Here is a 121,130-nt window from a genome sequence, read left to right as displayed (position 1 = left end):
ATTTCTGATATGAAACTTAATTCTCCAGCAAGAACATTTTTGCATATATACTCTTAGTGCTTCTTGAATACTGAACAAGCGCTGCGTAGCAGTACTGACGGTTGTTTCTTTGCCTAACCATTCATTAGAATTTGTTTAATTAACCAGTGACATAGAATCAAGGGTTTGTATGAATTCGAAGATGGATGATAATCACACCCAATAAATAAAATAATTGTGTCCGCATATTAGATTATTTGTTTGGTTTTGTGATTGCATGTACAAATTTTTATATAGTCTATAATTCTCATTTAATTCTTTAAAAATGTTCCAATTTAAATTGCTCAATTTGATTTGTAGAACTCAAATTTCTATTTTCAAGGCTTAATAGATGATTAGGTAGGAAAATTTAAATGGAAAATTAAAAACCAGTCGATCTAGCCATATTAGACTCGTATCTGGAGCACCCAATAGTTTTTGAAGCTCGATTTCACTGTGGCGAAACTCGATTCAAATTTGATTTTTTCCACTGCACAGAATAACAGATTCACGCCCAAATTAAGCAATTAAACTTGGAGGCCATGTTAGTGTTAATAGATTTGTAGTTAATTATGAGAAGAACTTGAAGGAAAATGGGATGATTTTCGATTTTGATTTTCTGAGAAGAAGATGAGAGATGCAGAAAATTGCAGAGATGATTTTCAGTAGGAATATTTCATCATCAAATTCATTCAAACGAAGTGTGTGAATTTGTTACCATTACAAAGATGAGGGATAACAATCTCTCTTACATCAGCACAAACCAAATCTAATCATCCTATGAAATACTGACACATAACATGAGCTAACTTACTAAAACAAAAAATAAGTGATCCACATAGACTATGGTCCATGGCTCGCATTGCATCGATAAGACTGAATTAAAATAGACAATCAAGCAATCTGCAAAAAGTGTTTACACATCAACTCTAGCAGCTTCCCAGAATCCAAAATACTTGAATTTGATTGCGTATCGAGCTCTCGATTATTTATCAAGGAGATATTAATGACTTTAATGTGATAAGTGCTTCTTTCAGTTGCAATTAAAGGAAGTCATTTGACTAATCTATGAGCAAACGTGCAGGATAATTACCAATTTACTAATTAAAAAGCTCATAACTGCAGACTCGTATTGCCCCAATTCAATATGTAGTGTTGTTGTTTTTCAATAGTTAGGTGGGGCTTCTAGGGGAAAAAGGGACGGCAAGCCTCAAACCTATAGGTGACCAAGGTCACTACAAGAGTGCTTGATTTCCAATACGACACTAGCCCTCCTCAAGCTTGGACGGAGGGAGGTAAGGCCCAATGTGGTCACATGCCCCCTCTCATCCTATTTTGTTTGCATTACATATTATTCAATTAATCATTCTTTTTTTTTTTAACAAATTATTCAATTAATCATATTAAAATAATGAAAATCTTCTTTTGGTTTTTAAATGCCCATCCTTCATTTTTGTATATTTTTCTCATGCACTAATGTCTAAACGTTATTGAGTTGCATGTATTTGGTTAGTTAGTACAATGAGCATTGGATTGTCAATACAACAATTAAAGACAAAATTAAACAATAGAGTAATAAAATTAGGCATTTTGTAACTAATTTTTTCAGCATTTGTAAAAGAACTAGCTTTATTTGTCCAAAAAAAAAAGCTCAAATTTTTTTAGGTGTCCCCTCTTAGGGCTGGTTTGGTATTGCTGTGCTTTGAAAAAAAGCTGCTGTGAGAATAAGCGGCTGTGCTGTGAGAATAAGCGGCTGTGAAATAAAGCAGCAGAGTGTTTGGTAAACTTTTTTGTAAAAGTGCTTTTGGAAAAAAAAGCAGTCTGATAGTGGGTCTTTTCATTAAAGGAGCATTGTAGCTCCGTGTGCTTTGAAAAAAAGCCAGTTTTCCAAAACTGCAAATAACAGCTTCAGCTTTTTCCTTTGATTTCAGCTTATTCTCACAGCAGCTTCCAAAATAAGCCCTTTTTTTCAGTTTACCAAACACCTAAAACCCTTACAGCTTTTTTTCATGAGTGCTTTTTTTTTAAGCACCTCACTCCCAAACTAGGTCTTAGTTAAATTTCTGGCTTCATCCCTGTCCTCAAGTGTTGTTAGACAGTCTGACCTTGTTTCATTTGTTTTTCTTGCTTTTTTTTTTTTATATTCACATATGCTCGGTTGACATGAAATCTCGTTGAATAAATGGCATATTGAATATGACAGCTACAATTGTTCCTACAATGCTTAACCGTAAAAACCTATGATGATTGGAGTTCTCGGGTAAAGACCTACTTGTTAGCCGAAGATCTTTGGGACATTGTCAAAGGCACCCATGAACCTCAAGAAGAAGAAGAACGTAAGGCTTGGAAGAAGAAGGATGTCAAGGCCTTATATCCCATCTAGAGTTCTTGCGGGGATGAAAGGTATAAATTTATAAAGGACAAAACCACAGCCAAAGAAGCATGGGATACTTTGTTTAATTTCGAAGCCAAGGCAGAATTAACAATTACCCGAAGTAGGTACGTACAGACAACAAAAGTTGGAAAAAAGAAAACCTGATAAATATACGGTAATGGTTGTACCTTGCAGCTTGGTGATCTATTTTAAAATTTGATGAGAAATATTTAGTAATTATTGTGGATTACAGTATTTTCATTAATGAGAAATGTGATGTATCAGATGCACAACAAATACTTTTTGACTAGTATTTTACACACTTATGCATTTGTACGAAGAAAAAGGAAAAAAAACAAATTAAGAATTGAATGGTTAACATCTTTCATCTAATCATAAAGATTTTCGTTGTCACATAAAGTCGGCCACTGGAGTAAGGAACTAAGTTAAAATACAATAAAAGGATGAATAGTAACCTGCACATATATCTATCCAACCAAAAGAGAGTTGGCCAAGTAATATAGGTGGTACACTTTTGGATGGACATGGACACATGGCTAAATGAAATAGAGTTCGAAAGTTGAGTGTACAACAGTACAAGTGCCATCTTGCTCAGTTTGGAGATGAGGTTTTACGGATGGATAACCAATCCAATTTGATGACAAGAAGTAAAATGTAATGCACGTATATAGGAGGATGTGTGGAAGTTTCAAACATTTATGAACTATTAATACATAAAAATTTGATAAAAATACGTAAACTATCAATGTGTAAATATATATAGTAAATACCAATCTTCACACTTCAATCTAACGGTCACAATTTTTTTTTGAAATAAACTAAAATTAAAAAAAAAAGTATATGAATATTTTTTTTTCTATAAATATTAAATCATATTCTTCACTCCTCACACCAAAATTCTATTAAAATATCATTTTTTTACGTTCCAATCTTATTCAAAATCTCGGCAAGATTTCTAATAGATATGGATACATAGACAAATCATAGTCACTAAAAATGTTATTAGAAATCAATGATGTGATTTATAAAAGTACATGAAATATGTATAAAATAAAATAAAAAGTTGTTTTTAACTCTGTAAACGAAGTTAAAATGCCAAATCCATTTTCCAGTCGTGATAATGTGATGAGTTGATTCGTCTTATCGTTCATTTTTAAAAAGATATCATGATCTTGAAATAGAAATCGAAACCACTATTCTTCATAAATAATATTATTTAGCAAAATAAAAATATGGGCTTATTCTATATTAATCTTTTTCGTTGAATAATTATTAAATTATTAAATCAAACATGAAAAGTAATAATAATTGTAAATAACAACTGCTTACTGTTCAAAATGGGTGCATGGAGAGTGGTTTTTGAGGGAATTGGATCCTCTCTGACGCAAACCCTCGGGATCTTCCTGATCCAATAACACGGGCCGTTGGATTTTGATCCAAAATCTAACGGCTATAATTATTATAACTTCTATAAAAATCCTATGTTTGTAGCTGTTGGATCAAAATCCAACGGCTCACATTAGTGAGTCAAGAGGATCCCGATGGTTTTGCCTCATAGAGGATCCAATTCCTTTTTTTAGAGGCTAAAGCAAGTATTCAAATGAATAGTTACCGCCCCAACCCCATTCCTAGACTCAAATATTTCAAAATTGGTAAAAATGCTCTAAGGGCTTCCTTTTTGCTTCCATTTATCTGAGCTGTGTATGCTTTGGTTTCGGGATCCTAGCTAGGGTGCGGGATTGAAGCTGAACACCCAACAAATTACTGCTGCTTCGCCACTAGCTCGTTGAAAATACTTTACAAGCTGATAATATGCACAAATTAACTACATTATGGATGAGAACAAGCACAAATTTTGCAAAAGACGCCCTAATATTCATTTTAAAAGAAAATTATCAATCATTGGGAAACTATGTGCACAGTAAACACTGGCTTTCTGAAAAGGTCTATGAATTGAGAATCACGCTTGCTGCAGACTCCAGAAACCACTCGTTCCTCAGACAGAATAGATATGAAAATTGTGATTCGTGGATTTTGAGCGGCCATCGTTTGTGGTGGGAAAAGAAGAAAGAAAAAGATGGTAAACAAAAAATAAGACATTCTTGACCACTAAGAAAAGGACCAGCCTGCCTTTTGTGTGAATGCAAAATAATCATTGCAATGGTGGTCCCATATGTTTCGATTTTTTAACCGACACCGAATCAATCGGACATGAATCCTCTCCGGATCCAATGATTTTAATCCACCAAGTTCAATCATCCAGGTCATTGAAATTTAATCTAACAGCTAAAGTTATTATAACTTTTAAAGTAGGCCCCTATTTATAGCCGTTTGATCAAATTTCAACGATCCAGATGATTAAACTTGGTAGATTAAAACCATTGGATCAGGAGAGGATCCATGTCCGAATCAATCAACCACATTGTCTGTGCCGTTGTTGGGTATGACGGTACCATTATTGAGTATGGCCAAGAAAAACTATGTCTGATTACTGTTGTGGGGATTCTAGTAGTGGTTGTTAGAGAGTGTGCCCAAAAGAACGGCGTCTGTTGTGGGCAATTCTATTAGCAGAGACTAGAGAGAGTGCCCACAAAAACCGCGTCTGATGTGGACTGTTCAGGTATTGCGTAGTACATTTCAAAACTTTTGCCTAAAAAATATCATCAAGTTCACGTGGGATATAATTTAGATTTGGAGTCGGGAATCTTTCTTTAATCACTCGATGTCATGCACCTTATTATGCACTTAAGATGGCAAAATCGCATTCAGTTTTTGACGTTTGAGGAGTGACAGGAGCTTCTCACTTTCATTATTAAATTTTTTTTAATTTCAAGTGATATTATACACCAATCGACAAATAAAAATTATATTTCTATTAGTTCGAAGTCACTTAATTTCTTAAATTAAAGAGCATGGTTAAAATAAAAAATTTCTAGGAACTTAGAATGAAAAATTTCTAGGAACTCTTAAGATAATTTTTTTTAATATTTGTGTGTGTGTGTTTGTGTTTTCTAATAATGTATGCACTTCAATCTTAAAAAAAATATCCAACTTCACTTTACACTTATGATTCTTCTTGTTTGCCATGTTTGGTGTGGTGGTTGCAGACTTGCAATCATAGGTGGTTGTGGCGATGGTTGTGATGTTGGTTATAGCGATTATGGTGGTGGTGTTAATATGATGTATAGTAATTGGGGATGCAAAGGCAGCAATGGTCGTAAGGTTGGCAACATCAATTGTTGTGGTTGTGGTTATGATGGCGGTGGTAATGTAGTGTATAAAGCGGTAGGTAATATGGTGCTCACTTTGTTTTGTAAGTGAGAAAATACGTGTGTAAAAAGATAAACGTCCTTTAATTAACTAATAAAAGTACTACAAAAATTGAAAATATTTATTAAATGAGCTAAGCTCTACTTTTTATGAAAGCAGCAAAGCTGCTTACTTTTTACCAAATGTTTTAGTGCTTAACGTTAAAGCAGTGATTGTGGAGGCCCTCTTCCATGAAGTTTGATTTATCATTCTCTGAATAAAATGCTATCGTTTATTTTCATAAATAAAAAAAAAAAAAAAAACTTTAAAGCAGCTTTTTGGTGAAAAAAATATGATACCAAATAAGATCACCGTGAAAGGAAATGTCAAATTATAATTAATGGCTAATGTGATAATTTGAAATCTTATGTCAAATTTTCTACTTATTCAACCGAATTGTCAAATATTATTTTCTTATTAAAATATATCTTTAAATGGTTGTAATTATTAAAAAAACATGTTGAAATAAAATTTTTATTTGGTGAAATGTTAGTGGAATGACCCACCATTAAAATTAATTAAAAATAAATTTAACATTGATGTCAAATTTGACTTCTAATTTTAAACATAAATTTTGAATTTGATAGCTTATGTGCCATTTTGACATTTTTCAAAGTTTTGTCCTTCATCTGATATGTCAAATTAAATTATTATTTTATTACACTATTTTCTGTTCATAATATATTTCAAAATTTTACATACATAGATAATTGATAATAAAAAATCATATTACTTAGACCATCTCCAACCTTGGGCTAAAAGCCAAATTACCCCCCAAATTACCCCCCCAAACACTCTCCAACCCATGCTAAAATTTTAGGCTAAATGCCAAATGCTATTTATGGGCCAAATACCCCCCAGCTTCCCCCCCGGGCTAAATGCGAAATGTTTATCAGAATTTAAATTTTTTTAGATTAAAATGTTCATAAAATTAATTTACAATAATCTACATATTTATTTTTTTTTAAATTGATTTAAGAAAAAAATTTAGGCTAATTTCATTCTTTAATAATTTCGGGCTAAAATTTTAGGGTAAAAGGGTTGGAGCAGAAAAGATGTTTCTGGACTAAAAGCTAAATTTTCTGGGCTAAAAAATTTGGCTTTTAGCCCAAGGGTAGACCATATCCAACCCTGGGTTACCCTGGGCTAAAAGCCAAATTACCCCCCCCCCAAACACTCTCCAACCCATGCTAAAATTTTAGGCTAAATGCCAAATGCTATTTCTGGGCCAAATACCCCCCAGCTTTCCCCCCGGGCTAAATGCGAAATGTTTATAGGAATTTAAATTTTTTTAGATTAAAATGTTCATAAAATTAATTTACAATAATCTACATATTTATTTTTTTTTTAAAAATTGATTTAAGAAAAAAATTTAGGCTAATTTCATTCTTTAATAATTCCGGGCTAAAATTTTAGGATAGAAGGGTTGGAGCAGAAAAGATGTTTCTGGGCTAAAAGCTAAATTTTCCGGGCTAAAAAATTTGGTTTTTAGCCCAAGGGTTGGAGATGGTCTTAACAAGGGAATACAAATACAAATAATTTAACAAAAGTATAAGAAGCCTCAAATCAGCACCAACCCTAAAAGACCTGCACCAAAAGATCTTCATGAACTAGCAGCCGCTGCTGGCATTGAGATTAGCACCACTACCTAAGCCACCTGAACACGTGTGGAAAGAGACTCGGAGAGACCAACAGGCGAGGATGGGGGCGGAACGCAACATCTTCATTTGGTAGGGAAATAAGTGGCGGGAACTTAGCAAGCTGAGGGGAGATTATAGTAAAGATATTGCAGGTGAACCGATTGGTTTTAATAGGGGTTGGACATGCTAGGTTAAGAGGTGGGCAACGAAAAGACGGATTGAGATGAGGAGAATTGAGATAGAGGTGGATGTGGGAGGGGACTAGACCGGCACAGAAAGAAAACACAGAGGAAAGAGAAAATGGAAAAGAGAATAAAACAATAAAAAAATTAAAAAAATAAGAGTTAATAATTAGCTTAAAAATATTTGTAGCTGCTGTCAAATTTGACAGTAAGGGCAATATATGTCTTCCAATGTCATGCCATATCAAATTTGGCTTCTCGGTTTGAAAGCATTGTTGCTGTCTTTTATTACTATTATTGCTAACTTGAACTTTTTGACATCTCCTTTGGAGATGCTTTAATCACATAACCTTCAAATCCAATTAGTAGATAACACTTCAGTTGGAAAGTCTTTGGAAAATTTTATTTAAACCCATGTAATCTCTTTATACATCCAACTTAAATTTTAAATGTTAATTGTCTATTTTACCATATTTCATAATTACTATTAAGTAACAAATAAAATTAATAATAAAACTCAAATTTATCAATAAACCCATACACTATAATTAAACTCTAGCATCACTCTTTGTTTATCCTACATAACCTTAACAGTTGTTATAGAGAAAAACAAGCTTTTTTTTAAAAATTTATTTTATTGATATATGGTGATTTTGAAGTTTTAAATCCTCTAATTAAGGTAGGACTCGATTTATGGATATTTTATTCGTTTAATTTAACTTTTTTTAGAGTTTAGAAGATGAGCATTTGGGTTTCAATTTTTTTTTTCATCAATCTCGCTTAGTACCCTTTGTTAAACTTTCTGCAACAACAAATTGTTGCAAACACTCTCCCGGTGTCTGTCTGCACCCCAAAACACACTCCAATACGATTTCTGCTGCTGTTGCTGGTACATGTATGGTTGCCGATGTCCTATGTCCACATGCCTTCCAATACGATTTACATTTTTCTTGTAACTAATCAATGTTTGAAGACACTGATTTAGGAAATGAATCGTCCACAATCACTTCGGATAAAGAATTAAATAGCTAACAAATCCATCTTGCCTGATAGCTTTTCAAAAGCTAAAATCATTGGATGGTTGCACAAGTCATTAATAAAGTTAAGAGTCAAATGGGTGTAAAGATAAATTTGCATATTGAATTAGGTTTGTAAGGGTATTTTAGATAGTAAATTTGAGTTTAAAGAGATATTAATAGTTTAGTTAAAAATCAAATGGGTGCAAAAAGTAAGTTGGGTGTAGAAAGATGTTACATGGGTTTAAATAAAATTTCCCAAAGTCTTTTGATGTCAAATATGCACAGCAGCATTCCATCTAGGATTTTGATCTAAGAGCATCTCCAAAGGAGACGTCAAATTCAAAACATCAAATTTAAATTTGATGGCTGACTTAGCAATTTGACATATTATTAATATTTTCCTTCCACTCGGTATGCCAAAATTTATTGCTTCATTTATTTATTTTTAAAACAAGAATGATAAAATTTGAGTTGTTGTTGGTTTAAAAATAATAAAATAATACTTAAATATGCTAGCATTTAAGGTAAGGCAAGTGGAATGCTTTTGGAAATATCAAAAATCAAATTTGAAGGTAGCTTTAAATTTGGCATCTCTTTGTCTATGTCAGCTGAGCATTCTTTTTCATATCATCTCTGAAATCTCGGTTGAAGTAAACAGTATGTCATTTGTTACCGTTATATGTTCATGTGACATTTTTAACATCTCCTTTAAAGATGGTTTAGGAGTGTTGATTGTATTGCAGCTTAAGAAAAGCACACAGATCCATGTTAAATGGGTGGACACATAATAGAGGTATAGGAAACTAAATTGTAATCCTAAATAAGATCTATTTTTCATTAACGCTGGGTGTGAGATTAAATATTGATTTTTTTTTGTACCACCTACAATCTAGCTAATAATTATTAACTTTTTTTTTAAAATTATAATAGAAGATTTTTACTTACTTTCGTTTTCCTTTTTTTTTTCTTATTATTCTAGAGAAATTTTATTTGAACGTTTATAACCTCTTTTTATACTCAATTTACTTTACACCTATATTATTTTTAATTAAAAATTAATATCTCTTCAAACCCAAATTTACTACCTAAAATACCCTCACAAACCCAATTTATAATGTAAAGTTACTTTACACCCATTTAGAAAATAAAATCCCAAATTGAATAATTTAGTGAAGTTTCTACTTCTTTATGGGAATGAAAGCTTAATGGCGTTCGACTTCTAAGGACAAGTTGAATAATTTGATGAATTTTCTACTTGTTTATGAATCTTCCATATTATTGGGGTTCACATAACTTGAACAATGTAACCTATACTGTGAATCGGACGTGGAATCCTTTGACTAGCATGTTTTACTACACTAGGAGAAACGCTAGGGACATCGGAAGTGAAGAGTATCAGATAACACTTTGGATTAGTATTTTGTTGACTTATCGTAGCTCTTCTCGCTATTCACTCCAAATTGAGAGCAACTAGGTTGTTTTACAAAATAAAATATAACATTTTTTTAAGTGGAAGACTACATATGCATATTCCTAAGCAGATATTAAACAATATCAATACAAGGCCGACGAAACTCTCAAGTTCAGTAGTCTCATCTCATCGCCCTGACTTATCATGCTAATGACATAAATACTAATTAGTTCCATCGCAAAGGGTTTTATGGTCCATGTATTCTGCCCATAAAATAACATATATTGCAAAGTACAACACTTTAAAAGAATTAAATAAGTAAAAATGCAGTATTATTATACACCACAATTTTGTTCTCCTGCTCAATAGTTATATGCATCTCATTGTGTCAATTTTAGAACTTTTTATATTTTATTATAATATTTATTTTAGTGAATTAAATAGAATGTTCAAAACTCATTATCACATACATAAACACAATGAAGGTAAATTTGATTGTATGATCGTTTGATTATATATGTACGTTTGATCACTTATAATATGGATACATTTAATTTTATGGTACATTATGTTTCTTGGTACATTTAGAATCTAAATGTATTAAAAGTCAGTACATTTATTTCAAATGTACTAGAAGTTTTAAACACATTTTTTATATAACTATATGTAAAATTGTAAAAAATTAATGAAGTTTTCTTATGAAAGTATTAATGAATTTTTTTAATGTAGGAAGAGACTAATTAATATATAACAATATAAATAAAAAATTACCACTTTTTTAGTGATAATGTGGAATTAGTTAAATTAATATTTTTAATAGAAAAGGCACGAATTTAAAATTTCTGGATTGTTGAAATTAGTTGTTAGCTGGCTTAACTGGATATATATTAAATAAATAGAAACATAGTGAGTGACAATTAATCAAAACGTCTTAATCAAATTTTATAAAAGAACAAATATTTAGTCTAAACAAATTTTAAAAAAAATGTAGGGGATTTTAAATGCTTCAAAAAAATACAATGTGTTTCTAAATATCGTATTGCTTAAGTGATAACAATTCATATGTGTGCGCGCACGCACAAACACACGCGCGCACGCACACACACACATATATAGCATAATGTCCCACACTTTGTGTGTGATAATATCTGTTTTTTTAAATGGGAAGGAGAGAGGGAGAAGAAAGAGGAATGTGGAATGGGAGTAAAATTTAGTTTCTGTGAATTTACTTAACTACCCATGATTTTATTTTGTGGTAGAAGACCAAATTGTATTTTCACCGTCTTTTGGTTGACAAAGAAGGTTTCATTAATATATAGTTTATATATATATGTGTGTGTGTGTAAAATAATTTGTGTACATTTACATATGTACCAATATATATATGTATGTATGTATGTATATGCACTTACATATACATTTGTATACCTCTACATAGGAACCTATGTATATATGTGCACCTATATATGTGTATATGTACATGAATATATGTTTACGCACATATATATATACACCTTCCGGGCTCGGAGAGGTTGGGGATTTCACCTTGATCTTGGCCACAGTCACGCAGACTCACTAACTCAGAGCATCGAACCCAGGACCTGTCATGTTTTTATTATTATTGGGAAGCCGTAGTTCGCGCCCTTACCACTGGGCTACTTGCTGTGGTTATGTCGACATATTAATAGTTTTGTGCATTATCTGTTGAAATTTTTATATACAGTTTATTTCTCATTAACAAATTGTTATTTAAAAATCTTCCATTTTAAATTTCTTAATTGATTTGTAGAAATCAAAATTCTTATTTTTAAGCCTTAATTGATATTAAATTAGGAATTTTAGAAAAAAAAATAAAAATAACAGTGGGCAAGGGCATTTAACATGACGTGATAATAAATTTTAAATTTTAGAGTAAAATTAGATACCATCTATCATTTGTTAAAAAAAAAAAACTAAAATTAAATTTAAAAACACATTCAGGTCATAATACAAAATAATCTTATTTACGCCCTTTTAAATCTAAATGCCCCAAGCAGTTTCGTATGGCAGCAAGTAGATAGAAGTCTCTCCCGTTAATTATTGAAGACAGGAAGTGTATGGCTGAAACTAGGGATAGAACTCTCCCATTATTGAATACGCGCAGTTAACACCGACAATGAAATTAATGGAGTATTAGGTGGCATAGTCTTCCGAGTCTCTTGTCCTTTTTCATTGCTTATTTGTTATACATCTATATATACATCAGAAGTGTGGTCACTCTAAGTGCACAGAGTGGGAATTTACTTAAGCTCATTGGATAATAGCTGCAGCTTACTTATTTTTTAAGATTGCCACTACTGGATCGAGCAGAGTGAGTGAGTTATATTGTTTTGTTTCATTATTTTCTTAATTAATCGACCTAATATCAATTTGGATAATTGATTACATTTGCAGATTAAACATGGCAGCTACAGTTGTTTCTAGTAGAATCACTAATCTTAAAGTTCTTAGTCATGATAATTATGAAGATTGGAGTTTCCATTTTAAAACCTACTTGTTGGCTCAAGATCTTTGGGAGGTTGTGGAAGAGACCTCTGAACCTCCTAGACGAGAAGATCATGAAGTGGAATTTATGGTTTGGAGGAAGAATAATGCCAAGGTTTTACATGCAATCCAGACTTCTTGTGGGGATGATAATTATTTTATTATCCAGGGCATTAGCTCAGCCAAAGTCGCCTGGGATACTTTGGCTGAAAAGTTGAAGCCGGCCGATCCAGCCTTGGAAAACACAGGTACGTGTACGCACGTACTACATGTCTCCTTTCCTAGTTAATTCCAATATTATAACTATTAAGATTTAGTTTTCTTCCTCTAATAAAGTTACCGTGCGTGATCGATGCAGAGGATGTGCCTTTGATGGCACATGAAGAGTTGAATACCGGTCTGACGCGGAATGAGGGTACATACGTAGTAATATTATGTGATATCTACTGCAGCATGCATGAATCTTTATTGTTTTGTTTAATTTTATTTGATTCAGTTCTCTTTTATTTCAACATTATGTATAAATCGTCCCCAAATTCTTTACGTTTAGTTAACAAACAATAAATAATATTACTTGACAGAGCATTATAAAACTAACGGCGACTTCAATGAGTTCCCCTACCATCAACCCTTGATTGATGCTGTTGCAAAAGGTGACTGGAGTTCTGCAAAGAAGTATCTTACTATGCATCCCGACGCAATCAGAGAAAGAGGTTCATTATCAGGCTCGACAGCTCTTCACATGGCAGTTTCAATGGAAAACGAATATATGGCGAAAGAACTAGTGGAGTGGATGACAGAGGAAGACTTGGAAATAGAAGACGCTAATGGTGTCACAGCTATAGCTTTAGCTACGCTAATAGGACCCGAAGTGGCTAGATGCATAATCGAAAAGAACAAGAGATTGCTTTGCATACCATGCAATCTCCTGAATATGATCCCACTGATCATGGCTTGTCATGGCGGCCATTGGAGATTGGCTCGCTATCTCTATTCAGTTACTCCATTGGAAGCTTTGACGTCGACCCAAGATAACTGTCGAACTGGTGCTGATCTTATTTCCCACTGCTTTAGCTCCAAAGAACTGGGTACATAAATGTTTTCGATACAATATTCGCACACATTTTCTGACACGCTCTAACTAAGGTGGACCTTTTGATTATAGACCTCACCTATATTTGAGAATGTGTTTAAATAGCATGTTCCCTAACAAATATTGATTACTTACTTTCGTCATGTATATAATTCTTTTTTTTTTTTCCCTATTGTAGATATTGCATTGGATTTAATTCAGCGTTGTCCAAACTTGGCATTTGCCATAAACTCTACTGGGAAAACACCTTTACAGGAATTGGCTTGTATGCCCTCTCTTTTTTTAAGTGGAACGCGTCTCAGATTCTGGCAACAATGGATCTATAACAGTTAGTAACTACATTTTTTATTCTATGATGAATTTTATACTTTATTAATTTCTCAGTCCCTCTAGTGGGTGGTCGTCGGCCGGTTTTTCAATAAGATATTTCCTAAATGTTATACATGCAAAGAGACCTGCACACGATTCCCGCAATTTGATTTATCTCAAAACTTGATATTATATATATATATATATATATATATATATATATATATATATTTTATACTTAATATGAAAAAAAAATTAAAACAATAAAATGCATTCTATGTCTAGATGGAGATTTCTGTCTCCGATGTCAAAGTCAAAAAGTGTCTGAGAAAAACTAAAATTCAGTAGAGAATTCTAAATAGAGTTTGTGATAAACTCGTTTTCTTGTATGACTTGGTTATTTATAGTGGAAGAGGTCCGTAAATCGTCTACTAGTAGGCTGTAGCAGGCTTAGGCAAGTCAACGGGTCTCCCTTCCCCTGCCTGCTTAGACACCTATAGGTTATGAAGCTCAATGGTCACATGTACTTAATATCACCAAATTTTTGTTGTCCACATGTTTGGTTCAAAAGTTAATCAGACGTAAGGGGCTGTGTGATGATGTGAAGGTAAAGAATTCCACATTGGTGAAAAGAAAAACCTTGCAAAGACTTATAAGGGGTTGGATTACTCCTTATATTGCTAATTGATTTTATGATTGAACATCAACTTCATATAAGGATGAGGTGCAAGAGGTTGACAACCATGTCCTTCGAAGAAAAACAAAATGTTTGCTAGCTAGCTTGGCGAGAATCGAGGGTTAGGGCATGATAGTTGTGGGCACTTGCCTGTCCTTAGAGGGTTGATCTGCCGGTCCTTAGAGGGTTGGTCTGCTTAACCCATTAGAGTGGAGATGGTGGTTTCTCACGATATCAGAGGTAGTTCTATCAAATTGAGCTGATAACACTTCACACATTATGATTGGACGTGATTAATTTATGTCTCCACACTATGCTTTTCTTTACTAATTTAAGTCAAGAAATAGTAAAACAATGCGCCGAAACCTAAATGGCTCTTATGTTTGTCTTCACCGGTAAGTCCCGTGCATACAAATAGACAAATAAGACAAACTTATACTTGATGTGCTCATATACAAACGTGTTTCAAGTTCGAGTTCACAGATCCCGCAATTGTTTCACAAGTTTTTTTAAGGTGGGATGCGATGAGTTCTATAGCGGCACAACTTCAATATTTGATGGCAGTTAAGGTTTAAGGTTATGAGTTAAATTAGAATTTTTGTTTTGGGTCTTGCTCAAATATTATAGTGTAAGTTATTTTCCCTCTTGAGTTTATTTTTTAGTGTGTAAAAATAAGTGTTAAAAAATTTAGTGTGTACTTCTTATCAGTGTCCATTAATCATTTATTTTGGGTATGCACCTTAACTTCTTTTTTCACAGACATAAATATTTGAGTAAATTGTAGCTTTGGTCCCTTAACTTTAACTCAATTGGAGCAATGATCCTTCAACTAAAAATCCATTACTATTGGTCCTTCAACTCATCAAAACGTGCAGCTATGGTCCCTCAACTAAAAATTCATTACCTTTGGTCCCTCAACTTTAATTCAACTGGAGAAATGGTCCCTTAACTTTAACCCAATTGTAGCAATGGTCCTTCCAACATAACTCGTTTTGACAAAATTTTTGACGTAGTTGACGAAAATGACCATAATTACACACTTTGATGAGTTGAGGGACCATAATTATATAAATGGTTATTCCAACATAACTTATTTTGACAAAATTTTGAACAAATTGATGAAAATGACTATAACTATACATTTTGATACGTTGAGGGACCAATGGTAATGGATTTTTAATTGAGAGACCATTCCAATTTGATTAAAATTTAGGGACCATTGCTACAATTTACTCTAAATATTTATACAGTAAAAGAAAAGGATCAATATTTCTAGACCCTTGACTTAAAAAAAGTTCTATATATTGACTAGAGGCATGTGTTTATTTTCTTGATAGGTATACACATACGACATGCTTCTGGGATCCGTGATGTTCGTATAGATGTTCAAAAACAAGCCAATGACCCGGTTAATGATCAAGGGGATTTCATAATTCGCTCAGGTATGCAATATCCATATAAAATGGCACTATGCTTTTTTTTCCCAGTGCATATATAGTAAAACGAGAGTTATGACCTCAGGCGCATCTTTTACTTTCTTATAGATCATACCTAATTAACAAATTCTTTGAATAGCTAATGCAAAACATTTTTGTATTTGCAATATTGTAGTTATGGCTTTACTGCGAGGGCTCGTCTCAAATCTCTGTAAACTTTTCGGTAATGCTTCATTTCAATACTTTGTTAATCTTTTCATTCAAGTTTTACTCTAACATTTATCCAGTCATCGTTTAGAACTTCTTTTGGTTGTACTTTTCGAAACTTAATGATTAATAATTCTTCTATGTCAACCTAGGAATCGATCACATGTACAAAATGAAACAGATCCATGTCCAATCCCTTGAAGTTTTACAAGGCATGTGCAAAATGACAGAAGGTTTAAGCCTTAAACAAATGCAAGGAAGTTCCGTACAAACAGCACTCTTCAAGGCTGTTGAACATGGGAATGATGAGTTTCTTCGTCAGCTGTTTACTGCAAATATCCTAGCTTTAGGGATATATGACGAAAATGCAAGGGGCATGTTTCAGTTTTCCATTGAATGCCGTCAAGAAAAAGTCTATAACTTTTTCCATGACTTTATCCGAGTCATGAATGTTCGCACTGAATCCAGAGTAGATAAGTTCAACAATACGTTACTACATTCAGCAGCGAGGTTATCCCCACCTGCACAGCTTAAACATATCCAATGTGCAGCATTGCAAATGCAGAGAGAATTGCAATGGTTTAAGGTTAGAATTTCTTCCTATATATGTGTATATATATATATATATATATATATATATATATTTTTTTTTTTTTCTAATCAAGAAATCAAATTTCACTATAATGTTGATCAAATTTCAAATTTGACTCTCATCGATAACAAATTTGATATCGAATTATGACAGACACAATATAAATGTGAACTGACCACCACCATCACCAATATATATATATATATACAGATTGCTTAAGGGAAGAGATCCCCATTTTTGAAAAAAATGGGGATTAGGTGTGGGGCCCACTCCACATCGAATTTCAACGATCCAAACTGTCTATTTTGTTAGTCTCGATTCATAGATCATCCTTGCAAAATATTAGCTAAATCGGAAATGTTTAAGACATCTAATTGGGTTCAAGAAAATGAACGAATACTTTGTTATATAAGAAAAATGAAATTTGATCTTGATAATTAAATAGGCAAACGGTTTTGGATTGAATTGAATTTTTGCAAGGATGATCTATGAATCGAGACTAACAAAATAGACGGTTCGGATCGTTGAAATTCGATGTGGAGTGGGCCCCACACCTAATCCCCATTTTTTTCAAAAAATAGGGATCCCTTCCCTTAAGCAATCTGTATATATATAAATTATTACAAACTTAAGTGACTTTAGTATGTGGCCTCATTCAAACCCATATGAGAGTATTCTATTTAAACACCACCTCTCTTCTTAGGGCGTGATCTAAAAGAAATATAGCTTATTACAAAATGGAGATAATTTAGATTTATGATCGGCTGAAATTGGGACCAAAATTTTACAAACAATATTACTATTTTAAGCTGGACTAAATGGATGAGAGTTTAATAAGACCAAGTGAGTTAAGGAAAAATGAGTTCACCACCAAAGCAATCCACAAGGTCCACTATAAATTAATAGGTTTTACTGTATAAAGTTCTATTCACGTGGTCAATCGGTATATTACTTGATTAGACTTGATTATTTGTGACAGCAATTTGCACTCTCATATATATATATTTTTTTGGTCAATTGCACTCTCATATATAGGAAACAACCAAATTAAAAATGAAATCACATTCTGTCTAAAAAAAAAATCGCAAAAATGAAATTTTGATTACTGTTACGAACTCAGAATGTTAGGTTATCTGGGATTAGATTTGAGCATATAGCATATATATTCAAGGTCAAAGGGCATACATCAAGGATTTGTAAGAGTACAAAAATATTAATTACTTGGGATTAGATTTGAGTGCCTTTGAAGAAAATAAATTAAAGAAAGATATTTAAGTTTCTTCAATTCACTGAAATGCAGGAGGTGGAGAAAATTGTACCTTCCAAGTTTCTTGAAGTTGTTAACTATACAGATGGCATGACCGCCCGTGACCTATTTACAAAGAACCACAAGGAATTGGCAAACGAATGTGAAAGATCAATGAAAGCAACTGCAACTTCTTGTACGGTTGTAGCTGCTCTTATTGTTACAATTATGTTTATTGCAGTGTTCTCAGTTCCTGGTGGAATCAAGGCAGGCTTTCCCGTGTTTTTAAATAAAAGGATATTTATGGTTTTCATAGCCGCGGATGTCTTTTCACTTTTTTCTTCTACAACTTCAGTTGTGACATTCTTAGGAATTCTCAACTCGCGTTATGCTGAAGATGATTTCCTGAAATCACTGCCAACAAAGATGATGATAGGCCTTTTCACCCTTTTCTCCTCTATCGTTACCATGATGATCGCGTTTTCTTCAACCCTTTTTCTTATGCTGGAAGCAAAAGAGTGGATAGTGGCTCCGATCATTTTACTTGCTAGTGTTCCGGTTGTCTCCTTCGTATGGATGCAATTTTCCCTTCTTGTTGAGATCTTCATTTCTACTTACGGAGCTGGAATATTTTTTATCAACAAAAAAGGAAAACCTTGGTCCTTCAATTCATCTTAAACAGTTTACTCATTTTGCATTGATATTTGTTTCTGTCACTTTTGAGGAAGTTTTTAGAATTTGCTCAAGGAATAATGATAAGGGATTTCTGCAGACTCTTTCTGTTTTTGGGCCTAAAGAATGTATAATGCATGTGTTCCCGATTCGGTAATAAACTCCAACTTCAAGAATGTTTAGACCTTTAACCTTGTATTTATGTTAGCATTCATATCCCACATGTCTAGTCATTTCTGTTTTTGGTAGAAAGGTGTTGAGCCATTGTATGACGGCGAGGGTTCAAATCTCATCGATGACTAATCTAACAAAATCTATCGTTTGACAAAAAAAAGTATTATACTTTTAAAATCTCATTTATAGCTTGATTTCTTATTATTTTAAATAGATTGAACTTTAAATATTTGAGCATCAACCAAACTACTTTCATCCTCCTTCCAAATTTAAACCATTTTATATTCATAATACTATGCCAATCCATCTAAAAATATATTATATTTCAATCATTAGGAAATTTCTACATAAGTATGATTGTACCTACACTATTATACCTAGACTAATTCATTGCCTCTAAACATGTAATATAACTAAACTAATGCACTTAAGAAGAAAATATTGTACCTACACCATTGCACCTCCACTATGGCACCGAGACTAATTAATGTACCTACACTATGGTACCTATGTTGTGCTAGGATAGCACCAAACCTTATGGAACCAACTCTTGATAACCCACAGGAAATATATCAAATGAAATGCAAGAACAAAATATTAAAGACACCAAGATTTTAACTAGGTTCCTCAACAGTCAGTGTAACTGGAGTACGTCATCGGAGCAGTAGGAGCTCACCCAATAATCCACTATCAACCAAATGGGAGTTTACAAAGTGTTGGTAATCTCACAACCCAAATAACCCAATACACCCAATAGCTCTCACACACCACAGAAACAAATAGAGAAAGAAATATAATGAATAATTTCTTCTCTATACATGTAGCTCAAAGCTATTACAACAATAACTATGATGGATGATTGCTAACCAAAAAGAAGAGCACCTTCTTCTTCTTTTCTGCTCTCAGTTTTCTGCTCTCTACAGCTCTCTTTACTCTCTCAAAGATGGACTACTAAAACAGAAAATGGTGCACACTCCTTCCTCTCTCTTTCTCACTTTTGTATCCTCATTTCATCAATACAAAAGCACCAAATAAAAAACTCAAAAACATCATCATGACCATCAATTTTCCTTTTCAACAAACATAATCATGATGCCTCCTCATCATGATGTCTTTCACCTTTTTTTATTTTGGTTTGTTTATTAGCCGAAAGTTGTTTTGTTTTGTTGTCCACTTGGCCACTTGGCCACAATTCAACAATCTCCACCTTGGCCAAGTTCCGAAAAACGCCATGATAAGCCAACCAACACAATTAACACACAACATCACTCCCAAACACTAGCAAGAGAACAACTCATGCCGAGCCAAATGCTCCAAAACTCCTACTGCTCAACGCCTTCTTTATATAGGCAAAATGTGAGCCAAGTTCAAGCAATGAACAAACTTGGCTACACCAACAACCTTAGTCAACATATCAGCGGGGTTGTCTTTAGTTGGAATCTTCTGGAGAATGATTTCCCCTTCACCAACAATTTCACGAACAAAGTGATAACGCACATCTATGTGCTTGGTCCTCGCATGATGAACCTGATACTTAGCCAAATAAATGGCACTCTGACTATCACAATGTACCTCCACTTGCTTCTGATCAACCCCCAAATCTCTAATCAGCCCATGTGTCCAAATGGCCTCCTTTATAGCTTCAGCAACTGCCATATATTCAGCCTCTGTAGTAGACAAGGCAACAGACGACTGCAAAATGGACCTCCAACAAACTGGTCATTTAGCCATAGTAAACACATAGCCTGTAGTAGATTTCCTTCCATCCAGATCACCTGCATAATCTGAATCAACATAACCAACTGCAAAATGACCAATACCAGAGTCATCCCTCTCAAAGCATAAACCAACATCTCGAGTACCATGGAGATATCTCAATATCCACTTAGCTGCTTGCCAGTGCTCTTTACCTGGATTATGCATATATTGACTCACCATGCCAACTGCATGAGCAATATCCGGTCTAGAGCATACCATTGCATACATCAAACTATCAACCAAATTTGCATATGGTATATTTTTCATTTGCAGTTTCTCTTTATCATTTTTAGGACATTGTAGAGAACTCAATTTAAAATGAGGAGCCAAAGGGGTACTAACCGGTTTGGTTGAATCATGAACTCCAAACTTCCGAATCAACTTCTCAAGGTATTGTCTTTGATTCAAACTGACCAAACCCTTCTCTCTATCTCTAGTGATCTCCATGCCAAGGATCTTCTTCGCTTCACCAAGATCCTTCATCTCAAACTCATTCTTCATTTGCTTCTTCAATTTTTCAATCTCTTCAACATTCTTTGAGGCAATCAACATATCATCAACATATATCAACAAATAAATGAAAGACTCATCTTGCAACTTCTTGAAGTACACACAATGATCATATTGACTTCTAGAATAATTTTGGCCTCTCATAAATTTATCAAACCTCAAATACCATTGCCTTGGAGATTGCTTCAAGCCATAAAGTGATTTCTTCAATTTGCAAAACAAATTCTCCTTCCCTTTCACTATATACCCATCCGGTTGACACATATAAATCTCTTCATTCAAATCACCATGTAGGAAAGCCATCTTCACATCAAGTTGCACAAGCTCAAGATCATATTGTGCAACAAGAGCTAACATAATACGAATTGAGGAGTGTTTCACAACCGGAGAAAATATTTCATTGTAGTCAATGCCCTTCTTTTGTGCATACCCTTTAACAACTAATCTTGCTTTAAATCTCACATTGCTTTTCTCATCAGCATCTTCCTTCTTGGCATACACCCATTTGCAACCGATAACTTTCTTGCCCTTAGGCAATTTAGCTAACTCCCAAGTCTTGTTCTTTAAGAGAGAATTCATTTCATCACCCATGGCATTGCACCACCTCTTCTTCTCTTCACTCTCAATGGCTTCCTCGAAATTGGATGGAATCTCATCAGTGATAATAGGAAGAGCAAAAGAAACATAGTCACTATACCGAGCTGGCTTGGTAATTTGTCTCTTTCTTCTGTTCTTGGCAATAGACTCTTGAGGTGAAACTTGCTCTTCAACTTGAATAGAATCTTCAAGTTCAACTTCTTCAACATCCTTATGGTCTCCAACTTCTTCACTTGTAGTGGCTTCGACATCAGCGGAAATAGGATTTGAAGTACCAGAGGCAACTTTCTCAAGCTCCACCTGTTGGACATCTTTCACATTCTTCTCAGAGTCTTTGAACATACTTTCTTCATCAAATGTCACATCTCTGCTGATTACAAGTTTTTTCATCTCTGGACACCACAACCTGTAACCTCTGATACCAATTGTTGTGCTAGGACATCACCAAACCTTATGGAACCAACTCTTGATAACCCACAGGAAATATATCAAATGAAATGCAAGAACAAAATATTAAAGACACCAAGATTTTAACTAGGTTCCTCAACAGTCAGTGTAACTGGAGTACGTTCTCGGAGCAGTAGGAGCTCACCCAATAATCCACTATCAACCAAATGGGAGTTTACAAAGTGTTGGTAATCTCACAACCCAAATAACCCAATACACCCAATAGCTCTCACACACCACAGAAACAAATAGAGAAAGAAATATAATGAATAATTTCTTCTTTATACATGTAGCTCAAAGCTATTACAACAATAACTATGATGGATGATTGCTAACCAAAAAGAAGAGCACCTTCTTCTTCTTTTCTGCTCTCAGTTTTCTTATCTCTGCAGCTCTCTTTGCTCTCTCAAAGATGGACTACTAAAACAGAAAATGGTGCACACTCCTTCCTCTCTCTTTCTCACTTCTGTATCCTCACTTCATCAATACAAAAGCACCCAATAAAAAACTCAAAAACATCATCATGACCATCAATTTTCCTTTTCAACAAACATAATCATGATGCCTCCTCATCATGATGTCTTTCACCTTTTTTTATTTTGGTTTTGTTTTGTTGTCCACTTGGCCACTTGGCCACAATTCAACAACCCTAGACTAATGTACAATGCAAGACTTTGCCATACGTACGAAAAAAAAAATCTCATAACACTTGGAAGCCAAATTGATGTTTGACATATTTATGACGTCAATTGCTTTTTCTTTGTTTGGAAGGCTTAATCGGATAAATGGTTTTCGTAGTGATATAGTATTCGGAAAATAGTCCATGTAGTAAACAAATTAGGAAATAAACTCTTGTAATGAGGATTGTTAGGAATTGAACCCCAACTTAAAATTTATGTTAAGTCTCGTTAATATGTTGCCGTGATCCTCACGTGCAAAGTTAAATTAGTTACTATACATCTGTTAACACATTACACCTCTTTTGTTTCACACTGGCAAAAGGGAAAAATATCATTTTGCCTCCACTAATAACCCACATCTCAACTCTCACAGATTTGCAGGGGTGTAAAACGATTTTGACTGCAAATTTTGTCTCTCTGCTGCTTTCTTCTGTTTATATTTATTTGATTGATTTTTTTTTTTTTTTGTCAAACAATACATTTGTTAGATTAAATGTTAGATTAGAGAGCCAACAGGGTTCGAACCCATATCATGGTGTAAGAGTAACACTCCACTTCACTACTGTGGTAGAGGGCTACTTGCTTATTTGACTTATTTTTGGGTAAGAGAAGTTTGAGTTCAAAACCAAAACATAATTCGGTGGCGATTCTTCCAACTGAACTCATTGAAACCCAAAACAAAGAAACAATAAAACCCAGTTAATCAAATGACTCAAACAATGCAAGTTGTAAGAAAAACAAAGAAAGCCAAATTACATGAAATTGGTTCTGTATGAATCGGCGAGCTAAAATGGGAAGGAAGGCCTATTGTTTTCTGTAATTGGTGTTGGAACTTCAGAGCTTTTAGATTCGAGTCGACGATTTCAAATCGAGAGCCTCTCAGTCTCCCACCCCAATTTTCAGCAAAAACTCCAGCACCCACACGTAGATAGCGATTTCATCGTTTTAGTCTTTCAGACTAGGGGAGGGACGCTGTATAGGCTGATTTGAACGCTTACTGGGTTAATAGAGCTGAAATGATGAATTTAACCTTGCACTTGGAGCTCACGTGCAGTCTATTAACTGTAACTTGACGGAGTTTTTAATCTGGGGCTCGATTCCTAACAGTCTCCATCATGAGGATTCAATTCCTAATTTTTTTTTTATTAGATGGACTATCTTCCGAATACTCTATCACCATAGCAACCATTTATCCGATTAGGCATTGTTTTATGAAAAAGAAAAAACGAAAAGAATATTGTTGACAAAATCTTTTGCAGAATTTTAGGGATGAATTGGATGATTGAATGGTGCAATGGGCATCCCTATTCATAAAACGGTTTCCATCAAACCATCTGTTTGCAAAGGTCGTGACTGAAAAACAGTCTGTCGTTGCATTGTTTCATGTAGGAACGATGAAAAATACCAAACTAGTTCAGTGCTAAATGCTCTTGGTGCTTTCTTGGGCGAGAAGAAATCTAGTTTTGGTGTTGTCTTTGTAAGAATAATAACCTAACTTGTAGAAGCCGATGAAGAAATAATTGGTGGAGTACACCTCAGTTTCCTCTTATTTTTATTTGAATGGATCTGTCACTGAATTTTATCCTTTATTTTGAAGTTTCAACGTTGAAGTATTTAGATATCCCACGAGGATCAACTCCATTAGAATTTGGAATTAACATCAGTAAAGGAAGAAATTTTTTTATGTACCCAGAACACAAGTCGGTACATTATGTATCATAATACAAGTGGATATTGGATAAATATACATTTTTTGTGTCTTTCTCCTTATATTATGATACGTGATGAACCAATTTGTGTTCTGTATATACTGCAAAATCTAAACCCACAAAAAATCTTTGAATATTTCTGGATTTTTTTCAAATTGGACATGCACAAGACCTCTTGTGACATGTCGAATTTGAAATGGGTCGAAGTTAAGTTTGGCCTTTCCTAAGAATTGGAAATGGGTCGAAGCCCATCTCCTTTTCCACCTTAAAAAAATACAGACAAAACTCTGCAAGTCCAAGACTTCAAGCTCCATTACCTCGATTCATCTCTCTCCTCTCCGAAGATGGGGACCGCCAGTCGCCCCGGCAAGCGGTAGCCACACTCCCTTTACCTCTCATCCTCTCTCTCTCTCTCTCTCTCTCTCGCGCGCGCGCGCTCCGGTACGTAAAAAGGTAAAAACTTTTCATTAACTTCCCCACAAACCATAATCTTACAGTTTTACTGACTGGCCTGTGCTATGTTCTTCTCATTTCTCCGATCACCCTCCATCTAAATCATTGTTTCCTGTCGTTAATATTAACTAAAGATTCCAACTTTTGTCTTGCATTATTTGTTTTGGTTAGTTCCCAGAAAAGGAAATGCTTGAATTTGATATTGTATGAGCTTGGTTATCCTAGGGCGATGGATCGAAGCCTAACGCTCACGAATTAAGGCTGCTAGCTCGTTGGAAATACTTTACTAGATCAAGGTACCTTTTTTAACTACAATGTATAATTGAACTTTTGTATTGGCAATCCTTGAATTCAATGAGTTTTGTTTAATTTACTGTTCCGTTCGAAATTGGAAATGATGAACCCAGTTTCATTCCTTGAGAATATTAGGATGGCATTTGGCTCTTTCGCAGTAATGGCGACTTTTTTTATTGTTTTGTTTAATCCAGGTATTAAGGTTTGCTTAAAATTCAGTCCGCTTCAGTTATTAGTTTTTAGTATTGAGGGGTATGATTGATGGGAACAATCGAAACCTTTTCAAGAAACGCCCTAATATCCAGTTTAAAAGAAGAGGGGGTAACAACAACTACAAGAAAGGAAAGTGGAATGATTCAAGCAGTAAGCAACCTTCAGAGGATTATCAATTGCTCAACACTGTGTATCGTATTCTCTGCCCTTCTAAAAAGATCGGTGGTGTTATAGCTCTCCAACAAAAATTTCAAGCAAACCAAATAACCATGAAAATTTAGGTGAGGGAAATCAAATGGAGCCGCATTGTGCTACCCTGGATGCTCTGTTGAAAGTTCATGACAGGATAGTAGAGGAAGATCGTTTTGGTGGAGTTACATTTGATGATGACAACAAGAACAGTGTTGTTACCACAAGACTTCTAGTTCCAAACAATATGGTAGGTTGTCCTTCCTGCAGATCAGCTTCCAATTTGTGCTATGGAAACTGATGAATTGGTGCTGGTACTCTTTCAATTTTTGTGCTCCTTGCATGTTCATAGGAAATAATGTTCCAAAAGAAGATTTTATATGATGTAGATGGCATTAGACTTTTGATTGAGCTAATAGAGCAAATCTTATGACGTCGTATGAGCTCATCTGTTGATTAAAGTTAATTTTTTTCAAACTTATTTTTGTGTTAGAAATGATTTTTGTTGTTTTTAATTTAATATGTGTTCCCAGCTGTGTATGTTGGTACTGGGAAATTTATTGGTGCTCAAAATATATACCCTAAATATGTCTATGTATGCAAATGAAGGTCCAGTGGTCCATGTATGCAGTCACTTTGTGCCAGTGAAGTCTGCCGCTGGAAACTTGTGGGTGTATTGAGATTTTTCATGTCTTCTTTTTACATTTGTAAAAGCATATGATTTTGTAGCTTGGTTACCTTCAATCTTCAAACATGCTTATATGAAACTCCCATGAAAAGTTCTTTGTTATTTGTTTTTTGGTGCCTATAACTTCCAACAAAAGTGAGAGATATCTGCAAAACCAAATATGACAAAGAGGGCACTTTATGAAGTGTCTAATCTACTGCATCAGAATCCTAGGAAGGACAAGCCTCCTTCAATCTTTCCTATGCCTTTCTTTCACCTAGAAATCCAATGTTGTCTAATCGGGCTCCTTCCCACGCTATGTCGCCAATGCCACAGGAGGATATGAAAACCGTTCTGGATTTGCCCAAAGGTGGTTTTAATGGTTTTCCTCCTGGACATGGGGGTGAAGCTCTAGCTCTAGCTGAGTTTTCTTGAAAATTTTGTGTTCAGCTGGGACATTTGGTGGGATTATTGACAAGGGTGGTTTTAATGTAAAACAATTACAACTGGAAACAGGAGCCAAAATTCATGTTCAGGATGCATCAAAGGATTGAGAAGAAAGTGTAATTCCCGTCTCTGCTTTTGAGGTATGCCATCTTGTGATACACGGCCATTTCCTGTCTTTTAACTTCTTTTCATATTGGCTTAGAAGTGTTATTTGCACGGACAACGTACTGTGCACCAACTGTTTGCTGGTGCCTGTGGATCAAGAATATGCCAGCAGTGGATCACCTTGCTCATACTTTTTCAGGCTTTGTGGAATCCCAGATCACAAATAATTGTGACAATTCTTGAGCTTCAGAACAGAACAAGTGAATTCCGATAAAGGCATAATCACTACTAGGATTCTTGAACCATCAAATAAAGTTTGATGCCTCCTTGGACAAGGAGGTAAGTTATAAATGAGACGAGAAGGAGAACCCAGGCTGATAATCGTGTTTACTCGAAGGATGATAGGCCAACTTTTTGGTTTATCTTGGTTCGGAGGAGTATTAATTTGATTGCCTTCGTTTTGCAGTTAGTTTTATTTGATTTTTTTTCATGAGATTGACAACTTTTCTTCTTTTGTACTTATATTTTTTATGTAGAGTTTATTGTTTAACTGAAAGGTCACAAATTACTTGAGAGGTTAAATAAAATTGAACTTTCTAGATATGTGACACCATGAGCATCACTGTCGATATCTTGATTATTATCCCAATTCCCATCATATGATTATCAAGTTAAAAGTTATGCATGCTCAAAGCACTGTTTATGGCAGAACTGGTGAAAGGAGGCATTCTGTTGATGGCAAGAAATGGTTCTCATAAGGTGAAGCTTGCAGCAATGAGTAATTGGGTATCTCCAAATGAGATTCAACTGATATTTGCCATTTTGACCTCATATTTATTACAGAACACGGATGTCTTCCTTTATGTATGAGTATTAGATACATTATAAAATGTATTATGTGCACCTGGTTGCTTTTTAGATGGAATTCTAGGCAATTAAGATGATATATGACCTGCTTAGAAATAACAGTGCATGCAATGCACAGCTTATGTATGAAAATGCTCATACATTGAACCAGAATTCTTGTCAAGACGATAATAAAATAACAAAGTAAATCTAGATAAGTGGAAATGACATGTCTATGAATGATTGCTAAAAGTTCCTTGTCAACCAGAGATTTATCAGATTCCTCCAACTGCTTCTGGGTATGGAAGTATTTATACTTGCGTACAAAGTAATACTCATATTTTATCACTCTGATTTTTGTGCTTGTTTTATGTTGTTCCAGCTATCCAAGGGTCAACTATGCTATGGAGGGTAGGATCCCAACGAATGCAGTCGATTTTCCTGGAACAGTAGGGCGCAGCATTTCCACTATTAGAGAGGTATATTTTCAGAACCTTGTGAGAGTAGTAGGATAAGAGAAATTATAGTATACCAACGGATTTGACAAAGAAAATTATACATCTAGCCTTTTGAAATTGCTATTTAGGTTGACGTATCAAGAGCGCAGCTCCAAGACTCCCACGGTGGTGGCTCTGAGCATTCTGTTGAGATCGGTGGTTCTGATCATTTGAATGCAGCACAGAATACCCTTCGGGCATTCTTGGCTTCTGCAGATCAAAATGTGAGTTCTCTATCTGGTTCCTACCGCTATGTAAATGCTCCGCAAGTCTCCTACCACGAGATGAATCCTCAGCCCAGCGCCTACCAAATCAATCCTCAGCATGGCCCCTACAAACTCAATCCTCAGCACAGCCCATACCGAATCAATCCTTAGGACAGCCCATACCGAATCAATCCTCAGCATAGCCCTTATCAAGTCAAAGCTTCGTACAGTCCCTACCAAATAAATGCTCAGGAAAGCCCCTAACAATTGAGCTTTCAACAAGGATCATACCCAAACACGAATGCTCCTTAGGGCGCCGACCGCAGCAACCATAGTTTGCAACAAAGCGCCTACCATTACCGGGCTCTAATTTGGGAATCTACTATAATTTACTTTAGTCCTTGAGATTGAATCAATGGAAATTGTTCTTGATATTGTCCACCATTCATTATTTTGGTTATTCTGTTAAAAAACTCCGTTAAATGTCTCGGAGCTCTTGGTCGGAAGATTGGGCAATTTTCAAAGCTTCGTAACTCAATCTTTTCTTAACCAAATTCGACTCATAATATATCAAAATGAAGATAGAAAAGTGTAGAACAAGATTATACCTATTTGGAAGCCCAATGGTTGCCAGAGATGTTCGAAAAATAGTCTGAAAGGTGACTGGTCCTTGGGAAAACTGGGTAAATTCGTTGAAAACTAGGTAAACTTTAAACATTTATAACTTCATCAATACTCAATGAATTCGAGTGATTCAAAAATAAAAATCATATTTCTAAACGAGACGAAGAGAATGGTATCTTTCTTGACGGCTAATTTGCCATGGTTTGACTAGAAAACGGCTCGAAAGTGGCTAACTGGAGACTGGAGACTGAGACAGTCATTTTCGAGCCATTTTTCGTCCTAACCATGGCAATTTAGCCGTCAAGAAAGGTACCATTCTCTGTCTCGTCAAGAAGTATGATTTTCATTTTTGAATCACTTGATTTCATTAAGTATTGAAGAAGTTATGAACGTTTAAAGTTTACCCAGTTTTCGGCGAGTTTTCCGGTTGTCTTACGGACCAGTCACCTTTCAGGCTATTTTCCGATCATCTCCGGCAACCATTGGGCTTCCAAATAGGTATAATCTTGTTCTACACTTTCCTATCTTCATTTTGATATATTATGGGTCGAATTTAGTTAAGAAACGATTGAGTTACGAAGCTTTAAAAATTGCCTAAACTTTTAGCCAAGAGCTCCGGGACACTTAACGGAGTTTTTAACGGAAGGACAAAAATAATAGATGGTGGACAATCTCAGAGACTATTTCTATTGATTTTCAATATCGAGGACCAAAGTGATGTGTTATGCAAATCTCAGGGATCATTTTGGCTAAAAAGCCTAATTTATATTATGCTTCTAGATAACTGTTGGTGTTATTAGCAAACCAACAGGGTAATTAGCAAACAAATTGTTAAATTTCATTGAGTTTCTTGGTGACTCAAGAAACACTTTCTGTTATGTGCACCAGGGAATTGTAAACATCTTTACTAACAGGAATGTATTAGAGCTTCCAATGTACGGATTTTCTGTTCGGACGGTGATCGATTGTTCATGAATTTTCCTTTCTTCCATTCTTTACTCTCTTTTACCATTTCTTCTCCGTCCTGAAAAGATATCTTCTAAACCAACAAGAAAAAATTACTGGTAATTGCAAAGCAACTACATTCGTTTGGGGGATCCAGTCTCTGAAAAAATCCGCTAACAATAACAAAATGCAATGAAATCACACTTTTTCTTGGCCCGCAAGCCACACTGATGGGCTTAAACATCCATTTGAAGCTAAAATCGAGTCAATGAAAAAACCACTTCCCAAACTATTGTTCATAATCTCATAATTTCACTGTTGCTTTTTTACAGTAAAAAATCATATACAAGCCTATTTCTAGATTTCAGACTCAAACCCAACCTGAATTAGCAGACATGTACCATTTTTCGTTGCAACGAAATGTACTTCTCCAAACATTTTGGACCATGCCAACTGAATGAGGAAGAAGCATGGCTCATGTTTCTCTCTTATGAAATGGATGAGAGATATATGATGGTGATAGTGAAGGAAATAAAATGTTGAAAGATTTATGGTTTCTTCTATACTATAATTCGCAAGAAAAACTTGAATAGAGGTATCTAGTCACGTCATCTGTCTCTCATAAAAACATAAAATTTTATGTATTTTGATTTCGTCCAAATACACGCTTATTTCTCTTAATATAAAAATTATCCTAATCAGACAGCCATCTAGAAATTCAGGAGCTTGCATATCCAAATGCTACCACCAGTGCATAATTACATGCCAAATTGTCAAAGCATGTCGGCAAGTCCCATCAAGTGAGGCAACTTTCAACATCCATTACTACTGCATTACAAACATGGGTGTGTAGCACTTGTTCCAATCTAGGGTTTGACCTTTTGATAATGAGTGGTCTTCTATCTGGTACCAGAAAAAAGTACAAACTTCCATTGCTAGCTGGAATTATAAGAGAGATTTTTAATTCCACACGTGCATAGGTAATCAAGTACCCAATTAGATAACCCTAGTACCTCAAAAGCCCCACGATAAGAAGTAGAAAAGAGAGTTTGCACAAGATGGTACAATTTTTCAGCCTCGGTAAGGTCAAGTGCTTCTTCAACTTGGCCACTTAGTATAGGAATTTGTGCCTTGTGGTGAGCCCTGTTGAGAAGTTTTTGGTGTTTGCCTTGTCACCTTCATCCATTCCCATGAAATCCCATCATAGAACACTTTTTTTTCATGTTATCCATATATGTTTAATTGGCCTCGTAGAATCATCGATATCTACGAACACTAACATGACCACCGTCATCACCATCATATATTGATTGAACGAACAAATGAGAGATTTAGTGTTCATCCATCATGAGATCTAAATTGTCTTTTCTCAAACCCATGGGCAAAGTTTCTCCTTATCCGGTAGAATTTATGGTCTCATTTAGTAGGTGGGACTAGAAAGAACATGAACATTTGAAATGAACTAATTATCAGGTTTCATGTTTGATGAACTTAACAACGGTGATTAGTTAAACTTGACAACTATCCAACATATTCCATCTCCAAAAGTGGTAATTCTATAGGACGGAACTAAGATGATCAATTCTAATAGGGTGCGTTTGGTACGCGGACGGGACGGAACGGAACGGGACGGGACGGGACGGAACGGGACGGGACGGGACGGAACGAAGGTGTAATTTTTGAAAAAGACATGGGGTATATTTGTCTTAAAATGGTAAAACATTGTGTTCCACAGACGTGGAACAAACCCGTTCCAGGGGGAGAGGTGGAACGCAAAAACACCCAAAATCTGTCCCGTGGAACAACCCGTTCCACCCATTTTTAGCGCACCAAACGCGGGACGGAACGTCTCGTTCTGTTCCGTCCCGTCCCGTCCCACGTACCAAACGCACCCATACTGTCTAGTCTCAGCTATGGCTGATTTTTGGATAGATCAAATTAAAAACAAAGTTTTCATTTTCCATTCCAAATAGTTTCGAATAATTTATTACCAATTTGGAATGAGAAACTTTTAAAACATATTTTGGAATTCTTACATTTTACAAGTTTTTGGATATTCTTGAACTTTTTGTATATACAATTTAATGTTCTTTCTTAGTAATTGGTATATATTAGTGCATCTAATTAAAAAAAATTTAGTACCCTAGTATGTCTATGATTGTAGCATAGATACATATAAGACAAAATAAAATAGTACAAGTGTATCATTAAATATAAAAAAATAGATTTTTATAACAAATGGTTTCTAAAATTGACCCAACTCCTCATTTGAAGTGGTAAAGTTAGGTTCGAGCAAGAAAAATCAAAGACATGTGAAAATTCTTCAACGGATGTATATATAATTTTGTGTCACATGGGCACACTAATATATATATTTTTTTTACAGAAACCTAACATAAGGACCACATTGATTTGTGATAGTTAATTTCAAAGACATTGATCGATTTTGAAATTGTGGGAAATGAGGAGTTGAGGTAATTTCATAGACTATTTGTGATCAAATATGAGAACATGTCCAAAACTGACAATGAACGTGATAAAATATAAAAGAAAAATTCCTTAAAAGATACATAATTTTAGCAAATCACTATCAAATATTGGAACATTTCGAAAAAAAATTGTCATAACAAGTTTGGCAAAATAAAAAAAAATTGGTTCAGCCAGAATTTTAAAATGATGGAAATTGAAATAACGAGATTTTATTTCCTAGAATTTATGAATTTTCTCTTTTGGTTAACCTAAGAGAATAATATAATTGAATACGAAATTTGTTATTTTTAAACTCTTAATCATAAAAATTAGGAAATGACACATATTTACATGGAATTTAAACTTGGGAATTGGAGGTCCTAAATTTCAATTTTTTTTGGTACATGTTAGTAGAAATTTCGACTTTAATTCAAATTTCAAATTTATTTTTCTCATATAAACATAGTGTACATGTATGCAATTTTTTTTCGAAAATTTAGAATTCAGAATAGAACTTTTAATGGTAGAATAATAGTTTCCAATTCAACTTCCACCCCATTACAAGTTGATGTTTTCTTTGTTTCACCATCATTTATAATTTATCTGAACAATATGGTCTCATCATTTCATGGCATAAGACCATTGACGAACATGCGAATCCTACTATATATGCCGTCAGTCAATCAAACTTTTGTTTTAGCATGAATCATGACTATGAAGCCTGCAAGCCTAGGAATAAAAAGGGAACATCATGCACAGTATTCCATTCACGCAAGTGGTCCGACAACTTTTGTGCATATTGCATACTCGCTTAGTATGTGTACGTTGCGAGACAAATCTCCATCTCGAACATTCATTTTATAAGATAGGGTTCTCATGTTAATCAATTTCAGCACTGTATATATCTCTGTCTCTTAAGAGCAGGGATGGCTAAATATCTATTGGTTATGGATAACCACAGTTATTCCCCTATTTAAATTTGAAAGTTACGGTTATGGGTAACCGTTTAGATAAATAAACAGTTATGGGTATAATCATTTACCCGTGAAATTTAAATGGACGGTTATGGGTATTACCCTCGGTTATAAACGGGTATCCATTTAACCGTTTATTTTAATATAAGTAAAACTTAAAAAAAAAAAAGTTTCTAGCTAAGTTTAGTATCCCGAGACATATTTGGTTATAAAGGGCCATATAATATATATATATATATATATATATATATATATGCCTCACTTGAGAGAAAAATATAGTTGATAGAACGGATCAATGTTTAACATATGTGATTGAATATGCTAAAGCATTAGAATGTTCGACATTTTTGTTTTGGAGTCTTTTGAAGCTTTGGCCAATTCAAGATAATGATTACCATGAGATTTTAGAAATATGTTATTGTCGGCTAATGCGTACATATATATATATATATATATATATATATATATATAAAATTGGCCTCGAGTTTTCAATAAATATTTGACCCAAAAATTAGAAATCAATTAAATGGCTTGGATCGATGAACATATGTTTCTAAATAACAATCCAAACATTTATCAAATAAGCTTATTAGCAGACTGATTCATACTTACATATACATATATATATGTATATGTATATGTATACAAGAATATTAATTAACCTATAACCATGCATGATTCTTGTAATAGATTGATTGTCAAATAATTGGGAGACATCACATATATTCATAAATGATATTGCCGTTAATACAAAAATACATGTTAAATGTACTTATAACGGTATTTAATTGTTTGAAAAAAATTATGACAAATTTCTTTTTAATTTTCAAGTTGTTAAAAAAATAGGTAGACAGGTAATAAAAAAAGGGGGGGGGGTTAAAAACGGGTAAACGGGTACGCGGTTATGGTTAAATGGGTATGCGATTATGGGTAAATGAGTATGCGGTATGTGTATGGTTAACCGTTTATAAACGGTTATGGGTATGAGTATACCCGTTTATGTAAATACCCAACGGGTAAACGATTATGCGGGTAAAAGCTTAAACGGTTATAGGTAAATAACAGTGGTTACCCGCCCGCCATAACCGTTGCCCATCCCTACTTAAGAGTGCTTGGGCTCACTATTGCTGGCAAGTATATAGTTAGGGTTTTGACTTTTTATTGACGTATGTACCATGAAAATTGTTGCATACGATAAATGTATAGCGTTTCACTTCACTCGCAACAATTTGGCTCTATCATGTGATTAACTATATGTTGTGAGAGTTTTTTTTCTTCTCTTTTATAAATTATTGTTACGTGCATAAGATCAACATTGTATGCAAGAATTTCTCTTGTCGGGTTATAGATAATTATTTGTCCTAGTGCTATGCTTGGGGATCACAATTGACGTGTTTCTAAATTCATATGGGTGCCCTTAGAATACTGCTAGCCCATCCAAAAATTAAGGAAAAAACAACTGTTTGCAGCGGTTCACTTGGACATGGGTGTTGCTGGGTGGCGCAATTTTTCAGGTAGTTTCCACACAAATTCAAACGGTGATCTGAAATTTTTAGGTAGTTTTCAAAATATCCCCTATATATGAGTGCATTTTTTATCACCCTTAAATGGTGGTATTGATTAGTGTTAGGATTTTGATTTAGGTTTACACAAAATTTAAAATTTAAACTCATTCACTAGTGAGCATTACCACTTTTAACTACCACTTAAAAGTGGTGAGAAAAAAATATTCTCATATATAATACTCTGAAAGTCGATGAGTCATATACCTCACACTTAGATAACCAGATATGGCTTGCTTGTGTATTAAAAAAGAGTGGTGCTATTCACACATCTATTTATACCTTTCACACATCTATTTATACCTTTCACACACACCCTTATTAATTTCTTTCTTTGATCTTCTTCAGTTCATTTGATCTCACGGTCAGAAATTGAAAAAGGTGCATGAGAGATAAATAGAATGTGTGGATAACACTACCCTATAAAATATGTCAACCATTGCAAAAGTCTACCCAAAACATTCCCAAGTCCTAAGATGATCTTGACCTTTTCAAAAACAAAATCTTGCTAATGCAGCAGATTCGTCGGTGAGATTTGGGTTGGATCTTCTCTTGCATTCCAGTCAAACAAGATAATTAATTAGTAAGCATTTAGGTTTTACATTGTTCAAAATTATGGAACATGATTGGCATCATTATCTTTTGATTTAGGTTTAAATCGCTCGATATTTCAACGTTGGTCAATGATATAGAATTGAAAAATTGAAAGGTGAACAGTTAAGGTTGATCTCTAGAAGCTGACTAATGTCATGACTTATGAGGTGGCTCGCCTTTCATATAATCGTCATATGTATCTAATTCGATGGATTACCTTACCTAGACGGACTTGCTGTAAAAGATCCCATAATTCTTTTTACGTAGTTAATAGGTATCTTTATCCTTGAGATGGAGACTCCAAATGATAGATTTGTCTTTAGAAATCCTACCAATTTTAATCAATGGGGAAAGCGGGAAATGTAAAGTTCGCCTACCGTCTCTGAATTGGAGGAAAAGCTTGGCTAGAAGCTTGAACTAGAACTCTGACCTAGGAAAAAAAAATAGCTAGAACCAAACTACAAACTATTTTCGAAAGGGGCATTTAGATTTGGGTACGTAAATCAACGTTATTAGGTTAATATTATCTTATCTACCACTTTTATTTCTTTTATACTCATTTTATTTTTTAAATATTGGAGATTTAAATTAAAATACACTTAATATCTTGTAACAAAAACCAATATATAACACAAATCCATCTGCTTAACATACAACCCTAACTCGAGTAACAAATATATGAATGTATATTATACATATAAGAAAGATATGAAACCTAACTAAAAGGTAGAAAAACATAATATACCTACAAGCAGACACATTAATATGTGATATAGGTTATTATTAAAAAAATTGTAATATAGGTAGATAAATACAACTAACTTGTGATAGAAGTTGATTATAAACATTAAAAATGAAATCTATAAATGGGGTTTAAAGCTGGAGGAAGAACAAAAATAAAAAGAAATAATTAAAGAGATAATTAGTTTAAAAATTAACTTTTATAATAAATCTTATCATAAAAAAGATAATTATGGAGAATAAAATAAGGGAACTATTATTAGCACTCTAAAAATCTCATTAGACATTCCTTGCAAGTGTATTTTTCTTTCTAATTAAAGAAAGTATGGAATGCAAAATGAGATTTTTGAAGTGCTAATAACATTCTCTAAAATAATTAAATTTAAGGACGTGGACTTATTTTAATAAAGTAGACTATTCCTACTATTTGCTAAAAAAATTAGACTTATGTCAAGTTTCCCCTTTTAGGAAATGCTCTATAATCTAATCTATCATTACTATTGCTCAAACTGAGATGAATACCATTTAAAGCATTTCCAAAAGATGTTCTAAAACAACTTAAATTCTATTTTAGTGAGCTAAATTTAAAAAAAAAGATTACATCTTCAAAAAACTTAGTAAAAGAGTCTTTATTATAACAAAATGAATAGTCACTCTTTAAATTTATAGAGAAACTATTCATTAGCTAAATATTAAAAAAATAATAAAACACAAGAGTGGACCCATGAGCAAAAGAGAAAAGAAAGAAAGAGAATATAGTTTTAGAAAATGAGTGGGTTGAGTTTGAATTGTTAAAATAAAATATTCAAAATTTATAAAATAAAGAGTGTTCTTAGTGATAAAAAATTAAACTGAGTAGCTAAAATAATTTTTTTAATGCTATGCATTGTGACAACCAGTCCCTAATTTTAAGTTTTATAAAATTTAAAATAGTGATTTTACGAAAAATGCCCTTAGAGGCAAGGATGTTTGACTTTCGTTGACCGTTCGAAGTCACAATTAATGTTTCCGAATTGATTTTGAAGTTACGAACTCATAGGCGAAAGCCATTTGCGAGTCCAGATTATAACTGTATAGTTACGGACATTTGAAATCGTTTCACTAAATTAAAGATTTAAGGGAATATAAAATCCCACATTGTGGGAAAAAGGCCATTCAGGCTAAAGGGAAGGAACCAATCAGTTAAATGGTGGAGGACCAATCAGAATTTAGGGGGGAGTGAGCAACCAATCAGAGAGAAGGAAGAAAAAAAAAAGAAAAAAAAAAGAAAGGAAGCTTTCCTTCCCGACGACCCGTACACCTGCACACCCCACTCAACCAATTCCGGCGACTTTCGCCATTTTCCCCGTCGAACCGCCATCATCCAACACCTGCAATCTCTTCCACAACCTCCCCTCTACCATCTCCACCCAAATTCGAAGGTTTTTAGGTCCAAAATCGTGTAGAACCTTACCGGAGCATCGGAGGTGCTCGACGGTGATTCTTCCGATCCGGCGAGTTTCACCACCCACCACTACCCTTAATCAACTCCTCTTGGACCCAGGAACAAGACCCAACCAGTGATAGGGCCGTTGGAACACCAGAGAAGTCGAATCGACGAATACCCATTCTAGGGTTTCCAACTGGTTCGCGACGATTTGATGCTTTTTCCGGCCAAATTGGATTTGACTGCAGGTATAAAACTTGCTTTACTCATTGAGATCTTCATTTCTGTGAAATTTGAGAATTTTTAGAAATAGTTGATTTTTCCGACGAGTCGGGACGGTCGGGTGGCATGTAGGCCAAGGCACCCCTTGGCCTTCCTAAGCTAATTTTGATACCCCAATTCCATAGGTGAAGTCTGATTGATGAAATCTCATCGTTTGAACATAGTTTTGATAGAGACCGCTACTTGATCCTTATATGAATTAAAGATTCAACCGTTATTAGATTGTCACCAAACTTTAATACATTATAGTATGTAATATTTGAGGATATTAGAAACTTACGAAATGGGAATCCAACGTACGGATCTTCCCGAATTGGATTTGTAAGTTCGTAAAATAAAACGTTGACCGCCACTTGAATTTACAATTGACGGAGATCCAACCGTTGGATCATAATGAAACTTTAGTATGTTATTCTAGAAGCATAATGTGGATTTAGGAAGTTACGGATCGAAAATCTAATATTCTGATCTTCCGGATCAAGGTACGTTGGGTTGTGGACCCTACCATTGACCTTGACCGACGATTGACTTTTCGTCAATGAGTTCCAAATTATTTGAGAACGTCCTTGGGAATGTGTTTGGAATGTGTTTTATGTAAGTTACGTGTTCTATCGATAATAATTTTGAGACGTGATTTGATAATTGTTCTAGGCGCCGATCGTTCGAGACGTTTTAATATTCATGCTAGGGAGTTATATACACTTTATAGTTTCCATAAATGTTTTTAAATGGTTTTATGCATTTTATGCCATGATTTATATATTTTAAAAATGCTATATTATGATTGGATTTTATGCATCATCATGGCATATTCATATGCATTTTACCTGCTTATAATTGTTGTGAATGGTTTGAAAGGCTAAGGTATCAAAGGACGCGCATGTAAGTCCAGGTAAGGCTATGTGGTGAATTGAAATGGTTGAATCACTATGGCATGCTTTTGCATTTAGAATGCTTATCATTGCTACATCCCGGTGTTAGTGCTCCCATCCTGAGCCAGGGCACAGTCCTTCACATGATGTTCACCTCCCGCACCTCACGCTCACCTTGAATCCAAGTTTGGTGCCAGCCCTGTCGTACAGGTCACGTCACATTAGGTGACTCCGACTTGTAGGTGACTAGCGATTTATCGCCAGCCTTCACGTGATCGTAGCACTAGAGCGTACATATTTACATTCAATTTTGTCGTACATGTCACATTAGGTGACTCCGACTCGTGTGTTAGCATATGACTGATGAGCGATAGGTGCAGTCGTACATGTCACATTATGTGACTCAGACTGTCATGCTAGTATAGATTTCAGCACTTGATCATATCTATATTGCTGTTGAGCTTTTCTGTTGTGGCATATTTTTGGACTTACTTTTGGCATGCATTTGATTTTCATACTTATAGGTAGTATGATATTTTGGAAACTATACAGGTTTTACAGCGAGTGATTATAACGTTTTCAAAGGTTTTTATTAAAACTTTATTTTCAGGCACACTCACCCTTGTTTTTTCACACCTCCAGGTTTAGAAGTAGTGATTGCGTGTCAACGAGGATTATTGGCAAATCTTGGTGTAGACGATTACCATCGATGATATAATTCTCACCCTATTTTACTGTACTGTACTTATGCTCTGTCATCATGTATGAAATAGGTTCATTCCCGCTCACCAGCGTACTCTTATATTTAGACACTTTTAGGTTTAAATTTATTCATATTTTCCACATCACTACATTTTATGGATTCGTCACCTTCCAGGTGTCGGCCAGCACAACTCAATTCAGAGTTTTAGTGGACATCTCAGGTTAGGATGTGTCAATGTACTTGCTAGTTTAATAAAATTTAGAAATTTTCTTAGATGCCCAACTAACTTAATCATTTTTGTCCAATACAATAGTGATATTCCATTCACTTTAAGTAGTACGTCTGGGCCATTTTCAAATTTTGGTTAGGGTACCATGCACTAGAAATACAAAACTCAACACAGGAAAAGAAAATCCCCAAACTAAAATGCTCATATCTAAGTTCAATTATAACTTTTGATACGCAACGAAGAAAATGATAAGTTTTTGGTCCTACCACTTTTGAGCCCAAACGAGAGAATTTATGTATGAGAATTTGAGTATTGCCCTTTGGAGATGGCTTTTAGCTCACCATAAATTTGGTGAACTGAGCTTTAACATTGCAATTATATAAAAGTCACAGCGTGAAATATTCAAATAGAAAATAAGTACGTTAATCAAAATTTAATTAATCATCTAATCGTTAACAATTATATCATTTGGTTCATAAAATTTAATTTAAAACTTGTCTACCTAGCATTACCCTAATTAATTAGGCTAAAATAATGTATTATATGATATGACAAGTGATTCATACAACTAATATCTAATGAGACAAACTCATTATTTAAATGACATGTTTTAGTTGTCACATCAGGTAGCATACTAATGTAGTACAAAGATATAGTTTTCTTAATGTTTTTTAAACAAAATGTCAGGTACATAATAATTTTTAAATTGAGAAGCACTACTTCATTATAAAATAAAAAATTCATTAATTATCATGTAATTGAGTAGTTATGCATAATATGCGAGGCCAGGAGAGTTGTGGTAGGGAAGAAGGAGGTGGTGGTGGGAGTGGAGGTGATATTAATGGTGGCGCATATAATTTGACATCTAATGCCTTTGTTTATATATTCTTTAATCATTAGCAAAACCTTAATCACCTGTATTAAAAGAGACATCAACCCTATAATCTAGTTTTGACTCTGTCTAGAAGTCACAAAGCTCGTATTAATTTATGGAAGGGACCCCAGTTTGGTCGTATCATGACACTACTTTATATGAGGGAGGGAGAGAAGAAAATCACTAGTTTTGAGCCACCCAGACCCACTCGTGCAAGGGGAAAAGTAGAGAAGAAAAAGGTTTATAATCATTGTATATCATCGGATAATCTCTTCTATATTTTATGTGTGTGCGTGCTCCCAGAAATTTTGATGTACATATACATGAGGATTATTTAATTACGGGGATAATATACAATATTGTATAAGGTTCGTCTTTAATTGTCCTAAATCATACATTTTGATAACTAATTAAGCGAGGGACACGCGTGCTAGGAAACTAGTTTTAAGTAAGAATAGAACTCAACTATTTCAAATGTATTAGTGTAATTACTCAATATAGTCTTGTTAATATTAAAATAAAACAATTTACAAGACGAAACCTCTTTTACCGAAAATATAGTTTTGATCTCACAACAATCAACTAGTTTTGATAATTCTTGACCTATTCGTACGCATTTGTCTATTTGTTTGAACTGCATTCGGAAGATGGCTTTTTATGCCCCTCAGATATATCGAGAAGGAAATGTGGTTGCGGACAATTTTGTTAACATGAGCTTGTCTTCTCCAACTTTGTATGGCTTGATTTTGTGCTGGTTCGTGCTGCTTTGTTTTCAGGCTATATTGACTTTCCTGGCTTTCGCTTCTTAAATTAATGTTCATCTTTGCATGCAAGTTTCTTACTTTCTTGTTATTTTTTTCTTAACCTTGTGATGTTGCTTGTTCTATTTTGTAGGTTTAGACCTTTAGGTTTAGCTTTAGAGGGTTTTGGTTTCATATATATCCCTCTCTTTCTCATTGTATTACGAGGGATTAGGTTTATGTCTTCCCTGACTAGGTCTACCATTTTTTTCAATATCAAAAAAATTCTACTCATACCGTCGAGGATTCTTTAAAAAAAATAAAAAATAAATTTATTCATAGTTGAAGCATTGAACACGAGGTCGCCACCAACTAATTAAAAAAGGCAATGCTATTCACTGCATCATATTTGATTAAAACCCTTGCGCATCTCATTCTCATGTTAATATGAGCAAGTATTTGAACGCTGGATCCTATTCACATGATAGGACTGCAGACTAATTTAGTTGAATTATTTTGTAAAATGTTTAGCTGGAAGTGGCCTTGTCAACTTCCCAAAACTTGAATATGACCTAGCTGCTTATCTTTTTCTATCATCCGCTACTTTCACTTCAACATTGTCAGAAGTTTCTCAATCACATGGATAAAAGAATGCAGACCATCTATTCTTCTTAATCTTGTCCAGCTTGAATAGATGAAGATGTGATTTAATACTTATTTTGAGAAATAATATTATGTATGTATTAAAATTTATATGGTGATGACACTCGTATTTTAGCTCTACGTATCACTGTCGGATAAAAAAGAAGAATTTCTGATTTTAATTAGTTTATTAATCCTTCTGACACTAATATATAAGGAAAACTAATGAAAAGGGCTTGAAAACTTTGAGTTTTAATGATAAGGACAAAATAAAGGGTAAAGTGAATTGTACCAAGATTGACTTTTTAGTGTAAAAATGTGGTTTTTCGTTAAAGTGAACAGTATCAGGTGCTTTTCGTTAAAATTCCCATATATATATTAGGGGTTTAAAGAACCTTTGCCAAATATGTGGAACAAAAAGGCTGAGTACGTAGTTGTAGTTGACACAATACCTAGCGCGCGGTATCTCTATACTGGATCAAGATCCTCTCCTGAGCAAAGGGTGAGGATCCTCCTAATCAAGCTCATTGGACCGTTGAAAATTTATCCAATGGCTACAAACATGGGCCTTCTAAAAGTTATAATAATTGTAGCCGTTGGATAAAATTTTAACGGCCCAATGAGCTTGATCAGAAGGATCCTCACCATTTGCTCATGAGAGGATCCTGGTCCATCCCTCTATACTGAGCTCACCCTCCAATCATCCCCGTTCTTGGGATCTGTTGACCCTAAAAACTACCAAACCTACGTGGCGCGCAGACTGAATAATTAGTAAGCTAACTACGTCATTCGGTTGTATGTGGGGCGTTATACTAGTCGGCCGAGGAGTAAAATTTGTAGATGTTGCGTTGGGTGCGTGGCTGACTTCTTGATCTTGCGATTGTGGCCAAGGAAGGAACATGCCTCGGCCTTCAGGTTCTAGAGCTTGAAGACAAAGTTACTAGTTCTACGAAGTTCACAAATCGTCGGTGCCGGATTCGGTCACTGTGATTATATTCATAAGAGTATAAGGACGCCGAATCAACACCAGAGTATAAGGACACAAGTATTTAAAACAAATATACGTCTTGATAGTGAAAGTGGTTCGGCCGTCAGTATGCCGAACTCTAAATCCTACTTGCGAATAAACAACTCGGCGTTCAATGTGCCGAGTATAATAACTTGTAACACCTCGCTTTGCCGAGAAGGCTAACGAGATGACCTATGCCGATAAGGATTCAAAAATCCGTCTCGACCGAGACTTTGATAGGTAACCAGTCGGCCATGTCACAGTGCTGTTTATCCAAACTGAAGATGCTCCACGGTCGGCTGATTCTATGGCAATAGTGCTGTTTATCCAAACTGAAGATGTTCGTCGGTTGCCTTCACAGTGCTGTTTATCCAAACTGAAGATGCGTCGGCGAAAAGAGGAAAACAAAAATCTCAAGGTTGTTGAGAGGTTTCGCGTAGAGCGAGAGAATGCGCAGGGCAATTTGTATGTTGAATTGGAGAGGCTTGTTTCGATGTCTTCCCTCCCTATTTATAGCAATCAACCTGTATTGAATCCCAACACTCCCGGATTAGAACTCATTATCATGATCCAACTTTATCTCGGCCAATCCTATTCCCACTAGGACTTTGAACATAACTCGTTGTCAGACCGTATTCAATCTCAGCATCATGATCCCTTCAAAACTCCTTCTCATAACAGGATTCGTCCACATTCCCAATTCCCGATAGGATATGGCCAACTTTGATCGCGCGGCCCATGGGCTGAATATCTCCCAATGACACCTGTACACGACTTCTGGGCCGAGAAAGAATTTGAACTCGGCCTATCCAACACTAGACCGAGAAATATCTAAACTCGGTCCAAAACAATATTTTTGGGCCCAAACAATATTTTTGGGCCCAAACAGGGTCTTATGATTTAAACCTAGTCAACGAGATTACTTTTTTATTTAACCGAGCATCTATCTGATTTAATTTAAATCCTAATTTTACATTTATTTATTATTTGTATGACTTGTTCGCCTTTCCTAGTTATGTCTTTCTTTTCCAAATATGAAATTTTAATTTGAATCATACACAAAACTTTTAAACAAATAAATTAGCAACTGCGATGGACTATATAATTATTTAACTATGAGAATGATATCTACACAATTATTTAACATCTTTATCTACCTATACAAAAAAAAAAAAAAAAAAACATGAGACAGTTGTGAATATTAAAAGTTACCCATATTGAGATGGTATGGGCACATTGTAAGGGAGTAATTGCATAACTATTGTGTTAGTGATATTTTCAACTTTGTTGTAAGAAGATGTCTAAAATTTGAATCTCTTATCCTCAAAACTAAGACAATCGAGTGACTTGAAATGAGCACTTGAATAAAAGTGAAACTGCTAAACCTTAGGTTTTCAAAGAATAAGTGTATCATTAAAAAAAATTGAGAAAGCTATTTTGTTAGAAAATTATTCTTGTGGAAAAGGAATTCAGGTAAAGTCTAATTGATTTATGGATCGAATACAATGGTTCAAAACCTTTCGAGATTGGGGTGGAGAGCTTCGCTGTTTCTTAATGAAGTCGTATTAAAAAGTGTGGCATTGGAATTTTTCGAATGCAGTGTATTAGACAGTGACAGAGAAGAGAAATAAATAAATGGTAGTTGAAAGCAAAACAATGAGAAAAAAAATTTAGTGGGATGCGCAGAGAATCGGAGATTGGTGCAAGGAGATGATGGGGTAGCTGCCAAAGCACTCTTCATTTATATGAAGCCTCTAAAAGGAAGGTCCTGACCCTACCCCCGGGGGGCGGGGGGCGGCGTCAAATACAAGTTGGATTATTTTAATTAATCTTGAAAGATAAGCACTTTGTTAAATCAATCTGATAGAATAAAAGGAATCAATTTATCATTCGATATAAGTTATATGGGCCATCAAAGCTAAAGAAGAGACTATGGGTGGGTACTTAAAACTGAAAACCGAAACCGAAACACGAACCAAATTAGACCGTATCGAACGGTTCAGTTAGGAAACGATTTGGTTTCGGTTTTGGCTTTTGAAAACCTCATCGTAAATATTAATAAGCATTTAATTAAATGTCCATATTAAATGTCATGTTTTAATTGGTTGTTTGTTAGAGTCCATACATTTATTATGAACTCAACAACACTAGAATATTATCATTCATCACTTTCTTTCTCTTCTATATAATATCATCACTCATCAGTAAGGGTGGGCACTTGAATGCATTGTTCTACACTGGATATGTGATCAATGGGTGAATGTTCCACACAAAGGATGTTGAGAAATCAAAATTGCAAAGGAAATAATGCATAGCTTCTTCATAGAATTGAGGGTGCAACCGTGCAAGTCTATTTGCTGGACAATTATAATGTATATCTGTCATGAGTCCATGACATTGGATCATTAATACATGTTATCTACTGCACATAGTATGCATGTAAAGTTGCAAACCGTTCCTTCATTTCTTCTTCCCAAGCCTTAAATTTTTGTGTGGCAATTGGTACCTAGCTAGTTAATAAGGTTGATTTGTGAGGACTTTTTACTGGTTTTTAATGAGGGGTTAGTTTCATTTTATATATGGATTTATGACATTTTGTAGCGGTTCAATTAGCTACTGCTTAAGTTTAATTTGTACCCTGTAGGAGCACTCTCTAAGATGTCTAGATTGGGAAATGCTTTATAATATATTCTAATCTTTCATTTCAAGTTCTGATTTATGATCTTACTAGAAACTACTTTTCTTCTAGATAAGTTTTCTTAAAAATAGTTCTTTGTTGATTGCATTCATGTAAAGCTTGAGATAACGAGCGTTTCGTATTTTAAATTGTATATTTTTTCTTAAAAATTGAACCAAAACCGTTTGAAACCGTACCAAACCAAACCAAACAGTTTGGTTTTGGCTTCAAAACTGCACCAAACCAAACCGCAAAAAATTTCGGTTTCACTCAAAATCGCACCGAACCGAACTGTGCCCACCTCTAGAAGAGACCCAATTTAACTCATCAATCGCTTTGTGTGTGTTTCGATTGCAAGTTTTGACCTTTAAATAACTCTAGTATTGTAAATATGCACTTACATTGAAAATAAGCGTGAATGTAGTAAATTAACAATTTGATAATATAACATATATTCATCAAAGACGGCTTAATAAGACAACATATCATCAATATTAGGCTAAAAGTGACAATAATTATTGTGATTCATTTTTATTGACATTTACTCTTTTGTTAATCCGCTCAAACCCCACGCCAATCCCATTCTCTTCCCTATCTATAACCCAAGAAACAAAAATTACAAGGATAGAGTTGGCTAAAATTCCGTCTCAAGTTCCCTAGCTCCTCAAATGATAAACATATCATGCACACTAATCCCAAAATCAGTATGCTAATTTGGAGGGTCTATGGGGGTCAAGCATACTTGAACACCATACTTAGGTTTGATGGTGAGGACAATAACCGGAGCGTGACGATAATTAGGTGAAATAGTAAAGCTAAATCGCGAGATTAACATCGCTAATATGATCTTAGCTTCCATCATAGCGAAAGATTGACCAATACAATTTCTTGGACCGGTAGCAAACGGAATGAACCTCCCGGGTGTGAAGGACTTAGAAGCAAATCTTTCAGGGTTGAACTCATTTGCATCTTTACCCCATAACTCTTCACTGTGGTGAATAGCCAGCACTGGAATCCATATTGATAGCCCCTTTGGAATATGTAAGTCACCGAGTTTGATGTCCTCAAAAGCCATTCGAGGTAGAACAGTTGCTGGTGGATACAGCCTCAGTGATTCATTTATTACCATATTTAACTGCAACAAATCAAACAAAAATAATAATATATGTGACCAATAAGCTCAGACTAAAACTTTAGGAACATGGATCAGAAAAAACATATTAATTAAAGATATAATTAAAGGCATGACCTAGCTAGCTTGGCAAGGCTTATTAAAATTTTTATGATTACTAGACATGCAAGGCACTGCCGCTGCCAAGCCTTTTGACTAATTTGACTGCCATTATCAGCTAAATCTCCTTTTAAAAAACTTCAATTTGGTGTTATGGTTTTTTTATAATTAGCCTTTTCATAATTAAGTAGAACCACAAAACTAAGATGGTGTGCCATGAACTATGGATAGGAGTAGATTATGGGTCCTCTCTTAGAATGAAAAGCCTAAAGCAAGGGCTAGCTAGCTTCACTTTTGAGGCTTCTTTTAAAGTACCTCTTGCAGGTAGAAATGCAGTAAATTGTTTATACTACTAACTTAATTGGGAATTAGTTTAGACACTTTATTTAATCGTTTGCATTCAAAATTGAATATTCTATCAGAAAGTGTAGTAATTAAATTGAAAAATTGTTAAAACTGTAGTCACTTAATTTAATACAAGCGAGTAAAATCCAAACTTAAGTTTACAGGTAGGTGTGGAGTTTTAGCCTTTAGGCTCATGCCAAAAAATCTATATTTGTTTAAGAATTTTGGAAGCATTGCTTAGTGGCTATAATATCTTGTCCCTTCTCACTACCTTAACTTTTTAGTAATTTCATGGCCTAAATACCACCATACCAAACCACCAAAACAACTAAAAGCTAACAATAATTAGAAAGCTATAAAGCAAGCTTGCATACCAAAGTGAGCTTAGAAAGTTGATCAACAGATGGAGTTCCACCATTGCATACTTGCTTCACCTCAGCCCTAACCTTTTCTTGCCAAGAGGGATTGCTGGCTAATAACATGACAGTCCAACTGAGTAAAAGAGCAGTTGTTTCATGTCCTGCAAAGAAGAATGTCTTGCATTCATCCATGATTTGCTGCAAGTTTAAGGTGAAACCATTCTCTCTTTTTTTCTGCATCTCATTGAGCAACATCCCCAGCAAATCATTTCCATAAGAACTACTCCGACCGATCTCAACGCAGTCCTTTCGGCTCTGGATTATCTCCATCAGCAGCTTCTCCACCTCCATTTTCAGAGATTTTATTTCTCTGTTGTATTTACTTGGGAAAAACCTGAAATCCAATTAAAAACTTCTGAATATGAAAGAAATTAGTTTGACCTACAAAAATAATTAGTACATATGTCATGGGTTTGAAGCCGATCAACAACTAACTCTTGAAAGTGATTGACAATTGACCAAGAACAAACTATAATAACTATTTATTGAAACAAACCAAATCAAATAAAATAAAAAAGACAAAAAAGAGAAGCTTATTGGAAAAACATGGAATCTGCCAAAGAAATTAAGAATAAGAAAACGCGACCACGTAAAAGAAATCTAATGGCTCTTTTTATTATTTATAAAACATAAATGAATTCAAATAAATATCCTCCCAAAAATGCACCTCAAATCCTTTTGTGTACTACTCACCGACTTCCGGGAAGGCACAAGTGCCTGCTTGCTTCGGCGCATAGTTGCTGCAGAACAGTGAGCAGTCGAAATATCTGCTTCCCCTTCTCGTAGCTGCTATCGAACTCGGTCCTCGAAATTATGTCGGCTGTGAGCCTTGTCATGTATTCTCCAATCTCAAACTCCTTTCTCCCTGAAATCTCTATCTCATTTTTCAGCGATAGGAGCATCTCTTTAGTGCATTCCACCATGTACCCCGCATAGCTCTAATCAAAATCGCAATTTTTAATTCATCACAATAATTCCAGTTAGGAAATTGTTATTAACACTGTAAAATAGTCTTTATGCACTTTCATATTCCTTTTTATTTATTTTTTTTGCCAGAGAGAATTCAATAATGACATTTTTGGAATGTTAATAACAGATACCATACATAACGGAAACATTAAGAATCATCATATTCATACCTTGAGTCTATCTCCTGTGAATGCCGGTGCAATGATATGGCGCTGATGGTACCAATCTTCGCCATTGGCCATCAGTAATCCGCGGCCGATGAAATGTTTGGAGCCTTGCTGTTGAAGCCATGACTTGCCGGAGATGGTGCTGTACTTGGACAAAAGCTCCTTGATCAATTCAGTCTCCGACAAGCACATCCGGGGTTCGATTCCATTCCAATATATGAATCTTTTTCCTAAAACCCAACTCAAATATCAGAAAAAGACACAAAAAATTATATAGTGATCGATGTGGTGATCAAATTGAAAGAATTTACGAACCATATTGTTTGGACCATGCGACATAATGGGGCAGGAGCCGGCCGACGATGTCGTGGTTGATCGTGTGCATGTCGTGAGAGGTCGATTTGGCGACAAGGGTGGCCATGTCCAAGATGTTGCCGTTGAGAGGGCGGGGTTTAGGGCCACGCACTCCTTGCTTTTCCATGATTTTCTTGATGCGTCTTGGGGTTAGGAAGTAGCATGAGAGAGTATCGTAAGCAACTCTTAGTAATAAGCTAAGAAATATGACCAGCAGAGTTGTTAGGAGCACCGCAGCCATGGTGGTGATCAAATAAAACTAGAAGAAGAAAAACAGAGGATTTTTTATCTTGCAAATTTCTGGCGTCTCACACTTAAATAAGAGAGATTGTGTGTGTAATGTGAAGTAGCGACCACCCCAATTTATATTGGCCAAGAGGAAGGCTTGTCAGCAATTAAAATTTTATTTTTGTCAAAGTCGGCAATTTTAAATTAGGACATATGTATAGTGCAACCCTTAACGTTTTAGAATTTATATAACCGATTTCATTTAATAAAATAAGGGTGTAATCAAACTAGGATTTGAGAGGAAAATCCTAATTGAGTCAATTAGGATTTTAATAGAAAATTTTAAATCCATGCAAATCTAGGTGTAATAAATTGATATTTATAAAATCAATCCAAATCTAGGTGTAATAAATTAATATTTTAATAGATATTTATAAAATTAAAGATTTTGTATTTATTAGGTAGTGGATTTTGCAATATTTGAGAGCAAAATCTATATATAACTAAGACAAAAGGAAAATCCCACCTCACCCTAGGATTTCAAATCCATTATTCTCCTCTTCTCTCTCTTCCATAAGTAAAAGGGTTTTTAACATTAGTCCTTGAAAAAAAAACATTAGTCTTTGAAAAAGCTTGATTTTTTTTTTTAAAATCTAGTTTTTGATTACATATTGATTTTAATCTTTTGAAGTGTAATTTTATTAAAATTCATATTCTATTTTTGTTATTTGATGTGTATTTTTATTTAATGTATCCACATTAAAATTGTAATTTTATTAATATGCACATTTTAGTTCTTCTAGTTATAAATAAATCTGAATAAGAAAACAATAAAAGAAATTAGTGACACATAAGAAAAATATGTAAATACATAAATGTACAGAAATGACATATTAAATTGACTTCTTTATACTCAATTCATTTTTTGGAGAAATTTTTCATTGTAACGGGAACACAAGTGGTATACCACATGTTTTAATAGAAATGGTGAGAAATTTTATTTTTTAAGTTATTAACTTTTAGCACACATATCCCACCATTTGTATAGTGACACACCCCGACCAAGATCAAGGCATGTTGGCCGTCACGTAAAGGTGACGTAGCCATGTGCACAGTGCGGAAGCATTAAGGATAAGAAATATATGAATATTTAGAACCGAATCTACTAGAGTGCACTACTAAACAAGAAGTGATAGGAGTAAGATACAAAAGTAAGTACTCCTAATCAGAGCATAAAAAGTCTAGGTGTAGTCTAGTAGGACAAGTACTAATTATACAGTACCATAAGATGTCCTACAATTATTTTGATAAGTCAGAACCGCCGAAATCCTCAAGGCCATCGACAGCAAGCTTACCTAAAACCTGGAGGGGCACAAAACAGAAAGCGTGAGTGGGCAAAAACAAATGTTTTACAAAACCATTTCATTTATCAACATTTCTAACCCCTCGCTGTAAAACATGTATAATTTTTCCCAGAATCAGAATATAAGCATATACATAAATATATATGTAAATATATTAATTCAAATCATGCTTCACAATATCATATTCATATGTATGCCATGCCAAGATATAATAGAGTAAGCAATTTAGGTGAGAATAATTTCATATAAATATAACGTGTTAGCCGGAACCCCTGTGGTAGTCTGTACGGCCGAATTCTTAGCTCAAAAGTCAATCTAGCCAAAGTCACTACAATGACCTATACGGCATTATACTGCACAAGAGTCGGAACCAAATGAAAATGTCTGTACGAAAATAATGGGTGTAACATAATCATGCTCAATACCACTCACACATAATAGCTGGGCGATAAATCGCTAGTCACTTACAAGTCGGAACCACCTAAGATGGTCTATCGACAGGACTGTGCACCTAAATTGGATCCAATATGAGCATATGGTGCGGGATGTGACATAATAAACAGGCATGTGCCATATCTCTAGCTAAATCACAATCACCCTAGGTGTTCTATGAGCTCAACATTATTCAATCACATATCGCACCATTGATAATTCACATAACCAAACATAACTCACCTGAGCTTACCTGAGCGTCCACAACACCACAATTATATATAATGCATCAAATACCAATTCATATACGAAATATAAATTCATATGCATGGCATTTAAGGCATACTTTCATTTAAACGCATATTTCTGGGAAAATATCAAGTATATAAATATATACTGAAAACCAAAAGCCCACTCACTGGTATGTCGAAGGGTCGTAGCCCCCGAGTCGCCCTTGAACATGCTCGTCCTCGGGATAAGTCTCACCTATATGCGAATTAACTATAAAAACGTTATTTAAAGCTTATAGACAAAACTAGCTAATAACTTCGCATACAATGCTCAAATGGGGTGTTTGAATATACCAACGTGATCTACACAACTCCACGAACATCCCCATATTTTTAGAATAATTTTCCGACCATCCACGCGCCGGCCAAGGCATGGCAATACGCGTCGCACATGCGCGGGCACATGCCAGGCACGCTGACGGCGTCAGTTAACGCCGTCAGGAATATTCCATCAAATCCCCACATATACCGTTAGATTCTTAACGGCGTCAGCCAACGCCGTTAGCATATTCCATCAAAACTGACGGAATATTCTCTGTCTTCCCGGCGAGTCGCTGGTCGCTGGAGACTTCGCCGGTTTCTGGAAAACTAAATAAATTGTCCTAACTTCTTCATTTTTGCACCATTTTCAACATAATTGGTACCATTTTAAAGATCTCAACAAGACGAACAAAACCATACCTGCCCCAACCTCCAACTCGTCGGAAACTCGCCGGGAAAAACCCTGATAATTCCGGCTAAATTTGAAACTCTTCGTTCTCATGATTCCGACGTCCAATTTCTTTAAACGAAGTACTCCGAGCTTCGTAAGGACCTCCTTAAGCTCCCTATGAGCTTGAAATTCCCTAAAACAATCATATTTACGTCCACATGAACAATGCTAAATTTCTGGGTTACGGGTTCTAGGGTTTTTCGAAGCATTCACGTCCAAACAAAGGTACCAATGAACTCAGGAGTTTACAATAAGCAAGAATCTTACCTTTAAAACTTCGATCTGTGCCTGAAATGGAGAGTTCGAAGGCTGTCCGTACAGTTTGTATGAAAGTTGCAGGAAATCCGAGAGAGTGAGAAAGAGAAGTCCACGGGAGAGAAGGAGATTGTGCGTGTGTGTGGTCCACGTGGGTCACCAACCCAAAACCAAAGAAAATGACATCCAAGTACCAAAATATGTCACACACACATACACTACAATTTCAACGTCTAAGGATAAAACCGTCCTTTCACGTCCTCGAGAATAAAATAATACATATCTCCGGGACGGGTTGTGACATATAGTGACACGTGGTGTACCACCCCGTGTGTCGGTCACACTAAAAAATCTCTCCATTCTTTGATGAATTGCTGAAAATGAGAAAAAGTTCATTAAACTTCAAGATCTAATAAATCAAATAATTTACAATGCCTTCACCGAAATATCTGCACCTAAATATTTGTACCGAAATATATTATAATGAACTTAAATGCCTATACCAAAATATTATTTTTTATACATTAAATTAAAATACATTCCCTAAATCAAACAACCAAAGCCAATTCACAATGTGGCCGCCAATCACAGTGTGGGTGTCCCCTTGGGGACGTCTGTACCAAAATATATGTATCGAAATTTATGTACCAAATGTTTGTACCAAAATGCAAGTACCGAATGATATTATATTAAATATACATACATATATATATATATATATATCAATACCAAAATGTATGTATCAAAATGTATTTACTCCCTAAATGTTTATATCGATGGATATGCCCAAATATATTAAATGAATTAATGTATTTAAATGAAGAACACAAATTGTATCAGAATGTGTTATTATAATAAAAATGAGTTACTCATTTATTTTTATAAAGAAGAGGCAAAAGATGGTGGCTTGCAAGTTGAATAGAAGAGGCTCCGCAGGTTGAAGGAGAAGGATGGTGGCAACATTTTTTTGGTTGTAAATAATCTAGTCTATGGTTGGGAGAAAATCTGGTTTAGCGTGAGCATTTTGGGTTAGGAAGAAAAATCTGGGTAAAATATTTTTTTTCTTCTGTGAAGGACCATGGAGAATGGGATTACTGGGGAGAATTGGGCAAAGTTTTTCATTAATTTTTTTCAAGTTTTTTATTTTATTTTTAATCTTATTTTCTATTTAAAAAGTAATTTTTTTAAATGACAAGAAATTCTCTTAAAATCCATTCAAATATTTAATCAAAGTCTATAAGAATCCTTCAAAATCCATTCGAAAGTTGTAAGGATTTTATAATTTTATCAAATCTATCACTTTAAAAAGTCTTTTAAAATTCTTCAAAATCATCATTCGACTGCACCCAAGTCTTTGTTGTGGTTGTTGTCACATTCCCGGCCAGGCCCCTACCACATCCCGGGCCCGACTCCACCGTAGCACAATATTGTCCACTTTGGGCCCTGACCACGCCCTCACGGTTTTGTTTCTAGGAACTCACACGATAACTTCTCAGTGGGTCACCCATCATGGGATTGCTCTCGTGCAAACTCGCTTAATTTCGGAGATCCGATGGAACCCAAAGCCAGTGAGCTCCCAAAAGGCTTCATGCTAGGTAGAGATGAGAATATACATATAAGGCTTACATGATCCTCATCCCTGGGCGATGTGGGATCTTACAATCCACCCCCCTTGGGGACCGACGTCCTCGTTGGCACACTTCTGGCCAGGGATTGACTCTAATACCAAATTGTCACATCCCGGCCCGGGCCCCACAACATCCCGGGCTCGACTCCATCGTAGCACGATATTATTCGCTTTGGGCCCCAACCACTTTCTCACGGTTTTGTTTCTGGGAAACTTCTCAGTGGGTCACCCATCATGGGATTGCTCCCGCGCGAACTAGCTTAACTTCGAAGTTCTGATGGAACCTAAAGCCAATGAGCTCCCAAAAGGCCTCGTGCTAGGTAGAGATGAGAATATACATATAAGGCTTACATGATTTTCACCCCTGAACAATGTGGGATCTTACAGTCGTTCTATATATATTAATAAATAAAGGTACACATAAAATAAGAAGGAAATTGGGTGAAATATTCTTTGGTTGGGAGGGGTACAGGGCAATTGTAGTGCTTACATTTTCATTTTTAACCATATGTGTGTTAAAATCGAATCCTTAATTTTACTGAAAAATGGAAAGTGGAATTTGTTTGGGATTCAATATTAACGGCAGGGAAGAACGTGCATGGCAATTGTCAAACATATATGTGAGGGGATGAGTTTAACCATTGTATTATGGATAATGCTAGAGAGACTAAAATATAAATGTATTTTTGCTTACCATCATAATTATGGTGTATATGCTCATGAGGCACCTAATTATTTGTCATATGTCATTTCACCTAACTATAGTTAACTTTCACATGAAATGTTACTTTTTCAATTTTGAAAAAAGTTAACCAAGATTAAGTGAAATGACAATGATTAGGTGTATGGTAAGCATATACCAAAGTTTAAGGTGGTGAACAAAAATGCTCCCTAAAAAGTTAACCAAGATTAAGTGAAATGACAATGATTAGGTGTATGGTAAGCATATACCAAAATTTTAAACCAAACTTGCAAACCAAATAATGTGTTACCAATATAAATAAACATGTTAGTCAACAACTAATTAATGTGTCACACTTCTCTCTCTCAGTCTCTCTCTCTCTCTACTTTTCCCACTTCTCTTCCTTCTTCTTCAATCTCAGATGCTTGAGCTTGAATTCATTACTGCTAACATACGTCACCCCATTTGTGTTGTCCATGCGTTAGGCTTGAAAATTAGCGATATGTGGGGGCGTGTGAGAATGTGAGGACAAAGTTTCATATCGGTGAGAGACCAAACCATGCAAGAACTTATAAGAGGTTGAATTACTTCCCATATTCTCAATTAATTTTACGGTGAAACCTTAACTTTCTTTCGTTTGACAACAATATTCAGCAGTTTCAATCAATTTCTGCATTTTTATAATCGTGCATGTGGACCTATAGTTCTCTGCCCTCATGATCAGCCAAAGTATTCTTGTTTTCGTTTTTCATATATCTTTCATTTATTAACTAAGATGTTTATACATTTTTTTTATTAAATCAAATTACTCAGAAACACACGTTTACCATGCATCTAAAACATGTGTTAAATAGAACTTAACTTAGACAATGATAAACATATTCTAAAGATCTAAAAATCTCTTAATGATCAACCTCTATATTTATATATATTACATAGCTAAGGTTTATGCACAACATCCATAAAAAGTTAGATGAATTCGCAAGGATGACAAGATACAAGTAAAAACACAAATTTCATTTCACATAATTTATCATGTGATTTTTTTTTAATCACTCAGTCTAATACATCGAGTTTTGATGCAATATTACATTAACATTTGGTTTTAGTATTTCCTAATGATAACTTAATCTAAAAATATATGTGAAATCCATGTGTGACTTGGGGTTTTGGGCCATTGCGTTCCTCAGTTGACTACTTTGACTTGGTCGACCTTTTGAGTCAATTTTAATTCCAAAGGTGATTACCAAAAGAATAAGTAAAATTAAAAAAATAAATCCAAAGGAGATGCTCTTGACTTTTTGTGTCAGTGTGATGTGGAATTTATCATCCGCTGCATGTCAAAAAAACAAGAACAAGTTGTCAGGTGGGATCAAAGTTAAAGTCATCGAATGAGGTCTAATTATTTGTTAATCTTTGCTTAAAACGCACGATTAATCGAATTCATGGTGCAGGATTATATCTCTCCTGCAACTTGTGAGACAACTTTTACATAAATATATGCGTACGTAAAGCTTTTGTATATGCAGGTAGATCAGATCAAGGGCGGAGCCAAGGACAAGGCTCTCCTAAGCTATAGTATAGGGAGAGTTTGATTCTTTAAGCTTAAAAATATTAATTTTTGGGTTAGTTTGTGATTTTTAATTGTCATATTCCACTTAATAAATAATTTTTTTATTAGTACGGCTGTTTTTAAGAATAATAAGAGTTAATAGATGTTAAATAAACTCATCACTTTAACCAATATTATATTTAGTAGTAATAAATTAAAACTTTCATACCACAAATGGTTCCTTGTTTTATTCACTTGAAAGCTTTGAAGGCTAGAAACCTAGAAAACATAGCATAAAATTCTTGCTTTAAATTACTACATTCAAGTTTTTACTATTATATAACTTTTTTTTTTTTTTTTTTGGGAACCTCGGCGGCACGAGGGAATTTTATTGATAAGAAAAAAGAAGTTACACCTAGACAGGGGGGACATAAACCTAACCCCTCATAGAACAAGAGAAAAGAAATACAAGGGGGGGACATGCACCTTACCCCTTTTGAGAAAGGAAATACCAGAAAAAGAGGGGGGACATAGACCGTACCCCTCTTGGAAAAGAAAATACAAGGAAAAGACTAGGCGGACATAAGCCCAAACCCCTCTATAAACCTTAAAAGGTAATAACCTACAAGACAAACTGCAAAACAAAAGGGAATCCAAAAAGGTTAGGAAAAGAAAGGAGAACACACATCAAGAAGAGGAGACAAACCTGTAGGTTGGCATGCCCAATAAATCTGAGTGCAGAGAAGATTATATAATTTTATGTAGGCAACATAGGATTAAATATTTGATTTTGTAGTAATAATTTTAGTTTAGCCCACCCACCAAATAATTTCTGGCTACGCCACATGAATTTCATCCCATTGCGTTGCATGCTTTACAGCAATTAATAACATTATCGATTATTTGCCTAGTGCAGTGCTTCTTAATTCCTTATTGGGTTGCACATGCCCTTCCACCATCTTACACAGCAGCTTTCTTCTCAGACTCTGCTCTCGCAGATGGTGAGGCTGCTGGTGGAAAATAATTCGAAAGGTGGTTACGGATACTGCATTATTAAATACAGAACCGGTGCAGTTAACAATACAGATATATAATCGATACATCGTTAAGAGATATTGTCGATACTTTAACCTCACGATCACAAAAATATTGATATATGACTAATTATACGAATTACACATCAGATATTTTTGGTTCTTGTTTGTGATTGTTTGACACTCTCCAGTCGTTAGTAAATATGAATATCACACATTTGCATCACAATCAACATAATTAAGGATTCAGATTGATAGGCTAAATCACATTCATTCAGTTATGCAATTGTACGTCTCACTCTATAATGTACATGCGTAGCACAAACAGTGTAGATTGATGATGGGATGAAGCAAGGTTCTAAAAGACGCTAGAAGCCAGTCGGGCGGTTGGCTAGAGCCTAAATTCTAGACGGCAAGAAGGGGTCTAGGCAGATTTAATTAAATTTATTTATATCGTATAAATAAGTGCTTATATTATTTAATTGTATTGAGAAACATAAATTGCAAAATAAAATGAAATGTAGATTAAATTATTAGAAAATATTGGAAACAAGTATATAATGAGTGTTCATCAAAGTATTCAACAAGTCTCTTACAATTTATTGAACAAAATTAAAATGCAAAATGAAAATTATCTATTTTCTGTCTAAGTGATATTCCCAACCTAGGCGGGTGACTAGGCAAGTCTAGGCGGGTTAAGCGGATACCTAAGGAGGTCTAGGCACCATTTCTTAATTTTCAAATGCTTAGATATTAATCAGGATGGTGGCTAGCTTCCTAGCACGGCACTAGTTTTAGAACAGTGAGATGAAGTATGAACAGTAAGTAAAGCTCGATTAGCAGCCACTACTGTAAGTATTCGATCAGCTTTGATGGTTGACATACACAACGAATCTTCTAATCTGTTTAGCTATCTCCCCGATACCCAACTGGGGCTCAGGGAACTGGGAACCCAGCCGAAAGTAAACAAGTTTAGATATCTCTATTAAGAATTGATCAAACTAAACTAATACATAAACATCTGCTTTAACAGTTGATCAAGACCTGCTAAAAGAGGTAGGTAGCTTAATTAACAGTTTCCAAGAATCTATGGATATGTTCCATCTATACGCAGTGCCATTACCAGACGTTAATGATTGGTTCGTCGGTGCGTAATACTAATCCAAATGTTTAATTACTGTTAAAACTAAGATTAAAACTTGTTATCGTTAGCGGAAAGGACTTGCAGAATCATAATCTGCTATTTGACTAAATGACCATAACTTTAAGTATTTAATTATGTAAAGGGAGGATAAAGATTAGAGAGGAATTGTTGAGTGTATGAGTCAAAAAGGATGGGAAGGGGGAAAACATGCACATATGCAGGTTACAGTAGGAAAGCAAGAAAAAGATTCTTATAGTTATAGGGCAAGTTGCCCTTAAAATTAAGGGCATGAGCCACAAAAGTTATAGAGCCTATGAAATGGAGAACAAAACCATGGCATTTTGCTTGGTATTTGATTTTTTGTTACATCAGTTACTGATTGTTTTTGTTTTTTCTTGAGTATAAAACTGCAAGAAATTTGTAATATTCTTTTAATGAAATATAGTATTGATGGGTACGAAAAATGAATGGTTGAAATTAAAAATAAAGTTAGTAATTATAGAAACCAAATTTCATGGCTAAAACACTCGTAGCACTAAACGCTACGTTGATACACATTTGGTATCTCTCTATACACTACAAAGCAAATTTTGAAATCTTTTTCTTCTTGCGGTTTGAGTTTACATACGGATTAATCAACACCCAAATAATATAAAAATACAACTCGTATTTAATATCACGAATTCACGATAATAAGAAAAAAAAATTATTTTCTTAATATTCGTGTAACTTTTGAGTCGCATAACGTGTTAATTGCGAACCCTAATTTTGGCAACAGAGATCACTAAAATTTAAGAACCCTCCTTGTAGGTGTGTCCTAAAATTAATTAGCTAAAAATACAGTATTTTTGCAAGAGCGACCTTTCAATTTTTAGGGTCCATTTAAGAAGAGTTGGTCGTCAAGAACTGGATATTTTGCCTACAGTAAGCCTACCACCAAGTTCCAGCTTAAGTCCACTAGAAAGCCCATCCCTTGTACACGAAAATGTGATGTGAAGTGAGAGATGTTTACGAGGCGCTCTCTCTAGTGCATGTTTAAGTTATACATCTAAACAGGAGCTGTTGGATTCCATTAGGTTAAATGATCTCAATGGTTCTTGTTCAAATGTATAACTAGTTTTTACTTAACCCGACTCAAGCTTTACTTATGCGAACACATTTTCCAAATTTTATTCAACGGTGCTTAACATTTAGTGGTTAATAAATGAATTGGTGAGAATAAAATAGAAGATCTAACAATTATAAAAATCAAATCTAACGGCTAAAACACTCGTAGCACTACCACGTAGTATTGAAGTTACATCCCCAACATTTTATTTTGTGCTTTAAATAAGTACTAATGTATATCAGTCTGTGATTTGCAGGTGGTGAGGTATGAGTCCTTGACCGTACGAACTAAGGAGCCAAGAAGTGTTTAGTCTAAATATCGATTTCAACATCTTCAGATCTGTCAAATAGCAACAGTTGAAATTTTGGCTAAATTAAGGAAAGGGAGGCTGAGATTAAAACTTAAAACATGGGACTAAGTTTATATAAGTTGATGAGAATTCGGGCTAACATACACTGCAGATCAGAAGGACGCAGAGGAAGTAGGAGCCATCAAACCACAAACAAATTTCGAACTACATTGACCTAATCCAACAAGAAATGTAAGATGTATTGAAATGGAAACTCTAAAACTTACCGATCTTAAGAGATGCATCAACAGATTAGCATTGATGAAGATCTAGGATAATAGTAATAAACACAAAAACTATCACTGCAACAGTTTGTTGCTTACTTAGGGAACTTGAACCTGAAAGATCGAACCGATGATGACCTTAAGCACCTGCTTGAGCATTCCTAGTTTGTTGCTGCAAGTCTTCATTAGCATTTCTGATAACTTGATCCCAGCCACTCCCGGTGCCAGTGTCCAAATAATCAAACGGCACTGCTGTCTTCAAACCTGGCCTAACAGATAACTGGCTCTCTACAACTCTGAAGTCGACACCATCTCCTTGTTCACTATGAGTCTGATCCAATTCCTCCCATGTATACAGCAGAGGTAGCGTAAATGCGCCCCATGGGTTGAAATCCACAACCTTTACGCGATCATCCTTTGTCACATAGACATCAAAGGTGTAGTTTTCTGATTCAAATCTCGACATCAAATTCTCCAAGAAAAAGTCTTCGATCAACGCTTGAAGGCTGTCTTTCTTTTCAATCAGAGCAGGATAACAAGTAGTGACCTCACGTTGGGAAATTCCAACTAAGTTCTGATTTCGTACAAAGCAACGGAACTCCATCTCTGGCTTGAGAGATTGGTACCATTTCCGAAGTGCAAGGAAGAAACTCCTAGGCCTTGATGAGGTTTTGTCACTGCAGGAATCATACGCGTGACACAGATCGTGGACCAATGAGTCAGACGATCGTAGCAAGAGCGCAATCTCACTGAACGAAGAGCATCTGAGACTCCCAGTTGTGCTGATCCAAGCCGAGTCTTTTGGTGCACTCCAGTTCAGCTTAGGGAACACAGACCCTCCAAGGGACTCAATCGATTCCTTGATCTCCAACTCAAGCTCAGGGAAAGAGGGCGGCAGAGAAGGCTGCTCCGACTCATCACCAGACCCTTCTGATACTTGATAGTCGTCTTCCTCCTCCGGATTATGAATTCTATTAGGAAATGCATCATCATTTGAGATTGAAACAGGGAGAAGGAAGGGGCCCGAATCATCGAGAAGGTACTGGACAAAGGATTCAGGAAGCTCATGAATTCGGGTTCTGATAGACACGGATTTAAACTTCGGGTACCATTCCTGTATCTGGCATCTATTCACTTCTTCTTCCTTCATTTCGTTTGCTCAGTGTATAAATCAAACACTTCCAATCACCGGTTTTTCGGGCTATCTGGCAGTCTAAATCACCACAAAAATTTATCTCTTAGTAATAAAAATCGAAGATCGAAAAAGAAAAATAACTTGTAAGATAAAATAATGAAAATTTTCCAATGAACATCAACTAAATCGAACCCAGATACGCAAACATCATCAGAAGTACAATTCAGCATCAAACATTAACCATTCTTTCACCAGTCAAACATCTCATGCATGAAATCCGTTACAGATACGACAAATATGGCAAACGTTAACACCATAACAAATCCACGACACAGGAAACTACGAAAAATTCAAACACAATAAAAAAAACAAATAAAAATTGAGGATGTTTGACAAGATTTGAAGTCAGTTAGTTAACTGGCAATCCTACATTTCTGTCGGTTCCTCAGGCGGTGGAAAACAACATGCGAACTAATTCAATAGTTTCAAGTTCGAGATTTTATTGGTGCCCAAACGAAGAACCGATGAGAGAATCTGTGTACCTGAATTGAGTTCAGAGACAAAATCCTTGAGCGAACGGAGAAGAAGAGTCGAGTAATGCGAAAGCTTTGGTATTTTGGGGACGCTTGTTTTTTTAATTCCTAGGTTTTGTGTTGTTGGGCTGGGCCTCCGTTCCGAAAGTTGGGCCGCCGCGTTTTGTTTGTGCCTACGGTCCTTTGGACCTGCATTTTATTCTTTAGGAATTGGATTCAACACACTAAAGAAACAAAATATATATAAAATTAAATTTATTTTAGGGAACTTTAACGAAAAGCTCCCAGTACTGTTCACTTTAACGAAAAATCATATTTTTACACTAAAAAGTCAATCCTGGTACTATTCACTTTATCCTTTATTTTGTCCTTATCATTAAAATTCAAAGTTTTCAAACCCTTTTCATTAGTTTTCTTTTTATTTTATGAAAATAAGATTATATAAAATTAAAAATTTGTTTGTATGGATGAACAAACCTCAATTATTAGAATGATCACTTTCTTGAATTTTACATGCGGTTATTATATGATTAATATATCGTCATTATTTGATTGTAAGATTTTTAAATTGTCATTTCAATATGAATTCTCAACAAGAAAACAAATTAAGAAAAATGAGGTTAATATACACATTTTCAAAATGTACATGTAAGGGCTTTATTCACTACAATATGTCGAGTTGAAAAATTCGTAGCCACATCATACTTGTGATCTAATATCGAAACAATTTTACTTGAATAGTCGAACTTGCATCTCTTATGTTTTTTTGTTGAGTTTGAAAGTACGAAATTGTAACTAAGTGGAATATTAAAGTGGTTTATTATACGACACCGTTTGATATTAAACTTACAGTACACCCCACCCACAATGAATAGGTAGCTAATAAACATTCGAGAGGCTAAAAGAATCTATGTTTGCAATGCTTAGAAGTAGAGTATATTCCTTGAGTGCATCATACTTTATTGTTCTTTTTTTTTATTTCTATTGTAATTGGCCAATATATAAAACACCCAAAAATAGAAAAGAGAGAATTTTAATGTCGATCATTCATGCGGTACACTTGTTATAAATAAGAAAAATATCAGCTTATTGTAGCTTTCATGAAAAATTGTAAAATCTAATTACCCAAGCCATAGCAGATGGCGCGTTGCATTAATAGTGAAAACAATCATGTTCATGTGCTCTGGTGCACATTCGATTTCCCTCCCTTCTTACAATTAACAATTTAATCCGTTAATGTTATTGTTTATAAAATAAAAAAAAAAAAATTTACCCAACCCATAAAATTTAGCAAATGTGAATTAGACCACTTCTTGGGAGGATTACGTAAGTCGAATCCTTGATGATTTTGCCTACTGATTCTAGAAGATGATGATGGCAAAATCTTCATTCTAACTCCAAACATTTCACTTACGCCCATGCATTCGTATCAATAAGTACTATCCAAACAATATATCGTTTTGTAAATTTTTTTATTTTTTTTATCGAAAAAATATATCACAAACTTGGGTAATCTCCAAGGTCCAAATCCTCCCTAACTTCTTCTTCACGAAGCCAAATCCTCTCCGAACTTTACCATCTCCCAAGCCCCACCGATAGGTACACATTTATCTTACACGTGGCGTGATTTCATTGGCTATGGAACTACTACCTGATAAATCGCCAGTTTAGTGGATCGGTGCTTCTACTTTCTGTAGCTACTATATAAGCGATAGAACAAGGACTACTGCTTTTCGTTATCACAGTGACTTCGTGCTCTCTCTCTCTCGCGTTTCTCTCTCCTCTCTCTCTGGAAAACGTGACCGGCGGCAACCGGAGATCGAAGTCTTGCGGAAACTCTACGAATTGGGCCGAATCGTACAAGTTGAAGAAGACGATGAAGGTTTTTGTCAAGACTTTGAAGGGCACCAACTTCGCGATCGAAGTGAAACCCGAAGAGACGGTATAAACACACGCATATACAAATTTTCAATAATTAATCATCGGAGACGGAAAATTCAATTGCTTTTGTGCTTAATTTGGGATGTTAATCGCTTCAGTTTTTGGGTAATTAGTGTTTTTGGGGATTGAATGCTAATTAGGGCTTTTCACGCCCCGGTATAGTTTCAGTTCAGATTGTTTGATTGTTCGCTGTTTTGTGTTTGCATAATTGTTGAATTTGGTTGAAGTTTTAGTGAATTTGTTGTCCAGTTGTGCAAATTCTGTAGCTTTAGCGTTAGTGTTATGGTCAAACATTGACATTGTTGCGGAATTTTTCGGCTTTGATCGCTCGGAGAAGTTCATGTTTATTGGAGTAGGGATGCACTTCTATGGGCGTTTAGTTTTTTAGTTAATTTGGACTCAAATCTTTTATCCTTTATACGTTGATTCGAAGTCATGGTTTATAAGTGAATGGGATAATCTCAAGCCTACACAGGATTGGATGAATGAAAGATCGAACTGATTTATTTCAAGTTCCTGTTTCGTTACTTAGCCCACTTAATATGCAGGACACTAAGCAACTCATGCATTCACTTTTGGTTACTCAACAGCTTTTGTGTATCCTTTTTTTTTTAATGATTTCCAGCTCAGTGTGGTACTTATTGTGCTAATCCTTTCTCCCAGGTTGCTGATGTCAAGACAATTATAGAGACGGCACAGGGTGCAGATGTGTACCCTGCCCCGCAGCAGATGCTTATTCATCAGGGGAAAGTTCTTAAGGATGACACAACTCTAGAAGCAAATAATGTTGCTGAAAATAGTTTTATTGTGATAATGTTAACCAAGGTGAGAGTGATTTTCTTACAATTGTCGGGATTGCTTAAGAAATGAAGGTGTTGTAATTTTTGTTGACAGGATTTGTAATTGTGAGATATGAAACTGTGCTCATATATGCTATTTTATTCAATCTTTCAAGAAAGAATTTCGAAGTCTACTTGTTAACCTTAAAGAGAATATTAAGCATCAAGTTGGTTATGCGATAACCATTAAGTATCTCACTTTGATTGGTTTATGTTGTTTCGTTTTATGAGTTGTCTGTTGTTTTTATAATTGTATTACTATACTGTTGTAGCAAGTATGTGGCATTTTTAATAAACTTACAATTATAATTATACTACAGATGCTAATTACTTAACTATGTTCTAATTAACAATTGCAGCCCAAGGCCTCACCAGCCGGAACCTCCAGTAAGCAAGGTGCAGCCACAAGTCAGGTAAAGTCAGCTCATTTTCTATGTTTTTTATCATTGTTTTGGATTGAACTTTTTTCACTTTGGTTCTGCATGTGATTCTGATAATCTTTTTATTGACTCCATGGATAGAGAACATCTTTTTTTTTTTCCTTAATGAACAAACCTTGGAAGCATGTTTGCTTTTCATTATCTAGGAAGAGGTTTCTGTGAATATGGGCGGAATGATGTATGGGGGATTCTTGTTTGGGGAATTGTACTTATGAAGTTGCATATACTTTCTGGTGAATTGTAGGCGTATAGATGTTCACTATATAGCCACTCATTATGAGGTATACAATACAAAAATAAGCAGTATTATATTTTTTTTTAAAGTACATCTTATGTGGGCTATGTTTTTGCAGCCCCAACCTGCTAGTACTGCTCCTACCTCGGCAGCACCACCCCCAGCAGCTCCAGCTCCTGCTCCAGCTCCTGCGCCAGCTGTGGTAGAGTGAGTATACTTTCACACCTTGGATTTTCTTTTGAATCACTCATCTAAAATAGTTTGACAGAAAACTTATAGATGTTAACTTTATGGTAATATTTTTACTGACTGCTGAGAGCAATATGAAGTATAAAACATTTCAATTAGTGAAAACTACATATTTTATTCATATTATATACTTTTACCAAAATAGAGGAAAAATTTTCAATTTTCAAATGGTTCCTAAATTTTTAGAGTAGATTATGGTTTTGGTTGTACAATATGCTTTGGGGTGTGCTATCCACACACTCCATTTTACTTCTCACACACCCCTTGATAATTTTTGTCCGTTGATCTTCTTCAATTCATCTGATCCGATGGTCAAAAATTAAAAAGGTGTGTGAGAAGTAAAATGGAGAGTGTGGATATCACACCCCTATGCTTTTATCCCTTGCTCATTCCTTTCTTTTTCAATTTTTTATTTATCATTTAAATAATTTTGAGTTCCCAATAAATGGCCCTTTTGTAAGTGTTATTAATTTTCATTTATTGACTCTTTTTAAGAAGTACCAACTCGTTGAGGTTGTCTTTGTTGTTTACTATACAACCTGCATTTCAAGGTTTTATATGTAATATATAATTCTATTACATCCATTGGTCCAGATCACAACCTGCCGCCCAAACTGCTGCTGTTGTAGCCCCTACTGATTCAAGATCAGATGTGTATGGCCAAGCTGCATCAAACCTAGTTGCAGGAACTACTTTAGAGTCTACCGTTCAGCAGATTCTAGATATGGGTGGAGGAAGTTGGGATCGGGAAACTGTTATCCGTGCTTTACGGGCTGCTTTTAACAACCCTGAAAGGGCTGTCGAGTATCTATATTCTGTGAGTACTTAACTGGGATATTTTGATTCTTTATTTGTTTTCATGTTGCTAGTTGGGAAATTAGATAGAAAAGGAAGTTTGATTGCAAAAAATGAGGAGGAAAAAAATTATTAGTTAATATATTAAACTTGATTAATTAGTAGGTGTGTTTCTGTTTCTCTATCTAACACATTTAGCAGTACACAAATTTATTTGTCTCTCTGTTTATCTCAGAACCATTACGCTTTCTGTTGATAAACACCTTGTACTTTGTGATATTTAGTTTTATAATGATGATGCTCTATTGTGTTGGTTATGATCCTTTCCCTCTCAGAACTACATATACAATTGAAATTGGCGGGTGATTTGAGTTGGATTATAACTTATAAGACAGATTATAGATTGCTGTCCACCAGATGTTTTTGTCATATATTCTAAGTTTTATTTTCGTACAAATTTGCTGTCATGGCCTTGAAGAAAATTGGAAAAAGGAAACTTATACTTTGTTGGTTGTTTAATCCTCATCAATTACTTGTTTTGATTCCAGTATATGGTATCCCTATATGCATTAGCAAGCATGTGTAGGCGTTACTATCAGATTGACACAGAAACTGATAATTTGATATACATGTCACCATGTCAGGGCATTCCTGAGCAAGCTGAAGTCCCACCAGCGGTCCAAGTTCCTGCTGGTGAACAAGCAGCAAATCCTCCGGCAGCAAATCTTCCAGCTCAGGCTCCACAACCGGCAGCACCTACTGGTGGGCCCAATGCAAACCCACTTGATCTGTTTCCCCAGGTAGATATTGTTGATTAGTAATCTTTGTACCTCATTATAACGTATAAGGTCAAGTGATTAATTCACTCGTTGAATCAGGGCCTTCCCAATATGGGTGCAAATGCTGGTGCAGGCAATTTGGATTTCCTGCGCAACAGTCCACAGGCATGTATATATGCATCTTTGTATTTCTGAGTCTGCTTTTTGCTATTTTTTGCGTGGTTGAGAGTTGTATATGAGTTTCCAATTCACCATTTCAGTTCCAAGCCTTGCGAGCTATGGTACAAGCAAACCCTCAAATTCTGCAGGTATTATTTATTTGCTGATTTTATTTTGTTTTCCTTCAATTTTCTCAGTTTGGCCGAGATTGTCATTCTAATTATAATCTGAGGACTCACAGCGGTTTACCTTGTTGTAGCCTATGCTTCAAGAGTTGGGGAAGCAAAATCCACATCTAATGCAGCTCATTCAAGCTCATCAAGCTGACTTCTTACGCTTGATTAATGAACCCGTTGAAGGGGGTGAAGGGTTAGAAAATCTGCTCTACTTGGCCATTTCTTTGTTGAAAATTGAATACACACGGTTCAAAGTTATTGAACTCTATATGTTTCAGGAACCTATTGGAGCAGTTGGGTGCAGCAGTGCCACAGGCTGTGACCGTCACCCCTGAAGAGCGAGAGGCCATTGAACGCGTAAGTAGTATTTCTCTATGCATGTGACAAGTGCATTTTTTCCACTTGGTATGTGTGAAATATCATTGTTTAGGTCAGGATTTACAATTCGAAACTTTTGCTTGCAGCTTGAAGCTATGGGTTTCGATCGGGCGCTAGTACTGGAGGTATACTTTGCATGCAACAAGAACGAGGAGCTGGCCGCCAACTATCTTCTTGATCACATGCACGAGTTTGAGGAATGATGGTGGCAATTGGGTTTTCTTTGGTCTATCTTTTCTGTGTCTAAACACTTTGCCATGTGGGTTTAAGTTCAATAGGGTTTCTTATACTCTTATTCCAGCTATTTGTCTTGTATCTCCAAGTAGACGGTGTCGATCCCCTTTTTATGTCTTGGATGGCATAAGTTCTCTGTTTCTAAATATTGGTTACCATATTATATACAGAATTCTTCTCTTGAAAAAAGTGGATGATTTCGGTTTTATGTATTCGTACCTAACCCCGTATGATTTTCGTGATTCGTATTCAAGTTCTGTATTCTGAAGACGCTTTTGCAGCAGTTGCTTGCTGTGAGAGCTGCTATCGAAGACATGTAGTTTGTGCAACTTTAAAGTCGATTGATCAAGAGATCAAGACAGCGAAATGCACATTGCCAGGAGAAATCTCTTGCATAAGATTGGCATCGACGAATGCATACCAACATATTGAACTACACGATTCAATTGCAAACGCGAAACGAAGTTTGAGCGAAACAAATGTGATCGGAACAACGAAATGTGATTGGAACTTGGAAGATGCAGTCGATATCATCTGAAGAGAGATGAGAAAATCTAACAAATGTGATTCACAAATAACCAAAATGTGTTATAAAAGAGCATTGCTAACTATAACACACAAACACAGCAGCTTAAAACTCAAATTTTCTACATAAAAGCTTACACCAGGTTGCCGCCGCTCTGCTGCCACAAATTGATGATATCGGTAGCCTGATTGAGAAGGATAATCATCTGCTTCTGAGATATCCAGGGCTTGCTTTCGAGCAAGACCTTGAGCTCCTCCCACGCATCTCTCCTCGGCCAGAAGTAATAGGGGCTGAGAGGGATGGAGCCGTGGCCGGGTATCATCTGGTCCAGCGCAATGCCGATATTCTTTTCCATCCAAATAAACTTCAATACGAGCCTCGGTTTCTCAAATGGCTTCACCACCACTCCAAGCTTCTATATCATCCAAAAACAGAAACAGGGTTTAGCTATAACTACAAGAGCAGTGTTTTTCAGACCTAATACTTGTATTTGGTAATTGGAAAAGTGTGAAATCAAAAGGTAAATTCAAGTAACCAATTATATTCATAAGCACTTTCTATAGAAGCACTTTTATCACAAGAACTTCGAAATATTTACTTTTTGAAATCCAAGTGCTTTAGAAGAAGCACTTAGCACTAAAGAGAGTTTTCTAATGCATAAGCACTTCTAAAATTTTCGGCAAACTTCGCCAGAAACGTTTCTAGTCGTAAGAAAAACGCTTTTAGCCCCCTTAGAACAATCCATAAGTATGGTTTCATGCTTATAACTGAGTAAGATAAATTTCAAATTCTGCAACCTCAGAAAAAATCCAGAGAAAAAAATAAAAACAAATTCATTCAACTCAGCTCAGCATATAATTGTTGATAAACCCAATTATGAATTAACCTTAATGTTAAGGAATATCACAATGTCACAGTTCTAAATTACAGAACAAGACAGACACGGAACACAAAAACCCAACAGAGATACTGAGGAGGAGAAAAAAAGAGACCTTTTTTTTCCGGGGCGGTGTTGTCGTCATCGGTGGCCGTTTCTTCGGCGACCAGAGACTCGGCGGCGGCGGAGAGCCTGACATTTCTTGCGGCACGAGTGTGTCCGAGCCTCAGCTCTGGCAGCGAGTGAGAAACAGAGAAAGAACAAGTCTTCGGCTTCAAATTCAATGCTCGTTGATTAACATTGTTGACAAATAGAAGCTTTTGCTGCGGCAGCTTCAGCCGCAATACGGCGGCGTTCAGGTTTTCCTTGCACTTTATTCCCATTCCCACGGATAACATATTCTTCTTCTGTTTAAGTTCTTATCTTCCGCTTTGAGTGGAGACTCAGAGACAGATATCTGTTCATGTGAAGAGATTGTGAGAGGATAAAATGCCATCTCTCTCTCTCTCTCTCCCTCTCTCTCTCCCTCTCTCCTTGTTTGTTTCTTGTTCTTTGGGCTGGTTCTCTCCCCCTCTCTCTCTCCCTCCCTCCTTGTTTGTTTCTGGTTCTTTGGGCTGGTTTGGTAACCCAGGCCCAAGGTTGAAAGACCCAGATTAAATCTAGCTGCCTAGCCCAATCCAAACCGGTCCCAAGATGAAACATAACTCGGTGATAGTTCTGCTGGGAGGGGATACTCCGGTTGAGCAGAATCATTGTTTGGGTATATTTTCAGATCAAGTTCCTACTCAAGGAGCAATACCAAGGGCTTGTGGGGGTGTTAATCAACTTGTCTCACATGTACTTTGATATCGTTTATGCAGTTAGCATGGTAAGCTAGTTTTTGCATTCTAGTAGTAAAGGTCATATGGATGCAGTAATTCGTATTTTGAGATATTTGAAGATGACTCCAGGCAAGAGCTTGGTTTTCTCGGAGAATAGTTATTTAAATGTTGAAGGGTATACAAATGCATTTTAGGAAGGTTCTATTTCTGATCGGAGGTCTACGTTTGGATACTTAATGTTTATGGGTGGTAATCTAGTTACTTGGAGAAGCAAGAAGCAGAAAGTGGTTGATAGATCAAGTACAAAAGTTGAGTTCCGTTGTATGGCTTATGGAGTGTGTGAGTTGTTATGGTTGAAGAAGTTGTTAAGGGATTTTGGTTTTAAACCCAAGGGTGCAACAAATCTTCATTGTAATAATTAACAAGGATGCTATAGAGATTGCTTATAATTCCGTGCAACTTGATCGTACAATGCATGTGGATATTGGTCGGCATTTTATCAAGGAAAAACTAGATGTCGAAGTTATTGCTTTTTCGTTTGTGGGATATGAAGATCAACTAGCTGACGTGCTTACTATAGATGCGTCTAGTAGTGTGTTTTCAAACTCGCTTGACAAGTTGGGCATGAATGACATCCTTGCTCCAACTTGAGGGCGAGTGTTGCGAGTTATATGTGTAAATATTAGTTAAGTGTAAATGGTAGTCTTTTGTCCCACATCAACGAAGTACATATGTAATATCACTTGTAACTCCTATATATATTTCACTTTGGAGATTAATGAATATATCAGAAATACCCAATTATTGTTTATATCTATTCATTCTAATCCTTGGCAAATATGACTTTTAGACTAAAACCATGAGTAAGATCAAAATCGAATTTTAGTCCCTTGATACATTAATCACCTCATTTATTAATTATATTTTGATGTTTTAATTATTTCTTTTTTTCTTCCTAATTTTCGTGGATTAATTTTTTTATTATAATTTTCATTTTCATTTCATTCATCGTAATATATTTTGTTGTAAACATTTAGATAAACTAATTTTTGTTATACAATACATTTCGATGTACTTTATCTTATTCATTTAGGTACATTAAATTCATTATTATACATTTTCGGTGCATACATTTAGGTACACACATTTCGTTACATACATTTCGATACAAACATTTAGGTACTTTAATTCAATTTAATACATTTCGGTATATACATTTTCAGTACTAACATTTAGGTGCATACATTTCGGTACACACATTTAGGTACTTTAATTTAATATAATGTATTTTGGTGCATATATTTCGGTATATACATTTCAGTACTAACATTTAAATACATTAATTCAATATAATACATTTCGGTACATAGATTTTGGTACATTAATTGAGTCATTCAAGTTTGAAGAATGTTAAATTAATAAATTAAAAAAAACTTTTTTTTAGGTCAAAAAATAAATTAAAATTTGTATTATTAATAAATTTAAATATTTAATGGGAGACATTAAATAAAATACACATTAATTATTTTGAATTAAGGACTATAATCAATATATAATATAACACTAGGTTTATTTTAAATTTCAATCTTCTTGAGGACTATAATCAATATGTAATCCAACACTAGGTTTATTTTAAATTTCAATCTTCTTGAAGGATTAAAGTTACAAAACCCCTTTTCCAAGTTTAATTCAAAAAAATTCGCATGTTGTAGGAAGGGGATGATGTATGTATGTTATGGGAAGGTAAGTCTGGAATTTAAGAAGGGTGTATTCAATTGAGTATTCAATCAGAATTTTAAATGAATATATGAAAGTCCAAGGTTATTCAATAAGAATTTTAAACGAGTTTATAAAAGTCCATAGAATTTGTGTATTTAATTTAGATTTTAAAGGAGTCTATAAAAGTCCGAGTGCATTCAACCATGATTTATAAAAGTGAAGGATTTTTTTCAAAGAATTTGGAGAGATTTTATAGTGTAGTTTACACTTTAATAAACCATGCCCCGATGTAAGTCCACTAAAATTTCTATTAAACTCTGTTTGTACCATACTTAGGGCATCCGTATTCAGACCTCGTATAAATACACGGGGAACTCAAATGTAATTATGTAATCTCACTCTCCTCATTAAATGAGGCCAAGTTTGAGGGCAAGGCTTAGGCCATAGAGCACACAGAAAATAGGCTAAAGAGCACACTGCCTCTAGCCTTCTTGTATATTCGCCATTCAGAGTGAAACAATATCAACATCAGTGTGGACGTAGCCCAAACATTGGGGTGAACCACGATATATCTTATGTTCTTTACTTTCTTGCATATTCACGGTCGGATTTACGTTGTTCCAAGACCCCTCCGGTTTTGTGCATCAACATTTGGCGCCATCTGTGGGAATCGATACGAAAAGTTATGCGTGTTCTCTTTCATTTTTTTCACCTTCACCGTGAATCTGCAAAATCACAAAAACCCAAGAAACCAGTCCCTTCCTATCCAGATTTCACATTTCCAAATGCTGCTTGATTAGCCTCACTACCATCAGCCAAACAGTGAAAAATGGAGTTTTGGAAACTGCTTCTGGCATCCGGGTCCTTCTTGGCTTCGTGGGTTTTGGCAGTGGGAGGCCAAAACTTACCACCCTGTTCTTTTCCGGCAATTTACAACTTCGGGGACTCAGATTCCGACATTGGCGGCATATCTGCTACATTTGAGTCAATCAAACCGCATAACGGCGAAGCATTCTTCCATAAGCCGGCCGGGAGGGCCGCTGATGGCCGCCTTGTCATAGACTTCATAGGTTACTTTTATTGGTTGGTTAGTGTGCTGATTGAGTTTGTTTCCACTATGCCGAGTCGGGTTCGGGTCTCCTCCCCAACAATCCGGATTCTCCTAGCGACACCACCAACATGTGAATCTGTAAAACTCGCCGTGGTCGGCGTCACCGGCGCAGTCGGTTAGGAGTCCCTCTCCGTCCTCCAAGACCGAGACTTTCCTTTCTGTCCAATAAAATGCTCGCCTCCAAGCGCTCCACGGGTCAGAGTTGGAACTTCCTCGGCCAAGACTACGTCGTTGAGGAGCTCACCCACGACAACTTTGACGGACAGAAACGAGACTGATATCCCCAAGTTCAAGAGCTTTTTTCGAGTCAGGTTTTCGATTGGATGAAAAATACTAAAGACACCCAGCAAGGAATTAAGGATAGAGAGGAGCCGAAAATGTTCCCCGATTTCCTGTTCCAACTGGAATTGAGGCCTGCTACTAACTTCAATTTTCTTCTAGCATGGTTTCAGTGTTCTGTATTTGCAGAGAGATAGAGAGTTGTTGGTTGTAAAAGCACCAGTCTGTCACAAAACCCTTGTTTTCTTCCGTGAAAATGATGAACAATGGCGGCCTGTTAGCCAAGACGCTCTACGACGGCCTGGTTTCAGGGATGCAGTGGTCGTTTTCAAACAAGCCAAAAGTCGTTCTTTGGTGGGATTCAGCAGCAGGAGGAGCAGCAACAGAATAATAAAAGGAGAAAGCAAAAGCAAAAGAGAGAAGTGCGGTGGAAAAGAGAACGACAAAAGCAAAAGAGAGAGGTGCAAGCTGTCACTAATGAGTCCTATTCGTCGGTTCAAGCGATGCAAGCTTCAAAGTTGCAGAGGAAACACAAAAGCAAAAGAGAGAGGTGCGGTGGAAAAGAGATCAAGAAAAGCAGAAAGTAAAAGCAGAAAGCAAAAGAAAATAAGAAGAAGCAAACATAATTGCGGTGGTGATAGCATGCAAAAAAGGGAATTATGGGCATGACCCATTGAGCAGAGGGTCAGATTTATTTTTGAATGATGTGATTTATTTATCTTTCAGACACATCTGTATAACCCCATCAGAGGATAATAAAAAAAATAAAAAATAAAAATAAAAAAAAGGGCAAGCCCAAAATAATGGGTTGTAATGTTATGTGGAGGGCGAAGGCCCATATGCCCAAAAGAGCCAGACTCTCTATTATCACCAACCAGGTGATCAAAAGTACGTCCAGTACTACAAAAAATTATTCGGCAGCCTGCCGCTATTATCACCAACCAGGTGATCAAAAGTATGTCCAGTACTACAAAAAAATTATTCGGCATCCTGCTGCTATTATCACCAACCAGGTGATCAAAAGTACGTCCAGTACTCCAAAATTATACATGAGCATCACTCATGTTAATCATACATAAACATTCATGAGCATCACTCATACCAATCATACATAAACATTCATGACCATCATTCATGTCAACATTCATGAGCATCACTCATGTCAACATTCATGAGCATTACTCATGTCAACATCCATGAGCATCACTAATATCAATCAACATAAACATTCATGAGCATCACTCATATCAATCAGCTTTGAAAGCTTCATTTACAGAGCTCCAGCTTCGAGAGCTCTAGCTTCAAAAGCTTCATTTACAAAAGCTCCAGCTTCAAAGCTTCACTTGCAAAGCTTCATCTACAAAGCTTCAGTGCAGGGTATACAAATACCGCATCCGAACAACCGCCACTTCTGCCCATACATGTATTCAATTTGAAGTCTCCAACCAACAGACTCTATTGACTGAAGACTTGGGGGACTACATTATGTACCATATATTTGGCTTCCGCAACTGGGCCTCATGAAAAATACTTGGGGGACTTAGCCCATTATTTATGTACTGAGGAGCAAACCCTTATTCTATAAAAGAGACTCCCTCACTTTCATTAGAGAGCACCCATCATTTATGTATTGAGGAGCGAACCCTTATTCTATAAAAGAGACTCCCTCACCATCATTAGATAGCATCGCCGTGAGCTGAGCAACCGACTCGCCGCGAGCATCAACTCTAACCCATCACTTATGTATTGAGGAGCGAGCCTTTATTCTATAAAAAGGACTCCCTCACCATCATTAGAGAGTATCGCCGCGAGCATCAACTCTAGCCCATCATTTATGTATTGATGAGCGAGCCTTTATTCTATAAAAGGGACTCCCTCACCTTCAACGCCACAAGTCGAGCCAACCAAGGCAACATAAGCCACAAGCCGAGCAGCCTTGCAACATGTGCTACTTCTAGTTGAGCACCATTTCACATTAAACACCGCCTCATATCGAGTATTCAGTTCTAGACGATATCTAGTTACTTCGGCCCACACATGGACTGAATTTCAAGTCTCCAGCTAAAAGACTCTCTTGACTGAAGACTTGGGAGACTACTGTTTGTATCATACTTAGGGCCTCCGTATTTACCATACTTAGGGCCTCCGTATTTAGACCTCGTATAAATACTCGGGGGACTCAAATGTAATTATGTAATAAAGGAATGGGCAAATATGTAATAAGTGAAGAGCCCTTATTCTATAAAAGGACTCCACACTCTCCTCATTAAGGGAGGCCAAGTTTGAGGGCAAGGCTTAGGTCATAGAGCACATAGAAAATAGGCTAGAGAGCACACTGCCTCTAGCCTTCTTGTATATTCATCATTCAGAGTGAAACAATATCAACATTAGTGTGGACGTAGCCCAAACATTGGGGTGAACCACGATACATCTTGTGTTCTTTACTTTCTTGCAGATTCACGGTCGGATTTACGTTGTTCCAAGACCCCTCCGATTTTGTGCATCAACAAACTCCATGAATTTATAACTGTTATAAAATCTATCAAAATCTCAAGTAAATACATCTGTTTAAAATCACTCGTTCAAACGCACAAATAATCTATCATTATATGCAGCAGACCGGGCGAGATGGCTTTCAGGGGCTAAACGGTAATTGACAGAGTTGATGACCCAACTTGCTTCAGTAGCAAGGGTGTGGCAAAGTCCTCATGGTAAAGGCTCCTAGCTAGCTTCATCCTGCAGAGCCAACGCACAATCCACCAAAGTGAAATAAACACAATCAAAGAGAAGTAAAAACAAGTAAAAGCAAGATAGATAGTAATTAAGTACCTGTACATAAGCAAAGATTCAAGTGAAGTTACTTGTAAGTTAACCCTTGTCCTACTTCCGTGGCCAAATATTTTGTCCTAAAAACTGTTTTTCCTTGCAGTGCTGCTTCTCTGCCCAACTTCCCTGCAATACCGTGGCACACTAGTAGACTTCTGTAACTTTCCCATGTCAAAGATATTTCTCTGGCCTACATCTGCTTTAGATCAAATCACCATATTTCCGCAAAGGAATCAAGCTTGTGGTGTAACTGAATATATCGAGTGGTATAACATTGCAGTTCCCATTCGAATTTCCAGCTCGTACAATTATAATGTTTCCACGGTATAGATAGAAAAAGAAGACAATACTTTCAAATTTGGAGTATCTACCCTTTGAAATATATGCCATGCTCCCAAGCACCTATGACAGATCACGCAGAAAACCCACGAGACAAAGAGGACTATGAAATTTTTTATCATACTAAGACCCACCTTGATGTGTATGCTGTAGTCTTTTTCACACGATGACCTCTGGATTCACAAGCGAAGAACTTCAAGACGCCATCGAATTGCTGAGCAATATCAGAGAAGTGGTAGAAGATCAAGAAGATCAGAAAAGAAGACGATTCAGATTTGGAAGAACAGAGAAAATCGCAGGAAGCAGATCAGGATGGAAGAGAAGCAGTTAGGCAGAGAGGCGGGTGATACCATATAAGAGTTACAATTGAATGAGAGTTACCATTGAGTTTATATACATTTCCCAATAATGATTACTAACTAATCAAGCCTAACTAATCACACTAAGACTACAATTAGTTACGCAACCTGTGACTTTATTTATAGTAGTAACAGGTGAAGAATCATTGTCATCCAAGGAAATACAATCCTAGTATGGAAAGAATAACAAGTAACCAATTCTATCTAAGATTTACACACAATCACACTTTAATATAATATCTATAACATATATACACACACACACATGGGTACATTCATCAAAATTAACCAAAAAATTATTGTACCAAAACATGGGTACATTCTTCATAACCACAAAAAATATAATAGATATTATGCTTAATAACATTTGTGATTTTTTTCGATTAAACTTGACATGAATACATTTTCAAATAAACAAAAAAGAATGCACCCGTACAAGATTAAAAAATGGATTAGAAAAAAATTGAAGGGTACATTTTGTATTAAAAAATAGTACATTTTACATATCACAGATTGGTATATTTAAGAATTGGTACATTTAAGACTACAAAAAATTGAAAAATTAAATAAATGAGTACAATCCTTTTATAAAAAATTAACGAGTACAAACTTTTATTTTTTATTTTGGAAATGTTTTGAATTGAAACTTAGTTATAAGTTTAATTGAGGTGTGAGTATTAAAACCGTAGATCAATTACTAAATTTTTATTTTAAAAAATTATGTAACTGACATGTAAAAGCATTAATACATTTATGCTAGAGACTCGATCAAAATCTGAAAACTAATAAGGTCTCAGTTAATGAACATAAGTAGATATGGACCGGATACTAATTTTTTCTTATTCGATATACAAGCTGATATATTACATGTCATAATACATCTATTGTTGTTAATGTTGATAACATTTGTGGAAAGGTTTCTCATGTTTGAAACACATTTTAAGCTAGTAACACGTGAATCGTCTTTTCAAAGTTAAAAACATTCTTAGATGTATATGTAATTTTCATAAATATGATGTCTATGGTCTTGGTCCTGTCACGCAATGAACTACCACGTCCGCATGTCCTCCGGTATTTTAATTGTTATGTCTTTGATGTACTTTTCCCCCTTTTGGGATTTCTTCAATGAATTCATATTATCGACACTAAAGTAGAGCCTATATAGCTTGTCTTAGTAACTAACTCAAAATAGAAATTCATCAATAAAGAAAACTCAAAAATATAAATTGAAGTTGAAATTCTTTAAGGATCGAAAGCGCATACATAGTTGTCAAATTGAAAGCGCATACACAATTGTCGAATAGAATGCGTATACATAATTGGACAAATAGAAAGTGCATAAATTGGCTTCTCTTTACAAGTTTTTTAAAAAGTAGCAAATCCAAACCCAACTAAAGATAACATAGGAATTCAAAACAATTTTTTCTGGTTCCTGTAAAATATTCCCCGTCCAAAAGTAGATATGAATAACTCAACAAGCAACGGAAATTGCATCCAGATGAAGGAGGTAACTGGAACAGTGGCAAGCAAAATGCTTGGGACAACAATGGAGGATTTCTCGTCAAGCATAATGTAAAGGCCACAAGAAAAAACAATCATCATTGTGGCGATAGATAAAAAGAGGGTGAGAAGGCCTATTATCATTTTTATGGGCAAAGATTTGTAGAAATCATCTTCAAAATAACGTGACGTGAGAATGCCCAAAAACATGATAACAGAGGTTGTCGAAGAAAAGAGTGAGATTGCATCTAAAACTATAAAAGTTGTGTATACCTTATTAGTTAAGAATGTAGGAGGACCTGCCTTTTCATCATTTTTATCATTTCCACCAGGAACTGTGAATGCTGCAGCAAACATGATGGTGACAATGAGAGCACCTACAACTGTACAAGAAGTTGCTATTTCCTTCATTGACTTTTCTGCCTCCTTCCCCAATTCTTTGTGATTCTCCGTAAATACTTTTCGTGGTGTCTTATCATCTTTGTTTACAGATTCAAGATCCATGGGATTTGCAATCCTCTCTACCTCCTGCATTTTTTTTTTTGACAAAATTATTTATGGATGTGACTTTGAAATCTTTATCTCTTCATATAAATCCTTGAACTTTTGTCGTTTGAGACACCAGATAACCCAAAATCAATAGTTAAGCATGTAGGATGATAGTAAAGTAGGTAGTTAAATAATAATGTTTCCCTTTTTATTTTCATTTTTTTTTCTCGTCTTGTGCATGTGGACAAAATTTTTGTTTTAATTTTTTATTTTTAAAGAGAGTAATTTATGCTTTCTCTTCTTTTTCTTTGAAATTGAATAAATAAGTAGCAAAAATATGTGAAGGAGTAGGAGAAAATTATAGTCACAAAAAATATATATATATAAACCAACATGTAGGCAAAATATTTCATAAATATAAGCTTATGTAGTTGGATAGATAGATAAGTAGTCACCTTAAACCATTGTAGTTCTCTTTGCATTTGCAAAGCTGCACCTTGAATGTCATGAATTTGTGACGATGGGCTAATAGTTGCTACCGTATGTAGCATATTATTCCCAAAGTCATCTTTCTTCCCCAGATAGGATTCTGTTGTCCCCACTCTATTCATTTCGGCAGTAGGATAGAAGTATAATGTTATACCATTCTTGCGCAACTGATCGTGGACATGTATAAGATTATAAATTTTGTGGTGACGGCATTCAGCGGCAATTTGGTACAGGTTTTGGCCTTTTTCATTCTGAACTGCATCAAAGTCCAATGTGGAACATTTGAGAAAAGAAAAAATATACTCCACATGCCCTCGTTCTGCTGCCACGCACAATGCTTTGATCAATTTTTGTCTTTTTAAAATATTCCCATCTCCTTCGCTCGCTTTCCACATGAGAGGTAGAAATTGTTGGACCCGCTCATGCATCAATTTCTTTTGATATATATGAGTGATTCCTAAGTTTATTAAAAACAAATACAAAGTTACAATCATTTTAAATTAATATCTAAACTACCTATATTAATAGAACCCTCTGTCAACTAAAAGAAGGTGAAAAGACCATTTAGTTTTCTTTTATACAAAAAATTATGAGCAATAACATAATTTCACATAACCTAATTTTTTTTAATTTATTGAAGCATAACCTACAGATTATGTTAAGACATATCTAACATTAAAAAAAAACAAAAACAAAACAAAAACCTGACACTCCCACTCTCACTCCCATCCACGTTCTCTCTTTCCCTCTCTCCTTCTAATTAAAAAAAGAAAAAAAAACAAGTGTACGCAGATTCTAGTTGACTATTAGTAAAAATATCATCAAAAAATCAATTAACGATATGAAAGTGTATCTGGCCTACCCAAAAGTGTTTGGAGATTCGCCAGTAGTCCTCGGAATAAAGTCATTCCTGCATTACATGTCAAATTTGATGACAAAAAAAAAACATTCTATTCAAATTCCAATAAATAATGAAAATTCATACAATCTACCTCATTTTTAAACACAAGTTCGTACACATATGCACCACATGAAACATGAAAGTCATTGAACAACATGAGGAAAGTGAATTACAATTTTGTGTGGATGTTTGAATAAATACATAGGTATTTATCAGTGAGACGGGACTACATTATTGGCCCGCTTCCTGGCTCTGATATTATGTAGAATTATCAGTGAGACGAGCCGAGGGCCCACTTCCAACAACACCGATAATGTCCCAAACTTGGTAATTACCACCTGTACAATCCGTCAGGTGTGAGGTTTTATCACAAAACGTTTCGGTGTTAATTAATGTAGAGTTAGGATATTTAAACTCTTCTTTTCTCATAGATACAGTTGATGTGAGACATTTCAACAATTTCTTCTCGGAAAGAAGAATTTGAAACTGGGATGAACGGATGTGAGTTTTCGTCGGGTACTGTTTATATTCAATTTTAAATAAAAAAATTTACAATAATTTCTAACTCACGATGTACGATGAACGGATGTGATTTGATGATCTCTAGGATCCTTACCAAGAGGATCCAAATAGATTTCTCATTCGTAGAGTTGGATAGATTTTTCGGACCTAACACCCTCCCTATCTTGTATGTGCCCCTACCCCTATAGATTAGTGATGACTTATGCTTTTAATTTAATACTTTCTCCAGCTACGATGAAATTGGGTCAAAGATGGTACCATTCCTTAAGCACCCAATATATAAAAAGTAAGGACATAGGAAAGAAACAGAAAAAGGAGAGATCGGCGGTGAGAGCAGGACTCAGTTCGTGAACAGCGTCATATGGGGGACTGCATCGGCGATTGAGGTGCCGAAGGAGAAGAATTTCGCTGCCAAGTCGACGAAGAAGCTTCCGGGGAAGAAATTAAGAGCTCTGCCGAGCTCCCATATGAGAACTGAAGTTGAAAATGCAATTTTGCCCTTGCTTTTCTTTAATAGAATTTTTTTTTTGGATTAAATTCACTGACGATCTTGACCACATAGATTTAATTCTTAATTTTTTTACCACATGGACCATCGAATAAGTTCCCTATGACCACGAGGATGATTAATCCAATTTGCTCTGTATGTAATATATGTCAATATATCCATAAAATGAGTTATCGATATTTTTGTAAAATTAAATATTTAAAAGAGTAAATCTTAGTTTACTATTTTAAAGTTCATTGTTTTTCAATATTTCATACATCAAGTTTTTTTCGTCCCAATCTAGTATCTAAGGTCATAATTCTATGAAACTTTCATCTATTTGTCAAGTTTTCCATCAAAACCTTTGTTATCTGATGACGTCGCGTCTACGTAATCTATGATTGGAAGCCATATGTCAATTTGGCTCATGTGAACATTAAATAATTAAAAATAATTAAAAATAATAATTAAAAATTTAAAAAATCTAAACCTAAATGGGTAATCAAGAAATTCCAAATGGTATCATATTCCCACGGCAAATCTTCCTCAGTAAATCCTATCAAAAAAATATATTCCTCAGCAAATGAATTGAGGGCAATTGCGATTTGCTAGAAGCAGCACTGTACGGACCCAAAGACCGGTACCCCATTTCCTTGTGAAGCCATTGCAATATCACCTTTGGTTGAGCCGGCGCAGAGCTCTGCATTCTTCCGTATAAAACCTAGACTCTCACGACTCCGCAGAGAACAAAAGCTTCAGGAACTAAATCGCCATCTGCCGGAGAACATTCAAAAGCCTAACTCGTGCACTGGTAAACTGAAATTGAAGATAAATTGCTTCAAACGCCTCACACTGACACTGCTATCAGCGTCGGGAGAGTGCGAGACGGTGCGGATTGGGGACAATGGAGGTCTCTGCGCTGGTTTGTGAGAATTAGGGTTTGGAATTTGGAGGAAGATATTGGAGAGGGAGAAACAGATCTGAGTGTTAAGTACTCAAGCTCAAGGGAAGAGTCAAACCCAAAAGACTAGTACAATAGGTGAGAGGACCCAAGGATTTAAGAACCTCTACACTTTCATAAGTGTAGTCGATGTGGGATCATAACATTACACCACTCTTCAGAAGACCCGACGCCCACAGCGATAATCACGTCGCCCAGTCCCTCGTCACCAAGTCCCTTGGAGCTCATACTCCCAAGGCGGTAATCACGAGGCGGCACGTCACATCACCGAGACTCGCAGCGTCGGGCACCTAGGCTCTGATACCAATGTTAAGTACTCAAGCCCAAGGGAAGAGCCTAACCCAAAAGACTAATCCAATAGGTGGAAGGACCCAAGGACTTAAGAACCCCTACACTTTCAAAAGTGTAGTCGATGTGTCAGTGTTTAGGTAGGTCCCACGTCAGTAGTTAACGGAAACTCTAACGAAAAATTTAATAGATGTATAAAAATATTTTAAAATTATGATTTATGTTCCAGATTGAAATGAAAAAAAAAAGTATAAAATAATAAAATGTTAAAAACTTCAGCTGATAAACTGAGATCTTATTTAAAACCTTGGATGTCGCGGACCCGCTGCTGTGCTGCGCTGCGCGCGTTAGAAGGATTTGGGACTTGGGAGGAGTCTGAAAGGTGAACTTAATAAATAAGGTTTAAAATTTTAGAAAACCATTCTCTCTCCCTCCTCCCTCCCGCATCCTCTCTCTTCCGCTTCCCTTTCACGCTGCAACAGCAACCCAGTAAAGACAAGCAGCGTCGACGTCCACCGGTCACCAACGACTGTCAAATTATACCTTCAGAAACTCTTCCGGTCCTCTTTTCAATTCCCAAGTTAGTTTCTACAAATTCGTGGCGGAATTTCCTCAATTTCAGATCTAGGAAATGGTGACAGCGGGATTTTTGGCCAAACTTGCCGGAATAGGACCTCGACCCAAGAGGTAAAAATGATCCTCTCCTCTAGATTTGGAATTTTAATTACATTTTGTGTATGTATGTGGAAGACTGGGGAGGGGGAAGGTGAGTCAAGGTTGTCCTGGGCCGAGAAGAATGGAAGGTTGTGGGTGAAATTAAGGTGCCTTATTCTATTTCGGTTTTAAGGGGCACTATAGTCTGCCCATTTTGTTTATTTTCTGTGTTTGAAGTATTTTGTGTTCATATATTTTGTAGTAGCATTGGCATGGCATTAACAAAAATTAAATTGGATTGCAGACATGTAAAATACCTGAGGAAATGAGATGATGCCCTTGATTCTCTTTTTGGTCACCTTCATGTTTTTCCTTGTTGATGGGAGGAAGAGGTTTTATGCGGATACCTATCAAGATAAGAATACAAGCCCAATCATTAATTCAATGAAATATTCTTTTGAAGCAAGATTTTTATGTTAGGTTGTGCTTGTCCATGAGTTAGGTGACACGATTTAAGTCCATGGGGCAAAGTAAGAATGTCTTCTGAGTTCAGGAGTTGTTGTAAATAAGCCTTTAATGTTTATTACTATACATTGTACACAATATCACAAACATATGGGAGCATTTTTGCTCACTACCATAAACTATGATGTATGCTCATCATACACCTAATCAATTGACACGTGTTATTTCACTTAATTTTAGTTAACTTTCACATTAAATGTTAGTTTTTCAATTTTGAAAAAAAAATTAACCAAGATTAAGTGAAATGACACTTGTCAATTAATTAGGTGTATGGTGAGCAGGTGGTGAGCACAAAATGCTCCCCAAACATATAACCCTTAAGGGCGCGTTTGTTGCAACTCCTTAAGAGGGACTGGCTTGGACTGTCTTAAGCAAGACTATAATCCCATGTTTGGTAAGTTGTTGGACTAACATAAGTGGGACTCGCCTCGACTACGAGTCCCGCCGCACTTCACTAAAGCCGTTTATCTAATCCCAAGCTTTCGCTTGGTATTAACAGGGACTAGAAAGGAAATGAGGCCTACGTCCAATTCCCAATTTTTGCTTGCTAAACCCAGACACCCAGTCCCTCTGCGCTCCACCTTCTTCTCCGGCGCCATCACCATAGCCAGGCTATCACCGTAAGCCTAGGGAGGACGACGACTGCCACTGCAGGAAAACTTCGATTGATTTGGTGGTGTGGGTTTAATTTTGAGCACTGACCATGGCGTCCTCCTCGAGGCCTCAAGCGCTCCGCTAGGAAGATGCGCCGGCAAGTTTGTTGCTTTCTTCTGCAAGAGCGATTGACGTCGATTTGCAAAAATTGATGACGCCTCTGTAAATTGAAAAAAAAAATTGGGATTTTTCTGTGTTTGATTTGAAGAGAAATAAATTAAAAGAAGAGAAGGTTTGAATTGAAGAGAAAGAAAATGAAATGAAGAGAAAGTATGGGTTTGATTTTTCTGAGTTTGATTTTTAATGGGAATGGGAGCAATCTGGCATGCCAAGAACAGGAAACGTATGAAAGAAAGAAAGAAGAGAAGTAGAGCGACAGGGGAGAGAGGGAGTCAAATTAAAAAAGTGTGTATAATAATAATAAATTATTAAAAAATGAATTAAACATGACAGAAAAATATTTGATCTACAAAAATAATTGAGTCCGTGATTTAGTCCGACACTGCACCAAACGCTTCACTAAGTTAATCCAGCTTAATCTAGTCTAAGCCAATCCAGCTTAGACCTAGTTTGGGAGTGAGGTGCTTAAAAAAAAAGCACCCAAGAAAAAAAGCTGTGAGGGTTTTAGGTGTTTGGTAAACTGAAAAAAAATGGCGTATTTTGGAAGCTGCTGTGAGAATAAGCTGAAATCAAAGGAAAAAGCTGAAGCTGCTATTTGTAGCTTTGGAAAACCGGCTTTTTTTCAAAGCACTCAAAGCTACCGTGCTTCTTTAATGAAAAGATCCACTATTAGACTGTTTTTTTTCTTTTTTCCAAAAGCACTTTTATAAAAAAGTTTACCAAACACTCTGCTGATTTATTTCACAGCCGCTTATTCTCACAGCACAGCCGCTTATTCTCACAGCAACTTTTTTTCAAAGCACAGCAACACCAAACCAGCCCTTAGTCTAGTCTAAACCAATCCAGCTTAGTCCTTGAAGCTAGTCCAGTCTGAGATAGTCCGGCGCAACAAACGCCCCCTAAGAGTGATTACTTAAACCGTTCCAGCGTTCTTAAACATTCCCAAAGAACTCGGCCCTCAAACCAAACAAATAACAATGAGTTTTTTTAATTAGCTATGGATTGTCACTTAGTATTACGATCTAATGGTATTTCTTCTCACTTGTAAGGTAGAGGTCCTTGGTTTGAATCTAACAGTGACACAAATTGGACTAATTTCACGTAATTGGTAGACTAATCCAAATAGTAACTCACAAAATTAGACTTATATCAAGTTTTATCTTTTACAAAAAAAAAAGTATAATGAGAAAATAAAAAGCAATAATGTACTAACCATGATAGATCAAATTTTCCCATAAATTGAGTCGGCTTCCACTTTTGAATGCAGAACCGTTAGAGGCCAATGTCACTAAAGGAATATTCTTGTCCAAGTCTTTAGTTATAGCCAATTTTGGGTAACGTTGTATCAAATCCCAAGCAATATCTATATATAATAAAAGTGTGACAAAAGAAGATTGTAAGTATACAGTCAAAATTTGTAACCAAAAAGAAATCACACGGCAAAAAATTGTACCAAGTCTCTGGAGATGAAAACCAAGAGAAATAAGATGAGCGGCCTGGGAAACATTTAGTTGTTCGTGTGGAGTGAGGGAATAGAGAAAGCGAGCCAATCTTTCCCCCTTTGCCGTCCCTTGGGCCACGAGAACTAGAGGCACACGGTTAGAAGGTACACTAGTAACTATATTGAGGTTCTTTTTAACAATGCATTCAGCTGCTTCAACCCATTCTGGACAATCATTTATTAAACAATCAAGAGCTGATCCGAAGCTGTCTGCTGTTTCCAAGAGTGCGTTTGCCATTAAATCCACCAACTGTTGTATAATGCGCACGCTGCACCTCTTCCTGATTGCGTAGTGAAGAGCTGTTGTATATGGCCAATCTGTCATCCTTGCACTTGCTGCCTGGGGATGTTGGCGAAGAAACTTGATCGCATTATCCCAATCATCAGACTTGACATATTTCACGAAAGTTTCTTGGATGCTCTCATCATGTCCTGCTCCTGCATCCCATGTTTCTTAATTGCTAAATTTCCCATACTTGCATCAAAATAATTAATTAATACAATTCCTCTTGAAATAAACAAATGGGAAATTCTACGGAAAATATAACCAATATATATATATATATAAGAGGGAGATTCCACTCCTAATTTGAAAACAAATGGGAAGTTTGACTTAAAACTTAACAAAATAGTCCTACATTGGACAATATAACAAAATAATATACAATATATATAGGAAATTTCATCCCTAATTAATATCACCGAGGTCTATCGGTGATGTTAGTGGTTAGTCATACTAGACCTAAAAGTTTATCGTTAATTACTATTAAATAGAATTATATACAATAATTAATTAGTATACATATATACCTCTAGTGCTCAGTGCTTCTTCCATTGCCGACTCTAGCGTAGCATCATGATCAGGCGGGGTTGGATACACATGACAAACTGGCTTGTTTGCTGAAAATGAAAATTTTGATGTTAAGGTGACAGATGTCATTCAATTCTTAGTACTCTTTTTATTTTCCCGTTATGCACATGCCTACGCGTGTCAAGGTAATTACAAACTAGTCCTCATCAAACCAGAATATATAGTTTGACCAAAAAAAAAAATCAGAATATATAGAATCCTAAATCACCTACAAGGTACAAGTACAACCATTGCCGTATGTTTATTTCCTTCAACTTTTCATGTATGTACGTACCTTCATCATGTGAATCTTCATCTGATGAATTTTCATCTGATGAATCTTCATCTGATAAATTTACAGACCCGTAACGAACTTTTTGTACCAAAGTATCCCATGCTTCTTTGGCCGTGGTTTTGCCTTTGATAAGCTTGTAAGTGTTATCCCCGCAAGAATTCTGGATTGCGTATAAGGCCTTGGCATCCTTCTTCTTCCAAGCTTTATGTTCTTCTCCTTCAGGAGGTTTCGTAACGGTGCCGCTGACGATGTCCCAAAGATCTTCGGCCAAAAAGTAGGTCTTCATCCGAAAACTCCAATCCTTGTAGTTCTTATAGCTAAGAACTGTAGGAACAACTGTAGTTGTCATATTCAACCTGCCCAGTTATTCAACGAGATTTTATGTTAATCGAGCATATGTGAAAGTAAAAAATGAAACAAAGTTAGCCTGTCTTACTCCTCAGAACCCCACGTAACTATTGACAAAAAAAAAATGACACTACTCTATATAAATGCTAAGAACAAGATAAGAAATCATAGTATATTTCGAAAATAAGGGAAGCAACAAGATCCAGGAACGAAAACAAACCAAAGTCCCGATTTGACAAGGAAGAACCTGCAGTCCAAAATATTAACAATTTTGAAAATACAAGTCTCCAAAATGGTTACAAGATTTGGAAGATGAAGGGAGAGAATGAAATCAAATGAGAGAAGTGGAGAGAAGCTTATAGAAACTTGAAAGAATCTCATTCTGACGTAAGATGAGAAATTTGAACTACTAAGACAAGTAAGAATATCATTCTCACAAAAGAAAAAGACCGAAGTAAAGTATAAAATTGGCTAAGGCTTCAATGCTATGTATCATTCAATGTTAAGGGTGTTTCAATCGTTAGCTTTGATTTCCACTTCTACTTGGATCTTCTTTTTTTTTTTTTTATCTCATCGGTTCATTTTCTTTATCTCTTCTTTCTTTCTTTCTTTTTTTCTTTTTTGGTCTAATTGTGCTCTTATATTTTCTTTTTTTACTATTTCTTTTTTACAAGAAGCGATAGGTTGATATTTCATTTAGGGTAATGCTAGGGAGAATAAATTTCTAAATCAAATGATGTGGATGTTGATAATTTGATTACTACTTAAGTGTTGATTAATGTGCTTATTTCCTATTGGCGATACATCATTTGGTTTGCAAGTTTGATTTAAAAATTTGGTATCCCTATCATTATCCTTTCACTTAACATTCCAAACAAATACAGAAGTGTTGATGGGGACAATGCTCCAGTGACCAAAAAATGATCTAGTGTGAATTTTCTCAGACAAGGGAACTATAGTAAACCCCTAAACGGCTACCACATGTACCAAAACTACACACGCCACCATACTAATATGTCACAAAACGATAGACGCAATAGATTTGTATCAGTGACCACAAGTCATCGCCCCATACCACAAAACGATAAATGCAACATATTTGTATCAGTGAATACAACAAGTCATCGCCAAATAACGAGGCCACATAAAGTCATCCCGAATGAGCGATACCACGTAAAGCTAAAAAATTATATTTTGCGTGAAACTAGTGATAGATGTGAAATATGTGATATACATATATGTGCATTCTTCTTGGACACATTTGATAAGTGGAGCCTTCTTTGCTCCTCCCATCATGCATACACTCAGTTTGATCTCTGATAGTGTAAGTAATTGAATACTCAAACTCATTTGATGAGCCCTGTAGGTCAAAATTAACTTAAATGGTATAGGGAATTGATGCCTACTCCTCAAAAGTTGGCAATACCTTCTATTTTCACCCACAATTATTAAAGTCTTGCACATCTCTCTATATCTTTGTGATCGGATTGAAAATGTCAAACAAAAACAACGATAAGAATTAAGCAATTGAACAGTGATTGAATTGATTTTTTTACTACAAAACAAGTAGGCAGTTTGGGCCCCACAATACTTTTTATAGGTTAAAGTCTTTTTGGTCATTGTGTACGGTTAAAATCTATTTTAGTTACCATGTTTTTTATTTAGTCAATATGGTCATTGTATTTTCCAACCTTTACAATCTGAGTCACTTTCTATCGAAAAATATAATCATTTATATAGTGAAAACAATTAAAAAAATACTAATAATTTCCTGAGAAGTTAGAAATTTTATTTTAACAAATCTAAACTACTTCTTAACAAAACTCTTTTTGTCAACCAAAAGAAAGTGAAAAGATAATTTGATATTATATGTTACATCACAAAATAAAATCATAGGAGTAATGTACTTTCACACAAACAAATTTTACAATTTTTTTTTCTTCTCTCACCCACATGTCATCATAGCATCTCACCCACTTCTTATTTCTACCCCATGTCTGCACAAACCTTGCAATAAAAAAAACAAATAAAGAAAGCAAACAAAATTGCTCTCACACAGTGTGTGAGCATAGGCTAGTAAAAATTGTATGAATGAAAGGGACACACAAAGCCACCCCTCCTTCCTAGAAAGCCAAAGCAGAGCCTGCGATTTAGACATATGGTATATGTGCCCGGCTTCCAGGCACACTGAAAAATCTCTTAGAATTTAGATCATAAAACGCATTCACAACAAATAAAACGATGACGGCAATCAAAAAGTGAAAAAAGTCAAAAGCAGCAAAACTAAAGCAAAGTGCGGAGGGTTAGTTACCTCTAAAGGAACTCAGTAACCCATTATAGCGAGCAACTCCACCAAAAGCAAATTCTTTTTGAAGGGCAGCTCATCGGCTCCACCAATTCCCAAACAAAACCTGGACACCAAGGAAAGAACCCAGATGAATGAATTCACAGGTCCCGCAACTCGGGGAACAAAAAAATAAACGACAAAACATCGACCAGAAGATTGTAAAGCACATACATCCCTTCAAACTGAAGAATCACACCACGTTCGCATCTCTTGATTCTAAAGTACATATATGCCTTCAAACTGAACAATCGCACCACGTTCACAGGTTCCACAACTCAGGGAACATAAAAAAAGACAAAACATCGACCAGAAGATTGTAAAGCGCATACATCCCTTCAAACTGAAGAATCGCAAAACATTCTCTTCTCTTAATTCTAAAGCACATACATGCCTTCAAAATTCAAACCGAAGAATCTCACCACGTTCAACATCATGATCGTCGTTGTCATCTGTCATCAATGCTATATTTGTTTGTAAGAGAGAGATGTAATGTGTAAGAATCAAAATTATAATGAGAGAATCTACTACGATATATTGAACTTCTCTTTCCAACTATATTATAATTTCTACTCTCTTGATTGTTTTTTTTCTCTTATAAAAATCTACTGATAGCATACTTAAGGAAGTGGGGGTTTTCTGACCTTTGGCATGAGATCATTCCGATTGGCTTATTTTCTGTTGAGCGCTCAAGCTGAAACGAACAAAAGATATCAGTATATCATCAATGTGTTGATCAACTACTGTCTACATTATAAGATCGTCTCCACAAGAAAGCGGACAAATTAAATCTGCTAATGAAAATCAAAAGAACGTAAAAACAAACCAAAACTGAAAATCTTAACTAGAAAGCGAAAAGTGAACAGAATCGAAAACAGTCAAATAAAAGCAAATTGTACAGGGTTAGCTATCTCTGCAGGAACTCAGTAACCCGTTATATCGAACAACGCCACAAAAGCAAATCATTTTGGAGGGCAGCTGATCGGCTCCAGCAATTCCCATACAAAACCTGGATAAGCACCAAGGAAAGAACCCAAACGAATGAATTCACAGGTCTACAACTCATGCAAACAAAAAAAAACATGGACTAGAAGATTCTAAAACACTTACATCACTTTAAACTGAAGAACAGCACCATGATCGCATCTCTTGCACAGCTTCGTAAGGGCAAAGAAAATGTTGAGCATGCGAGCATATGCACATACTGTCTCTCGCGCCAGGGGAGATGACAAATAAAAGAAGGCAAAAAAAAAAAGATCAAGAGTGGGATTGAAAATTGTGCAAAGCAAGACAAAACAAATTCATAGCTATTCACACAATAAAATCAACATGCATCAGATTATTCATTGTAAAAAATAAAATGACTCCTAAATAATAATCGTTTAGTAAGTTGAATATTGAAGATCAGCAGGATAGATAGGACATGTAGAATGACAAAAATATTCTATTAAATAGAAAAATTCAGAAAGAACACTCATTAGGTGACTGAGAAACAATAAACCAAGAACTGAGAGGCAGATTATGTTGAGCAAACTCAGATAAAATTATGCAAAACGTAAGTAGGAATCACGTTCTCAGTTGTATAACTTGATATCTACGTTGCTGAGCGCCGCAAAGAAGTGATAATGCCGGATTCATGATTTCTTCCAACTTGTGTTTGCTTTACCTCTCTTAATAGATTGTTAAGTAGGACCCTCAATAAACAGGAACACCTTGCAATCTCCTGGCCCTGGAACCTTGCCTGGCAAGAAATATTGACCCCTGATAGTAATGGCAGCTCAAGTCAACTATGATATAGGGCCCAAAGTCTCCTTGTGGATAACCTTCCATCGGGCATTCTGGGGAATATCATTTATTTCCAACTCTGCTTCAAAGTGCTCGGGCAATGCATCAACTTGAATTTTTGCCACGTTATGCTGCAAATTCATGGCAGCTGCAATTTCTGCTGCCCGAGCTACCCACTTGTGTCCAACAAGTGCCAGACCAATCCCAGGCACAACGGCTGTTGTTCCTGGTAAAGTTACACCACCAAGGACACCTGGAAAAGAAACAGGTAATCCACCATTGGGAAGCAGTTGGGCAGCAGAGACATGGGTCTGTTTAAGACTTTACATGCCAAGACTTTAGCCTGGTGAGGGAACGTGGCAGAAAACAATACAGTCTGATGATCTGACCGAATATTTTGAACAATTTGATTGATTTGAAGTTCAAAACCCAAGTCAAACATTCGATCAGCTTCATCCACAACCATGTAAATCACCCTCTGCATATTTTTTATCCTCCCTCCATTTGTACAAAGTAAGTCAATCACCCTACAAGGGGTACAGACGACAAATGCAGCACCCCACTTCAACTCCGCGGTCTGTTGGGCACAACTGTGACCCAGTGCCCTGGCAAACTTGTTAATAACACTGTGAATCTGCTGCACAAGCTTCCTCCTCGGTGCCATTATAAGACCAATAGGCCCATCCAGCTACCACAGGTGGATGGTCCTTGATATGCCTCAGCATTGGCAGCACATTTGCAAGGGTTTTGCCTGACCCAGTTTTTGCAATGCCTATGCAATCTCGACCGCTCATAATTATAGCCAATGCCTGAGCCTGAATTGGCATTGGCTTTTCATAGTCGAGCTTCTTTATCGTTTCCAAGATTTTATTTGTAAATCCAGTTTGGTGCCAGGTCTTAATGAGCTTCGGGACATACTTACCATGTATCTTCAATTCCAATTGTTTTCGGTATGCACCCACATCTTCTGGGGTCATTTTTTGAGATCTCCTTCACCCCAATGTAGAATTTTTTCCGGAATGGTTCATAATCTATCTTTGAGTGGTCCACTAGAGAAAGTTTCTCCACTTTTTTGTTTGTCACCCTTTTTGTGAACTCATCATCGTCTTCGTCTTCTAAAGGATTGTCATTATTCTCAATGTCCCCATAATCTGAGTCTGAATCCTTCCCAGGAATTATTCTGCCTGAAGATTTATTTGAACCTTTTTCAACAGAAACTATTGATTGTTCCGCAGCATTGGCCAGCTCCTCAACTTCAGGCGGCACCGTAGAATTCAAAAAAACGTCTAATGGATCAATTCCATCATTCTGCAAAGCAGGTGCAGCTGTTTCATTCTCGGAATCAACCTCCAAGACAGCTTCATCCTCTTTGTGAGTGCGATAGGCTTCTCCGTGAACGTCCATACCCGTCTCTTCATCATCAGATTCTCCCTCAAGAGTCCAGGTCTTTATAGAATTGGGTTCATCAACATTCCCTTCCCCGTGCTTCTCTCCCTCAGCTTCTTTCTTCTGAACTCCAGCCACTACTGAACTCTCCTCCTCCGCTTTTCCATTTCCTCATTCAATTTCTTCTGTTCATCCTCTAACTCCTAGGTTGGCTTCTTCTCTTTCATAAATAAATCATCTTCATCACTCTTCTTTACCGGGCTATCAACTTCACCATCCCTATGTCTATCTGACCTACTTCTGCTCCTTTCCCTCTTTCCCTCTGCAATCTCCTTGTCATCTTTCATACGCGGCTTCCTATCACTCTCCATAACATTATCAACCTTCTCCTCATCTATAACATCACTCCGCGCTCTTCTCTTTCGATCGTTGTCTTCTTCCTTCTACCTAGCCCCCTCTCTCTTCCCCCTCTTTCTCTTTCTCCCCTTCCCTCTCTCTATCTCTAGTCTTCCTATGGCTACCACTCTCCCTATCTCCTCGATGCCGCTTCTCTACATCGTCCCTCTCCTTCCTCAGAATCACAAAACCCGTCTCTCGCAGAATGACTAGAGCACAATCACTCTTATCTCTATCTTTTCACCGATGTCTCCTCTCTCCATTTCTCTCCTTTTTGCCATCTCGACGGCCGCTAATACTTTTCGATTCTCGCTCCTTCCTAGGTTTATGTTTGCCCCAATCTACCATTGCTTCCAGTTCCCTCTTTAACAATAATACTTCTCTGCAATTGAATTCACAAACACAAAAAAAATCACTCATTTTCCTGAATTATATACAATTCAGACAACCACAATCAACAGGAAGGAAACCAATTAAGACAAGGAAAACACTAAAGGGCAAACCCTAAATCCAAACCGAATTAGAAGAAAACAAATTCGTATAATAATTTCAAAAATTTAAGAAAATTCCATGCAGAAAAGCTCGCGAAAGGGGAAAAACGCAGAGTTAGGGTTGATTTTTAAGAAGTACTAACTCATTAAGGTTGTCTTTGTTGTTTACCATACAACCTGCATTTCAAGGTTTTATATGTAATATATAATTCTATTACATCCTTTGGTCCAGGTCACAGCCTGCCGCCCAAACTGCTGCTGTTGTAGCTCCTACTGATTCGAGATCAGATGTGTATGGCCAAGCTGCATCAAACCTTGTTGCAGGAACTACTTTAGAGTCTACCGTTCAGCAGATTCTAGATATGGGTGGAGGAAGTTCCGTGCTTTACGGGCTGCTTTTAACAACCCTGAAAGGGCTGTTGAGTATCTATATTCTGTGAGTACTCAACTGGGATATTTTGATTCTTTATTTGTTTTCATGTTGCTAGTTGGGAAATTTAGATGGAAAAGGAAGTTTGATTACAAAAAAAGAGGAGCAAAAAAAATTAATAGTTAATATATTAAACTTGATTAATTAGTAGGTGTGTTTCTGTTTTTCTATCTAACACATTTAGCAGTAGACAAATTTATTTGTCTCTCTGTTTATCTCAGAACCATTACGCTTTCTGTTGATAAACACCTTGTACTTTGTGATATTCAGTTTTATAATGATGATGCTCTATGGTGTTGGTTATGATCCTTTCCCTCTCAGAACTACATATACAATTGAAATTGGCGGGTGATTTGAGTTGGATTATAACTTATAAGACAGACTATAAATTGATGTCCACCAGATGTTTTTGTCATATTTTCTAAGTTTTTTTTTTCGTACAAGTTTGCCGTCAGGGCCTTGAATAAAATTGGAAAAAGAAAACTTATACTTTGTTGGTTGTTTAATCCTCATCAATTACTTGTTTTGATTCCAGTATATGGTATCCCTATATGCATTAGCAAGCAGGTTTAGGCGTTACTATCAGATTGACACAGAAACTGATAATTTGATATATATGTCACCATGTCAGGGCATTCCTGAGCAAGCTGAAATCCCACCAGCGGCCCAAGTTCCTGCTGGTGAACAAGCAGCATATCCTCCGGCAGCAAATCTTCCAGCTCAGGCTCCACAACCGGCAGCACCTACTGGTGGGTCCAATGCAAACCCACTTGATCTTTTTCCCCAGGTAGATATTGTTGATTAGTAATCTATGTACCTCATTATAACGTATAGGGTCAAGTGATTAACAATACTCGTTGAATCAGGGCCTTCCCAATATGGGTGCAAATGCTGGTGCAGGCAATTTGGATTTCCTGCGCAACAGTCCACAAGTATGTATTGTTGAATTATGGTCAAAATGACAAAACAATTTTCGACTAAATAAAATAAACAAAAGGAGGTAGACAACATTATAATGTTTGTTGAAAAGATAAAAATAGTCATGATGATGTTTGTAGAAAAAAGGATAAAGGCTAGCAAGTAGCCTTATTATTGGTTTTGTATTTTGCTACTTTATGGATGATGAAGTTGGCAGCCGAATGAGTGAGAGAGGTGTGAGCACCATTTGTTTTAGTAGCCTATCTTTGAGAGAGCAAGGCAGCCATATAATAGCAGAAAAATAGAGAGCACATACTGGTTTTTTCAGTAGCTCCATTTTGGAGAGAAGAAGAAAGTGTGTCCTCTCATTGTTTAGTTCTCACTCCATCAAAGTGTTATTTGTTGTAATAGCTTTGAGCTTTGTATAGAGAAGAAATTATTCATTATATTTCTCTCTATTTGTTTCTTTGGTGTGTGAGAGCTATTGGTTGTATTGGGGCTTTGGGTTGTGAGCTTGCCAACACTTTGTAAACTCCCATTTGGTTGATAGTGGATTATTGGGAGAGCTCCTACTACTCCGAGGACGTACTCCAGTTACACTGACTGTTGAGGAACCTTGTTAAAATCTTGGTGTCTTTAATATTTTGTTTTTGCATTCAATTTGATATATTTCATATGGGTTAGCTTTAGTTGGTTCCATAAGGCTTGGTGCTATCCTAGCACAACAATTGGTATCAGAGCACTGGTTGCTCTTAGGTACTGTCTAGTTGCCAAAGATGTCAGATGGGCAAGATGATAATCCTTTTGGAAGTAGCTCCGGATTTGCAAGAACTGCAGTGCAAAATGCAAAGTTCGAAGTGGAAAAGTTTGATGGCACAAACAACTTCGGGATGTGGAAATGTGAGGTCAAAGATGTGTTGGCTCAACAAGATCTACTTGCCGCTTTGGGAGAGAAGCCAGAAGCTATGTCGAAGCCGGAATGGGAGAAATTAAATTTGTGGGCTTGCTTTTCAATTCGGTTGTTCCTTGCAAAAACTTAAAAGTATTTTGTGATGCGGGAGACAGTAGCAAGTGTGTTGTGGCAAAAATTGGAAGACAAGTATATGACGAAGAGTGCAGAAAATCGGCTATACTTGAAGAAAAAGCTCTACCACTTCCAATACAAAGTAGGTACAAAAATGATTAGACACCTTGATGCATTTAATAAGTTGATTGCCGACTTGTTAAATTTAGATAAGGATATTAAGGATGAAGATAAGACCTTAATATTGTTGAATTCATTGCCGGATTCTTATGAGCATTTTGTTACCACTATTATGCATGGTAAAGAAATTATGAAATTTGAAGATGTGTCAAATGCCTTGATGAATTATGAAATGAGGCATACAGATAAAAATCATGATGGTACATTTGAAGCTTTATTTGTTAGAGGTAGCTTATCGGAGAGGAGATCCTCTTCTAGTAGGAAAAAATCACACTCTCGACCTAGAGGAAACTCTAAAGGTAGAAAAACCTTGGAAAGGGATGAATGTGCATTTTGTCATAATAAGGGTCATTAGAAGAAAGATTGTCCTAAGTTGAAGACCAAAGGAAAAGAAAGTTCTGAAGTCAATGTTGTTGAGGTTGAAACAGATTTTTTTTAATTTTGCTTTAACCACTTCCTCATCATTTGATTATGCTACTAAGTGGATATTGGATACGGGTTGTACTCATCATATGACTCCTCACAAGGATTGGTTTTCAAACTTGAAAGAGTTTGATGATGGTGTTGTGTTCATGGGAGATGACAATCATTGTACAATAAAAGGGATTGGTACAGTTCGTTTGAAGTTGCATGATGACATGGTTAAAGAGTTGACAGGTGTTCGGTATGTACCGAATTTGAAGCAAAATCTTATTTCTTTGGGTACTTTAGAATCTAAGGGCTTCATGTTTCATTTAGATGGGCAGACATTGAAAGTTACTTATGGTGCACTTGTTGTGATGAAAGCTCCTCGATGTGGTCATTTGTATCTATTGCAAGAAAGCACCGTGACAGGTGAAGCGTTTGTAGTCTCAGAAAATATAGACACATCTGATTCATATACTACTAAACTATGGCATATGAGATTAGGTCATGCTGGTGAGAAAGCTCTACAAGAGCTTGTGAAAAAAGGTCTTCTAAAAGGTGCCACGACTTGTAAACTTGATTTCTGCGAGCTTTGTGTCTTGGGAAAGCAAACTAGAGTGAAGTTTGGTACTGCAGTACATCAGACGAAGGGCATTCTTGATTATGTGCATTCGAATGTTTGGGGTCCTACAAAGACTCTCTCTTTGAGTGGTAGACATTGGTTCATGACTTTGTTGATGATTATTCAAGAAGGTCTTGGGTCTACACTATAAAGCAAAAGAGTGAGGTATTGAGCATTTTCTTGAGTTGGAAGAAAATGGTTGAGAACCAGACTGGGAGAAAGATTAAGATTTTGAGATCGGATAATGGTGGTGAATACACATCCGACCTTTTCTTTAAAGTTTGCAAAGAGGAAGGGATTGTGAGACATTTTAGTGTCCGAGGAACTCCACAAAAAAATGGAGTTGCAGAAAGATTGAATCGAACCTTGCTTGAAAAGGTTAGATGCATGTTGTCTCAGTCGGGTTTGAGCAGGTCGTTTTGGGCAGAGGCAGTTACTTATGCATGTCACATTATCAACCGGTTACCCTCAGCTGCTATTCAGGGTAAGATACCAATGGAGGTATGGACTGAGAAACCTTCTACTGATTATGATTATATTCATATTTTTGGTTTGCCTGCTTATTTTCATGTAATTGAAAATAAACTTGATCCTAGAGCCAAAAAGGCTATCTTTCTTGGTTTTAGTAGTGTTGTCAAAGGTTACAGGTTGTGGTGCCTATAGATGAAGAAACTTGTAATCAGCAGAGATGTGACATTTGATGAAGAAAGTATGTACAAAGACTCTGAGAAGAATGTGAAAGATGTCCAACAGGTGGAGCTTGAGAAAGTTGCCTCTGGTACTTCAAATCCTATTTCCACTAATGTCGAAGCCACTACAAGTGAAGAAGTTGGAGACCATAAGGATGTTGAAGAAGTTGAACTTGAAGATTCTATTCAAGTTGAAGAGCAAATTTCACCTCAAGAGTCTATTGCCAGGAACAAAGGAAAGAGAAATATTACCAAGCCAGTTCGGTATAGTGACTATGTTGCTTTTGCTCTTCCTATTATCATTGATGATATTCCATCCAATTTCGAGGAAGCCATTGAGAGTGAAGAGAATGAGAAGTGGTGCAATGTCATGGGTGATGAGATGAATTCTCTCTTGAAGAACAAGACTTGGGAGTTAGCTAAATTGCCTAAGTGCAAGAAAGCTATCGGTTGTAAACGGGTGTATGCCAAGAAGGAAAGTGTTGATGAGAAAAGCAATGTGAGATTCAAAGAAAGATTAGTTGCTAAAGGGTATGCACAAAATGAGGGCATTGACTACAACAAAATCTTTTCTCCAGTTGTGAAACACTCCTCAATTCGCATTATGTTAGCTTTTGTTGCACAGTATGATCTTGAGCTTGTGCAACTTGATGTGAAGATGGCTTTCCTACATAGTGATTTGAATGAAGAGATCTATATGTGTCAACCGAATGGGTATACAGTGAAAGGGAAGGAGAATTTGTTTTGCAAATTGAAGAAATCACTTTATGGCTTGAAGTAATCTCTAAGGCAATGGTATTTGAGGTTCGATAAATTTATGAGAGGCCAAAATTATTCTAGAAGTCAATATGATCATTGTGTGTACTTCAAAAAGTTGCAAGATGGGTCTTTCATTTATTTGTTGATATATGTTGATGATATGTTGATTGCCTCAAAGAATGTCGAAGAGATTGAGAAATTGAAGAAGCAAATGAAGAATGAGTTTGCGATGAATGATCTTGGTGAAGCGAAGAAGATCCTTGGCATGGAGATCACTAGAGATAGAGAGAAGGGTTTGGTCAGTTTGAATCAAAGACAATACCTTGAGAAGTTGATTCGGAAGTTTGAAGTTCATGATTCAACCAAACCGGTTATTACCCCTTTGGCTTCTCATTTTAAATTGAGTTCTCTACAATGTCCTAAAACTGATAAAGAGAAGTTGCAAATGAAAAATATACCATATGCAAATTTGGTTGGTAGTTTGATGTATGCAATGGTATGCTCTAGACCGGATATTGCTCATGCAGTTGGCATGGTGAGTCGATATATACATAATCCAGGTAAAGAGCATTGGTAAGCAGCTAAGTGGATATTGAGGTATCTCCATGGTACTCGAGATGTTGGTTTATGCTTTGAGAGAGATGACTCTGGTATTGGTCATTTTCCAGTTGATTATGTTGATTCAGATTATGCAGGTGATCTGGATGGAAGAAAGTTTACTACAGGCTATGTGTTTACTATGGCTAAATGGCCAATTTGTTGGAGCTCCATTTTGCAGTCGTCTGTTGCCTTGTCTACTATAGAGGCTGAATATATGGCAGTTGCTGAAGCTCTAAAGAAGGCCATTTGGATACATGGGCTGATTAGAGATTTGGGGATTGATCAGAAGTACGTAGAGGTACATTGTGATAGTCAGATTGCCATTTATTTGGCTAAGTATCAGGTTCATCATGCGAGGACCAAACACATAGATGTGCATTATCACTTTGTGCGTGAAGTTGTTGGTGAAAGAGAGATTATTCTCCAGAAGATTACAACTAAAAACAACCCCGCTGATATGTTGACTAGGGTTATTGGTGTAGCCAAGTTTGTTCATTGTTTGAACTTGGCTCACATTTTGCCTATATAAAGAAGGCGTTGAGCAGTAGGAGTTTTGGAGCATTTGGCTCGGCATGAGTTGTTCTCTTGCTAGTGTTTGGGAGTAATCTTTGTGTTGATTGTGTTGGTTGGCTCGCCATGGTGCTTTCAGAATTTGGCCAAGGTGGAGATTGTTGAATTATGGCCAAATGACAAAATAACTTTCGATTAAATAAAATAAACAAAAGAAGGTAGACAACATCATTATGTTTGTTGAAAAGATAAAAAGGGTCATGATGATGTTTGTGGAAAAAAGGATAAAGGCTAGCAAGTAGCCTTATTATTGGTTTTGTATTTTGCTACTTTATGGATGATGAAGTTGGCAGCCGAATGAGTGAGAGAGGTGTGAGCACCATTTGTTTTAGTAGCCTATCTTTAAGAGAGCAAGGCAGCCATATAATAGCAGAAAAATAGAGAGCACATATTGATTTTTTCAGTAGCTCCATTTTCGAGAGAAGAAGAAAGTGTGCTCTCTCATTGTTTAGTTCTCACTCCGTCAAAGTGTTATTTGTTGTAATAGCTTTGAGCTTTGTATAGAGAAGAAATTATTCATTATATTTCTCTCTATTTGTTTCTTTGGTGTGTGAGAACTATTAGTTGTATTGGGGCTTTGGGTTGTGAGCTTGCCAACACTTTGTAAACTCCCATTTGGTTGATAGTGGATCATTGGGTGAGCTCTTACTGCTCCGAGGACGCACTCCAGTTACACTGACTGTTAAGAAACCTCGTTAAAATCTTGGTGTCTTTAATATTTTGTTCTTACATTCAATTTGATATATTTCCTGGGTTAACTTTAGTTGGTCCCATAAAGCTTGGTGCTATCCTAGCACAGCATGTATATATGCATCTTTGTATTTGTGAGTTTGCTTTTTGCTTTTTTTTTTTTGCGTGGTTGAGAGTGGTATCTGAGTTTCCAATTCACCATTTCAGTTCCAAGCCTTGCGAGCTATGGTACAAGCAAACCCTCAAATTCTGCAGGTATTATTTATTTGCTGATTTTATTTTGTTCTCCTTTAATTTTCTCAGTTTGGCCGAGACTGTCATTCTAATTATAATTTGAGGACTCACGGCGGTTTACCTTGTTGCAGCCTATGCTTCAAGAGTTGGGGAAACAAAATCCACATCTAATGCAGCTCATTCAAGCTCATCAAGCTGACTTCTTACGCTTGATTAATGAACCCGTTGAAGGGGGTGAAGGGTTAGAAAATCTGCTCTACTTGCCCATTTCTTTGTTGATAATTGAATACACACGGTTCAAAGTTATTGAACTCTATGTTTCAGGAACCTATTGGAGCAGTTGGGTGCAGCAGTGCCACAGGCTGTGACCGTCACCCCTGAAGAGCGAGAGGCCATTGAACGCGTAAGTAGTATTTCTCTATGCATGTGACAAGTGCATTTTTTCCACTTGGTATGTGTGAAATATCATTGTTTAGGTCAGGATTTACAGTTCGAAACTTTTGCTTGCAGCTTGAAGCTATGGGTTTCGATCGGGCGCTAGTACTGGAGGTATACTTTGCATGCAACAAGAACGAGGAGCTGGCCGCCAACTATCTTCTTGATCACATGCACGAGTTTGAGGAATGATGGTGGCAATTGGGTTTTCTTTGGTCTATCTTTTCTGTGTCTAAACACTTTGCCATGTGGGTTTAAGTTCAATAGGGTTTCTTATACTCTTATTCCAGCTATTTGTCTTGTATCTCCAAGTAGACGGTGTCGATCCCCTTTTTATGTCTTGGATGGCATAAGTTCTCTGTTTCTAAATATTGGTTACCATATTATATACAGAATTCTTCTCTTGAAAAAAGTGGATGATTTCGGTTTTATGTATTCGTACCTAACCCCGTATGATTTTCGTGATTCGTATTCAAGTTCTGTATTCTGAAGACGCTTTTGCAGCAGTTGCTTGCTGTGAGAGCTGCTATCGAAGACATGTAGTTTGTGCAACTTTAAAGTCGATTGATCAAGAGATCAAGACAGTCGATGGGGCTGAACACGAAATGCACATTGCGAGGAGAAATCTCTTGCATAAGATTGGCATCGACGAATGCATACCAACATATTGAACTACACGATTCAATTGCAAACGCGAAACAAAGTTTGAGCGAAACAAATGTGATCGGAACAACGAAATGTGATTGGAACTCGGAAGATACAGTCGATATCATCTGAAGAGAAAAGAGAAAATCTAACAAATGTGGTTCACAAATAACCAAAATATGTTATAAAAGAGCATTGCTAACTATAACACACGAACACGGCAGCTTAAAACTCAATTTTCTACATAAAAGCTTACGCCAGGTTGCCGCCGCTCTGCTGCCACAAATTGATGATATCGGTAGCCTGATTGAGAAGAATAATCATCTGTTTCTGAGATATCCAGGGCTTGCTTTCGAGCAAGACCTTGAGCTCCTCCCACGCATCTTTCCTCGGCCAGAAGTAATAGGGGCTGAGAGGGATGGAGCCGTGGCCAGGTATCATCTGGTCCAGCGCAATGCCGATGTTCTTTTCCATCCAAATAAACTTCAATACCAGCCTCGGTTTCTCAAATGGCTTCACCACCACTCCGAGCTTCTATATCATCCAAAAAACAGAAACGTAAGTTCCACTGTAACAGCAGCGTCCTTTTAAAAAAAAAAAAAACAAAACGATATTATCTACACTAAGGAGGTGGAGGAATTGGCTAGGCCTCACAATGGGCTAGCAATAATGTGATTCAAATTTACCTTTGACGAAAATCGAATTTAAGACCCCTCACTTACCAGTGAAGAGAAATAATACTAAATCATAGTAATAAATGGCAACAGCAGCGTTTTTTAGAACTAACAATTGTATTTCGTAATTGGAAAAAGGTGTGAAACAAAAGGTAGTTCACACCTTTTATAGAAGCACTTTTATCATAAGAAAAGTCGAAATATTTTCTTTTTTAAATCCAAGTGCTTCAGAGGCACCACCTAGAACTAAAGAGAGTTTTCTGATGTATAAGCACTTTTAATTTTTTCTGCAAACATTGGCAGAATCGTTTTTAGTTGTCAGAAACACTTTTAGTCCTTTTAGAACAATCCATACTTATTGTTTCATGCTTATAAGTTATAACTGAGTAAGAAAAATATCAAATTCTACGAACTCAGAAAAAATCCAGAGGAAAAATAAAAATAAATACATTCAACTCAGATCAGCATATAATTGTTGATAAACCCAATTATGAATTAACCTTAGTGTTAAGGAATATCACAATGTCACAGTTTTCTGAGTTTCCACTTTCTCGGCAACCAAACAGAACCCAGGAAGAAAAGCAGCACAATTCTAAATTATAGAACAAGACAGCCAAGGAACACAAAAACCCAACAGAGATACTGAGTAGGAGAAAAAACAGACGTCTTTTTCCGGGGCGGTGTCTGCGGTGGCCGTTTCTTCGGCGACCAGAGACTCGGCGGCGGCGGAGAGCCTGACGCTTCTTGCGGCACGAGTATGTCCGAGCCTCAGCTCCAGCATCGAGTGAGAAACAGAGAAAGAAGAAGTCTTCTGCTTCAAATTCAATGCTCGTTGATTAACACTCTTGACATATAGAAGATTTTGCTGCGGCAGCTTCAGCCGCAATACGGCGGCGTTCAGGTTTGCCTGGCACTCGATTCCCATTCCCACAGATAACATCTTCTTCTTCTTCTTCTTCTGTTAAAGTTCTTATCTTCCGCTTTGAGTGGGGACTCGGAGACGGAGATGTATCTGTTTATGTGAAGAGATTGTGAGAGGATAAAATGCCATTTCTCTATCTCTCTCTCTCTCACCTTGTTTGTTTCTGGTTCTTTGGGCTGGTTTGGTAGCCCAGGCCCAAGATTGAAAGGCCCAGATCAAATTTAGCTGGCTAGCCCAATCCAAACCCGACTCAAGATGAAACATAACTCGGTTATAGTTTTGGGAGGGGGCTTCGAACTCGGATTCAAAAGGACGGACACTGATTGAACTCCATGAACTTATATTTCTCATAAAATCTTTCAAAATCTCAAGTTAATACACTCGTTTAAAGTCACTCCTCCAAACACACTAATAATCTATCATCATAAGCAGCAGACCTGGCGAGATGTTTTTCAGGGGCTGAACGGTAATTGACAGAGATGATGACAACTTGCTTCAGAAGCAAGGGTGTGGCCAAGTAGTCATGCTAACGGCTGCTAGCTAGCTTCAACCTGCAGAGCCAACGCTCAATCCACCAAAGTGAAATAAACACAAACAGAGAGAAGTAAAAACAAGCAAGATAGATGGTTAAGTACATGTACATAATCAAAGATTCAAGTGAAGTTATAAGCAAACCCTTGTTCTATTTCTCAGTCTTCCAACTGCCATGCCTTCTTCCGTGGCCAAATATTTCACCGCGGAAAACGGTTTTCCTTGGAATCAAGCTTCTGGTATAACTGAATATATGCAATTCCCATTCGAAGTTCCAGCTTGTACAGTTCTAATGTTTCCATAGAAAAAGAAGACAATGCTTACAAATTTGGAGTACCCTTCGAAATATATGCCATGCTTCCAAGCACCTACGACAGATCGCGCAAAGTACCCTAACAAAGAGGACTATGAATTTTTTTTATCATACTAGGACTCACCTTGATGTGTATGTTGTAGTCCTTTTTCCCACGAGTTTCTTCCTATCATAATAATTCTTCAAAAACCATATATCTAATTGGTTATCTTCTGTTACTGAAGAAACTATAAGAAATATCTTGTATGAGGATATTTTGATCCTTTTCATACCAGACTTCAAATGCTGGAATAAGAATTCCAGTGCAGTTTCCAGATCGATCAAGAAGGAATTGTGGCGGACAGGTCTCAAAGCCGTTGACAATTTCGATGAGCTTGTAGCGACAAAAGATAGGATCAAAAAATGCCTTCCAAATGAGATAATTGTCCCGCTTAAGCGTCGCAGGAACCATACAACTAATATTACAATTGAAGAAACTGAAGACTTGGGATTCATCGGAGTAGAATTGGGAACGATGAACTCTGGATGGATCACAGGCAAAGAACTTGAAGACCGCATGGAATTGCTGAGCAATATCAGAGAAGAGAAAGATCAAAGAAGATAAGAGAAGATGACAATTCAGCTTTGGGTGATTAAAGAAAATTGCAGGAAGCAGCTCAGGATCGAAGAGAAGCAGTTATTCAGAGAGGCGGGTGATACCATATAAGGAATATCTTGTATATTTCTCCACTGAAGGGATAAGAGTTACAGTTGAGTGTATACACACTAGCGGAAAATGTGATGACTTACACACTAGCCGATAACGTTCAGCTTAGCTGTTATGTCTCACCTTCATCTTTAGCATTAACCCACGAAATCCGTTAACACCCGTCATTGAGGGCTTTTGCGTAATTTCAAAAGACGTAATCGAGAAACCATCGCTCTCTATGTCTCGTGCCGTTTGCTCTCTGGCTCCCATTCTCTCCCTCATCTTCTTCCTCAAAAATCAAGGTTTTGCTGAACTCTCCACCTCTCTCCGGTCTGTTGTGCTAAGATAGCACCAAACCTTATGGAACCAACTCTTGATAACCCACAGGAAATATATCAAATGAAATGCAAGAACAAAATATTAAAGACACCAAGATTTTAACGAGGTTCCTCAACAGTTAGTGTAACTGGAGTACGTCCTCAGAGCAGTAGGAGCTCACCCAATAATCCACTATCAACCAAATGGGAGTTTACAAAGTGTTGGCAATCTCACAATCCAAATAACCCAATACACCCAATAGCTCTCACACACCACAGAAACAAATAGAGAAAGAAATATAATGAATAATTTCTTCTCTATACATGTAGCTCAAAGCTATTACAACAATAACTATGATAGATGATTGCTAACCAAAAAGAAGAGCACCTTCTTCTTCTTTTCTGCTCTCAGTTTTCTGGTCTCTGCAGCTCTCTTTGCTCTCTCAAAGATGGACTACTAAAACAGAAAATGGTGCACACTCATTCCTCTCTCTTTCTCACTTCCGTATGCTAACATTCATCCATCCTAAAACAACTAATAAACAAAACTAAAGTAAAGACATAATGATTACTTTACAAACATCATCATGACTTTTCTTTTTTCTTTTCAACAAACATAATCATGATGCCTTTCACTTTTTTTTCTTTTGGTTTGTTTATTAGGAAAGGTGATGGTCACTTGGCCACAATTCAACAATCTCCACCTTGGCCAAGTTCCGAAAACGCCATGATAAGCCAACCAACACAATTGACCAAAAAAATCACTCCCAAACACTAGCAAGAGAACAATTCATGCCAAGCCAAATGCTCCAAAAACTCCTACTGCTCAACGCTTTCTTTATATAGGCAAAATGTGAGCCAAGTTCAAACAATGAACAAACTTGGCTACACCAACAACCTTAGTCAACATATCAGCGGGGTTGTCTTTAGTTGGAATCTTCTGTAGAATGATTTCTCCTTCACCAACAACTTCACGAACAAAGTGATAACGCACATCTATGTGCTTGGTCCTCGCATGATGAACCTGATACTTAGCCAAATAAATGGCACTCTGACTATCACAATGTACCTCCACCTGTTTCTGATCAACCCCCAAATCTCTAATCAACCCATGTATCCAAATGGCCTCCTTTATAGCTTCAGCAACTGCCATATATTCAGCCTCTGTAGTAGACAATGCAACAGACGACTGCAAAATGAACCTCCAACAAATTGGCCCTTTAGCCATAGTAAACACATAGCCTGTAGTAGACTTCCTTCCATCTAGATCACTTGCATAATCTGAATCAACATAACCAACTGCAAAATGACCAATACCAGAGTCATCTTTCTCAAAGCATAAACCAATGTCTCGAGTACCATGGAGATTCCTCAATATCCACTTAGCTGCTTGCCAATGCTCTTTACCTGGATTATGCATATATCGACTCACCATGCCAACTGCATGAGCAATATCCGGTCTAGAGCATACCATTGCACACATCAAACTACCAACCAAATTTGCATATGGTATATTTTTCATTTGCAGCTTCTCTTTATCAGTTTTAGGACACTGTAAAGAACTCAATTTAAAATGAGGAGCCAAAGGGGTACTAACCGGTTTGGTTGAATCATGAACTCCAAATTTCCGAATCAACTTTTCAAGATATTGTCTTTGATTCAAACTGACCAAACCCTTCTCTCTATCTCTAGTGATCTCCATGCCAAGGATCTTCTTCGCTTCACCAAGATCCTTCATCTCAAACTCATTCTTCATTTGCTTCTTCAATTTTTCAATCTCTTCAACATTCTTTGAGGCAATCAACATATCATTAACATATATCAACAAATAAATGAAAGACCCATCTTGCAACTTCTTGAAGTACACACAATGATCATATTGACTTCTAGAATAATTTTGGCCTCTCATAAATTTATCAAACCTCAAATACCATTGTCTTGGAGATTGCTTCAAGCCATAAAGTGATTTCTTCAATTTGCAAAACAAATTCTCCTTCCCTTTCACTATATACCCATCCGGTTGACACATATAGATCTCTTCATTCAAATCACCATGTAGGAAAGCCGTCTTCACATCGAGTTGCACAAGCTCAAGATCATACTGTGCAACAAGAGCTAACATAATGCGAATTGAGGAGTGCTTCACAACCGGAGAAAAGATTTCATTGTAGTCAATGCCCTCCTTTTGTGTATACCCTTTAGCAACTAATCTTGCTTTGAATCTCACATTACTTTTCTCATCAGCATCTTCCTTCTTGGCATACACCCATTTGCAACCGATAGCTTTCTTGCCCTTAGGCAATTTAGCTAACTCCCAAGTCTTGTTCTTCAAGAGAGAATTCATCTCATCACCCATGACATTGCACCACCTCTCATTTTCTTCACTCTCAATAGCTTCCTCAAAATTGGATGGAATCTCATCAGTGATAATAGGAAGAGCAAAAGAAACATAGTCACTATACCGAGCTGGCTTGGTAATTTGTCATTTTCCTCTGTTCTTGGCAATAGACTCTTGGGGTGAAACTTCCTCTTCAACTTGAATAGAATCTTCAAGTTCAACTTCTTCAACATCCTCATAGTCTACAACTTTTTCACTTGTAGTGGCTTCGACATCAGCGGAAATAGGATTTGAAGTACCAGAGGCAACTTTCTCAAGCTCCACCTATTGGACATCTTTCACATTCTTCTCAGAGACTTTGTACATACTTTCTTTATCAAATGTCACATCTCTGCTGATTACAAGTTTTTTCATCTCTGGACACCACAACCTGTAACCTTTGACACCATTACTAAAACCAAGAAAGATAGCCTTTTTGGCTCTTGGATCAAGTTTATTTTCAGTCACATGAAAATAAGCAGGTGAACCAAAAATACGGATATAGTCATAATCAGAAGAAGGTTTTCCAGTCCATACCTCCATTGGTGTCTTACCCTGAACAGCAGCTGAGGGTAACCGGTTGATGATGTGACATGCATAATTAACTGCCTCTGCCCAAAATGATTTGCTTAAACCCCACTGAGACAACATACATCTAACCTTCTCAAGCAAGGTTCGATTCAATCTTTCTGCAACTCCATTTTGTTGTGGAGTTCCCCGAACACTAAAATGTCTCACAATTCCTTCCTCTTTGCAAACTTTAAAGAAAGGGTCGGATGTGTATTCACCACCATTATCCGATCTCAAAATCTTAATCTTTCTCCCAGTCTGGTTCTCAACCATTTTCTTCCAACTCAAGAAAATGCTCAATACCTCACTCTTGTGCTTCATAGTGTAAACCCAAGACCTTCTTGAATAATCATCAACAAAGGTCACGAACCAATGTCTACCACTCAAAGAGGGAGTCTTTGTAGGACCCCAAACATCCGAATGCACATAATCAAGAATGCCATTCGTCTGATGTACAGCAGTACCAAACTTCACTCTAGTTTGCTTCCCCAAGACACAATGCTCGCAGAAATCAAGCTTACAAGTCGTGTCACCTTTTAGAAGGCCTTGTTTCACAAGCCCTTGTAGAGCTTTCTCACCGACATGGCCTAATCTCATATGCCACAGTCTAGTAGTATCTGAATCAGATGTGCCCATATTTTCAGAGACTACAGATGCTTCACCTGTCACAGTGCTTCCCTGCAATAAATACAAATGGCCACATCGAGGAGCTTTCATCACAACAAGTGCACCATAAGTAACTTTCAATGTCTGTCCATTTGAATGAAACCTGAAGCCCTTGGATTCCAAAGTACCCAAAGAAATAAGATTTTTCTTCAAATTCGGTACATACCGAACACCTGTCAACTCTTTAACCATGCCATCATGCAACTTCAAACGAACTGTACCGATCCCTTTTGTTGTGCAAGGATTGTCATCTCCCATGAACACAACTCCACCATCAAACTCTTTCAAGCTTGAGAACCAATCCTTGTGAGGAGTCATATGATGAGTACAACCCGTATCCAACACCCACTTAGTAGCACAATCAAATGATGAGGAAGTGGTTAAAGCAAAATCAGAAAAATCTGTTTCAACCTCAGCAACATTAGCTTCAGAACTTTCTTTGCCTTTGGTCTTCAATTTAGGACAATCTTTCTTCCAATGGCCCTTATTATGACAAAAGGCACATTCATCCATTTCCAAAGGTTTTCTACCTTTAGAGTTTCCTCTAGGTCGAGACTGTGATTTTTTCCTACTAGAAGATGATATTCTCTCCGATGATCTACCTCTAACAAATAAAGCTTCAGAGGTACTATCATGATTTTTATCTCTATGCCTCATTTCATAATTCATCAAGGCATTTGACACATCTTCAAATTTCACAGTTTCTTTACCATGCATAATAGTGGTAACAAAATGCTCATAAGAGTCCGGCAAGGAATTCAACAATATTAAGGCCTTGTCTTCATCCTTAATATCCTCATCTAAATTTAACAAGTCGGCAATCAACTTATTAAAAGCATCAAGGTGTCTAATCATTTTTGTACCTTCTTTGTATTGGAAGCGGTAGAGCTTTTTCTTCAAGTGTAGCCGGTTCTCTGCATTCTTTGTCATATACTTGTCTTCCAATTTTTACCACAACACACTTGCTAATGTCTCCCGCATCACAAAATACTTCTGAGTTTTTGTAAGGCACAACCGAATTGAAGAGCAAGCCCACAAATTTAATTTCTCCCATTCCGGCTTCGACATAGCTTCCGGCTTCTCTCCCAAAGCGGCAAGTAGATCTTGTTGAGCCAACACATCTTTGACCTCACATTGCCACATCCCGAAGTTGTTTGTGCCATCAAACTTTTCCACTTCGAACTTTGCATTTTGCACCGTAGTTCTTGCAAACCCGGAGCTGCTTCCAAAAGGATTCTCATCTTGCCCGTCTGACATCTTTGGCAACTAGACAGTACCCAAGAGCAACCAGTGCTCTGATACCAATTGTTGTGCTAATATAGCACCAAACCTTATGGAACCAACTCTTGATAACCCACAGGAAATATATCAAATGAAATGCAAGAACAAAATATTAAAGACACCAAGATTTTAACGAGGTTCCTCAACAGTCAGTGTAACTGGAGTACGTTCTCGGAGCAGTAGGAGCTCACCCAATAATCCACTATCAACCAAATGGGAGTTTACAAAGTGTTGGCAATCTCACAACCCAAATAACCCAATACACCCAATAGCTCTCACACACCACAGAAACAAATAGAGAAAGAAATATAATGAATAATTTCTTCTCTATACATGTAGCTCAAAGCTATTACAACAATAACTATGATGGATGATTGCTAACCAAAAAGAAGAGCACATTCTTCTTCTTTTCTGCTCTCAGTTTTCTGGTCTCTGCAGCTCTCTTTGCTCTCTCTCAAAGATGGACTACTAAAACAGAAAATGGTGCACACTCCTTCCTCTCTCTTTCTCACTTCCGTATGCTAACATTCATCCATCCTAAAACAACTAATAAACAAAACCAAAGTAAAGACATAATGATTACTTTACAAACATCATCATGACTTTTCTTTTTTCTTTTCAACAAACATAATCATGATGCCTTTCACTTTTTTTTCTTTTGGTTTGTTTATTAGGAAAGGTGATGGTCACTTGGCCACAATTCAACACGTTCAACACCGATTCCCTTCCACATCTTCTTCCATGGTGATTATTTACGTTTCTGAAGATTAGACTTTTGGTCTATGTTTTCTCAGTTTTTTACTTGAGCTTGGTTTTAGGTGGTGCTCTTCACAACAGCTTCGAATTAATTTGTAAGTAGTTGATTTGTGTTTGAGAATTTCGATTGTGATTGTTTGTTTTGTTGTGCAAATGATGCTTTCTTGTGTGATTGGATTGGAGATTTTGGGGTTTTTTGGGTTTTGTTTGTGCTGCTTTAGGAAGTTAGGAACTGGTTCTTTGAACTTTGAAGCATACGGTGGTGACAAAGGATATGATCATATTATTAGCTGACAAAGGATATGATCATATTATTAGCTGAATAAGTGCTTCTGATCTGAAAAGTGCTTTTACCAAACTAATGATGGCTTACTTTAATTGTCCATAGGTTATAATGCAAAGTTTGGCCTGTTTAATCTTGGTCACTGCCCCTGGATTTCTCAAGATACCTTTTACAAATATTAACAGGGTATGTGATCGCAATTTTCTCAGGCTGAAAGCTCGAAAGCAGGATCGGTCTATCTTTCGCGTACTTGATCACCACCTGTTTAAAGAAATCTTAGTACATATTATGTGCCTAAAACAACTACATTAATCAATAATACACAGCTACGATCCTATAAAACAGATCCGGTCCAAGTAAGGCCGTAAAAGTAATCGTACCATTGAACAATGTGTCTGTTAGATTAGTTACACTGCACTCCACACAGCAAGGAAAATGTAAATAAGGATACATACATATATGGCAGTGGTTTGAATGTAAAGAACCAGTTTTTTTATGTCCTTTCTCCAAATCATTGTGTATATGAGTTCGTATATTTGTTTGGATGCTTAATAGTTTTAGGCTAAAATCTTAGATGACCTGATTGAGGTGCGTCTGATGTTGAGTAATGAAAAATTTCTTCTCAACCATTACATACCATATACTGATGGTGCAAAAGTGATAGTCATCAGAAAACCATGATAAAAGTTTTAAAACGAAGCTGTGGAAGTTAATACTTGTAATTTGTATTGGAATGCAAAATTAAAAACAAAAACAAAAAACAAAAACAAAATTGTTAACGGGTTAAATAGATGACCGAATTAGATTAACGGATTGTGTTCGGGTGACCGTTAATTTAACGGGTCGGGTTAAAACCGATCCAAACTCAATAAACTCGACCCGTTTATAGGTCTACCCACAATTAGGTTAAAAATTATGCATTGTTGAAGATAGTAATTATTTTATGTCCCTTGATCATAGCTCGTATACTAGTATTCCAACGACATAGTGGCCAAGCAGCCGTAATTAGATGAGTGTTCAGCTTTGGTCCTGCACCCAAGCTGAGGTTCCGAAACTATACCATATACAGCTCAGAAACAAGAATTGGAAGCATAAGGGACGCGTTTGGGCTAATTACGCTAGTAGAAGTTTGGCCGAAGGCACGTCCACCAACTATGTTGCGCTCTTGCTATGTAGCACTGCCTCATGATTCTTTTCGTGGTACTCGGCGTCTCCATAGTCCAGTGGTTAGCGAAACAAAAGACAATCAAGAAGAAAACTTAATTAGATGTATTTAATAAAACGAGAGAGGGAGAGAGAGTTTGATTCTATCATAAACCAAGGTGGTCCAACATCATCCTAATAGGAAATTAAAGACCTCAAAAACTAAGACTAGAACAGTGTTGAATACTATAAATTTTTTATAAGGCACGTTTTACAATTATTGAAACTCCACTACATCAAACAATTAGAAACTATGTTTTTTAATATTTCCTTTTTTTTGTGGGTAATTACCATAAAATATGTAATTTTGAGATGCTATTTACTTTTCTATCTTTAACCAGTAAAGTAGTAAAGGAAAAGAGGTAAATTTACCTTTTTATTTACACTTCTAGATCAAGATGAGTATATTACATTTCATTTATTTGAGAGTTTTTCAGCGAACAAAAAAAAATGTAGAATGTCTATTTGAAGGTATTCTTTATTTTCCATTGGAGCTACAACATGAGATGCGACAATGGAGTCCAGAGGATGACATTGATTTCGAAGGCTATTGGTGGCGGAAAGTATCGTATTCACAACAAGATTAAATTAACCAATAATGAACCAAGGAACAAAATAAGTCGGGATTTTTTGTGTCAAAGACTTAAATGATGATTACTATTAATTTGTTTTTTAAATACCGCGGCACACTACTAGACTTCTGTAATTTTCCCATGTCAAAGAGATTTATCTGGCCTACATCTCCTTGGATCAAATTAATTACCATATTTCCGCAAAGAAATCAAACTTGTGGTACAACTGAACATATCGAGTGGTATAACATTGCAATTCCCATTCGAAGTTCCAACTTTTACAATTCTAATGTTTCCTTTCCACTGTTTAGATAGAAAAAGAAAACAGTACTTTCGAATTTGGAGTAGTACCCTTTGAAGTATATGCCATGCTCCCAAGCACAGATCGCTCAGAGTACCCACGATACAAAGAGGAGTATGAAAGTTTTTATCACACTAGGACTCACCTTGATGTGTATATGCTGTAGTCTTTTCCCCACGAGTTTCTTCGTATCATATATAATAACTCTTCAACAGCCATATATCAATTTGGTTATCTTTTGTTACTGAAGAAACATGTTGGATGGTTAATGATCCTTTCCGAACTCTTCCTTTCCGAAAGTAGAAGTTTTTTTATGCATTTCCAAGATCAGAAGAGAAAGCAATCATGATCAGCCAATGCATTTTCCGTATGCCGATACATAACTCTTACTTAAGCAATAAGAATTAAGCAAGTCTGTCTATGGTCCTCAGCATCTCCCTAGTCCTACGTGAAGGAGATAAGAATTAAGCAAGTCTATTTATTGTGGATACTAAATGAAGGAAACAAGATCGAACAAATTCACACGGAGAACCCACGAACAAAGAGAAGTATGATATAAGTGGAGGGAGAAATAAATATTTCAATGTCCATATACTTATGTTGTGAAATGCTTTAGGCACGCTGAAAAAATCTCTTCCTATTGAGAATGACACGTCCCTCCTAAGTGGAGGTGCATGGCTTTTGAAATTCCCACAAGGTAATTCTCATAAGGTGAATGCATGTGATATTTACACGCATTGGTTAATGTATTATATATGGTTGAATGCTTAGTTGGGTGGTGCATGCAGTCTGCAGACATTGAAATTGGAAGTTGGTAGAGAATTCTACCAAGGAATTTTAAATGTCTTCCTAGGTCCAATTATGGATGGTGGTTAATGCATGTATTGTGGCAATTGTGGGGAGAGGCTTCTCAGTGTATCTAAAATATGAGCTGATACACTAAGTTTTATGATGCATTCACGGTTGTCAATGTTGATAACATTTGTGAAAAAGGTTTCTCATGTTCTAATACTTTTTAAGCTATTAACACGTAAATCGTCTTCTCAAAGTTGAAACATTTTTGGATGTATGTGTATTTTCAAAAATATGATGTCTTTGATTTTGGTCTTGTCACATGATGAATTACCATGTCCTCTGGTATTTTAATAGTTATGGCTCGGCAGTGCCTTTTATTGCCCTCTATTTGTATGCATATATGGCTTAGTTTTGTTAGTCTCTACTTGCTGGGTTATGTTTTTCCCTGCTTGAGATAACATTGATGTACTTTTCCTCCTTTTGAGGTTGATTTGAATTCATTTTATCAACCAAAAACTAGAGCCTATATAGAGCTTGTCTTAGTAACTAACTTAAAATAGAAATTCACCAAAAAAGAAAACTCAAAAATATAAATTGAAGTTGAAATTTTCTTTAAGGATAGAAAGCGCATACATAGTTGTCAAATATAAAGTACATACATAATTGTCAAATAGAAAGCGAATACATAATTGGCCAAATAAAAAGCGCATATATTGGCTTCTCTGTACATGTTTCTTAAAAAGTAGCAAATTCAAACCCAACTAAGGATAACATAGGAATTCAAAACAAATTTTTCTGCTTCCTATACCCGGTCCAAAAGTAGAAATGAATAACTCAACAAGCAACGGAAATTGCATCCATATGAATGAGGTAACTGGAACACTGGCAAGCAAAATGCTTGGAATAACAATTGATGATTTCCCGCCAAGCATAATGTAAAGGCCACAAGAAAAGACAATCATCATGGTGGCGATAGATAAAAAGAGGGTGAAAAGGCCAATTATCATTTTTGTGGGCAAGGATTTGTAAAAATCATCTTCAGAATAACGTGATGTGAGAATGCCCAAAAACATGATAACCGAGGTTGTTGAAGAAAAAAGCGAGATTGTATCTGAAACTATAAAAGTTGTGAATACCTTATTAGTTAAGAATATGGGAAGATCTATCTTTTCATCATTCTTATCATTTTCACCAGGAGCTGTGAATGCTGCAGCAAACATTATGGTGACAATAAGAGCACCTACAACTGTACAAGAAGTTGATGTTTCCTTCATTGACTTTTCTGCCTCTTTCCCCAATTCTTTGTGATTCTCCTTGAACACTTTTTGTGGTGTCTTATTATCATTGTTTCCAGATTCACAATCCTTGGGTTCTGCAATGCTCTCCACCTCCTGCATTTTGGGAGACCAAATTATTTATGGATGTGACTTTGAATTCTTTATCTCTTCATATAAATCCTTTAACTTTTGTCGTTTGAGACACCACAACCTAAAATCAATAGTTAAGCACGTAGGATGATAGTATAGTACGTAGTTAAATAATAATGTTTTCCTTTTTAATTTCAATTTTTTCCTGTTATGCTTGTACATGTCAACAAAATTTTGTTTTGATTTTTAAAGAGAAGTAACTTCTACATTATCTTTTTTTTTTTTTTTGAAATTGGATAAATAAAATAACAAAAATATGTGAAGAAGTAGGAGAAAATGAGAGTAAATTTATAGCCACAAAATATATATAAACAACATATAGTGAAAATACTTCATAAATATAAGCATATATAGATAGATAAATAGATAAATAGTCACCTTGAACCATTGTAGTTCTCTTTGCATTTGCAAAGTTGCACCTTGAATGTGATCAATTTGTGACAATGGGGTAATCCTTGCTACCGTATGTAGCATATTATTGCCGAGGTTATCTTTATACTCCATTGCTTTCTTTAGTTCATCAGAATGAAGGTCATATTCGGATTTATCAAGGGCATCTTTATCTCGTTTTCGGAGAAACTCACATATAATATTATAAACATTGTAGTGACGACATTCAGCGGCAATTTGGAACAGGCTCTGATTTTGTTTGTTCCTAACATCAAGTACGGGATATGAGGAATGTCCAAAAAAATTTGTAATATACTCCACATGCCCTCGTTCTGTTGCCACGCACAGTGTTTCTTTCAATTTCTTTTCTTTATAAACATTCATATCTCCTCCACTCACTGCTTTACACATGAGAGGTAGAAACTGCTGGACCCGCTCATGCACCAATTTTATCTGATATATACGATTGATTCCTAGGTTCATTAAAAAAAAAGAATCATTTAAAAATAATATTGACTATTAATAAAACGATAAAAAAAATCAATTAGCAATATGAATGTGTATGTGGCCCACCCAAAAGTGTTTGAAGATTTGCCACTAGCCTTCGGAATAAACTCATTCCTGCATTACAAGTCAAATTTGATGAAAAACAAAACAAAAACATTTTATTTATCACTAAAACCATTTCCCTCGTATCAGTTATTTTTCCATTAGCTTAAAGATATATACTTATTTTTTACCATTAGTTGAATTTTACCTTATGATGTAAGTTTAATTACCTCTATTTTTCATTTCCATTTTAATTTATTTCATTTCATTTCTTTTTCTTTTCTTTTCTTTTTGACGCTTTTTATCTGGGAGGAGTATTAAATAAGGTTTTTAATTTTAGAAGGACAAGGATTGTCTGCCCTCCTTGTTCATGTGCCTTCCCGTGCCCTCCTATTTTGTGTGGTCACGGTTAAGCCACATCAACATTTTATATTGTTTTTTTATAGAGATAATAAGATAAAAATGAATAGTAATATAAAATTTTGACGTGGCTTAACCGTGACCACACAAACAGGAGAGCATGGGAGGGCACGGGAACAAGGAGGGCAGACAATCCTTGTCCATTTTAGAAACCCATTCTCTCTCTCTCCTCCGTCCCGTATACTCTCTCTCCCTCTTCCCATTCACGCTACAACAGCAACCCAGTAAAGACAAACAACGCTGCCGTCCACCGGTCACCAACGACCGTCAAATTATACCTTCACAATCCTCTTTCCGTCCTCTTTTTAAACCCCATGATAGTTTCTACAAATTCGTAGCCGAATTTCCTCAATTTCAAATCTAAGAAACGGCGACTGCGAGATTTTAGGCGAAACCTGCCAGAATTGGAGCTCGACCCAAGAGGTAAAAACGATCCACTCCTCGTGGCCTGTCCTCCAGTGTAAGTGTTTTTAATCCCAAAATCAAAGCTTTAAGTTTTGGGATCGATTTCTATATTTGGAATTTTAATTCCAGTTTGTGTATGCATGTGGAAGATTAGGGAGGAGGAAGGTGAATCAAGGTTGTTTCCAAGCTCGACTGAGAAGAATGGAAGGTTGTGGGTGAAATTAAGGTGAAATCCGAGAAAACCCTTATTCTTTTTTCGGTTTTAATCTGTCCATTTTGTTTATGTTTTGTGTGTAAGTTTTTTTTTTTTTTTTTTTTTTGAGTGCGATGTGTTTTAAGTGTTTTGCTAAGTCAATACAATCCTAAGTAGGAAATATGGAATAAAGATGTTGATATATTTTTGTCGTAGCATTGGCAAGGCATTAACAAAAACCAAATTGGATTGCAGACATGTAAATTACCTGAGTATATGAGATGATGCCTTTTATTCTCTTTTTGTTCTGCGTGAGGCCCTTGATCAACATTTATACGACTGTCCGTGTTGATGGTAGGAAGTGGTTTTATGCGGATACCTATCAAGATAAGAATACAAGCTCAATCATTAATGCAATGAAATATTCCTCTCAAGCAAGATTTTTATGTTAAGTTATGTTTGTGTTGTTTTTGTGTGAAATCTGTTATTTTAATGAGTTATGTCATGTCAAACTACAGTTAAGCTCCGCTAGCTTAATGAGTTTGAAAATTTATGCCCAAACCCAACCTGTTGTACCCATTGAGCTCTCTGTTGGAGTGAGAGCCTTTCCAACCTTAGATCGAATGTCTAACATCTTTTTATTATTTTTTGGGTTCCCGTGGCTTACAGTTGAACATAAGTGGGTCTCATGCATGATTAAGTTGTTTTTATTTTTGAGGGAGAGAGGGAGAGGGAGGAGAGAGAGAGAACATGGAGATGACATGTGGGGTGAGTTGAAGTTTTTTGTTGTGGAAACAAAAACATGAACACAAAATGAAAACAAACAAACAAACAAACAAACAAATGATAGAAGAAGACAGAGATACCATATTTTTCTACCGGGGAGTTGAAGTTAATAAGGGATTAGTTCAACGAATTCGTTCAACTAGTAATCCTATAATTAACGGATTTTGTGCATTTACATATTTACAATCTTAGTGGTATATTGATATTGGTAGGAAACTAAAAATATGATGATGTGTAATTCTAGACTTTGGACCAATTTCATGTAAGTGGACTAATTCTAATAGTGACTTACAATATTGGACTTCATCAAGTTTTATCTTTTAGAAAGATAAAAATACAATGAGAAAACAAAAAGCAATTATGTACTAACCATGATAGATCAATTTTTCCCATAAATGGAGCGGCCTTCCGCTTTTGAATGCAAAACGGTTACTGGCCAATGTTACTAAGGGGATATTATCATTTTTGTCTGTAGCCATGGCCAATTTTGGATAACGTTGAATCAAATCCCACGCAAGATCTATATATAATACAAGTGTGAAAAGAAAACATTGCAAGTATGTATATAGACAAAATTTGTAACAAAAAAAAAAAATCAAACGGGGAAGAGTTGTACCAAATCTATGAAGACGAAAACCGTCAAAAATAAGTTGAGCGGCATCGATAACTTTTATCGTTTCGGGTCGAGTGAGGGAATAGAGATAGCGAGCCATTCGTTCTCCTTTTGTATGCCCTTGGGCCACCACAACTAGAGCTATGTCCGACTTCAATAGTAAATCGGGGTTCTTTTTAACCATGCATTCAGCTACTTCAACCCTTTCTGGAAACAGAATTATCAAACAATGAAAAGCTGTGAAACCAATCCAGTTTTGTATTTCCAAGTGTTCCATTGCCATTAACTCCACCAACTCTTGTATAATGCGCACGCTGCAACTCTTCTCGATTGCGTAGTGAAGAGCTGTACCATTCGATGAAACTCTTGCAGTAGCTGCCTGGGGATGTTGGCGAAGAAAGTTGATCGCATTATCCCAATCATCAGACTTGACATATTTCACGAAAGTTTCTTGGATGCTCTCATCATGTCCTGCTCCTGCATCCCATGTTTATTAATTGCTAAATTTCCCGTACATGCATCAAAATAATTAATTAATACAATTCCTCTTGAAATAAACAAATGGGAAATTCTACGGAAAATATAACAAAATAATATATAAGAGGGAGATTCCACTCCTAATTAATATCACCGATAATGAACCTAAACGGTCATCATTAATTACTATTAAATGGAATTATGTACAAAAAGTATTAATTTGTGAGGATACCTCTAGTGACACTAGGACCTCCTTCCAATGCCGACTCTGCCGTATTTGGATACGCTTCGCCAACTGGCTTGTGTGCTGAAAATGAAAAATTTGATATATCATTCAATTCTCAATTTCCTTTTTCTTTTCCCTTCATATATACAAATGCCTATGGTTACGTGTGAAAAATAATTACAAAATATTTCTCATCAACTTTTCTTGTATGTACGTACCATTTTCATATCGTCTTTCATCTGGTGATTCATATCTCAACCTCCATGACAAAGTATCCCATGCTTTTTCGGCCGTGGTTTTGTCCTTGATTAATGGATAAATATCATCCCCGCAAGAATTCTGGATTGCATATAAGGCCTTGGCATCCTTCTTCTTCCAAGCCTTACGTTCTTCTCCAACAGGAGGTTTATCAACGGTGCCTTTGACGATGCCCCAAAGATCTTCGGCCTTAAAGTAAGTCTTCATCCGAAAACTCCAATCCTTATAGTTTTCATGGTTAAGAACTATAGAAACAACTGTAGCAGTCATATTCAACCTGCCCATTTATTCAATGATATTTTATGTTAACAGGGCATATGTGAAAGAAAAAAAAATGAAACAAAGTCAGCTGTCTAACACCACTTGAGGAGGGTAAGTGCTGTAGAGGAAATCAAGCACCAGTGTGGCCCTCCTCATCCAAATTCAAGGCTCCCTTTTCTCCTCATAATTCAACCTAACTAGTGACAACAACAACAACAACAACAACAACAAAGCCTTTTCCCACTAAGTGGGGTCGGCTATATGAATCCTAGAATGCCATTGCGCTCGGTTTTGTGTCATGTCCTCCGTTAGATCCAAGTACTCTAAGCCTTTTCTTAGAGTCTCTTCCAAAGTTTTCCTAGGTCTTCCTCTACCCCTTCGGCCCTGAACCTCTGTCCCGTAGTCACATCTTCGAACCGGAGCGTCAGTCGGCCTTTTTTGCACATGTCCAAATCACCGGAACCGATTTTCTCTCATCTTTCCTTCAATTTCGGCTACTCCTACTTTACCTCGGATATCCTCATTCTCAATCTTATCCTTTCTCGTGTGCCCCACATCCCACGAAGCATC

General features: G+C 36.2%; 8 protein-coding genes, 3 long non-coding RNA genes and 2 pseudogenes across 31 annotated transcripts; 5 read left to right on the top strand and 8 right to left on the bottom strand.

Moving 5' to 3' along the window:
- The first annotated feature begins 12,015 nt into the window (after positions 1-12,015).
- Positions 12,016-18,904, top strand: LOC139187549 (uncharacterized). Of its 4 annotated transcripts, none has more exons than XM_070816946.1 (9): positions 12,016-12,324; positions 12,408-12,745; positions 12,856-12,912; positions 13,079-13,585; positions 13,769-13,918; positions 15,913-16,017; positions 16,187-16,234; positions 16,371-16,804; positions 18,111-18,904. In XM_070816946.1, exons 2-9 carry the CDS (start codon positions 12,415-12,417, stop codon positions 18,732-18,734), a joined length of 2,256 nt encoding a protein of 751 aa, XP_070673047.1. In that variant the 5' UTR covers positions 12,016-12,324; positions 12,408-12,414; the 3' UTR covers positions 18,735-18,904. The 4 variants fall into 4 exon arrangements, with proteins under 4 accessions (XP_070673047.1, XP_070673049.1, XP_070673048.1 ...); XM_070816948.1 differs by having other exon boundaries at positions 12,017-12,324; positions 13,079-13,543; XM_070816947.1 differs by having other exon boundaries at positions 12,235-12,328.
- A 5,995-nt stretch (positions 18,905-24,899) lies between these two features.
- Positions 24,900-28,964, top strand: LOC103404716 (uncharacterized). 16 transcript variants are annotated; one of them, XR_011577918.1, is made up of 7 exons: positions 24,916-25,056; positions 25,282-25,352; positions 25,545-26,002; positions 26,936-27,006; positions 27,681-27,757; positions 28,200-28,296; positions 28,404-28,964. XR_011577918.1 is itself a non-coding variant. In XM_070816941.1 (5 exons), the coding sequence occupies exons 3-5, from the start codon at positions 27,717-27,719 to the stop codon at positions 28,689-28,691; spliced, it is 399 nt and encodes a 132-aa protein (XP_070673042.1). In that variant the 5' UTR covers positions 24,901-25,056; positions 25,282-25,352; positions 25,545-27,716; the 3' UTR covers positions 28,692-28,964. The 16 variants fall into 16 exon arrangements, 7 of the variants coding, with proteins under 7 accessions (XP_070673042.1, XP_070673045.1, XP_070673041.1 ...); XR_011577917.1 differs by lacking the exon at positions 27,681-27,757 and having other exon boundaries at positions 24,900-25,056; positions 25,228-25,352; XR_011577923.1 differs by lacking the exon at positions 27,681-27,757 and having other exon boundaries at positions 24,921-25,044.
- A 17,425-nt stretch (positions 28,965-46,389) lies between these two features.
- LOC103404713 (cytokinin hydroxylase-like) lies at positions 46,390-49,692 on the bottom strand. Its single transcript, XM_008343660.4, has 5 exons — positions 49,330-49,692; positions 49,018-49,244; positions 48,572-48,816; positions 47,834-48,212; positions 46,390-47,018 (listed from the first exon to the last, which is right to left on the bottom strand). The coding sequence occupies exons 1-5, from the start codon at positions 49,607-49,609 to the stop codon at positions 46,593-46,595; spliced, it is 1,557 nt and encodes a 518-aa protein (XP_008341882.1). The 5' UTR covers positions 49,610-49,692; the 3' UTR covers positions 46,390-46,592.
- Positions 49,693-60,190: 10,498 nt separating this feature from the next.
- On the bottom strand, positions 60,191-62,156 carry LOC103404714 (uncharacterized). 2 transcript variants are annotated; one of them, XM_029097511.2, is made up of 2 exons: positions 62,047-62,156; positions 60,191-61,582 (listed from the first exon to the last, which is right to left on the bottom strand). In XM_029097511.2, the coding sequence occupies exon 2, from the start codon at positions 61,517-61,519 to the stop codon at positions 60,509-60,511; it is 1,011 nt and encodes a 336-aa protein (XP_028953344.2). In that variant the 5' UTR covers positions 61,520-61,582; positions 62,047-62,156; the 3' UTR covers positions 60,191-60,508. The 2 variants fall into 2 exon arrangements, with proteins under 2 accessions (XP_028953344.2, XP_028953345.2); XM_029097512.2 differs by having other exon boundaries at positions 61,935-62,112.
- A 1,590-nt stretch (positions 62,157-63,746) lies between these two features.
- Positions 63,747-68,529, top strand: LOC103432103 (ubiquitin receptor RAD23d-like). Its single transcript, XM_029097283.2, has 11 exons — positions 63,747-63,979; positions 64,642-64,803; positions 65,177-65,230; positions 65,611-65,699; positions 66,336-66,558; positions 67,181-67,336; positions 67,415-67,480; positions 67,576-67,623; positions 67,734-67,843; positions 67,929-68,007; positions 68,115-68,529. Exons 1-11 carry the CDS (start codon positions 63,914-63,916, stop codon positions 68,229-68,231), a joined length of 1,170 nt encoding a protein of 389 aa, XP_028953116.2. The 5' UTR covers positions 63,747-63,913; the 3' UTR covers positions 68,232-68,529.
- A 215-nt stretch (positions 68,530-68,744) lies between these two features.
- LOC114822593 (uncharacterized) lies at positions 68,745-70,224 on the bottom strand. Its single transcript, XR_011577916.1, has 2 exons — positions 69,781-70,224; positions 68,745-69,203 (listed from the first exon to the last, which is right to left on the bottom strand). It is a non-coding gene; the product is annotated as an uncharacterized lncRNA (long non-coding RNA).
- Positions 70,225-75,907: 5,683 nt separating this feature from the next.
- On the bottom strand, positions 75,908-77,221 carry LOC139193600 (uncharacterized). The gene is made up of 2 exons (XR_011577915.1): positions 76,425-77,221; positions 75,908-76,331 (listed from the first exon to the last, which is right to left on the bottom strand). It is a non-coding gene; the product is annotated as an uncharacterized lncRNA (long non-coding RNA).
- A 1,120-nt stretch (positions 77,222-78,341) lies between these two features.
- On the bottom strand, positions 78,342-88,051 carry LOC103417139 (uncharacterized). The gene is made up of 9 exons (XM_070816916.1): positions 87,924-88,051; positions 87,356-87,711; positions 87,021-87,110; positions 86,163-86,648; positions 85,923-86,072; positions 83,728-83,817; positions 80,460-80,507; positions 79,564-80,054; positions 78,342-79,147 (listed from the first exon to the last, which is right to left on the bottom strand). The coding sequence occupies exons 2-9, from the start codon at positions 87,702-87,704 to the stop codon at positions 78,530-78,532; spliced, it is 2,322 nt and encodes a 773-aa protein (XP_070673017.1). The 5' UTR covers positions 87,705-87,711; positions 87,924-88,051; the 3' UTR covers positions 78,342-78,529.
- A 3,875-nt stretch (positions 88,052-91,926) lies between these two features.
- On the bottom strand, positions 91,927-94,378 carry LOC114822591 (DEAD-box ATP-dependent RNA helicase 42-like; annotated as a pseudogene).
- Positions 94,330-102,090, top strand: LOC103404715 (ubiquitin receptor RAD23d-like; annotated as a pseudogene).
- Positions 102,091-102,382: 292 nt separating this feature from the next.
- LOC114822592 (small ribosomal subunit protein cS23z-like) lies at positions 102,383-105,134 on the bottom strand. The gene is made up of 2 exons (XM_029097284.2): positions 103,645-105,134; positions 102,383-102,840 (listed from the first exon to the last, which is right to left on the bottom strand). Exons 1-2 carry the CDS (start codon positions 103,918-103,920, stop codon positions 102,559-102,561), a joined length of 558 nt encoding a protein of 185 aa, XP_028953117.2. The 5' UTR covers positions 103,921-105,134; the 3' UTR covers positions 102,383-102,558.
- Positions 105,135-111,355: 6,221 nt separating this feature from the next.
- On the top strand, positions 111,356-112,179 carry LOC139193599 (uncharacterized). The gene is made up of 2 exons (XR_011577914.1): positions 111,356-111,496; positions 111,790-112,179. It is a non-coding gene; the product is annotated as an uncharacterized lncRNA (long non-coding RNA).
- Positions 112,180-115,145: 2,966 nt separating this feature from the next.
- Positions 115,146-120,706, bottom strand: LOC103404712 (uncharacterized). Of its 2 annotated transcripts, XM_070816911.1 has the most exons (8): positions 120,260-120,706; positions 120,048-120,122; positions 119,342-119,815; positions 119,096-119,245; positions 118,208-118,318; positions 116,946-116,993; positions 116,361-116,845; positions 115,146-115,946 (listed from the first exon to the last, which is right to left on the bottom strand). In XM_070816911.1, the coding sequence occupies exons 1-8, from the start codon at positions 120,582-120,584 to the stop codon at positions 115,317-115,319; spliced, it is 2,298 nt and encodes a 765-aa protein (XP_070673012.1). In that variant the 5' UTR covers positions 120,585-120,706; the 3' UTR covers positions 115,146-115,316. The 2 variants fall into 2 exon arrangements, with proteins under 2 accessions (XP_070673012.1, XP_070673011.1); XM_070816910.1 differs by having other exon boundaries at positions 119,096-119,815.
- Between the last annotated feature and the right edge of the window lie 424 nt (positions 120,707-121,130).

Source organism: Malus domestica, chromosome 17, assembly GCF_042453785.1.
Source record: "Malus domestica chromosome 17, GDT2T_hap1".
Lineage (NCBI taxonomy): Eukaryota > Viridiplantae > Streptophyta > Magnoliopsida > Rosales > Rosaceae > Malus > Malus domestica.
This window is presented reverse-complemented; position numbering and strand designations above follow the sequence as displayed.

What these genes read in the sequence shown, in the direction of transcription:
- LOC103404713 (XM_008343660.4), bottom strand. Translation starts at nt 49,609, where the DNA reads ATGGCTGCGGTGCTCCTAACAACTCTGCTGGTCATATTTCTTAGCTTA. An exon ending in TCACAGGAGATAGACTCAAG is followed by an intron (nt 48,817 to 49,017) that starts GTATGAATATGA and finishes GATTTTGATTAG; the next exon opens with AGCTATGCGGGGTACATGGT. An exon ending in AACTTTCTAAGCTCACTTTG is followed by an intron (nt 47,019 to 47,833) that starts GTATGCAAGCTT and finishes GATTTGTTGCAG; the next exon opens with TTAAATATGGTAATAAATGA.
- LOC139187549 (XM_070816946.1), top strand. Translation starts at nt 12,415, where the DNA reads ATGGCAGCTACAGTTGTTTCTAGTAGAATCACTAATCTTAAAGTTCTT. An exon ending in TCCAGCCTTGGAAAACACAG is followed by an intron (nt 12,746 to 12,855) that starts GTACGTGTACGC and finishes TGATCGATGCAG; the next exon opens with AGGATGTGCCTTTGATGGCA. An exon ending in AAATCTCTGTAAACTTTTCG is followed by an intron (nt 16,235 to 16,370) that starts GTAATGCTTCAT and finishes ATGTCAACCTAG; the next exon opens with GAATCGATCACATGTACAAA.
- LOC103404714 (XM_029097511.2), bottom strand. Translation starts at nt 61,519, where the DNA reads ATGAAGGAAGAAGAAGTGAATAGATGCCAGATACAGGAATGGTACCCG.
- LOC103417139 (XM_070816916.1), bottom strand. Translation starts at nt 87,704, where the DNA reads ATGACAACTACAGTTGTTCCTACAGTTCTTAGCTATAAGAACTACAAG. An exon ending in TTTTCATCTCCAGAGACTTG is followed by an intron (nt 86,073 to 86,162) that starts GTACAATTTTTT and finishes TATTATATATAG; the next exon opens with ATATTGCTTGGGATTTGATA. An exon ending in GAGAACTACAATGGTTTAAG is followed by an intron (nt 79,148 to 79,563) that starts GTGACTACTTAT and finishes AAAAAAATGCAG; the next exon opens with GAGGTAGAGAGGATTGCAAA.
- LOC103404716 (XM_070816940.1), top strand. Translation starts at nt 27,291, where the DNA reads ATGCCTCCTTGGACAAGGAG. An exon ending in ATGCCTCCTTGGACAAGGAG is followed by an intron (nt 27,311 to 28,199) that starts GTAAGTTATAAA and finishes ATGTTGTTCCAG; the next exon opens with CTATCCAAGGGTCAACTATG. An exon ending in GCATTTCCACTATTAGAGAG is followed by an intron (nt 28,297 to 28,403) that starts GTATATTTTCAG and finishes ATTGCTATTTAG; the next exon opens with GTTGACGTATCAAGAGCGCA.
- LOC114822592 (XM_029097284.2), bottom strand. Translation starts at nt 103,920, where the DNA reads ATGTTATCTGTGGGAATGGGAATCGAGTGCCAGGCAAACCTGAACGCC. An exon ending in ACACCGCCCCGGAAAAAGAC is followed by an intron (nt 102,841 to 103,644) that starts GTCTGTTTTTTC and finishes TGGATGATATAG; the next exon opens with AAGCTCGGAGTGGTGGTGAA.
- LOC103404712 (XM_070816910.1), bottom strand. Translation starts at nt 120,584, where the DNA reads ATGGGCAGGTTGAATATGACTGCTACAGTTGTTTCTATAGTTCTTAAC. An exon ending in GCATCATCTCATATACTCAG is followed by an intron (nt 116,994 to 118,207) that starts GTAATTTACATG and finishes CTTGTAATGCAG; the next exon opens with GAATGAGTTTATTCCGAAGG. An exon ending in AAATCTTCAAACACTTTTGG is followed by an intron (nt 116,846 to 116,945) that starts GTGGGCCACATA and finishes TAATGAACCTAG; the next exon opens with GAATCAATCGTATATATCAG.
- LOC103432103 (XM_029097283.2), top strand. Translation starts at nt 63,914, where the DNA reads ATGAAGGTTTTTGTCAAGACTTTGAAGGGCACCAACTTCGCGATCGAA. An exon ending in CTGTCGAGTATCTATATTCT is followed by an intron (nt 66,559 to 67,180) that starts GTGAGTACTTAA and finishes TCACCATGTCAG; the next exon opens with GGCATTCCTGAGCAAGCTGA. An exon ending in CAAACCCTCAAATTCTGCAG is followed by an intron (nt 67,624 to 67,733) that starts GTATTATTTATT and finishes ACCTTGTTGTAG; the next exon opens with CCTATGCTTCAAGAGTTGGG.